The 136,704-nt window shown below is 44.1% G+C and overlaps 5 protein-coding genes and 1 long non-coding RNA gene across 10 annotated transcripts in view; 3 read left to right on the forward strand and 3 right to left on the reverse strand.

Moving 5' to 3' along the window:
* The window catches only part of LOC140454644 (uncharacterized), a 7,308-nt gene extending 299 nt beyond the window's left edge, over window positions 1-7,009 (forward strand). Inside the window, exons 1-2 of the long non-coding RNA XR_011952733.1 lie at window positions 1-34; window positions 6,443-7,009. The exon at window positions 1-34 is cut by the window's left edge and continues 299 nt beyond it. This is a non-coding gene — a long non-coding RNA (uncharacterized lncRNA). The remainder of the gene's footprint in view (window positions 35-6,442) is intronic.
* A 5,020-nt stretch (window positions 7,010-12,029) lies between these two features.
* Window positions 12,030-65,907, forward strand: LOC140454690 (zinc finger protein 541-like). Its single transcript, XM_072549617.1, has 18 exons — window positions 12,030-12,399; window positions 20,320-20,483; window positions 23,546-23,876; window positions 28,043-28,167; window positions 28,464-28,591; window positions 30,665-32,564; window positions 34,366-34,430; window positions 35,063-35,237; window positions 36,320-36,580; window positions 37,167-37,512; window positions 39,367-39,430; window positions 44,335-44,477; window positions 45,687-45,790; window positions 52,484-52,559; window positions 54,977-55,065; window positions 59,059-59,211; window positions 61,036-61,214; window positions 62,519-65,907. Exons 1-18 carry the CDS (start codon window positions 12,030-12,032, stop codon window positions 62,700-62,702), a joined length of 4,857 nt encoding a protein of 1,618 aa, XP_072405718.1. The 3' UTR covers window positions 62,703-65,907.
* Window positions 65,908-66,795: 888 nt separating this feature from the next.
* Window positions 66,796-77,840, reverse strand: erh (ERH mRNA splicing and mitosis factor). The gene is made up of 4 exons (XM_072549553.1): window positions 77,686-77,840; window positions 73,384-73,471; window positions 71,999-72,119; window positions 66,796-67,522 (listed from the first exon to the last, which is right to left on the reverse strand). The coding sequence occupies exons 1-4, from the start codon at window positions 77,686-77,688 to the stop codon at window positions 67,420-67,422; spliced, it is 315 nt and encodes a 104-aa protein (XP_072405654.1). The 5' UTR covers window positions 77,689-77,840; the 3' UTR covers window positions 66,796-67,419.
* Window positions 77,841-87,567: 9,727 nt separating this feature from the next.
* LOC140454645 (E3 SUMO-protein ligase ZBED1-like) lies at window positions 87,568-95,601 on the reverse strand. The gene is made up of 4 exons (XM_072549554.1): window positions 95,582-95,601; window positions 94,543-94,847; window positions 93,760-93,898; window positions 87,568-92,314 (listed from the first exon to the last, which is right to left on the reverse strand). Exons 2-4 carry the CDS (start codon window positions 94,831-94,833, stop codon window positions 90,315-90,317), a joined length of 2,430 nt encoding a protein of 809 aa, XP_072405655.1. The 5' UTR covers window positions 94,834-94,847; window positions 95,582-95,601; the 3' UTR covers window positions 87,568-90,314.
* On the forward strand, window positions 95,593-107,975 carry mrps12 (mitochondrial ribosomal protein S12). 5 transcript variants are annotated; one of them, XM_072549556.1, is made up of 3 exons: window positions 95,593-95,692; window positions 98,740-98,833; window positions 107,472-107,975. In XM_072549556.1, the coding sequence occupies exons 2-3, from the start codon at window positions 98,785-98,787 to the stop codon at window positions 107,906-107,908; spliced, it is 486 nt and encodes a 161-aa protein (XP_072405657.1). In that variant the 5' UTR covers window positions 95,593-95,692; window positions 98,740-98,784; the 3' UTR covers window positions 107,909-107,975. The 5 variants fall into 5 exon arrangements, with proteins under 5 accessions (XP_072405657.1, XP_072405659.1, XP_072405656.1 ...); XM_072549558.1 differs by having other exon boundaries at window positions 95,655-95,696; XM_072549555.1 differs by having other exon boundaries at window positions 95,674-95,797.
* Window positions 107,976-115,851: 7,876 nt separating this feature from the next.
* Window positions 115,852-121,213, reverse strand: socs9 (suppressor of cytokine signaling 9). Its single transcript, XM_072549560.1, has 2 exons — window positions 120,469-121,213; window positions 115,852-118,199 (listed from the first exon to the last, which is right to left on the reverse strand). The coding sequence occupies exon 2, from the start codon at window positions 117,979-117,981 to the stop codon at window positions 116,674-116,676; it is 1,308 nt and encodes a 435-aa protein (XP_072405661.1). The 5' UTR covers window positions 117,982-118,199; window positions 120,469-121,213; the 3' UTR covers window positions 115,852-116,673.
* Window positions 121,214-136,704: the final 15,491 nt, after the last annotated feature.

Genomic DNA, 136,704 nt, shown 5'->3' on the forward strand with positions numbered 1-136,704 from the left:
GCGCGGGCCGGAGGCGTCGAAAGAAAATCAGGAGGTGAGGCCCCCCCCCCCCCCCACACACACACACACTCAACATCATTTCACTATCCCCCCCCCTCCCAAATCACACCAACACACCCCAAACTTTCCCCAAATCACCCCAATATCGCTCCAATACTCTCCCAAATCACTCCAATGTCCCCAAGTTGCCCCAATACTCGCCCAAAGTTACACCAATCCTCTCCAGAAACATGCCAGTACTCACCCCAATATTTCACCAAATCGCTCAGTACTCACCAAAACCATTCCAATACTCCCTGGAATATACCCTAAATTGCCCCAATATTCCCCCCCCCCCCCAAATTGCCTCAACACTCAGATCACTCCAATATCCCCCAAATTGCCCCAATACTCTGCCAAAATTACTCCAAACTCATGCCAATACCCCCCCAAAATCACCTCAATAGTCTCCAAATCATTCCAATACTCTCCCAAAATATCATCACTATCTCCAAATCACCCCAATACGCCCTCCAAATTATCCCAGTGCCCCCCAAAGTCACTCCATACTCAAAAGTCACCCCAATACCCCCCAAGATAACTCCCAATATCCCCTAAAAATAACTCCAGTACCCCACAACCCTCCCAATAGCACGTCCACATCCATACTTCCTCCAGTACCTCCTCCATATCTACTCCCCCAAACAAATATCACCCCTACCTCCTGTGCCTCACACACTGCAAAACTACTTCCATTACCACTTAGAAATGGGAAAGGTGGAAGAGAGAGATGGAGAAGGGGGTTGGGGGGGGAGGTGCAGTGGTGAGTTTACAAAGAGTGATGAAAGTTGTTTACAGTAATGGGAAGGAGGAGTGAGAAGAATGGAAGAGGAGATTTGGGGAGGGAGAAGGATATGGAAGGTGATGTTAAGAGGTGGGAGATGGTAAAGGGGGACAGAGAGGAATTGTCAGGACTGAAGGTGGGGAAGAAGGAATAAAAGGGGATGAATTGAAAGCAAAAAGGATGGAGAATGTACATAATTGTAAAATATTAATGTGTTTTAGTTTCACTGAGTAACTTTGAAAGTTAAATGACTTGATTTATTCAATATTTTTATAATTGGCTAACATTTTACTTTTTATGAGATGCGTACTGCATTAATGTGAGGATTGATTAGCTCAGTTGTCTAGATGATTAATGCAGTTCAGAATAAAGCCAATAGTGTAGGTTAAACTTGAGAAATTCAGTCAGCCACTTTTTAAAGGGGATTTAATATTAATCTCATTGGCCTGGGACTCACTGTGACATACGGGCCAAATGAAGCTTTCCTTCCCAAAAGGGCATTTGGTTAACATCTTGGATTTTTACGACAATCTTTAACTTTGTGAACCTTCACCGTTTACCAGCATTTTATTTCCTATTTAATTTTTTAAAGACTGAATTAATATTCTCAAACTATGAAATTTGATTTGAACCTTCAGTTTCTGAATTCATTGATCTGACAATTGAAACTTGTTTGATTTATTTTTGATTTATTGCTTGCATAGTTAGTCCGTAGCTCTTGCCTTTTGTATTAGCCTTCTCCATCTTTCTCAATTCTCTTGTCTCCTCCCCCACCCCAATTGCCACATCTTCTCACCTCTAACCCCTTCTCAGTTTTCTTTCCTTATCTCTTAAGATGCTAGTTCTTGGACAGCTAAATGGCTTGCCATGTTTAATATTTGGTCCTCACGATCTTAATATCGTCCACATCTGATACCCCATAAAATTGCTGTCACTTTGTCTGCAATAGAAATCTGAGTGAACGCCAGGAGCTTCTTGCTGCCAAAGAATGAACAATATCAAAAGAAGCTTTTTTGCTAAATAGTCACCATGTGCGTTGTATTTGGGCTCTTCCGTTGGTCAAGACTTTGACCTTTTTCTTATGTAGATTGTTATGTACATTAATCTTGTGGAAACCCCCAATATTTCATAAATGTGAGTTAAATAAGTGGATCAACAGAAAATATGATGAACAGACAGTACCATCGGGGAGAAGCTATGTTGAGGGAAGACCAACAACAGAGTAATGAGTGAGACCTGCAAACTTAAGAATCAAGCTCCAGGATAATTGTAGTTTTCCTAGTATGGTTTGAGATTACGTGGCTGATAGTACTAAAATTGAAACATTCTGAGATGTCAGTTTTAATTGGATCATTTTTGGGATATAAATAAAAACTGCTAAAGAACAATCTTAAAATTAATGTTGTTCATTGAGATGATGGTGGAAGACATGTGAGGTAAAAGTACTTTGACAATGATCCTGTGTAAGGCTGGGCTTTTGATGAAGTATGAAGAATTCAGAACTTGCTGCATCCCTAGTTGAGCTGTTCCAGTACAGCTGCAAAGGTGGGGTCTACCTGACATGGTGGAAACTTGCCCAGGAATGTCTTGTACCAAAAAACAAAAAAAATTAGTTTAGCCAGTCACCACGCCATCAGTCTACTCTTGATCATTAGTAAAGTGATGGAAGATGTCATCGACTGTGCTATCAAGCAGCATCTGCTGACTGGTTCAAACATTAGAAAGAGCTGAACTCCAGAGGTGAAGTGAGAGTAACAGTCCTTGACTCACGATAGCATTTGACCTAGTGTGGCATCAAGGAGTCCTAGCAAAGTGGAGTCAAAGGGAGTCAGGGTTGAAGTCATATTGAGCATACAGGAAGATAGATGTCAGTTATCCAGGCTCCAGGACATCACTGCAAGAGTTCCTCATGGTACTGTTTTTGCCCAGTTATCATCAGCTGTTTCATCAATGACCTTCCCTCTATCATAAAGTCAAAAATGGAGATGTTTGCACAGTTGGTGGGCGGCACAGTGGCACAGTGGTTAGCACTGCTGCCTCACAGCGCTAGAGACCCGGGTTCAATTCAATTCCCACTTCAGGAGTTTGCACGTTCTCCCCGTGTCTGCGTGGGTTTCCTCCGGGTGCTCCGGTTTCCTCCCACAGTTCAAAGATGTGCATGTCAGGTGAATTGGCCATGCTAAATTGCCCATAGTGTTAGGTGAAGGGGTAAATGTAGGGGGGTGGGTTGCGCTTTGGCGAGTTGGTGTGGACTTGTTGGGCCGAAGGGCCTGTTTCCACACTGTAAGTAATCTAATCTAATCTAATTTTCAGCACTCTTCCGGAATAAGGTGGGTGAACTTGCAGCATGGGGTTTTGATGTTGTGGCCATTTCAGAGACATGGGTAGAGTAGGGACAGGAATGGTTGTTGCAGTTTCCGTGATTTACATGTTTCAGTAAGAACAGAGAAGATGGTAAAAGAGGTGGGGGTGTGGCATTGTTAGTCAAGGACAGTATTATAGCTGCACAAAGGACATTTGAGGACTTGTCAACTAAGGTAGTATGGGCTGAGATTAGAAATAGGAAAGGAGAGGTCAGCCTGTTGGGAGTTTTTTTAGGCCTCTGAATAGTTCCAGAGATGTAGAGGAAAGGATAGCAAAGATGATTCTCGATAGGAACAAGAGTGACAGGGTAGGTGCTATGGGGGAACTTTAACTTTTCAAATATTGACTGGGAATATTATAGTTCAAGTATTTTAGATGGGTCAGTTTTTGTCCACTGTGTGCAGGAGGGTTTTCTGACACAGTATGTAGAAAGCCCAACAAGGGGAGAGGCCACATTAGAATTTGTACTGGGTAATGAACCCAGCCAGGTGTTAGATTTGGAGGTAGGTGAGCACTTTGGTGATAATGACCACAATTTAGTTATGTTTACTTTAGTAGTGGAAAAGGGTAGGTATACACTGGCGGACAAGAGCGACAGTTGCGGGAAAGGCAATTACGATGCGATCAGACAAGATTTAGGATGCATATGATACTGCAGGGGATGGGCACAATCGAAATGTGGAGCTTATTGTGTGTCCTTGATAAGTATGTATCTTTCAGACAAGAGGTTGTCGAGCGCAGGAGCCATTGTTTACTAAGGAAGTTGAATCTCTTGTCAAGAGGAAGAAGCAGGTTTATGTTGGGATGAGATGTGAAGGCTCAATTAGGGTGATTGGGAGTTACAAGGTAGCCAGGACTGACCTGAAGAAAGAGCTAAGTCTAGCGAAGAGGGTACATGAGAAGTTGTTGGCAGATAGGATTAGGGAACATCCAAAAGCTTTCTATAGATATATAAGGGATAAAAGAATGACTAGCTTAAGGTTAGGTCCAATCAAGGACAGTGGGAAGTTGTGCGTGGATTAAGAGGAGATGGGGAAGCGCTAAATGAATGTCTTTGTCTTTTTCCAGTGTGAATACTGAGGAAAAATACTGTTGTCAAGGAGAATATGAGAAACAGATTACTAGACGAGATGGGATTGAGGTTCACAACGAGGAGGTGTTAGAAATTCTGGAAAGTGTGAAAATAGGTATAAACCCTGGGCCAGATGAGATTTATCCTAGGATTCTGTGGGAAGCCAGAGAAGAGATTGCCGAGCCTTTGGCTTTGATCTTTATGTCATCATTGTCTACAGGAATAGTACCAGAAGACTGGCGGATAGCAAGTTGTTCCCTTATTTGAGAAGTGGAGTAGAGACAACCCTGGTAATTATAGACCAGTGAGTGTTACTTCGGTTGTGGGTGAAGTGGTGGACAAGGCTATACGAGATAGGACTTATAATCATCTTGCTAGGAATAAGTTGATTAGGGATAGTGAGTTCTTTGAGAAGGTGACCAAATAGGTAGATGTGGGCAAAGCAGTTGATGTGTATATGGATTTCAGTAAGGCGTTTGATAAGGTTCCCCAAGGTAGGCTATTGCACAACATACAGAGGCATGGGATTGAGAGTGGTTTGAATCAGAAATTGGCTACTTGAAAGAAGACAAAGGGTGGTGGTTGATGGGAAATGTTCATCCAGAAGTTCAGTTACTAGTGGTGTTACTGCAAGGATCTGTTTTGGGTCCACTGCTGTTTGTTATTTTTATAAACAACCTGGGTGAGAGTGTAGGAGGATGGGTTAGTAAATTTGTGGGCAACTCCAAGCTCGGTAGAGTTGTGGATGGTGCAGTAGGATGTTGCAGGTTACAGAGGGACATAGATAAGCTGCAGAGCTGGGCTGAGAGGTGTTAGTTGGAATTTAATGAGGAAAAGTGTGAGGTGATTCACTTTAGGAGGAGTAACAGGAATACAGAGTACTGGGTGAATGGTAAGATTCTTGGTCGTGTAGGTGAGCAGAAAGATCTGTGTCCATGAACATAAATCCCTCCCAGGTTGTTAAGAAGGCATATGGTGTGTTAGTTTTTATTGGTGGAGGGATCAGGTTTTGGAACCATGAGGTCATGCTGCAGCTGTACAAAACTCTGGTGTGGTGCACCTAGAGTATTGCGTGCAGTTCTGGCCATTGCATTATAGGATGGATGTGAAAGCTTTAGAAAGGGTTCAGAGGAGATTAACTAGGATGTTGCCTGGTATGGAAGGAAGGTCTTACGAGGAAAGGTTGAGGGAATTGAAGCTGTTTTCATTGGACAGAAGAAGGTGGAGAGGTGAGTTAATTGAGATATATAGGATAATCAGAGGGTTAGTTCAGGTGGACAGTGAGAGCCTTTTTCCTTGGATGGTGATGGCTAGCACGTGGGGGCATAGCTTCAAATTGAGGGGTGATAGATATAGGACAGATGTCAGAAGTAGTTTCTTTACTGAGAGGGTAGTAGGGATGTGGAACGCACTGCCTGCAACAGTAGTAGAATTGCCAACTGTAGGGGTATTTAAATGGTCAGTGGATAGGCATAGGATGAGATTGGAATAGTGTCGGTTAGATGGGTTTCAGATTGCTTTCACAGGGCGGCACAACATCGAAGGTCCGAAGGGCCTGTACTGTGCTGTTATGTTCTGTGTTCTGATACAGGTTGTTTTCCTATAGTGGCGTTTCATCAATGTGATTTGGTTGTAATGCGATTGGTGAATTGGGAAACAATTTTTTAAAAACAAGCTATTATGCGATTCCATCCCCGGTTACCTTAAGTTCACTCTAGGTATTTACTTCAGGTCAAGCAAAAGAGGTTGGATGATGGGGCAGTTTTTTTCTGACTGTATTGTTGATGTTTTTGAGGATGTTTTTAGAAATTATTACAGGAGAAAAGATTTCGATTTCAAGATTCTTCTCAATCTGGCTAATGCAGCATGCCTTCCTCCCACTATTGTTGAGCTTTCTAAAAACGTCAAAGTGCTAGTTCTACCTCCAAACACAATCTCTCTCATTCAACCCATGGAGTAGGATGCAATAGCAGTTTTTAAAGCTTATTATTTAAGGTGCACATTAAGGAAGCTGATTGCAGCTATTGAAGGGGATAATGAAGACAGTATTCTTCAATTTTGGAAGAGCTTTAACATTAAGAATGCTGTTGACATCATTGTGGAAGCCTATGATGATGTCAGTGAGGACTGCTTGCATGCATTTTGGTGGAAACTTCTCGCAAATTTTCTTCATGCTTTTAAAGGTGTTGAACCGTCAGACAAGCTTCCAGCAATCAAAGAACATTGTGTTGCTTTTGCTAAGCAAGTTGGATTTGAAGAAGTGGAGACTCATCTACAACAGCTTGTTGAAGTGGGGGAAGTTGAAAGTAGAGATGAAGACAATGAAATCCAGGGTGCAGCACCATGAGAACTTTCCACTTTTGTTTTTTTCCAGAGGGAAGTTGAGAAGCAGTTACAGCTCTTATAAGATAATGATTACAATGCAGAATGCAGCAGGATAGCAGTTTGTGGCTTAAAGTCTTATCTGTCACCCTATGAACAGCTTCTTCGTGAAAGGAGAAAGATGGCAAAGCAGCAAAAACTAGATGCCTTTTTTAAGCCAACCCCCAAGAATCAGTTGGAAGACATTGAATTATAGCCATCTGCTTCTGGATTAAATATTTTCTTTTGTTGTAACCCTGCCAAAAACTGCACCTGAAAGTAATGCTGATGACCCTCAGCCCCTGCCTATTACAGTACTGTAACGCAACAAAATCAGAAACACCCTAAAGTTATTGTATTATTTCATTAAAATATGATACTAACATTTACTTAGACTGTGCTGTTGTTTCTGTTGGCTAACTAGTACTGCTTTGTTTTAATTTTTACTGATACATTTGGTGGTTTGCCCCAACTCTGTTTTTCCCGTAGCCCCTGTTATTACTGTTGCACAATTTTCTATAACATGACGTCACATGAGAATGCAACTACTGCTTTAGAGCAAAACAGGTTGTACTGAACAGTCCATGGTCCAAATGCAGAAACACTTGGACAATGTCCAGGTTTGGTGTGAAAAATGCCAAGTAACATTTGCTCCACATATGCCAGATTATGACCATCTCTAAGAAAAGAGTATATAACCATTGACCTTTGAAATTCAGTGGCATCACCATCGCACAATCCCCCATTATCAACATCCTGATGGTTACCAGAAACTGAACTGGACTAACTATGTAAGTACTGTGGTTACAAAAGCAGATCAGAGGCTTGGAATTGTGCAGTGAGTAACGCATTCCTGACTCATCAAAACCTCTCCTTCCTGTACAATGCACAAGTTGGGAGTGTGATGGAAAACTTACCATTTGCCTGGGAGAATGATGTTCCAGCAACACCATCGGATAAAGCAGCCCACTTGTTTGCCATCACGTCCACAAACATCCATTCCCTTTTCCACTGATACTCAGCAGCAGCAACAATGCGTACCATCTAGAACACCAAAAAATTACCAAGATTCCTTTGCCATCTTTTAAACCAACAAACATTTCTCTGTAGAAGGACAAGGGCAGCAGAACACCACATGCAAGTTACCTTCCAAGCCACTCACCATCCCAAATTGGAAATAAATTGTTGTTCCTTCAGTATTGTTGAATCAGAATCCTAGAATACCCAATCAAGCAGGTGGTGAACCACAGCAGGTCAACATTGATGAGTTGGAGCTGACTGACTGGAGGATGTGGTCTACCTACAGCACATGGACTGCAACAGTTCAAGAAGGCAGCTCACCATCTCAATGGTAACTAGGGATAGGTGATAAATGCTATGTTGTTCAGTGACACACATACCCAATGATTTTTTTTTTAAACTAGTGCATGGCATAGTTCACTACTGTTGGAACAGTCTGGGTTTGAAATTCACTTTGGAATGTTCTGCCAAGTGACAAGCTTCAAATGGCAAAACTAATGATGTTTAGATCATGTATACATTTTCCTGGAATGAAGCACAAGTGGATTGTGTCTGACTGATGTTAATGCAGTAGAATTGTTAATGCTTATACAAAACTGAGTGAAAATCATACGTGAAGAAGATGATGTCAAACAATTTATTGAATTATGTCTGCCTTCTAGAATGCACACATTTTCTAAGTAGTGAGAATATTATTGAACACTAGTTTTGCTAATGGTTCTGCTATGTTTAGTTGAGAATTTGAGGTTTTGTATTACTGTTGTTAACCATTTCACTTGTTGGAAGTTGATAATTATAGCCATTAATTTATGCTCTAGTTACAGCTCTACTTTTTAAAGTGCCATAATCTACACTGTGTTTATAATATAATAATTATTTTTAATTTTAACTACTGCACATCTAACCATAGTGATATTTATGTGGACCACAGATTAATAATTCTTGTGCTTTCTCCAGCACTTAATAGCATAAACAATTCAATCTATGTTGACAGGAGGAAACCACTAATTTTTTACCCAGGATGCATGACCAGTAGCTTGAATATTTACACCTTTTTTCCTCAAGTGATATTTTGTGTTCCTGGCTCTTGAGTTTTTGAAAAATTGCTTATGCATTTCTTGATAGCTGGTTCAAAGCTGCATTTCTAGAAGTTAGGTATGGTTTCTCAGTAGCAGCTGATTCATGAAGACTAAAGGAAGAATTTGGACTGGAGAAAAAAGTTATATCCATAAGATTGTCTACAGTAAATTCTAATATAGCTCGATAGTTCCGTTCTCATGCAGTGTTGAGTTATAAGAAAATAATGGGGGTGGAGCTGTGTTATAGCCGACACAGGTAAGGAAAGTTCGTGTGCTACAAATAGCAGTCTAAATTCTTCAATCACATTGAACAAACACGCGTTATAACAGAACTGACGTATCTTGAAAACAGTTAATGGTCATTGCTATTTAAGGAAGCTATATTGCAAACTGTTTTTAAAATCGAAAAAGGTTTTATTTCATTTTCGTATTCTACATATATAAGCACATCTGAAAGATAAGCTTAAAACATCTTTAGGAACAAGAAATGTGCATTAGTGTAACGATTTCCTTTGAGTGATCAAACCAAAATGCCTGCTTTTTCTGAATATACTTCCAGCATGGATAGATGTCAGAAATAAGTCAAATTGGAGCCAAGTGTGGGGTCCTGATATACCAATAATAGCACCCTATACATTGCAAGTCCAGATAACAAGTACAGCTGACATTATGTTGTACTGAAAGGGCAGCTCATTTTCATTCATTTAAATGCACTATCTTTGCAGGTGGGTCTCAACACACTACAGTTGCAGATTAAGATATATCCAGCAAAGTGATGGCTAGTTTCATACGTTCTTATTTTTCCCATGGATAGTGTGAAGCAGAGGAATATTTTCCGTCTCTCTCCCTCTTTCTCCCCATCCCTCTTTCCTATTCCTGTAACCATCTTAATAGTTGGTTCTGTGCTACAAGAGACTTTACAGGCTCTCATAGCTGGTATGATTGAAGGAATCGCACATGCTACTGATGTGAATTTTAAGCTTGAATCTGAGGTCTTGGCTTCAATCACCAAGAATATCTGGAGTGAGGCTCAAACTCTGTATCTTCTGTTTTGGGGATACTATGGTTGAATTAGTAACTAGTCCAACCAAGGGTTAAAACATTTGTAATTGACATTTTTGAATATGTCGCTAATTAGGAATCCTGATGTAGCTAATTGCATTTCTCACTAAAGAATTATTATTATTAAATCAGGAGGAGTGGGAGCTGATCAAGGGTGAAGTAGTAAAGATACAGCAACAGAGCAGGTTGTGGTCAGATGGAATGTAGGAAGAATTTGGAAGTGATGTCCAAGTCAGTGCAGAGAGGAAGGAACTGCAAAATGTGAGGGAACTAAAATTTGCTAGAGAGTTAAGGACTAAGGTAAGGATCTAAGCTTTTAAAGCAAATAGGACTTATAAAAAAATGGATTGAAAGTGGTATAGTTCTAGAGTTCCATTTCTAAAAGTTTAGTTGACACATAAAAGTTAGCATAGCAGCCAACATTTGAAAGTCAAAGTTGAATTTTACCAAGGATTGACATTGAGCCCCTTGATCGTCATGGATGCCCTCACCAAGTAAATGAGAAAGGAAGTATCTTAATCAGTGATTGCAGTTGACATTACCACGTTTTCATCTCCACCATATAACATCTGGAGAAAATGACTGCAGGACAGAAATATGAAGATCAATTGATCACTAAATCTGGACTATCTGTTTGAAACTAGGGAAGAAGATTATCGGGAAAGTGAGTCCATCCAAATACCTGGGGTAGGTGTTGCAGAAGATTGAAGTACGGGAATTAATTAATAGTTTACCTGTGGTTGGAATATTGTAAGAGTGTGTGTGTGTGTGTGTGTGTGTGTCTGAAAATCACCATCACCAAAATTGAAAGGTAGAATCTGGAAGATACTTATGAGACTGACCTTGTTACATTGTGCAGAAACTTGGCCAACATGAAGAGGGGACTGACTGGATACTTATGAGGTGTGGAAGCTCCGATTGATGTGCAGGTGTCAAGAAAGAACAAGATATGGAACCAGTATATCAGGTAGTCAGTAGAAATTGTGGAATATTAAAGGAAGTAGCCAAAAATAAATTCTGTTGTGTGGAGGGAGAGGACATAGTGAGATGAGTGTTAGACATGATACTGTCAGGAAGAAGGAGAAAAGAAGAGTTAAGAACTAATGAGAGCATGGAGAGGCTAGAGACCTAAACAGCTCATCTGGAGATGACAGAAGAGTGGGTGACTGACAGAAACTGGAAATGGGTAACAACCAGTACCTTGGCAAAGCAGAGTAAACTGGGAGAAGCTGAATGAAAAAGTGTAGTTATTGGTCGCAAAACAAAGGGATGGCAGGGCAGCTCAGTTTTGTAGAATGCATACCTGTTCCATTTATGAACTCTAGGATGCTGCAGGAAGTGTTAGCAGCTAGAGTCGCAATGGTGAATCCATGAGAACGAATTTTGAGTAGTACTTTTTTTTTAGAGGTGGCCACCCTTCAGCTGACTGGTATACACGCAAATAGGAACAAGAGATATTACAGGAAACCTTTCATGTGCATCTCATTCGGTAACCAGTTTCATTTCTGTATACCAGTGAGAGTGATGGTTTCTTTGGCGAGTGCACCCAGAACCAGGTTCATGGCACCAATGGTAGCTCAAGTGTACAGGGTGAGAGCTAGAAGATTGGAGGAACAATTGTAATAGGGATTATGACCATTGAACAGACCATTCCGTGATTCTAAAAACGTCCAACTGTGGTAACTACAGGGTAATCTCCCTGCTGTTGGGAAAGTCATCACCGAGGTCCTCCTCAACAGTTGCTCCCTGTGGTTGAGGAACTCCTCCCAGAGTCGCAATGTGGCTTTCAGCCACAAAGGGACATACCAGATGTGATTTTCACTGTGACAACTGCAGGAGAAATGCAGAGGGAAGAACCTATCCCTGTACTTGGCCTTCTTTGACCTTACAAAGGCCTTTGACACTGTCAGTTGGGAAGTATTATGGAGCATCCTTCTTCACCTTGGTTGCATCACAAAATTTTTCACCATCCTTCGCCTGATCCATGACAACATGGAAGCCATAGTAATGAGAAATGGCTTCACTACAGACCCATTCCCAGCTCAGACCGGTGTCGAGCAGGGCTGTGTCATTGTTGAAGCAATGTTCTTGATCTGCTTCAGTGCAATGCTTCATCTCACCTTCAACAAGTTCCCTACTGGAGGGGAGCCAAATTACAGAACCTGTGTGAAGTTGTTCAACCTCTGCTGCCTTCAAGTCAAAACCAGAATCACCCCAAACAGTGTCATCGAGCTGCAATATGTAGATGATGCTTGTGTATGCGCAGTCTGAGGATGTACTTCAGACCATCGTCAGCACCTTTACGCAGGTGTCGAGCATGCGCCTGACCCTGCAAATCCACAAGACTAGAATCCTTCTTCAACCTGACATGGCATTATGGAGTAAATCCCTGATCTTCAAGGCCTATGAGCAGGCCTTAGAGAATGTTGACCACTTCCAATACCTTGGAAGTGTCCTGTTGGCTAAAGCAGCTATTGAAGAACTCCAGCATTGCCTCCAGTGTGCTATTGCAGCCTTCAGCCACCTGAGGAAAAGGGTGTTTGAGAACAACAACATCAGGTCTGACCCCAAGCTCATGGCAAAAATAGCTATGGTGGTTCCTGCCAGCCTATGTTGCTGTAAAACGCAGATTGTGTCTACAGCAGACACCTCAAAGCACCAGAGCAGCACCACCAATGCTGCCCGTGCAAGATCCTGCAAATGCTGGGAAGAAAGACGCAACAACACCAGTGTCCTTGACCAGGTCAAAAAACATTCCCAGCATTGAGGCACTGACCACCCTTGATTGACTGCAAATGGGTTGGACACATCATCATCTGCATGACTGACATAAGACTCCCCAAGTAAGTGCTATACTCCCAGCTTTGAAACGGCAGGTGATCCCCAGGTAGACCGAGGAAGCGCTTCAATGATACCCTCAAGGTGTCACTGGTGAAGTGTGGCATTCCTAGACACCTGGGAATCACTGACCCAAGGTTGTCCTGAGTGGAGGAGGAACACTTTGGAAGGTGCCAAGCACTTTGAGACTTGCCATCGGGAAATAATGGAAGCCAGGTGAAAACATTGAAAGGAGTGTGCTACCAAACCAATACCTTACCCACCCCTTCATGTGACTACCACCTGCCCCGAGGTTAACAGAACCTGCAGAATAATCCTCGGCTGTGAGGGACTGCTGATGATGATTCTAAATGTAAAAATTAGTAATAGACATTTGTAATGTTTTGTAAGATTGGTAAACGGAAAAGCATAGTGTATCCTTTGTTAATTGGTGCAGGTGCTTCAGTCCCTTTTATTAATGATAATTTATTTCAAACATTTATGAATGGAATACATTTATCTGGATGGCAGATATAGTTGATTTCTACTGAAATTAGAACTTTAGTAAAAGGTGTAGCTGAAGCCACACCTGTGTTTAGTCACTGATTTTCTTTTGAGAATACTGGGTTGTTATTATTAGCACTTGTAGATCAGGATTGGTAAAATAAACGACTAAATGATCTGCACCCTGTTAACTTTTACCTGAGCAATGTATGCTAGTGAAAATAAGACAAAATATTATAGGAGTAAATTATAAATTAAATCTGTTATGCTATATTCCTCTGCTCAATAAACATGTAGTAAATTCAGGGAAAAGCTACTCGTGTCCTGTTAAATACCTTTTATTAGTTATCAGAAACCTACACATACTCTTATGTGTATCACACTTACACTTTCCAAAGCTGTCAATATGTTGATTTCTTGGAATATCTTCATATCATCACCTGATGTCAAATGATTAACTGAATAACTTTAAGATAGTATAATGATGGATTCAATGCTATTTCAAAATTAATAAATTTTAACCATTGGAGAATTTTTCAATAAAGTCTACTTAAGAAATAGAGCTTTCTACAAGAAAAATAGTCTCTGTTTCTTCTTAATTAGGTTAGGATTAGGGCGATAAATCCACAAGGCATTTGGACTTCACTGATGTATGTGTCCACCGCCTTATGGTGCATCGTAAAGTTGAAGGATGAAGAAAGAAACTCAGACAGAAAATTGTGAGTTGAGTTCAAAGACTGTAGTATCTAAATATATTAACTCTACAGCAACTCCTACAACCAAGCTGATGCCTAACAAAGTCTAATGTTCCTTTTAGATCCAACCAGAAAGGTTAAGAACAGGACCATAACATTTGTGGAGGCTGAAAAGTCCCCATAAATTTTGCTCAGACATGCAACCTGGAGTAGACACTCCAGCTTTTCAAGTGGTGACAGTCATGGGTGATTAAACTCCACTTAACTGATAGAAAATAGATGCCACCTGCTGACTCAGAGGTACCAAGTATTTGTTTGACCACTCACTGGTCTTTTTTTAATTCACTTTTGGAATGTGGGTAATGCTGGCTAGCCAGCATTTATACCCATCTCTCATTGCCCATTAGAAGGTGGTGATGACTGCAGTCTTTTTTTAATTTCAAAAATATACTTTATTCATAGAAATCAAGGGTACCTAATCTCGAGTTGTTGGTACAGTTGATGATGCCATTCAGATGCATACTTCACATGTTTTTACATTCAGAGAACAGACTTGAGTCCTTGGTATTTACAATTCCGTATATTAACCATTTAGCCTCTTGGCATTTAGCTGACATGTCAGCGGAGCCTAATTACTGAATGGGCCCCCGTTATTCTTTGACTGAAGTGCCTTACACAGTGGTCTTTCCCCACTGCGACTTGGTAGCTGCAAGATTTAGTGCATCCCTCCGCACGTAGTCCTGGACCTTGGAATGTGCCAGTCTGTAACACTGAGTCTGGGTCAGCCCCTTCAGCTGGAAGACCAGCAAGTTTTGGGCAGACCAAAGAGCGTCTTTTACAGAGTTGATGACCCTCCAGGCACAGTTGATGTTTGTCTCCGTGTGCGTCCTGGGGAACAGACCATAGAGCACGGAGTCCCCTGTCGCCGAGCCGCTCGGGATGAACCTCGACAAATGCCACTGTGTTCCTCTCCAGACTTCCTTTGCATAGGTGTATTCCAGAAGAAGGTGTGTGACAGTCTTGTCCTCTCCACAGCTACTTCGAGGGCAATGCGCAGTGGCACAGAGAGTCCAGGCATGCATAAAGAATCTCCGAGGCAGAGCCATTCTCACCACCAGCCAAGCCATGTCATGGTGCTTGTTTGAAAGTTCTGGCGATGAGGCATTCTGCCAAATGACTTTGACAGTCTGCCCAGGGAACTGCTCAACAGGATCTGCCCTCTCCTTTTCTCGAAGGGTTTCCAAGGACACTGCTGACCGCTTCCTGATGGACTTGTGGTCAAAGGTGTTTTTCTTCACAAATTTCTCCAGGAGGGACAGGTGATACGAAATGGTCCAACTACTTGGAATGTTCCCTGGCAGCGAGGCCAGGCCCATCCTTCGCAACACCAGGGGCAGGTAGAACCTCAGGTAGTGACACTTGGTGTTTGCGTACTGGAAATCTATGCACAGCTTGCTGCAGCCATACACAAAGGCAGCCATCAGGGTGAGGGTAGCTTTGGATGTGATTTTTATCTCTTCGTCCAGATCTTTGTACATGGTGTCCCTTCGGACCGGGTCCATCTTTGATCTCCACATGAAGTCCATAAGCTGTAGCTAGACACACAATGTCACCTCCAGTCAGACCGCTCCAAATAGTAAACGCTGACCTGCCATAGTCCATCCATCTCTTGGTAGGGTGATTTAAAATATTAAGTTTATCCTCAATCATCAGAGTAAATCCTTTGCACCAGGTAGACAAGATGAAGAGAAAGAAAGAAGATACTTACTCTGCGATTGGAACATTCAACGTTCATAAAAGTAATGGGTAACATCCAGTGATCAATAACACCTGTAGGCTAAATGTTGACCGCTTTCCTACAAGAAAATAAGTTCACTGAAAGTGGGTCCTATTCATCTGGCTGGGAAGGAGTTCAGAGAAAATGCATGAGTAGTGTGTAGGCTTTACTGTTAAGTTCTACAACCTGCTTGACACTGCTATGAACAGAAGTGCTAAGTCCGAACATATTAACAGCAAACTTTGTTTCAACCGGCACACTTGACAAACTGCAAAAATGATAAACCTCAAATGCTGCAATCTACTGTGATATCAGAGTATTTATGTTGTAAATAAAGTATATCTGTGATGTAAATAACCCCACAATTGCATTGTGTTTTATATTGATCTTAGGGGATGTGTTGATGTCTTGAAATTTTGCTTGGTCAGCAGTTATGCGTACCTCTTGATTATCCAGAATATTTGATCAATTGGCATAGTCCTGATCCCACAGGTGCTGCAAAATAAAAAAGTTTCAAATCAAGTAAATACAATAAACATGAGTGAATGTTGACTATGAGGCATAGTCCTCCTGTATTGAAATTTGTATGGCTTAAGAAAGATCAATAAATGTTGTCTGATACTATTTGATCATTAGTACTGCCATGAGGTTCGTGTAGCCAATAAGGCCTTTTAGAACAATTCATGCTACAGGTGCCCTGAAGCCATCCAAGATCAGGACATTGGTACCAACTGAACCAGATCTTCACCAAATGTTACTTTGAACAGCATTCTTAACAAAGATACCACAGCTGTATGATAAAGATTACTCTTGGTACCAGAGACTTCGAATGCAATCTTTGCAGCTGTTTCATTCAATGCTGAAAGACCATTCTCCTATTAACTTCAGCCATATTGCCAATTCTGCAATTTGACTGAACAGATTCACTCCAACATTTACATGTAAAAGGGAACATAATTTTGAGACATCATTTATTAATACCATACTGTCAAAATAGGAGAAGCAAAGCTGGAATTTGCTAACAGGTTTAAGGCTTTCATCACTATAATGGAGACAACATTCCGTAGTGATTGGAGCCAGGTGGATCTCGTTAACAACTAGGTCCTTGATTGGCCCAGATTAGCAATCCCAATCAGGAGGCACTAGCAGACTAATATTAAAAGAGGATTGAGGGTGTAGGTTTGCTTGCTGAGCTGTAGGTTTGATATCCAGACGTTTCATTACCTGGCTAGGTAACAACATCAGTAGTGACCTCCAAGTGAAGCGAAGCTGTTGTCTCCTGCTTTCTATTTATATCTTTAACCCCAGGAACCCCATCCTGGATAGTGGTGATGTCATTTCCTGTTCGTTTTCTGAGGGGTTGATAGATGGCATCTAGATCGATGTGTTTGTATATGGCGTTGTGGTTGGAGTACCAGGCCTCTAGGAATTCTCTGGCATGCCTTTGCTTAGCCTGTCCCAGGATAGATGTGTTGTCCCAGTCGAAATGGTGGCTTTTTTCATCTGTGTGTAGGGCTACGAGGGAGAGAGGGTCGTGTCTTTTTGTGGCTAGCTGGTGTTCGTGTATCCTGGTGGCTAACTTTCTTCCTGTTTGTCCTATGTAGTGTTTGTGGCAGTCCTTGCATGGGATTTTGTAGACGACGTTGGTTTTGTCCATGGGATGTACTGGGTCTTTTAAGTTTGTTAGTTTTTGTTTGAGAGTGTTGGTGGGTTCGTGTGCTACTAGAATTCCGAGGGGTCTTAGTAGTCTGGCTGTCATTTCTGAAACTTCTTTGATGTATGGTAAGGCGGTTAGGGTTTCTGGCTGTGTCTGGTCTGCTTGTCGTGGTTTGTTCTTGAGGAATCTGCGCACTGTATTTTTTTGAGTATCCGTTCTTCTTGAATACGTTGTTTTGCGTAGTTCGTCTGTGCTGCAGTGTGTGGTGGCTCGTTGGAATAGTGTTCTGATACAGCTTCGTTTGTGTGTGTTGGCATGGTTGCTGGTGTAGTTAAGTATTTGGTCAGTGTTTGTCGGTTTTCTGTATACGCAGGTTTGTAGTTCTCCATTGTCCTTTTGACAGTGACATCCAGGAATGTGAGTTTGTTGTCGGTTTCTTCCTCCTTGGTGAACTTTAGCCTGTGAGTTGTTGCGTATACCGAAAACTGACAAACACTGACCAAATACTTAACTACACCAGCAACCATGCCAACACACACAAACGAAGCTGTTTCAGAACACTATTCCAACGAGCCACCACAGACGAACTACGCAAAACAACGTATTCAAGAAGAACAGATACTCAAAAAATACAGTGTGCAGATTCCTCAAGAACAAACCATGACAAGCAGACCAAACACAGCCAGAAACCCTAACCACCTTACCATACATCAAAGACCCCTCGGAATCCTAGTAGCACACAAATCACCCACACTCTCAAACAAAAACTAACAAACTTAAAAGACCCAGTACATCCCATGGACAAAACCAACGTCATCTACAAAATCCCATGTAAGGATTGCCACAAACACTACATAGGACAAACAGGAAGAAAGTTAGCCACCAGGATACACGAAAACCAGCTAGCCACAAAAAGACACGACCCTCTCGCCCTCGTAGCCCTACACACGGATGAAAAAAGCCACCATTTCGACTGGGACAACACATCTATCCTGGGACAGGCTAAGCAAAGGCATGCCAGAGAATTCCTAGAGGCCTGGCACTCTAACCATAACGCCATAAACAAACACATCGATCTAGATGCCATCTATCAACCCCTCAGAAAACGAACAGGAAATGACATCACCACTATCCAGGATGGGGTTCCTGGGGTTAAAGATATAAATAGAAAGCAGGAGACAACAGCTTCGCTTCACTTGGAGGTCGCCAGTGATGATGTTACCTAGCCAGGTAATGAAACGTCTGGATATCAAACCTATAGCTCAGCGAGCAAACCTACACCCTAAATCTCAACCTGAGCTACAAGCCTTCACAAACCTTGCATTAACAGAGGATTTAGAATTGCTTCCATTCGGAAAACTGACTCTGGCTGTGGCCAACCAGCTCAGTGTGCTGTGCATTAGTAAATAAAGGGTGACTTGGTGATGGGATACCGGCTTCTGTGCCGTTATTTAATATTCAGCACTGATGAGAGAGCATCATAACATGAAAAGTTTGTTCTTTTCTCCACAGATTTTGGAGTATTTTCAGCATTTTAGTTTTTTCCAATTTTCCAGTATTGGCACTACTTTCTTTGTATCACCAAATTGGAATAATGCCCTTAAATGTCTGCTTTCACTTTTTATTATAAAAGAGATCCAGGAGAGATGAGTTATTAATGTACTAAAAGCAGTTCAAAGCAAAATCTAACAGATAGTTAGGTGCTGTGCCAATGATTACTGACTGACTATTATTGTACTAGAATTTCCAGATACCATATGATACAAGGAATACTAATGGCATGACTGATGTGATCAAAAGGATGACAGATCCATCCCCAAAAATGTTGCACTGTAAACAAAGGAAGGATCATCCCTGACTAAAATAAACAGACAGAGAGATGGGTGGAACACGATCTTGAATTGTGAATGTGGCTAGTGAAGCAGATTGAGATGCTATTGAGAGCCTGCCTAACATTGACGAATTGGATATTGAACCCACTTCAGAGGAACTTGGTAAAGTCGCTAATTTGTTGCTACATACAAAGCACAAGTTCTAATGCCATCTGAAACGATCAAGCACAGGAATGTGACACTCCTGAAATATCTGCACAAATATGTCTCTGCTGGAGGGAGGAGAATGCCATATGAGTATGCCATGGGAAAACATATCTGCCCATGTTGCTCTTCTTAGATTGCAGATCCTGATTGAATACATCTATCCTGAATTTTGTGGTTCAAGGACTGGAAGATTCACAATTAACAAAATTGCTCAGTCCAGCAGCTATAAGAGAAATACTGTGAGCAGTGGCTGTGACTATAAATTCCCACCATGGTTCTCATCAGAGCAAGCTACCTGGGTCAGTGCAGTCTCTACCATCAAAGAAATTTCCAGCAATAAGAAGCTTAGTTGTTCAGCCAGGGTGAGTGACCCCATCTTCTCTCTGCTACTGCACTTGCCTCCCACCAAAATTCATGGTTTGTTGTTCATACAAGTTCTTCTATAACATGCATTTCATCAGTGTGGATTGGCTATAATGCAATTGATGAATTGTGATGTTTGCTTAAGGCGAACTTTCTGTTGAATGGGTATTGTATGTTATCTATAGTATGATCTTCTACAGCTGGATATCTATATTGGTTTCCCGTAGCATGATTTTCTATAGTGTGAGATTATACAGGAACACAATTGTCACAATATAGCAGAATGACCTGTACTATTGCATGCATCATCTTGCTTGCTCTCAGCCACCCAATCCTCCTAAACCTGCATGGCCATAGTGTTAACTATTCACTCACGTGAAGACACCGTCCCACCTTTCTGGACTTACGTCAGCACTAATAGTTTGCCAGTCACTTTTATCTCTTGCAATCTTCCCTTTCTCATTCCTGGAGGAAAAGGGCCATAATAGGGCAGAAAGAACCAAGACATGTGATGGGATGTTGGCATTTGATTGCCCATCCCCAGTGATAATTGAAGCCTGGTCCATTTCAGCGATGACTGAGATCTTTGACCATTACAGTGCTCATCTTCCAATGCTGCCATTGTGAATACATTCTTATCACGCCACAATCTGTTTCCGATACTTTTTTCTATGTTTATTCTTCAGGCATGATCTGTATCATCCCGGTCTCTGCTGTAAAGATGCCAGCTGTGCAGGACATCACCTCTTCCACCACTGAGGAAGAAAGTAAAGATGTCTCAGGAAATGTACTGGCAAGGATGCCCCCAATTACCACTACCCCCGCCCTCCCAAAAAACAAAATAGCTCAGGTACTGACACTTCGGTGGGAACATTAGCTAGATTGCAGTCAGGAGCACATGTGAGTGAGCATATCAATGTCAGGTCTCCACATGGCCGAAGAAGAAATGCTGCTGCGCAGCCCCACGCAGGAGAGTACCTTGTAGTGCCAGCTATTTGTGACTTAATTGAGAATTACGTGCAGATGCAGGAGTAGAAGGCAGGTTTGTCAAGGGCAGTGGGTAACCTGACACAAAGGTTGTAGGCCTGTAACCATGCCATTGGAATGGTGCTGTATCACGCGTGTGAGTATCTGGCTCCCTGCATGGACAGGTTGGTGACTGCTATGGAGAGCCAGGTCCAGCATAGTATCTGCTGGACATACATGCAGATTTACACTCCATCGCTCCAGGGAGTACTTCTGATAGGATTTTCTAAAGTGGACCAAGATAATGTTGAAAAATGTGCCAGAACCTCCTGACCAGTGAGAAACTGATGCTGTTTCAGCAAGAATTGGGTTGATCAGAGACAATGAAGAACAGGAAGAAGAATCACAAAGCAACTAACACTGTAATACCTGTCTGAGGCTTTCGAGCTCATTGGAGAACTAAAAATTTTCAAAGATAAACTTCTTTCCAAAGAAGACTTGTTCTAAAATTCAGCAGGGAGAATAAAAGTGTTATTACTTGCTGCAGGGGTCCTTACCATGAAGAGCACAATGTTTAACAATTCATTCAAGCATCCTTTAAACATTTCAGAAGTTAGACAGAAGAAAGTCCATCTTGCTAATTAAGCCTATTAATTGTTCTTGTGAATTATGTTGTGTAACATAGGGAGTAGAAATAGCATTAGGCAACCAGCCTATCGAGGTAAAAACAATGACTGCAGATGCTGAAAACCAAATACTGGATTAGTGGTACTGGAAGAGCACAGCAGTTCAGGCAGCATCCAACGAGCAGCGAAATCGACGTTTCGGGCAAAAGCCCTTCATCAGGACTTTGACCTTTGACGTTTGCCTGAAACGTCGATTTCGCTGCTTGTTGGATGCTGCCTGAACTGCTGTGCTCTTCCAGCACCACTAATCCAGTAACCAGCCTATCGAGTCTGCTCTGCCATTCAAACAGAGCACAGCCGATCATGTACTATTACATATTTTTTGCCACAATCTCCATTGTATGAACATGTTTGTTTATTACTAGTAAGTGATACACATTTCATATTTAGGCTATGTTTTGGGGCTGAAAAACCTTGATTTGGGAATGCGCATCTTTTTTTGCATATGGCACTAAATTAAGTGGGCAACCTTGCTTTGATTTAAATAGCGATTTTCAAGAATATATCTGTTAATTAGAACATGTTATTGCTATAGATTGAAGGCAAGAGCACCCTCTAGCGTAAGTTCATTATCACTTAGCATGCAAAAATAGCTAAATCAAAGCCTGTAAAATTAAAGGAACCATGTAGCAGAACATTCTTAAGTAAGCAAGGCAGGATAGTGTATTGTTTTAAAGCTTGTTTATTTCTTCTGCTTTCTTTGTAAACATTAACTGTGAAAACTAGTTATATTTAAAAAATATAACTAATTATTTATATAAAATGCTTTCATTCTGACTACTTGTCACTGCTGTAGTCTAGAGAAATTGGCAGCCAACTTGCATGCAGCAAATGACAACCGAACAATGAGATAATAACCAGGTAATTGCTCTCTTTATTAATGTTGTTTGCTCTCGTAGGGAAATATTCATTTCTCAGACACAAAACTTCCCTACTCTGAGATTTACTTGGTTTTTATTTTCTCAAATGTACTGCTCTTAACTAGGATAGATGAAAGAGGGCATTCTTTTTACTACAAAGAATTTCTATTGACTCTCTTGACTTCACCTTTCTCTGCTTTTTTTTTCTGCTCCTTCTGCTAATAGAGTCTGTTAGTCGTCTTGGTTCCCTCTCTGAGCTCCTTTTGTAAACTTTTGCATAATGTTTTCCATTTATGAGAACTCTTTAAAATTCATCGTGTTGACTAGGCTTTCAAGCCCCACCCCCACCATTTCAGTGTCTATACATGTGAGGTAACTTGGGACATATCTCTCTACAAAAGATGAAATTTCATTGATCCTTCTAAAATCCTCCTCTCTCTGTCATTCCCTGACCTTCGTTGAGCACCTTTGAGGCAGAACCAATAGGAGGAATTCATTGTTGGGTCAGTATTGGACTTTAGGAGAAAGTGAGGACTGCAGATGCTGGAGATCAGAGCTGAAAATGTGTTGCTGGAAAAGCGAAGCAGGTCAGGCAGCATCCAAGGAGCAGGAGAATTGACGTTTCGGGCATGAGCCCTTCTTCAGGAAGATGGGCTCATGTCCGAAACGTCGATTCTCCTGCTCCTTGGATGCTGCCTGACCTGCTGCGCTTTTCCAGCAACACATTTTCAGCTCAGTATTGGACTTTGCTTTCTAAAAAAAACCCACAAATCTATAAGTGAAATATAATGGGTTACAAACTCCTTTTTTTTTGGTCAAAATATAACGTATTTGTGCATTTTAATCAGTAATAAAAACAATAAATGATTAGCCATAATCATGATTATTTCAATTCATAGTACATAATAGCATTATTTTAGTGACTGCTTAACTTTGAGTTTAGGGTTTTATCAGCAGTATTCCAAGGTATGAAGTTGTAGCTGCAATTCTTCATCCAGTTTTTGCTAATTTCACCTGTTAAAGGAGGTTGCCGAAGGGAGATATGGTGGTTCTCTGCTTGGGCAGGAGCAAAGAAAATGGAGGGCGTTTCATCCAACTCTCTCCTCCTTTCCCTCCCTTCAAAATTAAACAACTCCCTGCTTATCTTTTGCAGTAGTTTCTGCTGGAGAAAAATGCATGGCCTGGAAAAACTTAAATAGAACGGTATTGTGGAAAAACTAGAAAACTAATTCTGTATAATAACACCTAACTGGCCTATCAACTTGCTGTAAATTAAATTTGTCTCTAAACTTTTTTTATATTTCTATTTTATTAAAGCTGCATCAATACACAGTAAAGAAGAGGATGCTTTTGCCAGATTCATGCTGTGAAAATTAGTTGCCTGCTGTTTAATTCTACAGAAGGACATTGCCAAATCAGGAGCTATGGATTGCTACAGTTTCACCGATGAAAGCTCTCTCCAAACCGAAATGCATCTGCCTTTGCTATCAGACAGTGAGTTGCCCATTGCCAGTAATATCCAGAGACAAGAATTCATCCCAGACCCTGATGATATTATTTATGCAGGAATGACAAGTATAGAACTTGATTATAACCTGGAGACTGCAGAAATTCCTGGCGATCCATTTGCTGACAATGTAGATCTATCCCTCTATACTGTAGATAAGGGATGTGACTCCCCAAAGATTCCCAGTGACTCCACGGACACAGATTCTCCACCCGTGTTGCTAGGTACTTGAATGTGCATGCATTTTTATTTAAAGCGCAGCAGTTCTCTTATAACTATTTGCTGCTGGGATAAATTTGTTTTCCTGCTGGTTTAAAATAAATCCCCAGCCAAAATTACTTAGTAACATCCCACTTTTACAATTCCAATAAGATTTTATTAAAATTTGTATTTACGTCCCTGATGGCCTCTTTGATAAGACTGCCTCATAACATGTTAGGCTGTTCAGATCCATAATCATTCGTGTTAAGTTAGGTAGAGCAACAGCAGGAGCTACATTTGGCCTCGACCTCCCTGGTTATGAAGGTGAAATTCTTCCAGTGTTCTCAACTTCAGTTTAATAAATCCTATTGATTGGAAAGTAAAATGTGAATCGTGCATGCAGGAAGGATCAAAATGTGCATGTGATTCCCTTCTCACTCAAATAGCTGGATCACTTCCATTGCCTAGTCTCATACACACACAATAATACCAGAGAATTGCAACTGTATTTCACCATAAGTCAGTTCTTTCAGAAGAGCATAAAAGATTGTTAGGAAATAAAAAGGCTTCTCTAATCTCTATGTTTTCTGAGCAATCTCCCTCTCACACTTTTGGCGGAAGCTACTGAGAAATGGTAGAAACAGCCATTGATCCTGATTTTCCAGAGTTTTCTGCAAAGATTATGACAGGAAATCATATTCTGTAAAGTTTAATGTTATATTTGCTGAATGGTTATCTGTTAGGTATGGATTTATAGCTAAATAGGCGAGTTTGTTTTCTGACTCTGAAAAGAAAATTGAAAAAAGAAGCTCAGGAATACTTGGAAATGTACGTTGTGGTTCTCCATTTTAAAGTACACAAGATGAATTGGATCCGTATGTCTCATTCACCAGTTTTATTACTTTTCCCACTGGGAAGGCATTCAAGCTAACCTAGTCCATGATAAACACACAGTAGTAGTATCTACTACTTAGAAAAAGCAACTTTGTGTGGTATCTACTGTACTGTATTATTTTTCTCTCCTTATTTAGTCTTGCTCAACCAGACACTCATAATTGTGGCTGTCAGAATTGTAGAGTGGAAATAAAAATTAGTACGATAGATAAGAGGGACTGTTACTCCCAAATATGCAAGTAGACCTTCAGTATAGGTGCGTCAACTTCCTGCCAGGATCCTGCTACCCTGATATTTATTAATTTGTTCTGTTACCTGAACGGTAGTTCTAATTGTTGTGGTTCTGTTCGCCGAGCTGGGAATTTGTCTTGCAAACGTTTCGTCCCCTGTCTAGGTGACATCCTCAGTGCTTGGGAGCCTCCTGTGAAGCGCTTCTGTGCTGTTTCCTCCGGCATTTATAGTGGCCTGTCTCTGCCGCTTCCGGTTGTCAGTTCGAGCTGTCCGCTGTAGTGGCCGGTATATTGGGTCCAAGTCGATGTGTTTGTTGATAGAGTCTGTGGATGAGTGCCATGCCTTGAGGAATTCCCTGGCTGTTCTCTGTTTGGCTTGCCCTATAATGGTAGTGTTGTCCCAGTCGAATTCATGTTGCTTGTCTTCTGCGTGTGTGGCTACTAAGGATAGCTGGTCGTGTCGTTTCGTGGCTAGTTGGTGTTCATGTATACGGATCGTTAACTGTCTTCCTGCTTGTCCGATGTAGTGTTTTGTGCAGTCCTTGCATGGGATTTTGTACACTACATTAGGTTTGCTCATGTTGGGTATCGGGTCCTTCGTTCTGGTGAGTTGTTGTCTGAGCGTGGCTGTTAGATCAACAGCCACTCTCAGACAACAACTCACCAGAACGAAGGACCTGATACCCAACATGAGCAAAACTAATGTAGTGTACAAAATCCCATGCAAGGACTGCACAAAACACTACATCGGACAAACAGGAAGACAGTTAACGATCCGTATACATGAACACCAACTAGCCACGAAACGACACGACCAGCTATCCTTAGTAGCCACACACGCAGAAGACAAGCAACATGAATTCGACTGGGACAACACTACCATTATAGGGCAAGCCAAACAGAGAACAGCCAGGGAATTCCTCAAGGCATGGCACTCATCCACAGACTCTATCAACAAACACATCGACTTGGACCCAATATACCGGCCACTACAGCGGACAGCTCGAACTGACAACCGGAAGCGGCAGAGACAGGCCACTATAAATGCCGGAGGAAACAGCACAGAAGCGCTTCACAGGAGGCTCCCAAGCACTGAGGATGTCACCTAGACAGGGGACGAAACGTTTGCAAGACAAATTCCCAGCTCGGCGAACAGAACCACAACAACGAGCACCCGAGCTACAAATCTTCTCCCAAACTTTGGTAGTTCTAATTTACGTGTTTTTGTTATAAAAGCCGCTAGCGTGGATGTTATGATAGCTGCTAGATGCTTCATGGAAATCAGTTTTGTAACAATATAATCAAAACTGTATGCATATGGATTTAGTTTTTATATTTACAATGCCAATGTTTTTGCTGTATATACTCTTTTGTTTACCTCTGTGTCTTTTCTAATGGCTAAGATTCAATTCCAGTAGCGGAAGTTAACTTGTGGTACCTCACCTGTCCAATCCTAAATAGTTGTTGTCAGCAACTTTTGTTCTGGTGAGCATTATATCTGAACCACATTCTGTCCCCTCCTGATGTCTACACAACAGTTTATAGTTTCATGGCATACGTACAGTAACATTACCCAAAGTGCTTCATGGGAGTATAACAAAAAACAAAATTTGATGCCACACACCATTAATTAGGTCAAGTGACCAGTCTTGGTCAAAGAGGCAGAGCTCAAGGTAAGTCTTAGGAGAGTGAAGCAGAGGGGTCTGAGAAGGTAACTTCAGAACATAGGGTATAGGCAGCTGAAGACATGTCCTTCAGTTGTGGTATTTAAAATTAGAGATACTCAGGTGACTAGAATTGGAAAAGCAGAGAGAACCCAGAGGGTTGTAAGGCTGAAGGAGGTTACAAAGGTAGGAAAGGGTAAGACCACAAAAGGATTCGAGGAAAGGCAATGAGAATTTTAAAATTGAGGCATTTAACTTGGGGCCAGTATAGGTCAGCAAGCAGTGGATTCTGGAACTTCACTGTGAGTTATGGCATAAGCAGCAGGTTATTTGTTATCCTAAAAGTTTAGAGGTTGGGAGGCTGGTCAGGAATGTATTAAAATATTCTGTTTCAGCAACAAATGAACTATTGAAAGTTGAAAAATGATATGAAGGTGGAATTAGACTGTCTTATAAACATATCAATGTTGCTTTATGAGAAAGTGATCACATGTTGTAGTGCTGACTAATTTTTCCCTGTTTAGTCAAATATAATATTGGATTGTATCTCCGTGAGTGCTGGGGCATTGTGATGGTACCATCAATGGAAGCCATTCTGAAACCAGTAGAATGTTTCGAAATATTTTGGTAGGTGATTAATGGCTGAGGACTCCAGGGAAATTTTATGTACATTGCTGATTAGAAAGTTGCTTTTTGGAAAGAAAAAGGCATATACCAACCTGACATTGAACTGTATTTATAATATCACAACATGCAGGAGCTGCAACCTTTAAGAATCATCAGTTCACAACTGGTTTTCTAAATGAGATCATTGTTAAATATAGATGCCCAGCTTCTTTTTGGGGCATTTTGGCAGATAAAATAAACCTTGTAACACAACACACAAATAGCCTGATCAGAAAATTATGCTTGTAACAGGCAAGAGCATTTCAATTCTAATGAAGTGATAACAACTGTCATGTCCTTTTCTAGGGATATTGCCTGACAGATACCTACACTGAAAACCACCCAGTGACCACCCAGCATCACATTTGAGGCTGTGATGCTATCACTTCAGGTAGAATTGTAAAAGGTAGCTAGTAATCTGAGATCTTGGGTTTAATGTTGGTTTCTTGTGTGCAATGGTCATTTAGACAGACTTAGATTTTCATAAACTGAAAAAGACTGCCCAAATTAAGATGGAATAAGGCAAACAATAAGTTGCACTATTTGGAAATTAAGTTTTTACTCTGCCCATTCTTAACAAATGGTTTATAAACAAAGGATGGTTTAATGATACAGAAATAGCAACACAGAAACTGGTCTTCAGTCCAACTCATCTGACTTAAAATCCGAATGTGTGTTTAACAAAAAAAAGAACTGAAATATTGCTGGTTTTTCCTATTGACTTTTTTGTTGTAGGTATTAGTCCTGTACCTCAAAAAAATAGCCCTGAGAAAAGTGGAGGTAAAAGTGAAGGGAAATATGGAGGGCTGCAGAAGAGAAGGCGTCTCTCCACACGGCATTCTCCGCAGCAAGCATTCCAGGTTAGCACTGCATCCACTTGTTCTTCCAGTCTGTGGTTTTAGAGTCCTTTTAAAAAAAAACCTGGAACAAGAGGTTTCTAATCTACAGTATACATGACTGAGCTGCTCTTAAAAAAAAACCATCAAGCCCAAGAACACAAACCAGTTTTGTCAAAAATAATAAGTTCTGGTTTGTTCAGTAATAGAATATATTAGGGAAATCAGTAGTAATTTAAGTGTTAACTGTTAGAGTTGTTTTACACTTATATTGAAATCAATATGAGGCAAAAATAGATAATTCATTTGTTTTTTTTTAGGAATGTAGCCAATGCGGAAAGTCATTCAGCAGTGCCAGTGCCCTGAGCAAACACTACCTGACGCACAGTCATGAACGTCGGCATGTCTGCAGGATCTGCAATAAGGCCTTTAAGAGACAGGACCACTTGTGTGTGAACATTATGTAACTCAGGAATTTCTATTATTTTTCACACACAATAGATTTGCTTTGTCCACCTGGAATGAAACTAAATGCCAGATTTAGTTTTATTCATTTCAAGTTGGATGTGAGTTTGATCTGTGGGATTAAATTCCATTCCTCGTGTTCATATAATTAACAGGCTACAATCCTGTAACCGTAATAGTGCCTGTCCAGCAGCATCCCACAAACTACTGCATGAGATAAACAATCACTTAATTTGCATTTACAAGTCTTGGTTGATCTGGAAAACAGAACAAAAAATATTGAAAGGAGTATACCAAAAACCACCCATTTACAAGTCTACGAGGTGCCAGATTTAAAAGTGACATTAACCATACCCAAAAGTATTTACTTAATATTTGAGTGGCAGGTTCAGTAGTAATTTGCAAGAGTTAGTAGAATAAATACTTGAAATGATGACGAAAGAACAAGGTGTGTGTGACTAATTGGAAAGCTCTTTCAGAGCTGACACAAGCTTGATGGGCCAGATGGCGTCCATCTGTATTGCATCCTTCCATGATTCAAAGTTAAATCTATTGATGTGTGTCAAAATATCAAATTGCCTGGAAGAAAATGTTACTCAGACAGGACTTGATTGTTTAAAAATATTCAGTATTAGTTAAAGTTGGAGAGAATTAAGTGGTAAGCATTTACTAACAGAATGTTTCTTAAAGTTTATTTTTAAATTATTAGTTTCAAGTTGCTTGATCATGAGCTAAGATTCCAAATTCTCAGTGGAGACCAGACAAATTGATTGCCTTCTATATATACTGATTCCACTGGATGCTAATATGGTTATCACCTGCATATGAGGCCAGCAAAGCATTTAACTTCTGGAATCGGTGCTTAGTTTTAGGTAAAATTGAAAGGATCACAGATCTTGCCCTGGTGGCTATAAGAATTTTGCCTGAGATTTGTTTGATACTTGCTGGTCAGAGATGCTTATGTCAGAACTTAACTGGGAAGAGAGCACTGATAATAGTTCCAGATCATTCCACAAACCAAATGTATAAAATCCCAATTAAACACCAAGATAATCAACTAGTCTAACTGACTGCTATTCAGGATGAAGACAGTTCTGATGAAGTTTTGTCAGAAGCATAAAATAACTATTTATTGTAACACATTTTAACAAATAATAGAGAAAAGATTCCTATTGTATGAGTTAAATTGCGCCCTTTGAAAAACTGCAAATAAGGCAGCCACATTCACAGTTAAGGCAGACAGAAGAAATACGGTATGACAGATGATGTAATGGGAGTAAAAATGTGTAGAAAGGGTAAGCACAGATGAAAAGTGTGCTGGAAAAGCACAACCGGTCAGGCAGCATCTGAGGAGCAGGAGAATTGACGTTTCGAGCATAAGCTGTTCATCAGGAATGAAGAGCTTATGCTTGAAACGTCGACTCTCCTGCTCCTTGATGCTGCCTGACCGGCTGTGCTTTTCCAGCACCACATTCTTTGAATCTGATCTCCAGCATCTGCAGTCCTCGTTTTTTTCAGGGTAAGCACAGTTCGTACCACTCAGTCTCAAATAATAATCTGACTGCATCAAAAAGCAATATTGTCTTACACAGAAAGAAATCAGCATAACTTGATTTTTTCCAAATTGCAAAACTCTCCTGGTATTTCAGCTAGACAGCATTGTCTGACTTCCACTTTGATTTGAAATGCAAGAAAAAAAATATGATCGCTTACACTTGTAGGTGAGGCCCATAGTTGAAATCTACAAAAAAAAAAATTTTTTCAAAAATAGATACTGTAAGGTTTCTCATAGTTGAGCTTGGTGAATAAATGAGGGAGGTGGGTAAGAAACTAAATGCATTTTATGCTAATTTCATCAAAGAATACAAGGAGAAGGAAGATTTGAAATAGGTACATGTTATTGTTCCCAATCATCTGTCAAATTATTAATACAGGCCAGTTCTATGAAGAACGATGATGACCTTGCAAAGCAATATCCCATCATTTAGCAAATGTTAGGAGCAAAATGTTATGAGATGAACTTAATGAGGCATTTTATTCTGCATTCTCTCCTTAGATCTGGGCATTTGTTAACACACCAAAAAAATAAACCTTATGTTTGTATGGAACACGGATGCGACAAGAGCTATTGTGACTCCCGGTCTTTGCGACGACACTATGAGGTTCAGCATGGCTTGTATTGTCAGAGGGAGCCTTTTGCTGACAACAGCTCGAAAGAAGTGGACTCAACAGAGGGTGTGCTGTACCCCCAGAGTGGACAAACTCAGACCCTTCAGTGTGAAGTGGGAGTGGCACAGAGGCCGACAACACAAGTTGAGTCTCTTTCTCAAAGATCTTGTCTGCCTAACCGAGACATGCTGAGGCCCCTAACGAGCAGTGTAAGCCAAAAAATACCTTGTGAAACTGGTGCTACTGGAAGCAAAATTACATTGCACTATCCCACACAAACCCATGCTACAGCAAGTGTGCTTACTAGTCCAAATATTTGTTTGTCAGAGAGGTCAAGCACTGTTAGACAAGCCAAATTTGGCATAATGCAAAGAGAGCATTCTTCTTCTGGTTTAAACTGTAACATAACTGATCCGTACAGCAGAGTAAACCCTTCTCACTTTTCTGTAGCAGATCCCAATGTCTCCTGTGTAGAAAATCTAGATTCTTATCTTTTGGATTCAGTGATTCCTGGTAGACCTTCGCAGCCTGCACAATATACTTTGGAATCATCAAGACCAGCAAGTTGGCCACAAGATGTGAACACAAATCATACATTATCAAGAAATGAAACTGGATCCACCAGACAACAACCAAGTCAAGATCTTGTGTGGACCAATAACTTGGCAACTTACAGTGGCAGCAAAGGAAGTTATTCTTATATTGTCCCCAATTCCCAGCCTCCTGAAGAAGTTTCTGCCACTTTTTCAAGTGGTGCTTTGCATAAGCTGGACTCATTTGCCCAAGCCTTTACAAGGCAGAATTTGGATATTCAGTCAAATTCCTCTGTTGCGAAGAATCAGAGTGAAAACTCATCAATGTCTGAATTTGATGCTTGTGGAAATGTCTTCAGACAACTTTTGAGTTACAAAACTAATTTGAATCAGTGGCAAGCCTATCCTGAACAGAAACGTGAAATACTGCAGGAGCAGTACTCTCTGCACCAGCAACATCAACAGCAGATAGCAACTTCACTGTTTACACAAGTCTACATGGGAGATCAGGAGGCCTCCCCGATGCAAAACCAAGACCAATTTCAAAACCATATGCTCCACCTGATTTCTGATACCCAGTACAATCTGTCTCAATCCCAAAATTCGGTAAGCCAGTCACAAGTGCTAGTTACCCAGTCCCAGCATGTACTTGCCCAGAAAATTCCATCCCAGATCCAGAATAATGGAACCCAATCTCATCATCCCTCAGAACTATTACAAGACTTCCAGCATTCCTTGAGACAGGAAACCACTTCTCCATTTTTACAGTTTCAAGCAACAAAACAGTGCCAACTCTCCAAGAATATTCTCTCTTGCTATCCACAAGAGACAGAATGTGCAGACCAGCAGATAGAGACTGGTTTACAGCCTGTGTTAAGGGGAATCTCAGAATGTCACAAGAAATCCAAGAAGAGTCCATTCAAAGGACAATGTCCTCCTCAGTCAATGTGTGAAGAAGTTGTTGTTCAGAATCAGCTTCAGTCACAGTCAGAGCAGTTGGAAAGTTGGTCACTTCCACCCTGTAGCAACAAAAGAGGCAGAATCTCTAATAAAGATGTGTGTGTGAAGCATTACAATATTGCAGGTAAATCCAGTAAGAGTGTGTCAATTTCTCGAAAGGAACGACAGAAATTAGATCCCAATTGCACTGCTCCTCCTAGTCAGGTGGCTATGAACTCCTTTCCTGTTCAGAATTCTTTGACGAGGAGTATGGAAGACTGTCTTCAGAAACCATCTTTTTATGCTAATGTACAGGTAATTACCTTAATTTCCATTTAGGCTTTCCATTTATACATGCCTTTTTTCACATGTCTAAAAGCACTGACTCTCGCACCAGTACAGTTCTACAGCTGGTTGCGGCTGCCCAGTACCTTGTGACAGATTTTTGAAGAGAATATTGATAGGCATATTGGTTATGAGATCATCAAATTTGAGCCCATCTTTCTTTCTACATGATGGACAGGAACAGGAATTTAGACTGATATTTCCTCTTCCTAACCCAGGGCAATTGCAGAGCTCCAAATGTAACCCAAGATGAATAGGAAGTAGATTTAAGATCTAGTTTAGTACTCATCCCCACTGGAACATTGCATGTTATATTGACACTGGGGGATTTTCTAGCATGTGAGGTGATGTTGACTGTCAACCAGGGGAAAATGCAGTTTGTGGCTGCTTATAGCGCAGTGCTGTTATGAGTACCTCTGCAATGCTGATGCACTGAAGGGCACTTCCCACTGTTTCCTCTTCTGCCTGGTATCAATGCAATGCTTTACAACTTTTGGGAGTACACGGGTCTGGGAGTTATATAACCTGGGCAAGAGCAAAAGCTTACAGGCACTGCTGGTGGTGATAAAGTTTGGAATAGGGCATTCTCCATTTTTTTTTGTGGAAGGGTCAATTGGGCAGCCTTTCTTGGGTGAAGTGTCGTGAATGACACCAGTACAAAAGAAGCATATTGATCTGAACCAAAGAAATGAATAATGATACTGAAAAATACCTGCTCAAAAATAAAAGCTGATCTCCTCAGACAAGTAGTTTTACAACTGTTGCTGGTGGATGTGTGCCATTATGAATATGCTTTGTTCCAACTTTTAAAGCACACAGCAGCAACTTCCTGCCAGTGGAACAACACATTACAATTCCAGAAGAGCTAGGGCACGTACAAAGGATCCGATAAAAGCGGCTCCAGTTCTTGTCCATGAGAAGACTCAAGTTAAGATTTGTAAAATGTAATGGCAAGTAAAGCTGAGCGAACAGAGCCAAACCTGCTCTGAATCCAGACCATGAGTTGAATTGAAAGTCTCTGGCTCTAATTGGATTGTGTTTCTAAAATAAATTCTTAATAACTTCACGGGTTGGAGTCTCTGACTGGGATGGGTAGAAACTAATACTCCGGCCATCCTAAACGGGCATGAGATGACTGGCTTTTGTCTTGTCATCCTTGTCAGACAAGTTGAATATTTTTGTGTGTGTGAAAATTGACAACAAACAGACTCTGTCAGAGCAAACCCAAACTGTGTTTTTGCTTAGCATTACATTTATAAAATGCTTTCCTTTTTGTTTAAGTCTTAACTATGGAAAATGTTTCAAAACAGTTTTGAAGTCTTTATGTAGGGAGCCCATTAAAATATTGACATGCTCAGGGGCCTTCCTGTAAATTTTGCCATGTTTTCTGCCATCCGCAGCCCTAAGTTCCAAAAGACTGTTAGCTGCCTGAAGGAAACCATGCAAGGGAACACTGTGTGTTTTGAAGTCAACAAGTACAAAAATTGATAAAATACAGAATTCTCAACACACTCCCTGCTGGGTGTAGCATAGCTGCCCCTACATGGTCAGAAATATGTTAATTCTCATCTTTTGGGGACCATAAATAATACCTTGAAATCTTAAATATTTATTTGTATAACATAAAATATCTGAGCAGCATTTAAGGTTCAGCAATGTAAACCTTTTTTTAATCATTCATCCTGCATATGTTCTTAAATTTGAAACATTCCAGCCTAAAGAACTTTTATAACTCTTGTTGTCTTGTTTGTAATGAGCTTTGACTTTTCAGGATGAAGATATTTACAGCCTTTCCAGCGTACCACAAGAGGGAGATGGATCATCAACAGTGCTGTGGTATGAAATTTTCCTTTAGTAAAATACATGTAGAGAGGCTGAACATCATCTGACCTTGGTTCTATTGATTTGGGGAGTGGGAGAGTTTAGCACTGTTGAGTAGCGCATACAGGTTTCCACTCATGTCCCTAAATAATAAATTGTTAATTTTACTGTGATCACTCTTGACCTTTTTGATTAAAGGGCAGTTGACTCTCCAGGGGACTGTCTGTCAAATGTAAAATGGGACACATGGAAGCAGATGATCGATCTTGTCCTATAGTCAGAAATGTTATGTGGTGAGATTAGAAAATAAAAGGGATGCAGAGAAGGATGTCAAGAATTCAACGTGTGTGGGATACATTACTTGCTGCATACGCAGGATTTAGCATGTGCCTTCAATGTAGCAACAACACTAAAGGCACTGATACGGAAAGATCCCAGCACTATTCCATTTGTACTAATCCTCAGAATTTGTGCAGAAAGCCACAAATTTGACAGAGTGAGAAAATCTAGATCTTGATATAGTAAAAGCAAGGCAACAAAGCATAAATGCTGATTGATTTTTGCATTTCAAACCTTGTATTTGGGGCTTCCAGTGTTAAAGAGTTTTTTTTTTAACTTGATTTGACTTTATAATCTTCAATCAACAGCAGGGACTTGGTGAGTAGCAGCACTTCCCACAATTTGGACGAAAATGAAGAAAACTTCAGGTGTGAAAGGTGTCAAGGTGTTTTCCATTTTCTAAAAGGACTAAACTGTCACACTTGTCCACGAGAAGGAATGGGAAAACAGCTTTCATTGGAAGATGGTGTTAAGGCACAAAAGGTTAGGAAAATTATACACATTCTACTTTGAAAAGTCACAATGAAGCAAATTACCCTCAGTGCATAAGTGATGCTGTGCATATAAATCTGTGGATCAGTAGCTACTGAAAATACTGAAGTCCTCTTGACTTTAGAAGAGTGCTGCTGCAGCTGTGATTGTGTCATAGAATTCCTGTTGAGGAGGCAATGCCTCTTGTCAGTTAGTCACAAGAAACACAATGCATTGATTTGATAGCATAATAGATACTGCATAGAAGCTGTGATTGAGAGTTTGACCAAAGGAGAACTTGGTAACAGGAAAAAATGTCATGAAAGCTGACCAGGTTATTATTTTATAAACTCAACTGGTTAATCGACTTTTCCCCAACCCTGTACAAAAAAAAATTGTCTTCTGTTACTGGGGTCCACGTCTCCTGTCTAAGAAACTTGTGCAGCTGTGTATTTTTTTATTCATGTGTTTGAGTGTGGTTGTCACTGACTGAGGAATTTTTGACCTGCTCAATTAGAACACTAATTTGAAATATTATGAGTATTGTTAGATATTTGGAGACATGGTAGCAAAACGCATATGTTGCTGGACAGATACTTTAGGGGCGTGGACTAAACTTGAATGTTTGAAAAGCCAATTAAAATCTAACCAAAGATCTGGAAAATTTAAATAGAAAAGTCAGAATAAGAATCCCATGTCTTCTCAATGAGTAATGCCGCCCCTGTATTCGCTAGATTGTCATTTTTAAAACAATTCTGGTCTGCTCATGTCCTTTAGGGAAGAAAGTCAGCTGTCTTTACTGAACTGGCCTCTATTTGACCACAGACACACTGCATTGTGATTGACTTTTGCCTGCCTTCTTAAATGGGCTAGAAAGCCTCTCGGGGTTGTCAATCATTATTAAAAAGTCACTGCAGTGGTTCAAGAAAATAGCTGACCAGCACCTCTTGGGTCAGTTAAAGATGGATGTTCTGTGCTGTCCTGCCAGAGGCACCTAAGTCTATATACACACCATCATCATCATCAACTTGGAATATTTTAGTGGGTTATTGCTAAGAAATTTGACGAATACCATTTTGTAATTCTAATTTTAGGTGACTGATAATGGAATTGAGAAAATGGAACATGGTGGATTGTTCTTTCAGTATCTGGAGGATAAACTCAGTGCTCTTCTGCTAAAGAAGCCACTTGAGGAAAATGTGACAGTGCCGTTAGTGATTCCAGTGTCAGTGCCTGTAAAATCCAAGAAAGATGGCACATCTGTTAAATCTGAAAATTCACCAGTTACACCAAGGAAGTCAGTCACAACAAAATTGACTGATCTAATAGTGTCTTCAAATGACAGCTCTGCCCAGGTGAGAATGGTCTTGGCTTGTCTAATTGTTTGGTGCCATAGTCATACTAATAAATTTGCATGATAACCCAAGCAGCACTTAATGAAAATAGAAAAAGCTGGACATGAGTAGCAAGTTATTGGTTGAAAAGTTTTTTCTGAAATGTAGTACTTTCTTTGGATCTGTTGAGGGAAGTTCTGCTTCGGTTTCAGTTTGCCAGCATTTATGTTCTTTTTCATCTCTCAGTGACTTGCGATTATACTATGAAACAGGTATTTCATCACTGTACAATCCACGGAGACAGTAAGGACTGCAGATGCTGGAAGCCAGAGTCAATAGACATGAAGCTGGAAAAGCACTGCCTGAAAAGTTGACTTTCCTGCTCTTTGGATGCTGTCTGACCTGCTGTGTTTTTCCAGATTCACATCTATTGACACAGTAAAAGTCATAATTTCTCTTCTATTATGAGCCAGTAAATTATGTTGTGATGCATTAATGATTTTGTAGTGACGTCGGTCAACATTCAGACAGTGTTGTACTAACATGAATACTTTGGAAATTTATAATTTCAAATGCCTGTTACTTTTTAAAGAATTGTTTGTTGCAGGTCACTGAAACAGACAAACAAGCAAATGTAAATTGTAGAGGCAATTCCAAAAAGCAACGTAAGAAGCGATCTCGTCCAGACCCTCTCTTTATCCCATCACCGGCATCAAATCAGACTGGGGTGCTGCCAGGGATGGTACTGTACCAGAGCCATATGCGTTCCCCTGTTTGCTTAGCAGATCACCTTCTAGAGAAAAACTTTCAACCTCCGCCATACACACCTCCCCCGATGTTGAGTCCCATCCGTCATGGCTCAGGACTTTACTTCAACAGGATCTGTTCTTTGTCTGGAAGTAAGGCATCACACAATACATACCCTCCTAAAGGAATTCTGGCCAGTGTTGTAGGTAAACATTTTTTTCAGTTATGCCATTATAAAGGTTTTGTTGATCATACATAATTAAGACTTTAGTGTAAACTTAATTTATACAATTTTAATTGAGTTGATTTGTATAAGTTTGCTCGCTGAGCTGGAAAATTCATTTTCAGAGGCTCACTAAAGATGTTATCTAGTATGGTAATGAAACATCTGAAAATGAACCTTTCAGCTCTGGGAGCAAACCTACATCCAGAACCTCCACCTGAGCAAATCTTCTCAAAACTCGTTAATTTGTTTAAATTCGTGAGAAATGCCTTAAGTGTTAACTATCGTAAAATAGGCGAAAATTAATTTTACATAAAGCGGTCTCAGATATTCCATTAACTCATTGAGAAAAATAAAAACAATCCAACGTGTTATTTTTGCAAAAAAAAGTTACACCTCTTAAATTTATTTTAGAAATGCTATGTGAGAGTACTGGGGAATAGAATACTTCAGATATCCATGGTTAACTTTAAACAGTTCAAGTTAGGTATAGGACAGGTTAAGGATAGCATATAATAATGCCCTCTGTTTTATCACTCAGTTCTTTTAGCTCAACATGAGAACACTCCCTACTGCCCCCGGTGGGACATTATCATTATCCATAATTTATGACTACCATTTTCTGTTAATTATCAACAGATTGCAAGCAGCTTTGTGCCATGTCATGTCTCTGGTTTTATATTGATGCTAATTAAGTGTCTTAAATGGAATTAATCTTTGCAGGCTCATTTCAATTCCTACAGAGCTTGGTGAGAAAAAGGACTGAACAGGTCAACATTAAATTGACTGTTCCATCCAAGAAATTACATGATGTTCTGTTTAAGAAATGAACTAATGTTGCACTGGTAGTGACAGTTCTGGGTGAGGAGGTGGACATTTAATAACGTTAGGGCTGAGTCACTTTGGGGCAAGATAGAGGGAACTTTACATCACATTGTAGCTAGCAGAGTACCACAAAAATCAGTGTTGAGGCTACAGTTATTTACAATATGTGTTAATGACTTGGATGAGGAAAGTGAATTTACCTCCCTAAATTTACAGATGACACAAAAGTAGTTGGGAAGGCAAGTAGTGAGGATGACGCAGTCTACAGAGGGTATAGGCAGATTGAATGAATGGGCAGAAATACTTGACAAATGAAATATAATGTGAGAGGTGTAAGGTTATGTTCTTTGGCATAGTTAAATATTACTTAAATGGGGAAAGACTGCAGAAACAGATCTAGGGGTCCCTATGCATGAATAGTATCCATGTTCAATGGTCATGGGAAAGGCCGATAGACCACAGCTGGAATACTGTAAACAATTTTGTTCCCTTTATCTAAAGATAGATATACTGGCATAAGAAGCAGTCCAGAGATGGTTCACTAGGCTGATTCTGGATTTGGAAAGATTTTCTTATGAGGGGAGGTCGAAAAAGTTTGGCTTGTTCTCATTGAAGAATGAGAGGAGATCTTGTTGAAATATAAAGGATTCTTAGGGGGCTTGCTAGGGCAGAGATGCAGTTTCCATTTGTGGGAGAGTCTAGGCTGTGTAGTTAAGTGCAACAACAGTTAGCTCGATGGGCCAAATGGCATACTTCTGCTTCTACTTGTATGGACTTGATTCTCCCATATTAAAACAAAAATTGCTACAATTGAGCTTTTTTTCCTAAGGTTGGTGTTGCAAGCCAGGAAATTTCCCAACTCCAAGCTACCCACCTTGGTAGCAAAAGACTGTGCCCAGCCTTTAGACATTTTTGGATATTAGTAATGAGTATGCACACATCTGATGATTTTGTTTTTGTGTGTGCAGATTTAAACTTGCTATTATTCTTTAAATAATTCTGTCCTTTACAGATGGTGTAGATGGAATTTGTGGTATCTCTGTGGTTAAAGATGACTCTATAGTCACCATAGAACCGTAAGTTAGTTTTTCAATTTCAGACTATTTTACTAGCATTGACTCTCCAGAACATGGAACTATCAGCCTTATTGTGATTTGTATCTTTGGAGTGAAGACTTTATTTTTTTACTTGTTGTTAAACACCAGCAGAGATGTTGTAAAACGTTGGCTCCTATCAACAGGTGTTCCAATTTCCATCAGACCTTGGTTAGAAAATGTGTTTGTAGATGATGGGTGAGAGGGTTGCATTCAGTGGATGGTCAAGCTCAAAGTGCTTTCCTACCACCTACAGCTCAATTGATCACTAACATGCACTATCCTAATTTACAAAGACAGTTAGCTATTCTGTTGCTCATTTATCCAATGTGGGCTTCATTGTAAATGTCAGAATTTACTGCTCATCCTGAATTTCCCTTCAGGAGATTAGATTATGATGCTGAATGATCAGGCTAGGATTAAAAGGACATTGTTTGAAAATTAGGGCTGGCTCTCTCAGCAGTGAAATTCGGAAACATTGACGATTTGTGTCATGACACACAGGGGCAGTACATTCGAAATTAAGCCTCCTATTCCCAGAGTTAAAAATCACACAACACCAGGTTATAGTCCAACAGGTTTATTTGGAAGCACTAGCTTTCGGAGCACTGCTCCTACAGCAAGTTCTTGTGGAGAATAAGATTGTAAAACACAGAATTTATAGCAAAAATCTACTGTGTGATGTAACTGAAATTATATATTGAATAATACCCAGATTGTTTGTTAAGTCTCTCATCTTTTAGAATGACCATGTTGGTTTCAGTTCTTTCATATGTAAATCTCAAAACTTTTTTTAAAAGTTACATTCTCGTGCACTTTAACAATTGGTGTCATGTCTGCCCAGATAAGGTTTTGAAGGTGTTAACTCTCTGTGAGGCTGTCTGTGCCACAATGGTCAGATTGATTCTAATCTAAAAAACAGATATACAGAATCTTACATGGATTCATGCAGTTTTTGAACAAAGTAAAATGTAATTCTGCAATTGCAAATTCACCCCACAAACTTACATGTGTATGAGAGGGGAAGAGAGAGAGAAAGATGTTTTCTCCTTCACTAGGCTGGATATTTCTGACCCAGGAAACTCAAAAAATAGGAGCAGGAGTAGGTCCTTCGATCCTTTCAAGTCTGCACCCATGAAGTATGATCATGGCTGATCCTCCAGCTCAGTACCCTGGTCCAGCTTTCTCACCATACCCTTTGATCCCTTTAGCCCGAAGAACTATATTTAACTCCTTCACGAAAACATTCGATATTTTGGCCTCAGTGCTGGCAGAGAGTTCCACAGGATCACCATCCTCTGGGTGAAGATACTTCTCCTCTTAGTCTCAAGTGGTTTACCCCATATCCTTAGATTGTGACCCCTGGTTCTGTGTTCCCCAGTCGTTGAAAACATCCTGTCTAGGCCTGTTAGAATTTTTTGGTTTCTATGAGATTCCTCTCCTTATTCTTATAAACTCCTGATTAAAATCCTAACCAATCCAGTCTCTCTCCATTCGTCAGTCCTGCAATCCTAGGAATCAGTCTGGTAAACCTTCATTGCACACCATCCCTGGCTAACATCATTCCTCAGATAAGGAGACCAAAACTATACAGTACTCCAGGGCGTCTCACTAAGGCCCTGTACAATTGCAGCAAAACATCCCTGCTGCTGTACTTGAATCCTTTTGCTATAAAGGCCAACATTCCACTGCCCACCTTTACTGCTTACATGCTTACTTTCAGCAGCTGGTAGACAAGGACATCCGGTTGTTGTTGCACCTCTCTCTTTTCTAATCCATCACCCTTATGATAACTTGCTTTCGTGTTTGGTACCGAAGTAGATAACCTCATATTTCTCCAAATTATATTTCATCTGACATGCATTTGTCCACTCACTCAACTTGTCCAAATCACACTGAATCATCTTTGTATCTTCCTCATAGTTCACCCTTCCACCCAGCTTTGTGCTGTCTACAAATCTGAAGATAGTACATTTAATTCCATCATCTAAATCATTAATATATAATGTGAATAGCTAACTAATCAAGAAATTGTTACTGTGTTGAGCACTTCTGAATGCACACAATTGGACCTAGTTGAAAAGCCAACCAGAAGTCTTTCATTGGTCAAAAATTGTCCCTAATGAAGCAAGATTATATACACAACTCACAATGGGTTCCAGTAACTTCCTTTTAAAATGGCAACAGTATCTTCTCCCATTTTTAAATCCACAGTTCAATAAAAGGCAACTTTTGCAGTGGTAGAAGTTCTGCACTCTTTCCACAAATGGCAACTAATGCTCAATCAGTTTTAAGTCTGAGCTTGAAAGATTTTTGTTAACAGTATTAAGGTTATGGGACAAAAATGAATATGCACAGTTAGATGGCAGACCAAGTATGATCTCATGGAATGACAGAACAGCCTGAAGGGTTAGGTGGCCTGCTGTGCCTATGCAACTAAATGGCTAGCAAGTTTATATCAGAGACAGATGCAAGTCTAGAGTTGAATATCACTCAGGGTGGCAGACTTCCTTTTCAGTAGATATTGATGATGGATTTTTATGAAAGATCAGTGGTTTCCCAATAGCCGATGTTTTTAGAATTAGAATCAGAATCCGTACAGGCCTTTGGAAGCAGGCCTTCAGCCCAACAAGTCCACACCGACCATCTGAACAATATCCCACCCAAACCCATCCCCATTACTCTACATTTATCCCTAACTAAAGCACATAACTGACATGTCCCTGAACACTATGGGCAATTTAGCATGGCCAATTCACCTAATCTGCGCATCTTTGGATTCTGGGAGGAAACCGGAGCACCCGGAGGAAACACATGCAGATGCTGGGAGAACGTGCAAACTCCACATAGTCGCCTGAGGCTGGAATCGAACCCGGGTCCCTGGTGCTTTGAGGCTGCAGTGCTAACCACTGAGCCACCATGCTGCCCCCAATTAATCTTTATTACAGATTAATTTCATAACTAAGTTTAAAAGGATATGGAAGATATAGACTGTAGGGAAATAGATGGTGACATCTTGCAAAATGTCCAGATTACAGAGGAGGAAGTGCTGGATATCTTGAAACGGTTAAAAGTGGATAAATCCCCAGGATCTGATCAGGTGTACCCGAGAACTCTGTGGGAAGCTAGAGAAGTGATTGCTGGGCCTCTTGCTTAGATATTTGTGTCATCGATAGTCACAGGTGAGGTGCCGGAAGACTGGAGGTTGGCAAACGTAGTGCCACTGTTTAAGAAGGGCGGTAAAGACAAGCCAGGGAGCTATAGACTGGTGAGCCTGACCTCGGTGGTGGGAGGGAATCCTGAGGGACAGGGATGTACATGTATTTGGAAAGGCAAGGACTGATTAGGGATAGTCAACATGGCTTTGTGCGTGGAAAATCATGTCTCACAAACTTGATGAGGGCAGAGCAGTAGATATGATTTATATGGACTTCAGTAAGGCGTTCGACAAGGTTTCCCATGGGAGACTGATTAGCAAGGTTAGATCTCATGGAATACAGGGAGAACTAGCCATTTGGATACAGAACTGGCTCAAAGGTAGAAGACAGAGGGTGGTGGTGGAGGGTTGTTTTTCAGACTGGAGGCCTGTGACCAGTGGAGTGCCACAAGGATCAGTGCTGGGCCCTCTACTTTTTATCATTTACATAAATGATTTGGATGCGAGCATAAGAGATACAGTTAGTAAGTTTGCAGATGACACCAACATTAGAGATGTAGTGGACAGCGAAGAGGGTTACTTCAGATGATAACAGGATCTGGACCAGATGGGCCAATGGGCTGAGAAGTGGCAGATGGAGTTTAATTCAGATAAATGTGAGGTGCTGCATTTTGGGAAAGTAGGACTTATACACTTAATGGTAAGGTCCTAGGGAGTGTTGCTGAACAAAGAGACCTTGGAGTGCAGGTTCATAGCTCCTTGAAAGTGGAGTCGCAGGTAGGTAGGATAGTGAAGAAGGCGTTTGGTATGCTTTCCTTTTATTGGTCAGAGTATTGAGTACAGGAGTTGCGGCTGTACAGGACATTGGTTAGGCCACTGTTGGAATATTGCGTGCAGTTCTGGTCTCCTTCCTATTGGAAAGATGTGAAACTTGAAAGGGTTGAGAAAAGATTTACAAGGATGTTGCCAGGGTTGGAGGATCTGAGTTACAGGGAGAGGCTGAACAGGCTGGTGACCGTATAGAGGTTTACAAAATTATGAGGGGCAAGGGTAGGATAAATAATCAAAGTCTTTTTCCTGCGGTGGGGGAGTCCAGAACTAGAGGGCATAGGTTTAGGGTGAGAGGGGAAAGATATAAAAGAGACCTAAGGGGCAACTTTTTCACACAGAAGGTGGTACGTGTATGGAATGAGTTGCCAGAGGATGTGGTGGAGGCTGGTACAGTTGCAATATTTAAGAGGCATTTGGATGGGTATATGAATAGGAAGGGTTTGGAGGGATATGGGCCGGGTGCTGGCAGGTGGGACTAGATTGGATTGGGATATCTGGTTGGCATGGATGGGTTGGACCGAAGAGTCTGTTTCCATGCTGTACATCTCTATGACTCTGACTTCCTCAGCAGCCTTATGGGATTTAAATTTATTTTACTAGATCATTAATTCAGACCTCTGGATCCCTTTAGCCTCTGGGTAATGAATCTACTGACACAGTCAACATAGTACCACAGCTACTACAATACCCATTAATTGATAGAGGAAAACAATATACTAACCTTAGTAATGAATTCTGAGATTTATTTGCTTGCTTTGGTGTCTCCTCATTGGTAAGCTAGTTGAGGTTAGGATTTTTGTGTATGAAGGATTGAGAGTTCTCCATTCTCTCCAATTGGCCATTTCATTCACTTATGATCCAGCATAATTGTCATTTCATCCTGTGTAACTTGCTTTAGGCATATTAACATTGGAACACGGTTCCAGGCAGAGATTCCGTTACTGCAAGACAAGTCATTACTTGATGATAGCGTTCACCAAGCAGATCTAGTTTGGAAACCATGGGATGACATTGAAACTAATAAAATCACTCAGATGAGAGGTAAGTTTGAGATTTCTTTTCTTTTGAAAAATTATTATTTTGTATTTTCTTAAAATTTCTTGAGCTCATCGGGTGATTGGAAGCTAGAGTTCTGGCAGCAGAAGTAAATGTTGTGATCATGCGTTTCAAGCTAGCTGCCTTAATCTGTTTGTCATGAAATCTCTGCTAGATGTAGTTAGCTTATTTGATATAAATACGAAAATCCTATCCTGTATTGTTGCAGATCAGAAAGTTTTGACTTATAACTGCTATAAATTATTCTTTTGCAAATGAGTAGTCATGTGAGGAACTCAAACTGTGAGTACATGATTTAACAAATTATTTCTGAGAAAAGTTGCATTTTGTGAAAACCTTTCGTCTTGCACTTACCAATACAATTTGTATGAAATAACAATGTATGGGGAAAATTTGATATTCTTATGAATTGTCATGATGAGTATAAGATGAAAAGCTTTGACAAATTTGTTTTAGCAATACTCAAGTTCTTTATTCCCAAACTACAAACTGAAAATTAGTAAATTTAGGCCAAGGAAAGTCTTATGGAATATTCTTGCAATTTTTAATCATTCAGAGAGTGTGAATTTCTCTCATCATAACCACAGTAGAGAATATAGTGATTTAAAAAAATAAAACTTACTGTTTATTGTTTGTTTTTTACTCATTATTTGTCCATCTGGTTTAAGTCTTGAAATGTGAACTCTGAGTAGCTTCAAAGATCTGCTTTGTTTAAAACTGAATTTTATTCTCTGCCACAAGCCCCCCCCACACCTCCCCCCCCTCAAAATTTTTAAGGTATTTCGATTTTTAAAACTGTGGGCAGAATTTTTATGTTGCTCCCCATTGACAATATTTTGGTGGGGGAGAATGTAAAATGTGACTGGTAGCAGGAATGGGATGGGTGTGGGAAGGTTCATTTGAAGCCTCTTCATAACCGTCTCCACACAACAGTCCAATCGCACTCCCCAAAATTTCACTTGTGTCCGTTTTGTTTACTAATGTCCATACAAAGGATACTTGGGGAAGAGTTAGAAAATCAGATCTCGCTCCTGGCCATTATTCAATAGAGGGCGCAAATGTGTTTGTGGATGTTGGACTTAGCATCTTTTGATAGAGGGTGGAGAGGGAAGAAACAACAGATGACGCTGTAGCATTTTCTACTCAAATTGCTCAGTTTCTTATGGTGATTTTCTCTAACTTACTTTTCTGCAGTGACAGATCTGTTGAATTTAGCTTGTTCGAGTGTGCTGCCTGGAGGAGGTACCAATTTGGAATTAGCTCTGCATTGTCTACACGACACCCGGGGAGATATTTTGGTAACCAGCTATGTTCATTTCTTTGAAAATGCATAGTGCTTGTTCTGAACTATCATAATTGGAATTTTATTCCTTGCTCTTCACTAACTATCTTTACCATTATTTATCATCACCCCGTTGAAAAGCTTACTTGAATATAGTGGAAATGAGGGTTTTACTTGTAATATAGATAAAGGAGAACCAGAGATGTGTTGGGATTTTTAGAAGGCTTTCAATAAGTTCCACAGAGGACATTAGTAAACAAAATTTAAACAGATGGGACTGGGGTGTAAATACTGCTATGGATTATGAATTGCTTAACAAACAGAAAAATTAGTATTCTAAAGATGGCAAGCTGATCGTCATGAGGTACTGTATGGATCAACAGTTGGATGACAATTGTTCGTAATCTGTACAAATGATTTGGATGTGAGTTCGAAATGTCGTATTTCCAAGTTTTCTGGTGACACAAAACTACATTGTTCAATGTGTGCAGGAGGGTTTTCTGACACAGTATGTAGACAGGCCAACAAGGGGCAATGCCACTTTGGACTTAGTACTGAGGAATGAACCCTGCCATGTGTTAGATTTGGAGGTAGGTGACCATAATTTGATTATGTTTACAATAGCAATGGGCAGGGATAGGTATATACCACAAGGAAAGAGGTAGAACTGGGGGAAAGGCAATTATGATGCGATTAGGCAAGATTTAGGATGTGGAAGGAAACTGCAGAGGATGGACACTCTTGAAATGTGGAGCTTATTCAAGGAACAGCTACTGCGGGTCCTTGATCAGTATATTCCTACCAGGCAGGGAGGTAGTTGTCGATAGAGGGAGCCATGGTTTACTAAAGAAGTTGAAGCTCTTGTCAAGAAGAAGAGAAAGGCTTCTGTGAGGATGAGGCATGAAGGCTCAGTTAGGGGGCTTGAGAGCTACAAGTTAGCCAGAAAAGATCTGAAGAGAGGGCTAAGAAGAGCTAGGAGGGGACATCAGAAGTTGGATAGGATAGTATCAAGGAAAACTCTTAAGCCTTCTGTAGGTATATCAGGAAAAAAAAGAATGACTGGTCCTAATCTTACTTCAATCAAAGATAGTAGTGGAAAGTTGTGTGTGGAATCTGGGGACATAGGGGAAGTGCTTAATTAATACTTTTCGTCAGTATTCACATTGGAAAAGAGCAATGTTTTGAGAATACGGAGATACAGACTACAAGATTGGATGGGATTGAGGTTGAAAAAGAGGACTTTTTAGCAATTTTGGAAGATCTGAAAATAGTTAAGACCCCGGGGCCAAATGGGATTTATCTTTGGATTCTCTGGGAAGCCAGGGAAGAGATTGCCGAGCCTTTGGTTTTGATCTTTATATCATCGTTGTCAACAGGAGTAGTGCCAGAAGACTGGGGGATAGCAAATGTTGTTCTGTTGTTTAAGAAGGGGAGTCGAGACAACCCTGGTAACTATAGGTCCCAGTGAGCCTTACTTTGGTTGTAGGTAAGGTGTTGAAAAAGTTTATAAAAGATAGTATTTATAATCATGTGGAGAGAAATACTTTGATTAGGGACAGTCAACACGGTTTTGTGAAAGGTAGGTAGTGCCTCCCAAACCTTTATTGAGTTCTTTGAGAAGGTGACTAAACAGGTGGATGAGGGTAAAGCGGTTGATGAAGTATATATGGACTTCAGTAAGGCATTTGATAAGGTTCCACACGGTAGGCTATTGCACAAAATAAGGAGGTTTGGCATTGAAGGTGATTTAGCAGTTTGAATCAGAAATTAGTTAGCTGAAGTAAGACAGAGGGTGGTGGTTGATGGGAAATGTTCATCCTGGAGCTCAGTTACCAGTGGTGTGCCACAAGGATCTGTTTTGGGGCCACTGCTGTACATCATTTCTATAAATGATCTGGAGGTGGGCGTAGAAGGATGACTTAGTAAATTTGCAGATGACACTAAGGTAGGCAGAGTTGTGAATAGTGCCGAAGGAAGTTGTGGGTTATAGAGGGACATAGATACGATGCAGAGCTGGGCTGAGAAGTGGCAAATTAAGTTTAATGTGGAAAAGTGTAGGTAGTTAATTTTGTATGAAATAACAGGAATGCAGAGTACTGGGCAAATGGTAAAATTCTTGGCACTGTAGATGAACAGGGAGGTCTGTGTCCAGGTGCATAAATCCCTGAAAGTTGGCACCCAGGTCAGTAGGGTTGTTAAGAAGGCATATGGTGTGTTGGTGTTTATTGGTAAGTGGATTGAGTTTCAGAGCCACAAGATCATGCTTCAGCTGTACAAGACACTGGTAAGACTGGAGTATTGAGTGCAGTTCTGGTCACCGCATTATAGGAAGGATGTGGAAGCTTTGGAAAGGGTTCAGAGGAGCCTTATTAGGATGTTGATATGGAAGGAAGGTCTTACGAGGCAAGGCTCAGGGAATTCAGGCCTGTTCATTGGTGAGAAGAAAATTGAGAGGTGACTTAATTGAGACAAATAAGATAATCAGAAGGTTAGATCAGTTGGACAGTGAGAGCCTTTTTCCTCGGAAGATGAAGGCTAACATGAGGGGACATGCTTTAAATTGAGGGGTGTTAGATTTAGGACAGGGGTAGTTTCTTTACTCAGAGTAGTAGGGGCATCGAATAGCCTGCCTGCAACAGTAGTAGACTCGCCGATGTTAAGGGCATTTAAATGGGTATTGGACATACATATGGATAATAATAGAACATTGTAGGTTAGATGGGCATCAGATTAATTTTGCAGGTTGGTGCAACATCGAGGACCGAAGAGCCTGTAATGTGCTGTAACGTTCTATAAAATTGGAGATGTGAGCTGAATCCAAGGAGGCTCCAAATGGATTTGGACAGGCTGTGTATGGGCAAGAACAGGGCAGTTGGAATACAATGTGAATAAATGAGAGATCATCCAATAAGGTAGAAAAAAATCAGCAGGGCATGGTATTTCTTAAATGGTGGGAGGTTGGGAAGCATTGGTTTCCAAAGAGACTTGGGTGTCTATAGAATGGGTCACTAAAAGCTAGTGTGCAAGAGCAGCAAGCAGCTAGAAAGGCAAGTGGTATGCTGCTGTTCATTCAGAGATAAATACAGGAGTAAAAATGTCTTGCTGAACTTGTATAGAACCTAGGTGCGCTGCACCTTGAGTATTATGAGCAGATTTTGTTTTGTTATCTAACGAAGAATATACTTGTTATAGAGGGAGTGCAACAGAGATACATCAGACTACTCCCTGGTAGAAGACATGGGATGTGGAAATCACTGGCTGGGCCAGGATTTATTGTCTATCCTTCATTACTCTTGAAGATGGCAGTAAGCTGCTTCCTTGAATCACTAGAGTCCACTTGCAATGTTGTTAGGAATGGAATTCCAGGATTCTCACCCATCATCACAAAAGGAATGGTGATATATTTCCAAGTCAGGATGTGAGGGTCTTGAAGGGGAACATGTAGGTGATGGTGTTGCTACGTATTTGCTGCCTTTGTTCTTCCTGATTGTGGGTTTGGAAGCTACTAAGGAGCTTTGGGGAATTTCTGCAATGTAGCTTGTAGATAGTACTCACTGCTGCTACTGAGTATTGGTGGCGGAGAAGAGAAGGAATGAATGCTTGTTGATGTGGTGTCTATCAAGTGGACTGCTTTGTGTTGGAGTTCCACTCATCCAAGCAAGTGGGAAGTATTCAGTCACACTCCTGACGTCTACCTGATAGATGTTTGACAGGCTCTGGGAAGTAAGGAGGTGAGTTGCTCGCTGCAAGAGTTCTACTCAGTTAGCTGTTTTTGTACCCACCATACCGACGTTGTTAGTCCTGTTCAGTTTCTGGTCAGTGGTAAAGCACAGGATGTTAACAATGGGGAATTATGAGCCAGGAATGCCACTGAATGTTTAGGGATGACATTCATTGGATGGTTATAATTTTCTCTTATTGGAGATGGTCATAGTCATGACATTTTTGTGGCACAAATATCAGCTGATTTACTATGAGATCCTGGATTTGTATTCTGTGGAGTTTTGAAAAATGAAAGGTGACATAATTTAAACTACCAGAGTTCTTGCAGGCTGTGACAGGGTGGATGTAACAGGGAGCATATTTCCCCTGGCTGGAGAGGAACGTGAGGGCAGTCTCAAAATAGGGGAAAGGATGTTAAAGATGAGGAGGAATTACTTCATTCTGAGGATGTTTGCATCTTTGGAATTCTCATAAAATCCCTACAGTGCTGCAGATAGAGGTCATTCTGCCCATCGAGTCTGAACTAACCCTCCAAAGAGCATTCCACCCAGACTCTCAACCCTTCTAATCCACCTCGCTTCCACATACCTGGACACTATAGAGCAATTTAGTGTGGCCAATCCAATGGCACCTCATTGTACCGTGGGAGGAACCCAGAGCACCTGAGGAAACACATGCTGACACGGAGAATGTGCAAACTCCACACAGACGGTCACGCGAGGCTGGAATTGAACCTGAGTCCCCGGCATTGAGAGACAACAGTGGTAGCCACTGTGCTACCCTCTGAGAATTACGGGAGCTCAATAATGGAGCATATTTAAGTCTGAAATCTCTAGATTCATTGATATTAATGACATCAAGTAATTTGACAATAGTTGAGGGAGAAATGTGGTAGAGATAGAATGATCAGCTGTGATCTTTTTGAATAGTAAAGCAAGCTTAATGGGCTGAATGGCCTACTCCTATTTCCTGTGTTTTTAGAAGTCTGACAAGTGAAGGAGTAAACATAACGCATAATACTACTTTTGCATGTTTTAATAGTTTGTGGTCAGTCAAGGTAGAGTTAGGGCAACTAATTCTCAGAGATAAAGGAGGTGCAGTGGAAGTATTTGTTAGATGTAATCAACTCAAGTATGCTGTAACTGGACACAAATGTTATGCACTTACATTGCCACTTGCCAATTCTGGCCACAAGGAATGCAATGATTCTGCAATAGTTAAAAATCATACAACACCAGGTTATAGCCCAACAGTTGTTTTTGGAAGCACTAGCTTTCGGAGCACTGCTCCTTCATCAGGCATGTGTGAAGCATAAGACACAGAATTTATAGCAAAAGATTACAGTGTCATGCAACTGAAATGATATATTAAACAAACCTAGAATGTTGTTAAATCTTGCTTCTTTTAGAATGGGTTGCAGGTTTCAGTTCACTAATATGTAAATCCCAGAATTACTATTAAGTCACAGTTTCAAGATAATTTAAGGTTTGATAAAATAATGGTGACAACACAGACAATGCATTTAAGGTGTGAGATTAAAGTCTGTCTGTATTCCAGTCTTGAGTCAGACTGGTTCTATTTCCAAAGTGGAATTTACAAAATATTACATGGATTGACTGCCTGCATTGACGCCTATAAGGCGGACTTTGGGACAGGCAACAACGCAAGTGACTGAGCAGAGGCTAACAGCCAAGTTCGGTACCCATGAGGATGGCCTCACCCGAGACTTTTGGGTTCATGTCACACTACAGGTGACTCCACTACACTATTCTTTCTCTTCCCTCTCTCTTCCTTTCTCTCTCTTACATACAGACCTTCTCTCGTACACACACTCTCTATCTCATACACACATACAACCCCCAGACTCTCACCCATGCATGCACCCTCTCACAGGCTTATACCTCATCACACACAACAGACAGACACACACACACACACTTAACCAAGCTTGCACACACGCAAACACATACTCTCACGTGCACTCCCACTCTCACACACATGCACACACACATTCTCTCTCCTGCACTCGCACACAGTTATAAGTCTATTTATAATTGAATTTGTATTTGCAGATACATTCTATTTTGCTGAAAAAGTGCACAACCTGCAGGCAGTCAATCCATGTAATATTTTGTAAATTCCACTTTGGAAATAGAACCAGTCTGACTCAAGATTGGGTACGACTCTAACCTCACACCTTTAATGCATTGTCTGAGCTGAGATGTCACTTTTTTATAAAACCTTAAGAATGTGACTTAAAGATGTTCTGGGATTTACATATTAATGAACCGAACCCTGTAACCCATTCTAAAAGAGAAAAGACTTAACAACAATCTGGTTTTGTTTGATATAAATTCTGAGTCTTATGGTACTGCTCCACATGTACCTGATGACGAAGCAGCGCTTCAAAAGCTAATGCTTCCAAATAAACCTGTTGGGATTATAACCTGCTGTTATGTGATTTTTAACTTTGTCCACCCAAGCCCAATATCGCCTCCTCCACATCATGGATTCTGCAATCGTCCCACCCACTTATCCCTCTTTGGCCTCTTGGCTGTGGAGTGTGTGACTTGCCGTTAGGTATCTTTCGGCACCTTCTCCCCCTGTCTCTGTGAGTTTTTGCTGGGTGCTTTGGTTCTTCCCACAGTCCAGAGATATGCATGTTGGTGGATTGTCAGGTGGCCTTAGAGTCTGCACTGGAATTGGCCAAGACTAATTTCTGTTGCAGTTTGTTTAAAATCACAAGTTGCAAGTCACAATTCACATCTCTATAAATAAAGCCCCTGCTTTGTGTTATACAGCAAATTGTGTGGATTTAGAATTCAGTTACATTACGGAATTAGCATGTCAGACTTTTATATCAGATTTCTTACCTGATATTTTGAAATGCATTAACTTTCTTAGAATGGCTTCAGATCAAGTTTATTCAAATGTGTTAATTCAGATTCATCTTATTTCCGGCTCCTCTTGATATTTGTTTTTGTAGGCTGCCCTGGATATGTTACTAATGAAAGGTGTAAGGCGAGACCCTTGTCACCCCTTGGGAGATTACCACTACACTGGTAAGAGCACAGCCACTTACATGAAAGATAGATTCAATGTTCAGGTGGTTCAGTAGCTTCACTGTTTTCAGCACTAAACTCTCTGCCTTGACAGATGTCGAACCCAACCTCATTTGGTTGGACAAGCTAGCTGGCACTGCTGTACGGCAAGAGCAAACCCTAATTTTGGACTGCAGAAAGCCTGTGTCAATAAATTTGATTAATACCTGTTGGAAGGGAATTAATTTGTAAATGTAATCAGCAGGTCTTATGTTTGGAAATAGAGTCCCTGTTTGGATAAAACAGCTGTCTTCATTTCCTAAATTTTCATTTCTCACTCTTAAGCTTTCTGATGTTCAGCTCTTCACCTGGCTGGAATTTAGCTCCCACCTGGGTGTTATTAATTGAAACGGAAGCATTTCAGTGGACTTAGAAACAGAATGTACTGGGAAGACTGTAGGTCTGGCAGCACCTTTGAAATAGTGGAGCAGAAAGGAAAGGTGCCCCAGAGCAAAAGGCAAAGAGAATGCAATGGTGGTCAAAAAAAGATGTAGAGTAGATATTAATGAGAGGTGTTAGTAACAAAAAATAGGTCAGTTCTGTTGAGAGCAAATCCATGCAAGCAAAACACTTGATCCGGGATTTGGAGAATGAAAGAATCAAAACGGAGAACAGAGTTCATTGAGTCAAGAAATTAAGGCCATGTTGACTCCTGAAGGTTGTAAAGTATCTTAGTGGAAAATGAGGTGCTATTCCTCCATCTTGTGTTGAGCTTTGCCTGAACACTGCAGCAGGCTGAGGATGGAAATGTTAGCATGAGAGCGAAACTGTTTATTGGAATTACCAAGTCTGCATTTTTTTTTCTTGCCACTGCAGAGGGGACACATTGTGAGCAAAGAATATAGTAGATTGAAAGAAATACAAGTAAATTGCTAATTCACCAGAGAGGTTTGTTTGGGACCTTGGATTGTGCGAAGGGAAATGTTGAAAAAGAAATGTTGCATCTGTAATTACTATAGCGATAGTTTTAGTATCAACTCTTTAAATGTTGGGTACAAGACTAATCCATCCAAGGTTAAAGATATCGTAAGTCATTATCTTCTCTGTGTTGGTGGACGATGTACAGGACAATTTGCTCTCTCATCTAAATGGTTGTCTTTCTTGCCTATGCTTGCTTGTTTGTAGGATATTGAGCTGTGGTGGTAGTGGGCTGAGTTCAGATCTGTCCTTGTACGTACCCCACATGTGCTATGCAGATGGATAGCCAGGAGTAGGAATGCTGGCTGAATGTTTTCTTTCTCTCTCTATCCCTGGCCTTCAGCACAAATTGAGCATCGAACCTGAGGCTTTCCTACTGTTTATGACTAGCTAATTTCTGCTGAGTGAGTTTAACCATGGAGCTTTCACTTTTTGTATAGCAAGGATAAGAATGGAGAGTAAATAAGATTATTATCTTTCAGCAAACATCCTGTTTTATATTGGAAGAGACCATTTCAATTTGAATCAGCACCTGTACTGTCTCCCTGTTTCTAAGCAGTTTCTTCTTACCTCATGTATAGCATCAATTTATGATTCACTGATTCCCTGGTGAAGAGGCAAACAGATTGTTGGGCTGGAGCTCCATTGCTATGTTGTTCCATATCACTGTGTGCTGGAATTACAATGTTTAGGCCAGTATTGATCATTCTGTCAACATCACAAGAACAGATTATTTTGGGAGCTTGTTTAATGCATGTTTGCTGCTTCATTTCTTGCATTTTAACAGTGACTACATATCAAAAATAAAAGTACTTCATTGGCTGTAATGTGCTTTGCAACACCTGAAAGGAGCCATTGAAATGCAAGTTATTTTACCACTACTTGTCACTGTGTACAGATGTTTTGCTACTGCTCTTCAGCACCTTGTCTTGGAGCTCCATGATCCTATTACTCCAAAGCTGTGTGCCAGAACATCAGTGTGTTTTGACACCTAATGGCAATCATCAACAAATTAATGAACCTAGAAACCATGCACTTCTTTTGACTGACAGGGTGAGTGGGACCGCTTTCTGCTGTGCATTCCTTTTCCATTTCGCCAAGTGATGTGGTTCAGCACTGATGTCATTAATAATAGCCAAGCTGTTACAGAGGTGAAATAGATATATCTTATACACTTCATAAATAAACAGCTAAAAAAAAATGAAAAGTGACTTGAAGAAATCTGTGGTGAGACCAGAAACTGATGCAAAGAACAGATCAGTCAGTATTGAAAAGAGACTGTTCCGTTTGAACATTTCTTGATTTAAATGATTGACTGGAATTTAATGAGTTTTCTCTTTCATGTGCTGATGGTCTGGGGTGTAATTCCAGCACATCCTGTACCCTTTTCAAACTTTTGACAGTTGCTGTTTGTCATTTCACCTGTACATTAATTCTTCAGGGTTTTCTTTTGAATTTAGGTACTGAGAAGTGGACTACGGCAGAGAAAAGGTTGTTCAATAGGGCAATTTGCCTTAACAACAAGGATTTCTTCCTGATGCAGAAGATGGTAAGAGATAATTAAATGGCAAAATTAGCATGTTAAGTCAGTTAAGATGCACCGTTCTTCAACTTGTAAGAAATTGAGCCTGTGTAGTATGTTAAATTTGCTGTAGGCAGTTCATACCTTCACTTGGGTGGTAAACTGATGTAGCAGGATGCTGACTCAAGAGTGTGTTGCTGGAAAAGCCCTTCATCGGGAATGAGGCTTGTGGGCTGGGACTGAGAGATAAATGGGAGGGGGGTGGGGTGCGGGGGGGGGGGGGGGGGGGGGGGGGTGAGATGGGTAGCTAAGAAAATGATAGGCAGATGAAGGTGAGGGAGAAGGTGACAGGTCGGGGGGGAGTGATGGACAGGTCTGGAGGGTGGTGCTGAGTTGGAGGCTTGGGAATGGGATAATGTGGGGGGAGGGGAAATGAGGAAGCTGTTGAAATCCACATTTATCCTGTTGCAGAGTCCCAAGGCAGAATATGAGGCGTTCTTCCTCCAGGCATCAGGTGGTAACGGTTTGACAGTGGAGGAGGCCCAAGACCTGCATGTCCTTGACGGAGTGGGAGGCGGAGGAGTTGAAGTATTCAGCCACGGGGCAGTGGGGTTAGTGGGTGTGGGTGTCCCAGAGATGTTCTCGGAAACTGTCCACAAGAAGGCGTCCTTTCTCCCCGATGTAGAGGAGCGCACACCGGGTGCAACAGATGCAGCAGATGACATTGCTAGAGGAACAGGTAATGTTCAGACGGATGTGGAAGGATCCCTTGTGGCCTTGGATGGAGGTGAGGGGAATGGTGTGGGCACAGGTTTTGACTTCTTGTGACAGGGAAAGGTGCCAGGAGTGGGATGGGGCTGGTGGGTGGTGTGGACCTGATGAGGGAGCCGTAGAGGGAATGGTCTTTCCAGAGTGCTGATAGGGGTGGTGAGGGAAATAAATCTTTGGTGGTGGGGTCCTTTTGGAGGTGGCGGAGAATGATGCGATGTATGCAGAGGTTGGTGGGGTAGAAGGTGAGGACCAAGGGGTTTCTGTCCTTGTTGCATTGGGAGGGGTGGGGTTAAACTACGGTGGTGCGTGAAGTGGAGGAGATGCGTTGTAGGCCGTCGTCAACCATGTGGGAAGGGAAGTTGCGATCATGGAAGAAGGAGGCCATCTGGGACTTTGAGGTGGAATTGGCCATCCTGGGAACAGCTGTGACAGAAGCAGAAGAATTGGGAATAAGGTGGGCTTGTAGTAGATGTCTGTGGTTAGTCGGTCGCCGGAGACAGTGATGGAGAGGTCCAGCATGGGGAGGGAGGTGTCCGAGATGGTCCAGGTGAATTTGAGGTCAGGGTGGAAGGTTTTGGTAAAGTTGATGAACTGTTCAACCTCCTCATGGGAGCATGAGGAGATGCTGATACAGTCATCGATGTAGCGGCGGAACAGGCGGGGGGGGTGGTGCTGGTGTAACAGTGGACCATGTATCCGACAAACAAGCAGGCATAGCTGGGTCAAACGTGGGTGCCCATGGCTACCCCTTTGGGTCGAGGAAGTGGGAGGAGAAGTTGATGAGGGTGAGGACCAGTTCAGCCAGGCGGATGAGGGTGTCGGTGGAAGGATATTGGCTGGTATAGCGAGAGAGGAAGAAATGGAGGGCTTGGACACCTTTGTCACCGCGGATCGATGTGTACAGGGACTGGATGTCCATGGTGAAGATGACACCCAGGGGCTGGGGAAATGAAAATCTTGGAGGAGGTGAAGGGCATGGGTAGTGTCATGAATGTAGGTGGGGAGTTCCTTGACTAAGGGGGACAGGACAGTGTCGAGGTGGGAAGAGATGAGTTCAGTGGGACAGACGCAGGCTGAGACAATGGGTCGACCGGAGCAATCAGGTTTATGAATCTTCAATAGGAGGTAGAATAGGAGGGATTCATGGACAGTGACGTTGGAAGATGTGGGTGGGAATTCCCCAGAGGGGGATGAGGTTGTGGATGGTCTGGGAGATGATGGTTTGGTATTGGGAGATGGGCTCATGCTCAAGGGGGCAGTAGGAGGAGGTGTCTGTGAGTTGGCGCCTGGCTTAGGGGTGTAGAGGTTGGTGCATCACACTACTACTGCGGCCCCCCCCGCTGGGGTTTGATGGTGAGATTGGGGTTGGAGCGGAGGGCTGTGCATTGTGAGGGTGGGAGGTTGGAGTGGGTGAGGGCGGTGGACACATTGAGGTGGTCGATGTCCCTGTACCCAACCCTTATTCCCAATTCCTCCACCTCTGTTGTAAGTGTTCCCAGAATGTTCTGGATGCTGCATGTTTTACATTGCTTGTGCCATTAGTCTATGGGTTTCCTAGGTTACACTGCCATCTTGATCTCAGTAGTATTAAATATTGGGGTCTTGTCCAAAGTAGTTTTGATTCGGGCAGTTCATATACAGAGGGAGCTTTCACCTCGACAGTCTGAACCTCCAGCATTCGGAGCAAATTGGATTCTGACTGCATTACATCATCCAGTATTTAATCAGCGAGCACTAACTGCACATTACTAGTGCATGATCTATTTATAACTTGACCACGGAATTTGTAAGAATTAAATAAAAGATGATATAGCCTAAACTATATATTTGGGTTAGCAGGATGCAGTGGCTCCAAAGTAAAATGTAGTATTAACTCTGTCGAGAAACGTTTTACAGTCAAACATCTCGGGCACCCTTGGTAAAACAATCACAAAACTATAATTGATTAAATATTTGTCTATTATTAATAATACTGCATTATGAAGTTGTACTGTAACTTTAGATTGTTTGTTCCATTGAGAATTCCCTGCTATATTTCGCAGTTTGCTGCTACCATCTAGTGATAAGAGAAAAGGACTGCATCTGTTAGGATTTTAAGTGATGTTTCAAAATGAATAACTGGCTGATGCCAGTAAAAGAATTACTTTATATTTGTGTAACTTGGGATTGAATCCAGTGCAGAGAATAAAACTCTCTCTACAAAAAAATGGTTTGGACATAGAAAGCCTTTCAGCTTTATCTTTCCATATTCCTATTCCAAGTTGTAACTGTTTCTTAAATCAGTCTTTCCTGGCTTACTAAACTGAAGGAACTTGAATGAAATAAATTAGGAAGGGGACTATGACCACCTCTATGAGCTCACAGCATATACCACTATTTTCCACAAAGAGGTCATTGATTTGTTTTTCATTCATGGCACAGGGACATCACTGGCCAGGACAATATTTAATTTCCATCCCTAATTTGAAAGTCAATCATTGCTGTGGGTCTGGAGTCATATGTAGGCCAGAGCAGGTAAGGACAACTGTTTCCTTGCCTAAAGGACATCAGTGAACCAGATGGGGTTTTCCTGACAATCAACGATGGATTAATGGTCATCATTAGATCAGAGTTTTATTGAATTTAGATTCCACCATCTGTCATGCTGGGATTTGAACCTTGGTTACCCAGAACCTTGGTTGTGTCTCTGGATTAATAGTTTAGTGATATTACTACTAGGTTGTTGCTTCCCCTCTGTGTTAGTGGAACTGTTAGAAATTGCTGTTTTGCAGTGGAACTGTCCAGCAGTTTAATTCTAAAATTGAGAACTTCTAGTTGTGAGCATCGGTAAGTATTGAGACAGAGCAGCTGATGAATATAGGACAGACTATGCATTAAGGCATTATTACAATTATTCTATATCAAAAAAATCCACCAGACTAGACTGTCTGTCCAGTTTAAAACTCTATAGATGCCCATGTTACCTTCAAGACTGTTCAACCAGCTGAATCAAAACATATTTTTCAAAAAAGGGATGATTTAAACACTGAGTAGTAGGATGCATCCTTAGTAAAGATTACAGAACATATTTTATGAATGACCACAACCAATGACACCTCACTCTGTACTTGAAAAAAATTATAGAGCTCTGGATCCAAAATGTGCGCATGTTTATTCCTCCGAGTGAGACTCCCCACTATTAGCACAAACACAGAAAATCAACCCTGAAAAAACAGGATTATTGCTTTCATGGGTCCTGCTGTTTTACAGATAAAACACAAGACCGTGGCACAGTGTGTCGAATATTACTACACCTGGAAGAAACAGCTAAAGTTTGAGTGGAAGCGAACGCACTTGCTTGAGGAAGACGAGATAAAGCCTGAGGCAGAGAGTCCCGCTGATGGAAAAGAAATAAAAAAGCTGGTTAGAAATGCTGCTATTTATGCTCAGGTTAGTGAGGGGACAAGATGCAAACAGGTAAGGGGACCCCAGCTGCAGTACTCCAGGTGACTTGGCCTTTGCTGCCTGCATGGATGAAGCAGTCTGCAGAGTGGATGACAAGCTACCTTGCAACAATGGTGCATGAGGCCATACACATGGAAAGCGTGAAAAAGAATGGGGTTGTATGAGGAAACAGTAGTCAGAGAAAGGTACTTTTTCCACTTTGACCAGGAGTTCTGAAGGTTGCATTGCCTCCCCAGTGCCAAGGTCTAGGACACATCATTGTGCCTGGAAAAGGAGAGAGAGGAATAGTGGCACAACTACATTGGGAAGTGTAATCAAGAAGTCTCATTTGATGAGTACTTAGGTAGGTAGGGGCTAGCAGCTCCTACAGTAACCAGGGGCTAGAGAACAGGACCTCAGTTTTTAACCTCAGGCATCAAGATAAATCGATTAGGAACATACTGAGAAACGGAATACCATTTCATGGAGTATTGGCAGAGTGAGCAGCTTGGATAGGCTCTACGTGACATGGGCTGTGAGACCATCATCCTATTGGAGAGGATAAATAGGACAAGAAGTGTAATCTAGAAAGAGAGTGGGGGAAGGAACTGCTTTTTCAGGGCAAGATAGTTGAGAAACAAACAAAGAGAAACTCAGTAGAGTTAACCAAAATTGACATTTCGATACTGTAGAAGCGAGCAAAATGAAAAGGTTTAAATAAATTAAGCAGGTGAAAAGAGTGAAACTTGCTATCAATACAACACTAGAGAAGAACAACATATGGATGATAATGGAATAGTGTAGGTTAGATTGGCGTCAGATTGGTTTCACAGGTCAATGAGGGCCTGTACTGCGCTGTAATGTTCCAAATAAGTATGTTTGACCCAAATACATATTCATTGTGCACATCTATGGTGTATAAGGAACAAATTGAATTTGCATTGTCAATGTATTAAATGTGGAGATTTAGGATCTATTAGAGACGTAGCTGCAAGATGGTCAAGACTGGGAACTAAATATACCAGATTTGCAGGGTCTCTGGGATAGATGGAAAATGGTTGAACAGTAGGTTTACTCATTAAGGGTGAAATCATTGAACTTCCTTGATAGGATATAGCAAAAAGGTAAAAACATAGTGGATACTTTATGGGTATAATTAAAAAATAGAAAACAATTTAAGACTGTAATAGGATTTGTACATAAACCCCCTGTAACAAGTGTGAAGTTACAGCCTATATAAATACAAAAGTTAGTCAAGGATCTTGCAGTGAGAGGTTAGTTGTAATAGAGAATTTTAACTTTCAATATAGATTGGAAGGACAGGGTAGCACATATCAGCAAGATGGTGAATTATTTGAGTCTGTCTAGCAGACATTCTAGCCTAGCCACTCACCTCTAGATCTTCAAGCTTTGCACCAGATTGGGAGTTTATAAACAACAGATTGATATTTCTGTGCAGTACTGAAGTCTGGCATTGTTAGAGCTAGGGAAAATGATTAAATAGTTGATGAATTAGCTTTAGGCAAAGCATGATGAAAAAGTGATAGGGACAACTAACCAGAGAGGCAGAGCAGGCAAGTCATCTGAGAACATTAAGAGAAGCTGAAATATACATTCGGCAATAAGTAGTATGAAAGGGATTTGCTTCTTAAGACTGACTAGGTCGCCTATAGTATCCTTGAACTCTCTTTCTGTGCAGGAAACACATTTAGTAACAGCAACCGCAAATATAATCACTTGTAATATTTTCAGAGACCGCTGTGAGTAAATATTTTCAACTTTTTTTTCCTTTTCACCCCTTAGTCATTCTCAGAGAGTACAAGCATTCCTTCCCAGACAAGCGTGAGCAGAGAAAAACTAAAGAAGAAAATTGTACGGGCTAAGCCTAACCCTTCTCCATCAGTTCACTGTCAGACAGGAGTCCAAGACAAGAATGAGAAAAAGTTTACTGTGGGAAATTTCCCATGTAAAGAATGCACAAAGTAGGTTGGATTGTGAATGATGGGTTTAGGTGAAATTTCAGTCTGATATTGCAACGTTACTATTTTTCTGGTTAAATGCTATTGAGGTGCTCAAGAAGTAACTTTTGTTTTTATAGAGCCTGCTACCACTCGCTGATACAAAACACTTCACAGTACTTTAATTCCTTTTGAAATACAGTGACTGTTGCAATGTAGGGAATTGCAGCAAATCAGCTGAAGTTTCTGCCTCTTGAGCTGGAGACTTTTGTTTTGGGGAGTCCCAGATGTCAGGTAATTGTGCTTCAGATGTTTCTGCTTCCAAAAGCCCCCCATGTACAACTTCTATTTACACCTCTGCAGATTGACTTCCTATTGGAAGGTCTGAGTCACATAATGTTGCTCTACATTCTTAGGTGAGTACTAAGGAGTTGTGTGTTCTGCTTTTCACTCCAAAGCCATGAGCAGCCTTCTCTTTAGACTGTGCACAGGAAGGTTGTGTGACCTCACGTTTCCTAGCAGCCCCTCCTTTCTGCTCCTTTTGAGGTGAAACTGCAAGACTGAAAAGATGGACAGGAAGAGACCAGCTTGGTCTGTTGAACATATTCAAGACAAACAACAACTTGGACTTGTAGATTGCCTTTAACACAGTAAAACCGTCCCAGACTCTTTACAGTGGAGTTATTTAACAAAGCATTAGTCAGGATGTAATTAATCATGGCTCCCACATCTCTTCGCCCCCCTCCCCCTCCCCCCTCCAACAGATGTAATTGTCTGAGAGAATAAAACAGATGGAAAAGCCTTTAGCAAATTTAGGGAAAAAAATCTGGGTGTTCTTGGCAACATGGCCCTCAACTCACCACCCCCACAGTGAGAAAACATAACCTTATTTCAGGTAACCTGCCCCTTTTTGAAGTAAAACAAGAAGGTTTTGTGTTTTGCACGCTATTAATTGATGTTCAGAGAAATTTGTGTAAAGATGTTAATATTCCATTTAGTTTACTATACAACCCCAAGTTTTACAGAGTGTAGAACTACTGCAGCTTTCAGCCATAACGCTTCTTTCATAGGCATTTCTTTTTAGAGCTGGGTATAACTTCTGTCTATGGAGAAACATTCTTGAAGATTACTGCGAGATCAGCATCTGGCTTTGATGACACCTAATACTGTCAGACCACTTTCTGCTGTGCTTTCGATTCTGAGTTGAAGTCTTTTCTATCAGCAGTGTTTTTATCATTTATGTTGGCAAGTAACCATAATAATGTCTACAAACTAATAACACATCGTATTGCAGAAATTGATCGTTATCGTGCACTTTTATGTTTCAGAGTATTTGACAAAGTGAAAAGTCGAAATGCTCACATGAAATGTCATAGGCAGCAGGAGGAGCAGGAAAGGCAGGCAGAGATGAAACGATCGAGGATACGTGTAAAAGCTGAGCCAAAGGAGGAACCAGAGGAGACAGTCTTGGTCTTCACCTCCAACAATACGTCAAACATTACCACATCATAAAGACATTACCAGCATCTAGTAATTAGCAGAAGAGTAGAGGCTATAGGTGGAGAACAGTGATCTAAGTTTGATTGTTCACAACAGCTGGCACAACATGAAGCTATATGTGCCCATGCTGTAAAAATGTGATTTTAGATATTTTGATTTGGTTTGTCCGAAGGTGGGGCAGGAATGCACATTATTACATGGGACATCTCCTTAGTCTAAACTGCCAGATGCATGGAAACATGCTTGAGTCTGCAGATGATAATGAGGTTTTTTTTTAACATCTTACATTGGATTGCAATCTTCAAAATGAAAACCAGTCCTGATTTATGTTCTTAGTGTAATCTATATGATTTGCTGATGAGATGGAGAAACCCTCAATCAGTAATAACGTTAGACCTATAATGTCAAATCTGTGCTATCTTACTCAATATGCTTGCAGTTAACCATATCTCATTATAATCTTGTTGAGATAAAGAATGTTCTGTGCTGCTCCATTAACCATTTGATGGATAGATAAAAATTGGGGATGTCTTGGATTCTAAAGTAAAATTCACTGAAGTATGATCAGCAAAACTGTAGGGACCTGGACCATATTCAGAACAGGCAAAAATATAGAGGTTAAAGATTCTTTCTCCCAAAATAAAATGGAATGTGATTAATTGATGTTAACATTTTGCATTATAGCAGAAGCTAACACCAAGAACAGTTTATAAACAGTCAATCAATCACCATCTCTAAATTCCCATTGGAACTGAGAGACAAGTAGGGAAGTCAGTTTGGAGAGTAGGTAAACTGCATGTTAAATGCTACCCAGTTCAATGTCTAAACTGTAACAGTGTGGTATAAAAACAATTATCTTTGCCCGCCTTGAGTTGAGTTCTGCACAGGGAAGATAAGTAGCTGAGTTACTGGTAAGCTTTGATCAGTGTTGTTTGTAACCAGCCAAAAGAGGAAACAAGCCTTAGACCTTTCTTTCTTTCTATCCAAAGTTCTGCCCCTCTAGCAGAGAACATGGACCTGATCTTCCAGTTCAGCACCATGTCTCTCAAGGAAGCTTGTTTTCTCTCCTTTTAATTGAAGAGTAGTTCCCTTGGTTTCTACTCTCTGGTCTCTATCAGTAGTTGTGCACTAAAGGCAATCACAAGAGGAAGGGTTATGGGAACTACCTGGTAAACTTGTGTGCTCAATGCCACAAGAAGATGCACAAGTTTGTTTGAGGAGCAAGTCTCCCTTTTGAGACAAGAGCCTGGACTTCATTTGGCAGGTACTTGCTCAGCAGTACAGGGCTAGAAAGCTGTATCATGTTACTTTGAAGACATTGATCTTGTTCCTGTATCAGCCAGCTGTTCAGAGCATACGTTCCAGCAGGAGTGACTAAATAGTGAGCATGCAAGACAGCCAAAATTGTTAATTCTCCAACTCCAAGGTGCTGAGGGTAACTGCAGAATTTCAGTTGTTGCCCTGCCCTGAAATGATTAATATTTTTAATCCTCTTGCTTTGCATTTTTAACAATGGTGATTTTTCACTGCCTGTGGCAATGTAAATATAATTGCTTCAGTCTTATATTTTATACTGTACTGAAAGATTTTTGCAGTATGTTTTAGCTGTTTTAAGCAGGGATTCTGGGCCCTCTTAACCCCAAATTTCTGGTCAACATTCACTTCAGGCAGGAGCAGCAGTTTTTTTTTAATATTAAGGACAATCACAGATGTCTTTTTGCCAAATCTCTAGGTAGGATACACATGGACTATTTTTAAGTTAGCTGGACCTGAAAGGCATCAAACTTTATACACTAGCATTGGGTATACCTGTCAGAAAGACTCTTCATTCAGCCATCTGAAAACCAATGTGTCATTAATTTTCATTTGGGAAAGATCGCAGCTAACAACTTTATAAATTTCTTTAAAATATTTCTTACATTAATACGACTACGAATTGGGGACAGAATTTTCTCAAGGAAAATTTCTTTTTAGTTTATGGGAGGGGCACGTACTTCAATTGAAAGTAACCTGCACATTTTGAACTTAAAAGTGCCTGCTACTGAAGTTATCTTAGTCTTTCCTCAGCCCATTCATGTCACCTCTGAGGCGACAGAATCTTTCAGATTGCTATATGCTATAACCTGGCCACCTAAGTATTCAACAGTCCCAAAATGCATTAGATTAAAAAAAAAGTTAAAATGCCACACGAGTGGAAATAAGATCAATATGTTTCAGAAACATTCAGCAGATATTGTCTTCATACCAAGGAACAAGTTAAACACTGGGGTGTACACCTCTAAGGCCTGATAACACTACACATCTTGGCAAGAGGTACTATACCAGCCCAGTATTATCTGTAAATTGAGCCACAATAGACTTGTATCCCATTAATCTATACTAGATTAATATGCAGATTTTACTTGTTGAATGGACATTGAGAGAAGAGAAATGCATTAAGCAACAGAGCAACTATTTCAGTTGTTCTGTTTCATTTCTTTCAGTTACTGTCAGTTTATCATAAAATGTGAAGTCTTTAAAATGAATGCTGAAACAATTGACTCAGGCTCCACAAAGTATCAGAACATTATTTTAGTTTGACAGGAGAGATGAGTAATGTGGTAATCCCTCACAAATTCATCCAAACATTTTTTTTTGAAAACAACAAAGTCTAAACTCATACTTTTTTTCACACTTTCTCATAACCTGAAAGATACAAAATGGAACAGGTTTTGCTTTACATGAGTTGTGTTTTTCATTGTACATTGCTGGATATTTCCTTATCATACAAATCCAAAAGGAATTCATAGATTACTAGAAAATTAAAGTAGGAATGGATGTATTTTTACTTTTGCCTGAAATGCAGTTTCATTTGTATATGATATTTTTACAAATACTGCATATGCAAGTGTTTAATGCATTTCTGTTGGAGAAGTGGTAAAAGAAGGAACAGAATGGACATATCCTCTTGATCCAATTACCTCAATTCCTCCTCAGAACAGTGTGCTGTCTGTGTAATTCAGCAACACAAAGTGTTTCAGTTTCATTGATTGGGAACTTTGTGCAGAATAGAATCTGTTAAAGAATTAAGTGAAAACCCACTAATGCTGTAAACACAAGGTCCTGTGGAGTTAACTTGCTTTACAAATATGCAGGATTGTTTCAATAAATGCAATGTTGACTGTTGAGGTTTTTTTTGGTTTGTGCATAAGCAGCAGGAACAAACATTTCGGGAAAGTGAAAGGATGCATCATGTTTTTTTTAAACCTCCTTAACGATCATAAATATCTTGACCTCTACAAACACAATTAGCCAGGTCTAAAACCAGAAAATACAGTCAGATATTATGCATTATAATGTTGAGATTGCAGGTGAAAGGAAGTAAGAGGCTGTTACATATTGACTAACAGGATAAAGGGTTTGTTGTTTGAAATTATTGATTAAAGTTCCACATTCCCATGCATTTGCTACCACACTTGTATACCTCCAAAATGGTAATCTTGCTAATTTGAGTAGGACTAAATGATAACTAAATGTTACTGTGGAAGTAACAAAGCTCAACACCATTTCAGATTTGCTGGGAAGAGTTTACAGCATGCAGTTTACTCCATTGTGACTCCTGGCAGTGACTGCAAGCAGGTGATAAACGATTGTGAACCCTCCCTGACCTAATGTCTGAAGCCAACTACAGATGTGAATGTGCGCAAGTCTAAAACCAGAACGTTCTCAAATATGAAACTGGGGATTTTCCTGAATTTCAGTCAGCATCATCTCCTAAAAAGCAGCAGCCAGATTTACTTTTTATACTGCTCTATCACTCATAGATTTCCTTAATTTCCCTACTCCAGTGATAACCATTTCCAATGTAAAGCAGTCTTTGCACCCTAAAACCAACTTCTCAATCAAATTTTCCCTCCGATGAATACAAAATGCATTTAACAGGTTGACTGGCTTAAGCGTGCAAACGACGTATCTGGAAGCATAACTTTTTCTAACCCCTGAAACAATGTATCAAGGAGTGGATTATCTGACCATGGTTCTCTCTGAGGGAGCAGCCAATTGATGCAGGCACAGTCAATGTTTCATTCAAACAGCAAGTATGTAAATGAATATATAAACAAAGAAATTTTCATATTAAAACAAAAATTTAATCTGCAAAAACCATAACCTGAAGCAAAAAAACCAAACTACTGGGTAACCAGAACTTTGGTCCTACAGAAACAACTCTGCAGAAACAACACATCAGACAAGAAGATTAACTTTCTAGAAAAAATGTTTAACCCAAAAGAGGTTTTCTTCTGAGACAGTCTGTTCGGTCCTCACTGCTCTATAAACTGGACAGGTTGCAGATAGTTGGCAAAACCACTCTCTTCTCAGACAAAATTAGGTCTGATCAGGAGCCTAGTGACAGACAGTATGATGTTAAGAGTTCATCCATTAATGACAAAAGCAGTCAGGTTTGTTCCCGATCAGTGTCTGAATGAAAGATGGCTGTAAGGGCAAGGCTGGTCCTTACTCCATCCAATGTGGCTTGTTTTAAAACACCAATGCATGATTTGATAAAAAGGAGCAAGCTTTCTAATGGGGTAGGGGGCAAATCAAATTATTTCTACAAAAATACTGAGATCTACAAGCAGCACACTCAGGTGCTCCAAAGACCTGAAGAGGGACATCTGTGAGCTAAAAAAGAAAATTGGTGCAATCAATCATTCTCCTTGTAGAGCACTGAGCTGCTGAGCCAGACCAGCAGTTACTTTCCTGCCTGCTGGGCTTGTCGGCGAAGCAGGATGTAGATCTTCTCCTTGAGCCAGTCCTTGTTGTAAGGTTGGTAAGTCTGTGTGTCTGCTCGATATCTGGAGAAGCAAATAAATAGGATTGTCTAATCATTTAATCATTCAATACCAGCCAGACTCCTGCACCATATAAAACCAGATAACTCCAATGTTTCCCCACAGTCAGTGGTTCCCATTTGAAAGGGGGCAGTAATTTGCAACCACTGCCATTTCTCACTTAGTTTGGCCTCCATGTGACTCAAAACCCACAGCAATGTAATTGACTTTAAACTGCCCTCTGAACGATTAGAGGGCAATAAAATTGCAGGTCTAGCTAGTGACACCCACATCCCAAATAAATTTTTAAAAAGCATTTTTGCTCCTTGTTCATGCACAGGTTATTTTTCCCTTATTTCTTCTTAGAATTTTTGGGCATCACTGATAAAGCTATTATTATCTATCTCTAATTGCCCTTAAGCTATGTGACGGTATTTCAGACGATAGTTAAAAGAGTCAACCAGATTTTTGAGTCACACATTGTAGGCCAGACCAGGTAAGGATGGCAGATGACCTGCATACTATTTGCAAGATAAATGCAGAAATCCACAAAAGATCCTTTGCACCTTCCAAATTCTCAACCACTTCCATCTAAAAGGACAAGGGCAACAGATACACAGGGACAACCTCCCCCCCCCCCCCCCCCCAGCGCAAATTCCCCTCCAAGCCACTCATCATCCCGACTTGGAAATACATCACTGTTCCTTCAGTGTCACTGGGTCAGAATCCTGGAATTCCATCAGGGCACTGTGGGTCAACACACAGCACATGGAGTGCAGCGGTTCAAGAAAGCAGCTCACCCCCACCTTCTCAAGGGGGAAACTAGGGACAGGTAATAAATACTGGGCAGAGCCAATGATGTCCATGCCTCATGATAGAATAAAAACATTCCTTTGCTAAAAGACATTGGTAAACCAGATAGGTTTTTGCAACAACCTATGGTATTGAGATTAGCTTTAGATTCCAGATTTATTACGAAAGAGATAGTGCTAGAAAAGTTAAAAAGTCTTAAAATTGATAAATCTCCTGGCCCCGATGGGATACACCCTAGAGTTCTGAGAGAGGTTGCTGAGGAAATAGCAGAGGCATTGGTTGAGATCTTTCAAGAGTCACTGGAGTCAGGAAAGGTCCCGGATGATTGGAAGATGGCTGTAGTAACCCCCTTGTTCAAGAAAGGATCAAGGCAAAAGATGGAAAATTATAGGCCAATCAGCTTAACCTCGGTTGTTGGTAAAATTCTAGAATCCATCATTAAGGATGAGGTTTCTAAATTCTTGGAAGAGCAGAGTCTGATTAGAACAAGTCAACATGGATTTAGTAAAGGGAGGTCATGCCTGACAAACCTGTTGGAATTTTTTGAAGAGGTAACAAGTAGGTTAGACCAGGGGAACCCAGTGGATGTGGTCTATCTGGACTTTCAAAAGGCCTTTGATAAGGTGCCACACGGGAGACTGCTGAGCAAGGTGAGGGCCCATGGTGTTCGAGGTGAGCTGCTGGGATGGATTGAGGATTGGCTATCTAACAGAAGGCAGAGAGTTGGGATAAAAGGTTCTTTTTCAGAATGGCAGCCGGTGACGAGCGGTGTCCCGCAGGGTTCGGTGCTGGGGCCACAGCTGTTCGCATTATATATTAATGATTTGGATGAGGGAACCGGGGGCATTCTAGCGAAGTTTGCCGATGATACAAAGTTAGGTAGACAGGCAGGTAGTACTGAGGAAGTGGGGAGGCTACAGAAGGATCTAGACAGGTTGGGAGAGTGGTCCAGGAAATGGCTGATGGAATTTAACGTGAGCAAGTGCGAGGTCTTGCACTTTGGCAAAAAGAATATAGGAATGGACTACTTTCTAAATGGTGAGAAACTTAATAAAGCCAAAGCACAAAGGGATCTGGGAGTGCTAGTCGAGGATTCTCTAAAGGTAAACATGCAGGTTGAGTCTGTGATTAAGAAAGCGAATGCAATGTTGTCTCTTATCTCAAGAGGGTTGGAATATAAAAGCAGAGATGTACTACTAAGACTTTATAAAGCTCTGGTTAGGCCCCATTTGGAGTACTGTGTCCAGTTTTGGTCCCCACACCTCAGGAAGGACATACTGGCACTGGAACGTGTCCAGCGGAGATTCACACGGATGATCCCTGGAATGACAGGTCTAGCATATGAGGAACGGCTGAGGATACTGGGATTGTATTCGTTGGAGTTTAGAAGATTAAGGGGAGATCTAATAGAGACGTACAAAATAATACATGGCTTTGAAAAGGTGGATGCTAGAAAATTGTTTCTGTTAGGCGAGGAGACTAGGACCCGTGGACACAGCCTTAGAATTAGAGGGGGTCATTTCAGAACGGAAATGCGGAGACATTTCTTCAGCCAGAGAGTGGTGGGCCTGTGGAATTCATTGCCACGGAGTGCAGTGGAAGCCGGGACGCTAAATGTCTTCAAGGCCGAGATTGATAGGTTCTTGTTGTCTAGAGGAATTAAGGGCTACGGGGAGAACGCTGGCAAGTGGAGCTGAAATGCGCATCAGCCATGATTGAATGGCGGAGTGGACTCGATGGGCCGAATGGCCTTACTTCCACTCCTATGTCTTATGGTCTTATGGTCTTATTAATTGATTTTAAATTCCATAAACAACTGTGAGTTTTTAAATTCACGTCTAAGGGTCTTTGTATTCCTAGCAGAATTCCCTCTAAACAGTGTAACTGTGCAGCCACTCAGCTTTGGCCAGCACACTGGCTTCCACTTTCAGGAAGCTGCTGCTGAGTACAGATCTTGGAAATCTTCACTGTAGAGAGAATTGTTAGAGGGAATTTAGGGAGATTACTAGTCAAATGAGGGGACAGTGAGGTCTGCAGATGCTGGAGAGCAGAGTTGAGAGTACGTTGCTGGAAAAGCACAGCAGGTCGGGCAGCATCCGGGGAGCAGGAAAATCGATGTTTCAGGCATAAGCTGGGAGCCTCAGATGGAGAGATAAATGGGAGAGGGGTAGGGCTGGAGAGAAGGTAGCTGAGAGTGCAATTGATAGAGGGGGAGTAAAGGGGATAGGTCGGAGAGGAGGGTGGAACGGATAGGTGGGGAGGAAGATTGGCAGGCAGGACAAGTCATGAGGGGGGTGCTGAGCTGGAAGATTGGAACCCGGGTAAGGTGGGGGGGGAGGGGAAATGAGGAAACTGGTGAAGTCCACATTGATGCCCTGGGTTGAAGGGTCACCTGCATGTCCTCGGCAGAGCGAGAGGGGGAAACTGAAATGTTTAGCCACATGGAAATTGTGGGCCTGCTCCATCGCCACTCCCTCACCACCTGACACTTGGAGGAAGAACGCCTTCCGTTTCGGGACCCTTCAACCCCAGGGCATCAATGTGGACTTCACCAGTTTTCTCATTTCCCCTTCCACCCACCTTACCCTGATTCCAACCTTACAGCTCAGCACCACCCTCATGACCTGTCCTACCTGCCAATCATCCTTCCCACCTATCCGCTCCATCCTCCTTCCTGAACTATCACCTTTAACCCCACCTCCATCCACCTAATGCACTCTCAGCTACCTTCTCCCAGGCCCCACCTCCCTCCCATTTATCTCTTCACCCCCAAGGCTCCCAGTCTCATTCCTGATGAAGGGCTCCAACCCAAAATGTCAATTTTTCTGCTCCTCTGATGCTGCCTGACCTGCTATGCTTTGCCAGCAATGTAGTCTCTACTATAAGTGACAATGACCACTGCACTGTCATTTCATTACTACGCTGAAATGTGGTTTGACATCTGAAGTAGTTCCATAGATTTATAGAATTCCCTACTGTATGGAAGCAGGCCATTCAGTCCATCGAGTCCACACCAACCCTCTGAAGACCATCCCACCCAGACCCACCACTCCACTCTATTCCTGTGACTCTGCATTTCCTATGGCTAATCCACACAACCTGCACATCTTCGGACTGTGGTAGGAAATGAGCATTCTCTGAGGAAACCCACACAGACACGGGGAGAACTTGCACGCTCCACACAGTCACCCAAAGGTGGAATTGAACCTGGGTCCCTGGTGGTGTGAGGCAGTAGTGCTAACCACGGAGCCACCATGCCATTCTATCATTCACAATTAAAATGCTGGTTTACTAGAAAATAATTTCTATCATTTTAAACTAAAATATTTGCTGCAACAATAAAGCCATTATTCTTTGTGCATAATGATATTTCAGGGTGAGTCTAATTGCACAGCTAATTTAAAGTGCTGGAATTAGCTTTATATTCCAGATGTATTAATTGATTTTAAATTCCATAGGCTACTGTCAACCCTGGCAGACATGCATAAAGTAGAGCTGGAATAATCAGAGATGATGTCAGGAATAACGTTTCACAAACAGTAATGGAAATCTACCCCCCCCCCCCACCCCCAACAAAAGTCTGCTCAGGTTAAAGTAGAGTCAAGTAAAAATGTCAAAATTAAGAGAAATTGATAGATTGTTGGTTAAGATATTGCTGTCAGGTGTAGTAACAGTGACTGCACTTACACGAGGCAGCTGAGGTCAGCAAGGTCATCAATGAAGTCAAAGAGCTGGCTAATGTCATACGTGATAGACGGACTGTTTGGGTTCATTCGCTTTAAATGTTCTTCAAACATTTTGCAGACACCTGAGAAGAGATAAATAAAAGCTCTGCCTAAGTCACAATATATTTTAACTTCAGTCTGATACCTTGTGCTGAACTGAATATTCTCAAAAGGAAGCTTAAAACTGTGTTGCTGGAAAAGCGCAGCAGGTCAGGCAGCATCAAAGGAGCAGGAGAATCGACATTTCAGGCATCAGCCCTTCTTCAAGAATCTCCTGTCCCTTGGATGCTGCCTGACCTGCTGCGCTTTTCCAGCAACACACCTTTAAGCTCTGATCTCCAGCATCTGCAGTCGTCACTTTCTCCCATTCTCAAAAGGAACTCTGCATTCACCCTCCCCGCTGCTCCCAGAACTTCACAGTTTGTCAGAATTAGCAGATCCACCACAATACATTTGTTGGCTTTCCGAAAAGGAACAATGACTGGGGAAAACAGGGGAGGCCACAAGAAAATAAACAGAGTGGCTGATAACTGCGGCACAAGAAACAAATAGTTGCTTGTGTCCTACTGCAATATAAACAGATCACGTTTGAGGAGTCGGAATGGCCTGAGCAACCCAGGGGCAGGAAGAGAGAAAACAAGAAACTGTTGTAGAGGATGTTTTCTCACGGGGGCAATCTAGGTTGAGAGGTCAGTTTTAGGATAAGGGACAGTAGATTTATGAGAGAGGTGTGGAGGAATTACTTCTCTCAAGAAATGTGAATCTGTGGAATTCACTCCCCTAAAGTGTGGTGAATGGCTGTACACAAAGTTATGGAGATGGACAACTTTTTAAATTAGTAATGGGTTAAAGGGTTATGGGGAGCAGGCAGGAAAGTGGAGTTGAGGCTGAGATGAGATCATTTGTAATTGTATCAAATAGCAGGGCAAGCTTGAGGGGCCGAATGGCCTCTTCTTGCTCCTAACCCTGATTTTCTAAGCCAGGGTCCTATGGTGCTCGATCAAGAACTGCCCCACTGGAATCTTTATGGACAGGGGTTTGAGTAAAGGAGATTCTATAGGTCAGTCTGTGATGCACAAATTAAGTATGGTGCCTATTGAAATGTAAACTACAGTGAGAGCTGCCCAGAGAGAAAAGCTAGATTATAAATTGCAAATGCAGAACAGGCTGTGTAAACAAAACGCCCAAGGTGGCCAAGCACTTTTTGTGAGACAGCAAACAAAAACTCAACCCTAATGTCCTGTTTGTGATTGGAAAATGGGAGACATCCACTCATCAGATCATAGCTTTTAATTTCAGTGTCTTAACACGTGCACACTACATTAAAGATTGATCAGTGAGTCATACCTTCCATACATTCATTGACAGATTCATAATCTGCGTAGGTCCTTCCCTCTGGCCGTTTAGTAGGTTGTACAAGGAGAATTGTGTGTGACTAGAACAGAGTAAATAGGAAAACAAGACAAATTAAAAGCTTAGAAAAAGCATGAAATTTTGTGAGAGACTGCTCAATCTTTGGGCAAACAGAATGCACCAATCCCAAATTCCATTCTTTGCTGCATTCCTTTGAAACTGAAATTCCCTCAGCGTTTCAGACACCTTCCCATGGCAATTTTTCCACATTCTCTCAACAATTTGAGCAAGTACACTTCTTCACAATACTATGTTTTTAAAACTGGTTCAATGTCACTGGAAGCGAAGTCACTGGGTTTCTATCTGAGGTTTGGCTACTTCACTGATTAGCTTAGGGAGTCTGCCTCACCATTAGTTAATTCACAACAACCTGCATTAACATCGTACTTTAAACTTAACAGAACTGCTTCATGTGTGCAATTATCAAACAGACACACAAAGCTGTTAGATCAGGTGACCAAAAGCAGGGTAACACAGGCAATTTTTTTAAGGAATGTGTTTGAGAAGAGAGAGAATGGAGACTTTCAGGGACAGAATTTCTGAACTTGGAGCCCAGGCAGCTGGAAGTTCTGGCCTATGTGCAAAGCAACTAAAATTGGGAGCAAAAATAGAAACTGCTGGAGAAACTCAGAAGGTCTGGCAGCATCTGTGGAGAGAAAAATAAAAGAGTTAATGTTTTAGGGCCACTGAGTCTTCATCAGAACTTGGTGATACTTAAGAGACCAACACAGGAGGGGTGCAGAGGACTGTGCGCTGCAGGCGGCGAGAGAAAGGGGAAGCTGAAACCACAAAGGCATTGAAAAACCACATGTTTTAAAAAAAGATTGAGGCTTTGACAGACTGAAGAGCGCAATCTGGTGAACTGCAACTGTTTTTTTTAGGGGGCGGGGGGTGGGCGTTGGAGATTCTGACTGTTTTGGAGTCTGGGGCACTCCGACAGTTTCTTTTTTGGGTGCACGGGGTGTTGGGAATTCGGATCAATTTTGCTGCAAAAAATGGACAATTGATCTTTATCTGCCGTGGATGAAGGGTGAACTGACTACACTCCTCGGACGCTGCCTGATGTACTGTGCTTTTCCACAGAGTGGTGGGGAAAGAGAAGGAAAGGCAAAGGTTAAGACACCCAGCCTCTCCAATCCGGGCACTGCAGGATGTTGTTAGTGGTGGCGGAAGCAGGGAGGGGGTTGGCTTTGCTTTTCCTTTGGTGGGAGTTGAGGAGGGAGGGAAAGGTTTGGACCCCTCTCCCGGAGGAATTTGGAAACAGCAGCACGGGGGAGGGGAGGATGGCTTTTTTCTTGCGGGGAGGGAATGAGAGTGGGGGGTGGGGGGGGGGCAAGAGAAGAAGGGCCTGAACGACACTCAGGATGGGGGGGGGGGGGCAGGATGGGGGGGGAGCGATGTGGGGGAGGGGAGCGGGGAGGGGGAGGCCAGTAAAGGAAAGGGAGGGGGTGGGCGAGGGGGGGGTTGAGGGATGGCGAGGGCGGGGCGAGGGATGGCGAGGGCGAGGGCAGGGGAGGGGGGCGAGGGCAAAGGAGGGAACGAGGGAGGGCAGGCAAAGGCGAGGGCGCAGGCGCGGGCGGGCGAGGGAGGACGGGTGAGAGGGAGGGCGTGGGAGGTCAGGGGAGGGCAGGCGAGGTGGGGGGGGGCGAGGAGAGGGGGGGCCGAGGATGGGGGGGGGCCGAGGATGGGGGAAGGGGGGGGGCGAGGATGGGGGAAGGGGGGGGGCGAGGATGGGGGAAGGGGGGGGGCGAGGATGGGGGAAGGGGGGGGGGCGAGGATGGGGGAAGGGGGGGGGGCGAGGATGGGGGAAGGGGGGGGGCGAGGATGGGGGAAGGGGGGGGGCGAGGATGGGGGAAGGGGGGGGGCGAGGATGGGGGAAGGGGGGGGGCGAGGATGGGGGAAGGGGGGGGGCGAGGATGGGGGAAGGGGGGGCGAGGATGGGGGAAGGGGGGGCGAGGATGGGGGAAGGGGGGGCGAGGATGGGGGAAGGGGGGGCGAGGATGGGGGAAGGGGGGGCGAGGATGGGGGAAGGGGGGGCGAGGATGGGGGAAGGGGGGGGCGAGGATGGGGGAAGGGGGGGCGAGGATGGGGGAAGGGGGGGCGAGGATGGGGGAAGGGGGGGCGAGGATGGGGGAAGGGGGGGCGAGGATGGGGGGAGGGGGGGCGAGGATGGGGGGGTGAGGATGGGGGGAGGGGGGGTGAGGATGGGGGGAGGGGGGGGTGAGGATGGGGAGGGGGTGAGGATGGGGGGGGTGAGGATGGGGGGAGGGGGGGTGAGGATGGGGGGAGGGGGGGTGAGGATGGGGGGAGGGGGGGTGAGGATGGGGGGAGGGGGGGGTGAGGATGGGGGGAGGGGGGGTGAGGATGGGGGGAGGGGGGGTGAGGATGGGGGGAGGGGGGGTGAGGATGGGGGTGAGGATGGGGTGAGGATGGGGGTGAGGATGGGGGTGAGGATGGGGATGGGGGGGGTGAGGATGGGGGGAGGGGGGGTGAGGATGGGGGTGAGGATGGGGGGGGGTGAGGATGGGGGGGGGTGAGGATGGGGGGGGGGTGAGGATGGGGGAGGGGGTGAGGATGGGGGAGGGGGTGAGGATGGGGGAGGGGGTGAGGATGGGGGAGGGGGTGAGGATGGGGGGAGGGGGGGGTGAGGATGGGGGGAGGGGGGGGTGAGGATGGGGGGAGGGGGGGTGAGGATGGGGGTGAGGATGGGGGTGAGGATGGGGGGAGGGGGGGTGAGGATGGGGAGGGGGTGAGGATGGGGGGAGGGGGGGGGTGAGGATGGGGGGAGGGGGGGTGAGGATGGGGGTGAGGATGGGGGAGGGGGGGTGAGGATGGGGGTTAGGATGGGGGTGAGGATGGGGGTGAGGATGGGGGGGGGGGGGGTGAGGATGGGGGAGGGGGGTGAGGATGGGGGAGGGGGGGTGAGGATGGGGGTGAGGATGGGGGAGGGGGGGTGAGGATGGGGGGAGGGGGGGGTGAGGATGGGGGGAGGGGGGGGTGAGGATGGGGGGAGGGGGGGTGAGGATGGGGGGAGGGGGGGTGAGGATGGGGGAGGGGGGGTGAGGATGGGGGAGGGGGGGTGAGGATGGGGGGAGGGGGGGTGAGGATGGGGGGGAGGGGGGGTGAGGATGGGGGGGAGGGGGGGTGAGGATGGGGGGAGGGGGGGTGAGGATGGGGGGAGGGGGGGGTGAGGATGGGGGGAGGGGGGGTGAGGATGGGGGGGTGAGGATGGGGGGAGGGGGGGTGAGGATGGGGGGGTGAGGATGGGGGGAGGGGGGGGGTGAGGATGGGGGGGTGAGGATGGGGGAGGGGGGGTGAGGATGGGGGAGGGGGGGTGAGGATGGGGGGTGGGGGGGTGAGGATGGGGGGGGTGAGGATGGGGGGAGGGGGGGTGAGGATGGGGGGGGTGAGGATGGGGGAGGGGGGGTGAGGATGGGGGGGGTGAGGATGGGGGAGGGGGGGGGTGAGGATGGGGGGAGGGGGGTGAGGATGGGGGGAGGGGGGGTGAGGATGGGGGGAGGGGGGGGTGAGGATGGGGGGAGAGGGGGGGTGAGGATGGGGGGAGGGGGGGTGAGGATGGGGGGAGGGGGGGGTGAGGATGGGGGGGGTGAGGGGGGGGGGGTGAGGATGGGGGAGGGGGGGGTGAGGATGGGGGGAGGGGGGGGTGAGGATGGGGGAGGGGGGGGTGAGGATGGGGGGAGGGGGGGGTGAGGATGGGGGGAGGGGGGGGTGAGGATGGGGGAGGGGGGGGTGAGGATGGGGGGGGTGAGGAGGGGGGGGGTGAGGATGGGGGGGGTGAGGAGGGGGGAGGGGGGGGTGAGGATGGGGGGAGGGGGGGGTGAGGAGGGGGGAGGGGGGGGTGAGGAGGGGGGAGGGGGGGGTGAGGATGGGGGGAGGGGGGGGTGAGGATGGGGGGGGTGAGGAGGGGGGAGGGGGGGTGAGGATGGGGGGGTGAGGATGGGGGGAGGGGGGGGTGAGGATGGGGGGGGTGAGGATGGGGGAGGGGGGGTGAGGATGGGGGAGGGGGGGGTGAGGAGGGGGGAGGGGGGGGTGAGGATGGGGGGAGGGGGGGGTGAGGATGGGGGGGGTGAGGAGGGGGGAGGGGGGGGGGATGATGGGGGGAGGGGGGGTGAGGATGGACATTCCCCCCGATCCTGGGGGGGGTCTCAAGGCTCCGAGCCCCCTCCCGCAGGTCGGTTTCCCCCCAATATAAACCCCCAGGTTGAAGTCTCTCACCATTTCTTTAATTGTATATAATTTTTCCGCCGCAGTTTGTTTTCAGCCTCACGAGACACACACACAGAGGGAGACGGGAAGGAATAAAAATGGACACCGGAAGTCACCACCTTCGACCCGGAAGCGCGGGGAGGCCGGGCCCCGCCCAGTTTTGGTGAGAGGGCGGGGCGGGCTGGGGGGCGGGGCGGGGGCGGGCCGGGCCGGGGGGCGGGGCGGGCCGGGCCGGGGGGCGGGGCGGGCTGGGGGGCGGGGCGGGGGCGGGCCGGGCCGGGGGGCGGGGGCGGGCCGGGCCGGGGGGCGGGGGCGGGGCGGGCCGGGGGGCGGGGCGGGGGCGGGCCGGGCCGGGGGGCGGGGCGGCCGGGCCGGGGGGCGGGGCGGGGCGGGGGCGGGCCGGGCCGGGGGGCGGGGCGGGCCGGGCCGGGGGGCGGGGCGGGGGCGGGCGGGGCGGCCGGGCCGGGGGGCGGGGCGGCCGGGCCGGGGGGCGGGGCGGGGGCGGGCCGGGCCGGGGGGCGGGGCGGGGTCCCCCCGGTCGGTCCCCGCTCAGAGGGAGCTGCAGGATCTCCCGGAATTCAGCCCGAACTCTGACACGTGCTTTGGAGGAAATAGGTTTTAGAAACAGAAATCCTGGAGAAAGAAAATAAACTGGAGTTTGGAAAATAGTTGTTAAAGGCAATTAGAGTCATGGGGATATACACCATTGACACAGACCCATCGGTTCAACTGGTCTATACCGACCAAATATCCTCAATTAATTAGGTCCCATATCCCTCTAAACCTCTTCTATTCATACACCCATCCAGGTGCCTTTAAAATGTTGTGGAACAAATAAAAACAGAAATCGCTGGTGAATCTCAGCAGGTCTTAGTTAAAATTTCTGCCCGACCTGCTGTGCTCTTCCGGCATCACTCATCCAGAATCTGGTTTCCAGCATCTGCAAGTCATTGTTTTTACCAAAGTTAAAAATCACACAACGCCAGGTTATAGCCCAACAGGTTTATTTGGAAGCACTGGCTTTCGGAGCGCTGCTCCGTCATCAGGTGGTTGTCGGAAAGCTAGTGCTTCCAATTAAACCTGTTGGGCTATGACTTGGTGTTGTGTGATTTTTTAACTTTGTCCACCCCCGTCCAACACCAGCATGCCCAAATCATGACTCAGCAGGTCTGGCAGCCTTTGTGAGAAAGAAAGCAAAGTAAAGGTTTCGAGTTTAGTGTGACTTTTCTTTGGGTGAAAAGGGTTGCTTATTTCTAAGTCTGCAGTTCTTTGTTTTATTCAAAGGAATTGGGGTTTGGGCACTTTAAATCTGTTGTTAAATATTGTGTGCAATTCTGGTCTCCTTCCTATCAGAAACATGTTGTGAAACTTGAAAGGGTCCAGAAAAAAATTACAAGGATGTGGCCAGGATTGGAAGGTTTGAGCTGTAGGGAGAGGTTGAATAGGTGAGGACTGTTTTCCCTTGAGCGTCGGAGGCTGAGGGGTGAGCTTATAGAGGTTTATAAAATCATGAGGGGCATGGATAGGATAAATAGACAAAGTCTTTTCCCTGGGCTGGGGAGTCCAGAACTAGAGGGCATAGGTTTAGGGTGAGAGGGAAAAGATATAAAAGAGACCTCAGGGGCAACCTTTTCACCCAGAGGGTTGTATGGAATGAGCTGCCAGAGGAAGTGGTGGAGGCTGGTACAATTACAACATTTAAAAGGTGTCTGGATGGATATATGAATAGGAAGGGTTTGGATGGATATGGGCTGGGTGCTGGCAGGTGGGACTAGATTGGGTTGGGATATCTGGTTGGCATGGACGAATTCGAATGAAGGGTCTGTTTCCATGCTGTACATCTCTATGACTCGAAATAATGAAAATGGAGACATGAGACATTCACAGTTCAGTTATTGTCGTGAAAATGGACTTTCAAAACGAATTTGGCAAAATACAAAAATAATGGACTTATTACCAAACACCATTTGGATAAATGGAAAGAGGCTGCATAGATACAAAAGTGATTAAGTGGCAGAAAGTGGTGTAATGGTGAAATATAGTTTCTCAGACCAGCAGATGCGGCAATATTCAGATGATGGTATTTGGACCACTGCTCATTGATGAACTGGACTAAAGTGTACACAGCATACTATCAAAGTTTGCAAATCACACAAAACTCAGAAGCATAGTGACTGGCGCAGTGGTTGAGAGGATTTATACCGCAGTGGGGATTTCTACCTCTGAGCCAGAAGCTCCAATTCCAGGTCAAACACCATAACTACATTGTTATGGAATTTGTGTTCATGTTGGCCAAAAAGGCTGACAGCAGGTAGTGAAAGAATGAGAGTCTCTTTGTCAGCCATCCTACAGAAGACTATTTCAGATATTTGGACCAATTCAATGGACGTTCATGGTCCAATCCTCAGAAACAAGGATAGAGCAAAAGAAACAAACAGGTCTTGTAGGTAGTGGTGGAGTTCAGGAGTGGCTAGTGAAATAGCCAGGCATATGCTCAATGAAATAAAATGCAAAAAAAGTTTAATTTCGGATTAAAAAATGAGATCGAAAGATTATTTTTTAACAATCCAGTTATCGAAGGGTGCAGTTTCAGAGACTCTGGGTTCTTCATAAAAACAAATTTCTGGAAGGGATAGGACAATTTCGAAAGGCTGTTTCAAAACAAACTTTGGGTTGAACATTTATAAATCACTGGTTAGCCCCAGCCGAAGCATTTGTGTTTGAATTCCAGACATCCCACTTTAGGGAGAGTATAAGTACCTTTAGAGAAAAACAACTCTGAGAATGCTACTAGGTGTTATGTTTGTGGAGCCAATCGATACCAGGTAATGGTTGGGGTAGATTACTGCCACCAATCCTCCTTTATATACAGTGTCTGTTTGTTTAACAGTATCACAGAGTTCTTCACAACACAGTTATCATCTATCTATTCCGCTCCTATTTTCTAACATTTGGCCATGTATGCTATGCTGTCTTGGGTGCTCATCTAAATACTTATTAAATGTCCACAACTCTTTTAAGTAATGTATTCCAACCTCTGGGTGAAACAATATTTCCTCAAATTCCCACTAAATGGCCTGCTCTTTACATTGAAACTGTGCCATCTGGGTTATTGCCACCATCTACTAAGGGAAAAACATCTACTCTGTCTATTCCCCTCGATCTTTGTACACCTCAGTCAGATTCTATCTCAGTTTTCTCTGCTCCAAAGAAGCCAACGCCAGCCTATCTAGTGTGTTCAAAGTTTGGGAGAAGATTTGTAGCTCGGGTGCTCGTTGTTGTGGTTCTGTTCGCCGAGCTGGGAATTTGTCTTGCAAACGTTTTGTCCCCTGTCTAGGTGACATCCTCAGTGCTTTGGGGCCTCCATTGTGTCTTCATTGTTGAATCTCCTCTGCACCATTTCAAATGCAATCGCATCCTTCCTATAATGGTAGAGGACGAATGACGAGTGGTTCTTAATAAGAGGCACTTTTCTTAAAATGATGCTTTTGTTACATGATCATAATAGGTACAAGTCACACAATCTTAGTCATTTTGATTAGGAGGTGCAAGTCCCTCCTGCTTCAGAGATGTTCGTTTCTGAACAGTCTGTTTATACAATATCTAATGTTATTAATTTTGTGTAACTAGCCAATCAGGAGCCTGTGAATGACATGCCTGACCCTAATGGGATCTTGAATTGGACTCCCTGATTCTGCATGCAAGGCTGCACAACATCATGAGGATGGATGAAGCCTGAGGCTGTCTCCAACATTAAATGTTTCAGAATTATTACCTTATACAACATCTCCCATCTTTTCTCCCCATTATTAATATTTAGGTGTATCATTGTTTTTACATGAATCACTACGCCATCAGCCCCACCTCTACATCCCTCCCCGAGTTATTGACTTCACAAAGTCAGATTGTTTGGAGGCTTAATCATTCTTCCAGAATGGCACTATGTTTGGAGTTGGAAGATTGGTAAGTCTTTGCCATGAGGACTGCACTTTCTGACTTTCAGGAAATAGTTTCTCCACTGGACAATTTATTTTGTCTCTCGGCTATCCTTTGCAGACGATATGATTCCTGCTAAATGCACAAGTTGATCATTACCATATTGGGAGGACCCAATCACCTGAACTCCCTTTGCAGAGGAACTATTCCTTGCTAACTCAGGTTATTGGCCCCTAACCCCAACTGGATAACCGTTAAACTCATGAATGTCCATCATGGAGGATGACTGCTCTGCTGAAACAAGAATTTTCTTCCTTGCAATATCCTGAAGGTTCCGACCTGGTAATTTCTTCTTTTTAATAGTGTTATGGACCAGGCCAGACCCCCTAAAAACACTTCAAGAAAGTAGCCCAGATGCTAACTTTGTTAGTTGTTCCAAGCAGGTGGATTGCGGATATTCCAGGAGGAATGCAGTTGGTCAGACCATGTGTTTTAAACAAGACAGAATTTATTGACAAGGTTATCAAATGAAACACAAACAAAAGAAAATAAAATACTGAATAACTTAACCCATATGAAAACCCAACAGATCATCCCAACTTAATGATGCTGTTCCAAATACTTGCAACAATCCCCATAAATACCCCTTGGCACAAAAGGTAAAATCAAATACAGGGTCTTACAGAGAGAAGTCAGAGAGAGAGAGGAAGATCAACCTGGAGCTGCTTTTCTGGGGTCCAGCAGCTTCTTCAACACTACTGCTAAAAATAAAACAAACCAGAGTAAAGCTGAACTGGGAGGACTGGATATTCCCTTTTCATTGTACAAGTGCTTATTTTCAAAAAACGCAAAAGCCTGTTCCCTGAGGCAGTACCTGTTAGCTATAATCAAACTGACCCTAAAACCCTTAGACTTGCCCGAGTTTATGTCTTTTATAACCTTTCTGAAAAAAAAGGACAGCATAACCTTTTTAAAGAAGCAGCAATGTCATAATAGAGTCCTCAATCTGTCAACATTGGTCTGGCTCCCATGGAGTCATGTGCAGTTCATTTGCATTTTGTTCAAGTAAATCTTTACTTTCAATCTGCTGTTAGTATGTGAACTCTTTACTTAAACCTATTGAGTTTTGGATGCATAGTTTCATTTGCCCTCTGTGATGTCCTCCAGGTGAACTAGGCATTTTCACATCCGATTGCTTACTTAAGTTCACATCCCAGTTGAATGTAATACTGGTCAAACCAGGTCCCAGAATGAAAGCTTTATAGATCATAGTTTTTTTAATTCAATTAGTTAGCATGGTGTCAGCTAGTGCAATGTTTTCAGACAAGGGTGCTGATTTGCTTTAACAACAGAACAGAAGTTTATTACACAAAAGAACAAATGACAAAGAAAGTATCTAAATATATATAAAATATCTCAAAACAGACAGAAAAATGAAGTTCAAACTGTTTCTCGACACTATCTGTTAACAGAGACTCAAATTCAGAGAAATTACACTCTAATCTCAACTCAGTCAATTATTTGGCTCCTTACACTTACTTTGGTGTGGGCTGTGGAGACAATTTGATGAATTCTTTCAAAGTGTAGTGCCATGAGCTTTTCGCAAATCTGAAAGTCTAAACTCAGTCAGTTCTAATAGTCTATAAATGTCTATCCAAACACCCCTGGTTTGTAGGACTCACAAACTAAACCCTTCTGCTGAAGTGAATTGTTCTAGGCAAGAAAATTAAACTGACATCTAAACTCAAGACTGCAGTCTTCTGAACTGAATTAAAAAGAAACTTGCTCATGCTAGATTCTTCTGAACTGTGAAAAAGGACTAATTGGCCTTATGTGTTTACTCTTCCTGTCATAAACCAAACAGCATAAACATGTTTCCATTAACACCAGAGAGACCCATGGTCACCTGCTCTCTGACAAAAATTGTTTCAGAAGAAATCTCTGACATTTTTTAAGAAAAGGAAACCCTTCACTCAAGTATCCTACATTCATCTGCACCTACATTGAAAATCAAATTCGAAAAATTATGTTATTAGATATCGATTATATACCTTTCATGACACTTAGCATTATCTCTGTCATTGGTACTAATAATTCTTTTTTGAAAGACAAAAGATGGAAATGTTCACGAATTTGAGGTAGCTCATCTCTCATGTCAAAGTCAAATCTGCTATAGCTATTTGTTTACTAGAATGTTTTGCTGTCTGAACAACTTTGGTTAAAGATTCATCAATGAGCTCAATTGGATTGTACTCCTCATTCTTGCTCTCTGCGTATTTGCTTCTTCTGTCAATCCTTGTTGGTTTTTGACACCTGAAGGTTCTTCAATGATTAGGGAATTGGAAAATACTTCTACCAGTCCTATAAAGCCAAGGACTTCCTTCCTGTCGAAACAATTCTTTTAGGCCAATAGAGATAATGTCAATGGATTCTTTGTCTATTTAGGTTCAACCATGAGTCGAGAGTCAACAAAGAAATCTTCTGTTGGTTGACCCTATACTGATTGGCCAACAATGTTGGATCAGTTTCTCTCTCAGAACTAGTCAAACTTTTTCCAATCTTTCAAAGGTTGTTGAGGTTGAGATATACATACAGGCTCAAAAGTGAGATGTGTTGATTAAGAATGGTGTGTATGTGAAGACACCATGGCTTTAAGAGGTGTATTTTGTCCTCATTTCTTTATGAGTGAAGGTTGAGACAGAGGTACAAAACAGTCTGCTCCAAGCCAATAAAGGAAACATCTTGTGAGGCCTTCGTTTTTTTTAAAAGTTGGAATAATAGAAACAGCCTGAATGGGTGGCGTCAAGCATCCACAAAATCAGAATTTTGAGTTTTCTGCATTTGCTGGGGTTTTGAAGCTAAATCTGGAAGCTCTTATTCCTGTGTCTGTTACAGCTAAAAGCTGGGTTTCTCTTCTTACTGCTAGAATTGCATGGGAGGCAATCTATTTTACTGAATTTGCCTTTGCCAAGGGTGTGTTTATGGGATGAAATTAAATTGGAACAGTTAATCAGTTGTAGCTAACATTTATTATATTGTTAAGCATTTCAATAGTTAGTTATGCCAATTCTTTTTTTCTGTCTGTATTTAATTGTAGTATAAAACTAAAATGTGTTTTGATTAGAGTCAATAGTTTGACTAATCAAATTGCATGTGGAACACAATGCCTTATGCTTACCTTTAAAATAAAAAAAATTCAGGGTCTAGGCTATCTTCTTCGTATATTTTGAAGGCGTTTAGTCTGGTATAACAGGAGCTTCAACTCTCAAACTCTTTCTGTTGCAGTTATTTATAGTATATCTCTTGAGATATTATTCCACCTTCAGCATGTTGTACAATCCTTGGGTTGTAACTTTGATTTATTCAGCCATTTACTCAGTCTTGCATCAAGCTTAAAATCAATGAGATGCCCATTCATGTAAGCAAGTTCTATTAAACTCAAGTTGGCGGGATGACCAATTTCCCCAAGAACGCCTCAGGCATCTTTTCCAATGATGATAGTTCCATCATATCATCTTTGTATGAGTAAGCATTGTCCTTTTCCTGTTTTAAAACTGTGTCCGTCTGCACATTGTCCAGAAATGACCTACAGTTCTTTATTGATTACTATTTCCCCCTCATAGCTGGGCACTGCCTGTGAGGCTTTGTTATTCCACAGTGCTGACACTGTTAAGTTTCCATTGTTTGGCCTTACTTGTGTTGGTTTGTCACATGTGTCTTTACAGTGTTTATAAATTATAAAGTTGTCTGCCCAAATTCATGCTATATGGAGAGCTGACTGCTGGTAATAGAACATAGGAATCCTGTGCTCATGTTCAAGGATTCCTTGAAGAAGCCCCTATCTGTGTGGCAATGGGAACTGCAAGCCATCGATTGTGATGCCTAAAGTTTCTACATCAGGAGTGCTACAGATACTTTGACAGTAAAAGAGCCAGCATAAAAAAGGCTTATCCAATAGGTTCCAACGCGGACTACATCTTCACCTGCACTTACTGTAGGGACAACCTGCAAGTCATTGTTGGACTGACGAGCCATCAGTGGGCCGGCAACTGATGAATCCAACCTTCCTAAAATTTTAATCCTGCGAAAGAGAATTTTATAAAATGGATGAAGCCTTTCCTATGAAAAGGTTGTCCAACTCCTCTCAGGATTTGTCTGTGCTTCTTTCTGGTTTCTGCCTCATGCATAATTTGATGTACTTGCTCCAAAATCAAGTCTTCTTTGGCATGTAATAAATCTGACAAAGATTCATCAATACTTCTGCCAATAAATCTTATGAATTCTGATTTCAAACTCCATAGTCACAGCTTTCCATTAATCAGTAGAAGGCATGAACACAGTTAACTGTGGATTTCCTTGGTCACTAAACTCCTTAGTTAAATCTTGTGCTTTCAAAAAAATGTATTTGTTCTCACAATAAAAGAATTATCAAAGTCTGCTGACACTTCTTCAAAAGTATCTGTGTTTTCCTTTACATTTTGGTGTTTTATGATGGCTTCCATTATAAGCCCTGCTGCATAGAAGAATGCATTTACTTGTTCAGCTAGAGTTTTAGCATTAAATTTTGAAGCAATTCTGTGTTTTAAGAATTGTTTTCCAATCCTGTATTCTGTTTGGCCCATCTCTGACACCTGATCTAAGAGGTAGTATTAGGTCTTTACTATTCCTTCTTACCATGGTAATTTATTCCTATTACTTTAAAGCCATTTTAAGTTTGCAGTATATACAGTAAAGTTTTAAAATTTTGTGTTACAGCAATGCCATGTTGTGCTTGCTTCCAGGATGAAAGCGAACCTTCCAGCTCGGCGAGCAAACCTACATCCATTGTTTCCAAGATTTTGCACCATTATAGCAATGCTTTACTATTTTCTTTTAATAGTTTCAATCCTCTTAAATAGCAATAGTGTATGCCTGTACTGCTTACTGAAGGATTGCCTGTCCTTTTACAATCAAAGCAGGAGCTTTTCCTGCCCTTTGGGGATGAGGTGGAGCTTAGCTGGTCCTTCGCAGATGAAATGGATGCTTTCCTCCCTTTCACACCTGCTCCACAATACTTGACCCTGTGTCCGATTTTATAAATAAACATCTGTGGTCAGTAGCCTTGATAAATCTTCCCATCAAATCTGTGGTTTAAATTTCAGATCTCCTGTTGTTATTACAGTTTAAAATTTCTTCTACCTTCTTGTCAGACTCTATCTTCAAAATGTTTGAAATGTTCCTGTATCAAATGTGTTCTACAATGTTCCTGATGTTGTAGTTGTGGTGTGCCCTCATGATGGTGGTGACACTCACTGAGAGCTCAATAACCAGAGGATACTGATTGAAAATATTTGGTAAATGACTTTACAGGATGACTAGATGCCCCACTTTTGACAGGACAGTCCAGTTTTTTTGAAACCACTATCCTTCCCAGCTCAATCCTTTGCCTACAGGTGCATTTAACTTTGTTTCTGGAGTTCTGAAACAATTGCTTCCCAGCCAATTCTTGGATCAGGATTCCTCCAACAGATCCTTCATCTCTAAAGGTTCAGGAGCTGCAAAGTGTGGCTTGTCTTTTTATTCTTTTAATAGCCCTTTCCTGCATCTCCCATCAGCTTGGAGATAAAGCTTTTAGTGTGGATTACTGCAGTTACCCTGCGGTTCCTTTCAAGAGTTCAGCTGTCTGCTTCAAGCGCTTGTAGCTGCTGGCTGTCTGACTATTCTTAAAAGTAACAATGTTCTTAAAGTGGTAAACTCACTTGTCAGCTGAAAAGTTTTCCTGCTGTAGAAAATGGCTGTTTTTCCTCACCAGTATTACTTTGAGGCAATTAAGTAATAATTATAACTCTGATCACCATGTTGTACACTTGTGGAACCAACTACTACCATTTAATGGTTGGGACAGAATGTTGCCACCAATCCTCGTTTCAATATTGCGTCCAGTGGCCCAGATGATGTCTCAATGACTAGTGAATCTTCAAAACAAGTGGCACTTTAATTAACAACAAAATGTAGTTTATTACATGATAGCAATAGGTACTAGTTACATTGGTTAGTGAGACATGACAGGAGCCAGGAATAACAACTTTGACACCATCAGCATCTGGAGCTGGGCTCCTGATTCTCCAATCAAGACTGCATGATATTTCAGATTGGGTGGAGCTTAATGCAGACTCCAACATTAACCCTTTGGGGACATTACCTTGTGCAACACCAGAGGTGAAAAAAAGATTTTAGCCATTTGAAAGGGCTAGAGAACCTCTTTAGCCTTTCTTCAAGTAGAAAAGGTTACAGAAAGATTTAATAGGAACATTCAGTTTTAACAAGAGTACACAAGGAGAATCTGTTTCCATTGATTGAAAATAATTGGCACAACAACAATTTATAGGATGAGCAGATGTTTCATTTTTGTCAGGACAATCCAGTTTTTTTTTTATTAAGCATCCCAATGTCCTGACCACTTCCTCAACACGTTTCCAACTTCCAGCATTCCCACTTTGTCTGCAGCAGCGGAACAATTTTACAATGAATTTAAAGTCTGTACATACATCCTAAAATCCATTCACCTATACGAGAAGGAAATCTGCCAACTTCACCTGGTCCACTCGACATGTGACTCTAGACCTGCAGCGATGTGGTTGACTCTTAACTGCCCTCTGAAATGGTCGAGCAAGCCATTCAGTGTAAGGGAAACTGGGGATGGGTAACAAATACTGATCTTGCTAGCGAAGCCCACATCCCACGAAAGAACAAGCAAAATCCATGGGATGACAGGTTGAGTTAAATTACATGGAACAGGGTTAACCCACAGTTTGCCTGTCAGAATCCCACTCCGCTGCCCACTCCAGCACAGCTTTGAAGCAACACAGGAGTTCACGGAATCACAAAGGGAGGGTAGTGCTGGAGATAATCTGGTGTTTGTATATTCATCATGCAAATAACAGCAAATAACTCATGAAACTCTGTGGAAGCTAGCTGGTCATGACTTCCTTTTGCAGTTCCTCTCCAATTTCCTGAAACAGAAATGTATGGAGAACGAGGAGACAGTTAACTGCCCTCCTTCAGTTTGGGACACTGCAGTCAGTGTCCATTTTACAAGCAGCTCTTTTCAAATTTCAACCTTGTGTTCCCTTTGCACCTCCCCCTCCCAGGAGCACACTCTGATTCAGTCTGGGACTGACCATTCGGTCTATCTGGTTCAATCCCTTCCACTGGTCCATTACTGCTGCCAGCTCCGGCCAGCTCCTGGGTTACTAGGATCTTTCGACAGTCTGGGCGAAGGCAGGGGCTCCTAATGTTCTCCCGAAGCGGGCCTTTTGTAAAAAAAAATCAAAAAGGTGCTTGATCAGCGAGAGTCAGGCAACGAGTGTCGCAGAAAAGCTGACGGGATCACAGTGTGTCGTTTTAGGAAATCATTGAACACTGCAACAGTCAAACTGGATCTCTGGTTTAGTTGTAAGCTTGAGGTTTTAAATTCCGTTTAGTGTGGCTAGGCAATGCTGCATGTGGGTTCTTGCTGTGCACTCCCACTGGCTGGATTACATTGCTTTTACACATTATAACACTTAGAGTCATAGGGATGTACCCATCCGTATTCTAACCTAATTGAGTCCCATTTGCCAGCATTTGGCCCATATCCCTCTAAACCCTTCCTATTCATGTCCCCATCCAGATGCCTTTTAAATGCTGTAATTGTACCAGCCTCCACACTTCTTCTGGGAAATAAAAACTCTTCTACGGCTTTAAAGCACTTGTGAAGGCCCAAGGAGGTGATAAGAATTACAAAAATGTAGGTTCTTACAGTTCCTTCACCAAGGGCCATAGACACTAAAAACCTAATTAACAGATATTAAGGGGTTTCTAGTTGAGAATCCTTTGACCCTAATAAAGCCCATTTCTGAACACACCCTGGGTGAGTTGAGGGTCAGGAATTCAATTCTCCTTTTTATCAGGGAGCACAAAAAAGCCCGGTTTCCAATTCCCTGTCAATATTCACAGATCTCAGGAGGAGAAGATTGGCCTCAGCTGTGATGGCTGCCCGAGTTGATCTGCCTGGCAACAATCACTGCCGCGGTTCACATATGAAGTCCTGGTACATGACTGAAAAAGGTTGCTGGAGCTGGAAGGAATTGAAGGTCATTGACAGTCAGCACCGAAGGGGACAATCTTGTGTACAGACAGCTTTTCTTATGAGGAGAGGTTGAGTAGGTTGGGCCTGTACTCATTGGAGTTTGGAAGCACTAAGAGATGACCTCATTGACAAATAATACTGTTAGGGGGCTTGACAGGGTAGATGTGGAAAAGGTTGTTTTTCCCTTTTCGCAGTGTCAGACCAGGCGTATAATCTCAGATTAAAAACGGCCAGCCATCTGAACCAGAGAGGAGGAGGAGGAATTTCCTCTAAGGGTGGTGAATGTGTGGAATTCTTCACTGCAGACAGCTGTCAAGGCTAGGTCAATAAAAGTCTCTCCATCTTAGTCTGGAGTACACTAATCATTAAAAGGAACCAAGGGTTTTGGGGAAAATGTCAGGAAAGTGAAATTAAGGATGATCAGGTCAGCCACAATGCCTTCGAGTGACTTACGTCTGCATCCATGTCTTATGGGACAAACCAGGTTGCGGATGATTTGAAGGAACCCCAGGAAACGTTGACGACGATGAGGATGAATGAAATCTGTCCTTGAACATCTGCAGGAAGCTCGGGTCCACAAACAGATGGTGCCTCACTGTCTGTATCTCTTTAGTGACTCGATATAATCAAAGTTTTTGTGCAGGAACAGTATCTGATCAATGTCGTCTGGCAACAGAGCTGACCTGGTCTGGTCTGGAACGCTGCTGGAACAGAAGAAAGCTCTAGTAGCAGAGACAGAGGTGGCAGGAATGGCCAGGTACTGTTTAGCCAGGTTGGCTACCGCCGGGAACCGATGCTCATTATTCTTCCACCAATCAAAGGGATTGGTGTTGCGTTTCCGCAAGGGCTCTGCCAGGTAGCTCTCCAGTTGCTGATGAATCTCTGGCATCCGCTCAATGGGATCTTCACCAAACAGGAGGTCATACTCACACTGGCTGGGTCTGCGCCCTGCCTTGCGACTACGTTGCTTGCTGCCTTGCTGGTGGTCTGTGACACTGTGCTCGTCTGAGGAGGAGCTGGACGAACGGGACCGAGAGCTGGTCACAGCGCTGGACAGCACGTTCTTCACCTTGTTGTGGACCTTGTCACGTGTGTCTGCACTCAGAAAGCGAAGATCCTTGAACCGAGGATCTAAAAAGGATGCCACGATGGCTGGACTATCCATCATCTCATCGTCGTCAGGGAGACGCCACCGCTTAGCGATCTCCGTCCTGATCTTTGTACTCACTGCCCGAACGATACAGCCTGGGTCACCATGGTGCTGCATGAGAGCTGTCATCACCCCATGAAGACATGGGAACAAGGAGGATACAGAAGCATTGTGCTCTTCACTGAGGAAAGATGATGCTACCTTGAGAGTCTTTAGCACAGGCAGCAAATCCTGCAGAAGTTTCCACTGGTGGTCAGACAGATTCTGAACAGTCATGTGCCCAGTTCGATCCTCTTCCAGCACCATGCTCACTGCCCATCGCAATTCCAACAGCCTCTCGCACATGTCAAAGGTGCTGCTCCAGCGAGTAGCAGTGTCCATGACCAACACCAGCCTCTCTTTGTTCATCTCTGCCAGCTTGGTGCTGAGCTCCACATTTGCACGGGCGCTGTGAACAAAGTGGTTGACGATGCGCCTAGCAACGCTCAGCGTGTGCTGTACCTGTTCCACTTGCAGTCCCAGTTTAATGCACAGCTGCAGCATGCGGCCGGCACAGCACAGACTGGACCAGCCAAAGCGCTCCTGCAGCAGGCGGGAGCTGCTCATCAGGCTGCCCGCACTATCGTGCACCACCGAGTTCACAGTCTTGCAGGAGACCCCAAACTCACTGATGATGGAGTACAGCAGCTCGCCGATGTAATCCGGTGCTGGGTTGTACTGGGGGATCGTCTTGAGAACGCAGCGCGCCAAGCGCCAGCGACAGTCAATGAAGTGCCCCACAACAGTGAGGTAGGTCTGCTTGCCCTGTGAAGTCCAGGTGTCAGTGGAGAGAGTCAGAGAGGGGACAGAGTGAAGGTAGTGCTCCAGCTGTAACTTGGCAAGGGCATATTTGTGTCTCAGGCTTGCGGTTAAATGCATGCTCGATGGGATTTTATAGCTTGGCTCCAGAAAACCAAGCAGTCTTTTAAAGCCCTCATTGTTGACGACAGAGATTGGCTGAAGATCTCGAAAAACCATACCCAGGATCAGATTGCTGATCACCTCCTCTCTTTTCTCAGGGCATGCCTTGGCATCGTGCAGGACCAGCTCAGAGATGCTCACGGGCTTGTTCTTCTTCATTTCAGGTTCCTGGCCCATGGACTCTGAGGAGGAAGAGCCCTCATCCTGCGACTGGCGAAGGTCGAGCTCACTGAGGTTGTGTTTGCGCCTCAGGTGCTCCCGCAGACTGGTCGCGCTGTTGTGGTAGCATAGCTGCTTTCGGCAGAGGCTGCACTCCACACAACGCTCGTTCAACTTCTTGAAGAAGTCCCACGTTTGCGACTTCTCTTGGCAGCTCACCGGTGAGGCATGTGTGAAGTTTAGCTCAGTTTCCTTCCTCCTTCGGGAGCCCACACTCCCATCTCTGGCCAGGTGATAAGATCGCAGGACCATGGAGAGTTCATCTGCACATGACAGAAAAACAATCACGGCATCCTAACATCTGGTTTATAAAGTGGGTCACAGGCTGGAGTTTCCACCCAAGAAACAGGCCATTTAGCGCCCCCCCCCCACCCCCGTTCCATGTTGGATTATTCCACTCACTCCTCCTCCTGACCCCACCCTTCAGCCCATCCACAGCATTAAAAGAAAATCGCAAATTTTCCAAACCCCTTCAGTTCTGAAGAAGTCATAGTGGATTCAAAATGTTAACTCTGTTTCTCTCTCTACAGAAGCTGCCAGACTTGCTGAGTTCTCCAGCTCTTTGTTTTTATTTTAACTCACTTGTGGAGTTAGATTTGTGCTTGGTCTTCTCTATCAAAACTCTTCAACGTCTTAAAGACCTTTAGCCAAGTCTCCTCACCTTGCTACAGAAAAGGGCTCCAGCATGTTCAAGTATTTCAAAAATGAGACCATTTGGCCCATCCTGTCTGTGCTGTCTCATTGAAAGATCTATTCAATGAATCCCACTCTTTTGTCCTTCCCCTCTTGCCCTGCAAATATTCCCACTTCAGGCATTTATCCGAATTTCTTTTGAAGGATATGTCTATTACATTTACTCCCACCAGCCTCCCAGGCACTGTATCCAGAACACAACATTAATATTGTGCAGCTGACTGCAAATGATCACAGAGAGATGGCAAATTCTATTCTTGTGCTGTTTGCAGGGTTCTCCCCTTCACTCGTCCTCAGCAGCTGCTGCCCAGCACAGTCAGGGTCACTACCCCATTGACTGGTCATAGCAGATCGACTGGATTGGGATTTGCAGCTACTCGCTGCCACGGTTGGCCCACAGACAGCTACTGCTCTGTCGATTTGCTTTCTCTGTTCAAAGGTGCAGACCCTGCCTCATCAAACTGACATCAATAGTCAACAAACAGAATAACAGCAGATCACTGACTGAGCAGGGGCCAAGCCTAGTCCTCAGAGTGCAGGCTTTTGCCTGTGGGTGCAGGTTTCTGGCCTCGAGTGGGGTGGTTCAGGTTCTGGCTAGAGATGAGGGGCATGGGAGCAGGTCTCCAGCCGGGTGATAGAGGGGTAATCACTGGCTTGTGGGGCACACGCCCTGGTCAGTGGAGCACAGACACTTAACAGAAAATGAACACAAACTATAGGACCAGGAGTGGACCATTCACCCCATCAAGTCTGCTCTGCTCTAACATTCAACATGATCATGGCTGATCTTGGGTTTCAAGTCCATTTTCCTGTCCTCTCCAATGTCCTTTCACCCAAGAAACCTGTTACTTTGCATTAGGTGCTGGAAGAATTTGTTTTGCAATTGTCCATTGTGAAAAATATTTTTCAAGGCTTATTGCCAGTAAGCCTCGGATATGGTGACCCTTGAGACAGGTTGGAGTTACTGACAGAGTTAGTGGATATTCAAATGTTCCACATTACACTGTGACTGTACCTTCAGCTAATGCAGTACAGGATTCACCAATTCCAGCAAAGGGATAGATTTCCTGGTCTTCTTCTGTCTCCAATTGAGCTGCACACTCTCGGAGCATCTCCGATATCCTGCTGCTGCTGCTTTGCGTTGACAGGGTTGCCTTGAGAGGATGAAGGAACAACAGGAATAGTTTTTTCAAACACTGTCCTCTGATGAGAAGAGGGCACATGGAGGCTGGTGGGTTTGGGAGGGAGGGTGTGGACATGGATGAGAAGGTTCAGTGGGGAGGCTACACAAACTCAGCCAGAAATAAATTTTCAGGAGGCTGGACAGGAGGAAATAGAGTTTGTGGAGGAGAGGAGGGAGGAGAGATTTGGTGAGGGTGGGGACAAAGAAGGAGGAACTTTGGAGTGGAAGGATTTGGGGGATTGGGAGGGTCAGAGGAGAGTTAGTTAAATGGCAGGGGCTTGGGGAGAGAAGTTGGGAGGGAAAGCACATGAGCGAATGAGGGGTTGAGCACGTGTTTGTGTGGAGAAGCCAACTTGTGGGAAACTACAGAAGGGAAAAGATAAACAATAATAATGCGTACAAATCTACACCTTGACATAATAAACCATCCACAGGGCTTCACAGGAGGTCATAAAGCAAAATGTAACACGAGGCCAGATTCAGAGAATATTAATGTCAACCACAGATTGATGAGATGGGTAAATCTAATTCAAAGAGAGATCATGTAAATCTACCTAGATGAAGCCAACATTGTAATTCCAAATTCTGATATTTAATCTGAGAGCAAACACTCACAGGATTGTCTATCCCAATCAGCTGTGTGATTTTAGGAACCCTGTCCTTAGTGGACAGGATACCAGGGATCCGCTCGGTCCTGGGCTCTCCCTGTAGTTTATTGTGGTCAGCCTCCTCTGTAAAGTGAACGTGGTGGTTCCTCTCCAGGTGTAACCGGAGGACAGTGGCACTGCCGGAAATGACCAGCTCCTTCCTGCAGATGTTGCACACAACTGTTTTATCATCTCTCCTGGTTACGTATTTCCAGACATCACTGGCATGGGCCATCCTGCTGCATCTGTGACTCCACATTGGCGCAGGCCTGACTGCAATTAAACAAGAAGACTCATGAAATCATTCCTTATCAACTGACCAACCCAACGCCAGGAATACTGAAGCCAACTGACCAAGCCAAGTCCTGAGGTACCGAGGCTGACCGACCAAGCCAACCCCTGGGGTACCGAGGCTGACCGGCCAATCCAACCCCTGGGGTACCGAGGCTGACCGACCAAGCCAACCCCTGGGGTACCGAGGCTGACCGACCAATCCAACCCCTGGGGTACCGAGGCTGACCGACCAATCCAACCCCTGGGGTACCGAGGCTGACCGACCAAGCCAACCCCTGGGGTACCGAAGCTCACCGACCAAGCCAACCCCTGGGGTACCGAGGCTGACCGACCAAGCCAACCCCTGGGGTACCGAAGCTCACCGACCAAGCCAACCCCTGGGGTACCGAAGCTGACCAACCAAGCCAACTCGTCCTCCATCAAACCTCCCCCAGTGCTTTTCTTTGCTCGTTCCAGTGCTGGTCATCATGTCACCTTGCCAATATTCCCCCACCCCCCTCCCCATCTGCGCCACTCCTCCATCACCCTCCTCCTCCTCTCCCACTCCTCCATCACCCTCCTCCTCCTCTCCCACTCCTCCATCACCCTCCTCCTCTCCCACTCCTCCATCACCCTCCTCCTCTCCCATTCCTCCATCCCACCTTCCCCCATCCTCCACCTTTCCCCAACATTCCCATCCTCCTCAGACATTTCTGCCTCATCCACCCACACACCTCCCCCTCTCTCACACACATTCTCTCCATCCTCCTGTTGCCAAGGAAACGAACCGGAAGCACTGCCATTGACCCCGGAAGCTGTTGCTGCCGATTCACCCACCGGGGGATGTGGGTTATTGTCGTTTACCGATTATTGACCGTTATTACCGACAATTACCGGTTGTTGATTATCGCGCTGCGGCTGCGGCCGCGGCCTCCCGCCCCGTCCCCATGGTAACGCGGCCTAGCTCCGCTCGGAGCCTAAATCGAGCCCCCGGCCTCTCCCCCGACAGCGGGGCCCGGAGGGGGAGCTGTCCTCACCCCCCCACCCCCCGGGAATCACTGAGAGGGCGACCGTTTGTGGCCACAATGAGGTTGGGCTCCGTGTGAAACCCCAGGCTCCTCCGTCCCCCCCCCCCCCATATTGACCCGGGGGGCGGGGGGTAGAGAATAGGGACAGAGGGGGAGGGTTAGGGGGTATAGAGGGGGAGGGTTAGGGGGTATAGAGGGTGGGGGGTGTAGGGGTGTGTAGGGGTTGAGGGGTATAGAGGGTGTGGGGGGGGTAGGGGTTGAGGGGTATAGAGGGTGTGGGGGGGGTAGGGGTTGGGGGGTATAGAGGGTGTGGGGGGGGTAGGGGTTGGGGGGTATAGAGGGTGTGGGGGGTTAGGGGTTAGGGGGTATAGAGGGTGTGGAGGGGTAGGGTTTAGGGGGTATAGAGGGTGTGGAGGGGTAGGGGTTGGGGGGTATAGAGGGTGTGGAGGGGTAGGGTTTAGGGGGTATAGAGGGTGTGGAGGGGTAGGGGTTGGGGGGTATAGAGGGTGTGGGGGGTTAGGGGGTATAGAGGGTGTGGAGGGGTAGGGGTTAGGGGGTATAGAGGGTGTGGAGGGGTAGGGTTTAGGGGGTATAGAGGGTGTGGAGGGGTAGGGGTTGGGGGGTATAGAGGGTGTGGGGGGTTAGGGGGTATAGAGGGTGTGGAGGGGTAGGGGTTAGGGGGTATAGAGGGTGTGGAGGGGTAGGGGTTAGGGGGTATAGAGGGTGTGGAGGGGTAGGGGTTAGGGGGTATAGAGGGTGTGGAGGGGTAGGGGTTAGGGGGTATAGAGGGTGTGGAGGGGTAGGGGTTAGGGGGTATAGAGGGTGTGGAGGGGTAGGGGTTAGGGGGTATAGAGGGTGTGGAGGGGTAGGGGTTAGGGGGTATAGAGGGTGTGGAGGGGTAGGGGTTAGGGGGTATAGAGGGTGTGGAGGGGTAGGGGTTAGGGGGTATAGAGGGTGTGGAGGGGTAGGGGTTAGGGGGTATAGAGGGTGTGGAGGGGTAGGGGTTAGGGGGTATAGAGGGTGTGGAGGGGTAGGGGTTAGGGGGTATAGAGGGTGTGGAGGGGTAGGGGTTAGGGGGTATAGAGGGGTAGGGGTATAGAGGGTGTGGGGGATGGGGTCTAGGGGGTAGGGGGCCTGGGGGGAGATGACTGGCTGTGGGGGCTACCCCCACCTTCTCAGGCAAGAGGGAGTTAATCTGAGAGAGAGAGAGACACTGGAGTACTGTGTGCGGTTCTGGTCTCCCTGTTACAGGAATGATGTGGTTCAGCTGGAAACAACATCAGGCAGCATCTGTGGAGAGAGAGCAAACTAACATTTCAAGTCTAGATGACTCTTCATCAGAGCTGGAGAGGGTTGAGAAGAGATTTACCAGGATGTCACTGGGTATGGACGGTTTGAGATATAAGGAGAGGCTGGGAGCGAATTACTGTAAATGCTGGAATCTGAACTAAAAACAACAAATGTTGGAGATTACAGCAGATCAGGCAACATTTGTGGGGAGGGAGAGCAACATAACGTTTCACATCAGATGACTCTTCATCAGAGCTGTTGTGAGGAGGGGACAGTATTTATGCAATAGTTCGGTTAGCAGGTGGGGGTAGTGGGTATAAGGTACTGGTGGAGAAAAGGCATTGATAGGCTAAGACTTTTCACTGGAGGTTGAGAGGTTATGTTAGGTTTATAAAATCATTAGGGGTATGGATAAAGATGAATGCCAATTGTCTTTTCCTTGGGGTGGGGACTTCAAGACTGGGGACATATTTTTAAGATCTGAGGACAAAGATTTTAAAAAAAGACATGAGGGGCAAGTTCAAAGTTTGTGAGAAGATTTGTAGCTCGGGTGGTTCTGTTCGCCGAGCTGGGAATTTGTGTTGCAGACGTTTCGTCCCCTGTCTAGGTGACATCCTCAGTGCTTGGGAGCCTCCTGTGAAGCGCTTCTGTGATCTTTCCTCCGGCATTTGTAGTGGTTTGAATCTGCCGCTTCCGGTGGTCAGTTCCAGCTGTCCGCTGCAGTGGTTGGTATATTGGGTCCAGGTCAATGCGCTAGAACAGCCAGGGAATTCCTAGAGGCATGGCACTCATCCACAGATTCAGTCAATAAGCACATTGATCCCCCAGTCTCCTCATGTCCTGCATCAGCTGAAAGGTTTCCTAAAATCAAGTGTAATCAGGAATATAAACCAGTCTCAACATCCATTCCCTCCATGCCAACACTTGTAGCAGCAGTATGTGCCATCTACAAGATATGCTGCAGAAATTCACCAAGGCTCCTTAGACAGCAACTTCCAAACCCAGGACCACTTCAACCTAGCAGGACAAGGGCAGCAGATACATGGGGAGACAATGCCCTGCAAATTCCTCTTCAAACCCCTCACTATCTTGTACTGGAAATATATTGCTGTTCCTTCAGTGTTGCTGGGTCCCAATCCTTTAACTCCCTCCCTAATGGCATTGTTGGATGACTTATAGCACATGGACTGCAGCAGCTAAGAAGGCAGTTCACCAACACCTCAAGGGGCAACTAGGGATGGCCCAGCTCACGATGCCCACCTAGGACGTAATTACTGAATCTGCATCCAACAGACTTTCAGAAACATGTCCCAGATTTCAACAACTCATTGCGTTAAAAAAAATTCTCATCTATTCCAACTCTCTGGTTCTTTTTTTTTGAAACCTTATATCTTTGTCTCTCCGGTTACTGACTCTCCTGCCAAAGGAAACTGTCTTCTTATCACTCAATCAAAATTGTTTATGATTTTGAACACCTTTCAAATCTCCTATTATTATTCCTCTAAGTAAATCAATCCCAACTTCCCCAAATGCTGCACACAACTCAAGTCCCACTTGTTTGTTTTCATTACTAGGACTGATCGCTGCTCAGCTCCCTTGGTGTAGACAAACCTGAAGAGATGTTCTCCACAGGAGTGATGACAAGCTGGATGTCATCGTTGACTTTGGGTAAGAGTTTTATTTGTGTTGGAATTCGTTACATTTGATTATCTTTGGGCTCTGCAGGAGAGAATATTGGGTAGTGCTTGGTGATCTTATACAGCAAGTGAGTGTTACGTAGAACATTACAGTGCAGTACAGGCCCTTCGGCCCTCGATGTTACACTGACTTGTGAAACCGATCCGAAGTCCATCTAACCTACACTATTCCATTATCGTCCATGTATTTATCCAATGACCATTTAAATGCCGTTATAGTTGGTGAGTCTACTACTGTTGCAGGCAGGGCATTCCACGCCCTCTGAGTAAAGAACCTACCTCTGACATCTGTCCTATGTCTATTACCCCTCAGTTTAAAGTTTTGTCCCCTCATGCTAGCTATCACTAACGAGGAAAAGGGTTCTCACAATTTACCCTATCTAATCCTCTGACCATCTTGTTTGCTTCTATTAAGTCACTTCTTAACCTTCTTCTCTCTAACGAAAATAACCTTAAGTCCCTCAGCCTTTCCTCGTAAGACCTTCCCTCCATACCAGTCAACATCCTGGTAAATCTCCTCTGCACCCTTTTCAATGCTTCCATATCCTTCCTATAATGTGGTGACCAGAACTGTACGCAGACCTCCAAGCGCGACTGCACCAGAGTTTTGTACAGCTGCAGCATGACCTCATGACTCCGAAACTCAATCCCTCTACCAATAAAAGCTAACACCCCAAATGCCTTCTTAACAACCCTATCAACCTGGGTGGCAACTTTCAGGGATCTATGCACATGGACACTAAGATCTCTCTGTTCAACCATACTACCAAGAATTTACCATTGGACCAGTATACTGTTTTCCTGTTACTCCTTCCAAAGAGAATCACCTCACACTTTTCCACATTAAACTCCAGTTGTCACTCTCAGCCCACCTCTGCACTTATCTATGTCCCTGTGTAACCTGCAACATCTTTCCGCACTGTCCACAACTCCACTGACTTTAGTGTCATCCGCAAATTTACTAACCCATCTTCTACGCCTTCGCCCAGGTCAGGTCAATTATAAAAATGACAAACAGCAGTGGCCCCAAAACAGATCCTTGTGGTATCCCACTAATAACTGAACTCCAGGATAAACATTTCCCATCAACCACCACCCTCTGTCTTCTTTCAGCTAGCCAATTTCTGATCCAAACCACTAAATCACCCTCACTTCCATGCCTCCATATTTTGTGCAAAAAGGTTTGTGAGGCACGACCTACCCTTCATAAAACCATGTTGACTGTCCCTAATCAAATCATTCCTTTCTAGATGATTATAAACCCTACCTCTTTTAACACTTTCTAACACTTTACTCACAACTGAGGTAAGGCTCAGTAGTCTATAATTACCAGGGTTGTCTCCAGTCCCCTTCTTGAACAAGGGGAAGAACATTTGCCATCCTCCAGTCTTCTGGCACTATTTCTGTAGACAATGCGACAAAAAGATCAAAGCCAAAGGCATTGCAGTTTCCTCCCTGGCTTCCCAGAGAACCCTAGGATAAATCCCATCCGACCCAGGGGACTTATCTGTTTTCACACTTACCAAAATTGCCAACCCTTTCCTCCTTATGAACCTCAATCCTACTAGTCCTCAATCCTAATGTCTACTCTAATAGCTTGTATCTCAGTATTCTCCTCAACAACATTGTCTTTTTCCTGTGTGAATACTTTTGAAAAACAATCATTTAGTTGGAAAAGAGGAAAACATTGAGAAGTACAAATAACTGTTGAACAGAGATCCTATTTGTGGAACACAGGAATCGGGTCTATCAGAAATAAGGGGGAGAATAATTACAAGGAGAATATTGCAGTTATGAGGAATTTGTTATGTGTACATTGGGGATTGGAATATTTGACAAAAGAAGCAATGGTAGCATGGGGGGTAGCATGTGCTGCCAGAGGCTCTGCTGAAAAGGCAGTTTCACTTGAGCTTTTCAACAGGGAATTTATCATTATCTGAAAAGGAAGAATGGAGAAAGGCAGTGGAGTGGCACTCAGTGAGTCTCCTCCCCCCAAGGCAGCCAGCTCAGACTCAATAGGCCAAATGCCCTCTTTCTCTGTAACCATTCTGAGACTTAGCACTGGTTAATCAGTTTCAGTGTTTCCCAATCTTTCGTACAGTTGACCAACCTCCTTTCTCTATCATCTCTCTGGGTCAAGGGGGTGCAAAACTTTCCTGAACTCTCAGACTCAGGTTGTGTCACAGACGTTAAAGCAGTTTGCCTGTCCAGCACTAGTTTGGAGCAGAGCACTTCATACTGTTGTGCCTGTGCCCAGTCACAGAATCTCTACAGGGTGGAAACAGGCCACTTGGTCCACATTGACCCTCTGAAGAGCATCCCTCTAAGACCCATTCCCCTACCTTTTCCCTGTAACTATACATTTTCCCATGGCTAATGCACCTAGCCTATATCTCCTGAAATACTATGGGCAATTTCTCTTGGCCAATCCTCCTAACCTGCACATCTTTAGACAGTAGGGAGAAAACCCACGCAAACACAGGGAGAATGTGAAACTCTACACAGACAGTCGCCTGAGGGTGGAATCGAACCCAGGTCCCTGGTGCTGGGAGGCAGCATTGCTAACCACTGAGCCTCCATGCCACCCCAACCATTTGTTACAAGGCCATCTGCAAGACATTCCCATTCTCAGTTACAAACTCCATCTCATCCCCTGAGATATGAGAAGTTGGGTGACAGAGAGGGGTCTGGGAGGAAGCAGCCAGTGCAGGGACCCCCTGCGGCCGTTCCCCTCAAGAACAAGTATACTGTTTTGGATACTTGTGGGGGGGGGGACTTACCAGGGGTAAGCAATGGGGTTCAGGCCTCTGGCACGGAGCCTGTCCCCGTTGCTCAGAAGGGAAGGGTGGAGAAGAGCAGAGCAATAGTTATTGGGGACTCGATAGTTCGGGGCACAGATAGGTGGTTTTGTGGGGGTGAGAGAGACTCACGTTTGGCATTTTGCCTCCCAGGTGCAAGGGTACGTGACGTCTCTGATCATGTTTTCCGGGTCCTTAAGGGGGAGGGGGAGCAGCCCGAAGCCGTGGTCCACATTGGCACCAACGACATAGGTAGGAAGAGGGCTGAGGATGTTAGGCAGGCTTTCAGGGAGCTAGGTTGGAAACTCAGAGTTAGAACAAACAGAGTTGTTGTCACTGGTTTGTTACCCGTGCCACGTGATAGAGAGTTGAGGAATAGGGAGAGAGAACAGTTAAATGCGTGGCTACAGGGATGGTGCAGGAGGGAGAGATTCCAGTTTCTGGATAACTGGGGTTCTTTCTGGGGAAGGTGGGACCTCTATAAACAGGATGGTCTACGCCTAAACCTGAGGGGCACCAGTATCCTTGGCGGGAGGTTTGCTAGTGCTCTTTGTGGGGGTTTAAACTAACTCTGCAGGAACCTAGACTGTAGCTTTAGGGTGCAGGACCTGGAGTGTAGGAAGGTTAGGAACATGGCATCAATCTCAAAGGAGGGTGCCTGTAAACATGAAAGTGGCTTGAAGTGTGTATACTTCAATGCAAGAAGATTACGAAATAGGGTAGGTGAACTTGCAGCGTGGGTTGGTACCTGGGATTTTGATGTTGTGGCTATTATGGAGACATGGGTAGAACAGGGACAGTATTGGCTGTTGCAGGTTCCAGGGTTTAAATGTTTTAGTAGGGTCAGAGGTGGGGGTATAAGAGGGGGAGGTGTGGCATTGCTTGTCAAGGATAGTATTACAGCGATGGAAAGGACGATGGATGAAGACTCCCCATCTGAGGTAGTTTGGGCTGAGGTTAGAAATAGGAAAGGTGATGTCACCCTGTTAGGAGTTTTCTAGAGGCCTCCTAATAGTCCTAGAAACGTAGAAGAAAGGATTGCGAGGATGATTCAGGAGAAGAGTGAAAGTAGCAGGGTGGTTGTTATGGGGGACTTTAACTTTCCTGATATTGACTGAGAAAGCTATAGCTCGAGTTTGTTAGATGGGTCGGTGTTTGTCCAATGTGTGCAGGAGGGTTTCCTGACACAATATGTAGACAGGCCAACAAGAGGTGAGGCCATACTGGATTTGGTTCTGGGTAATGAACCAGGCCAAATGTTAGAATTGGAGGTAGGTGAGCACTTTGGGGACAGTGACCACAATTCGGTGACTTTTACTCTAGTGATGGAGAGGGATAAGTGTGCACTGCAGGGCAAGAGTTATAGCTGGGGGCAGGGAAATTATGATGCGGTGAGGCACGACTTAGGATGTGTGGCTTGGAAAAGTAGGCTTCAAGGCAAGGGCGCAATCGATATGTGGAGCTTGTTCAAGGAGCAACTATTGAGTGTCCTTGATAAGTATGTACCTGTCAGGCAGGGAGGAAAAATCCTTAGTTGGTAGGATTAGGGAAAACCCAAAGGCTTTCTATAGGTATATCAGGAATAAAAGAATGACTAGGGTAGGAATAGGTCCAGTCAAGGATAGTAGTGGGAAGTTGCTTGTGGAGGCTGAAGAGATTGGGGAGACACTGAATGAATACTTTTCATCAGTATTCACTCAGGAACAGGACATTGTTGCCGATGTCAATACTGAGTCACAATTAATTAGAATGGACGACTTTGAGGTATGTAGGGAAGAGGTGTTGGAAATTCTGGAAAGGGTGAAAATAGATAAGTCCCCTGGGCCTGATGACATTTATCCTAGGATTCTCTGGGAAGCAAGGGAGGAGATTGCAGAGCCATTGTCCTTGAATTTTATGTCCTCGTTGTCTGCAGGAATAGTGCCAGAAGACTGGAGGATAGCAAATGTGGTTCCCTTGTTCAAGAAGGGGAGTAGGGATAACCCTAGTAACTATAGGCTGGTGAGTCTCACTTCTGTTGTGGGCAAAGTCTTAGAGAGAATTGTAAGGGATAGGATTTATGAACATCTGGATAGGAATAATGTGATCAAGGATAGTCAGCATGGTTTTGTGAAGGGCAGATCATGCCTCACAAACCTTATTGAATTCTTTGAGAAGGTGACTAAGGAGGTGGACGAGGGTAAAGTGGTAGATGTGATGTATATGGATTTTAGTAAGGCATTTGATAAGGTTCCCCATGGTAGGCTACTGCAAAAAATACAGAGGTATGGCATTGAGGATGAGTTGGAGGTTTGGATTAGGAATTGGCTGGCTGGAAGAAGACAGAGGGTAGTAGTTGATGGTAAAGGTTCATCTTGGAGTGCCGTTACTAGCGGTGTTCCGCAAGGATCTGTTGTGGAACCATTGCTGTTTGTCATTTTTATAAATGACCTGGAGGAGGGGCTAGAAGGTTGGGTGAGCAAGTTTGCGGATGATACAAAAGTCGGTGGAGTTGTTGACAGTGAGGAAGGATGTGTCAGGTTACAGGGGGATATAGATAAGCTGCAGAGCTGGGCAGAAAGGTGGCAAATGGAGTTCAATGTAGCTAAGTGTGAAGTGATTCACTTAGGTAAGAGTAACAAGAAGATGGGGTACTGGGCTAATGGTGGGATACTTGGTAGTGTGGATGAGCAGAGGGATCTTGGTGTCCATGTACACAGATCTCTGAAAGTTGCCACCCAGGTAAATAGTGCAGTGAAGAAGGCGTATGGCGTACTGGCTTTTATTGGTAGAGTAATTGAGTTCCGGAGTCCTGAGGTCATGTTGCAGTTGTATAAGACTCTGGTGCGGCCGGATCTGGAGTATTGTGTGCAGTTTTGGTTGCCATACTATAGGAAGGATGTGGAGGCACTGGGACGGGTGCAGAGGAGGTTTACCAGGATGTTGCCTGGTACGGTAGGAAGATCGTATGAGGAAAGGCTGAGGCACTTGGGGCTGTTTTCATTGGAGAAAAGAAGGTTTAGGGGGGACTTGATAGAGATGTACAAGATGATTAGGGGTTTAGATAGGGTTGACCATGAGAACCTTTTTCCACGTATGGAGTCAACTATTACGAGGGGGCATAGCTTTAAATTAAGGGGTTGTGGGTATAGGACTGATGTTAGGGGTAGATTCTTTACTCAGCGAGTCGTGAGTTCATGGAATGCCCTGCCAGTAGCAGTGGTGGACTCTCCCTCTTTATGGGCATTTAAACGGGCATTGGATAGGCATATGGAGGATAGTGGGCTAGTGTAGGTTAGGTGGGCTTGGTCGGCGCAACATCGAGGGCCAAAGGCCCTGTACTGCGCTGTATTTTTCTATAAGTTGCATCATCACCTCAAACCATACTGCCAACAGTCTGCTGCTACTCTCAATCCTCCGTTGTATCAGAGTGGAAGGAACCTTACTCCATGATCATTCACTTGCTCTTCCGTATTTATGTTGTCATACCTGATCTGTCCCTCATGCCGTTACCTAAGAAGCTTCTTCACGAGTGGTAAAGCACCTTTGGATGTCCAGAGTGGGTAAAAAGAGCAAAGTTCTCTTGTTAAGTCTGCCACCATCTGATGCCATTTGTAGGTTCCACCTGTTGAACAATGGATGAGTATGTGGAATGGAGAGGAACCTGAGTAATCTGTAAATAGATTCATTCCTACACTAGTATCTCTCTCCTGTCGGTGTGAATCCCAGTAATCAGTGTCACAAATAGAATAAATTGTGTTGAGAATAGTGGCTAATTAAGGTCATTTTAAATTATTATTAAAAGATGAGAGACAGGATTTATGATTATTTGGAAAAGCATTGTTTGATTAGAGACAGTCAGCATGGCTTTGTGAGGGGCAGGTCATGCAACACAGGCCTTATTGTTGTGGTTCTGTTCGCCGAGCTGGGAATTTGTGTTGCAGACGTTTTGTCCCCTGTCTAGGTGTCTGTGACACCTGTCTGTGACAGAAGCGCTCCACAGGAGGCTCCCAAGCACCGAGGATGTCACCTAGACAGGGGACGAAACATCTGCAACACAAATTCCCAGCTCGGCGAACAGAACCACAACGAGCACCCGAGCTACAAATCTTCTCACAAACTTTGAACACAGGCCTTATTGAGTTCTCTGAGGATGTGACAAAACATGTTGATGAAGGTAGAGCAGTGGATGTGGTGTACATGGATTTTAGCAAGGTGTTTGATAAGGATCCCCATGGTTTGCTCATTCAGAAAGTAAGGAGGCACGGGATACAGGGATATCTGACTGTCTGGATACAGAATTGGCTGGTCCATAGAAGACAGAGGGTGGTGGTAGATGGAAAATATTCAGCCTGGAGCTCGGTGACCAGTGGTGTTTTGCTGAGATCTGTTTTGGGACCTCTGCTCTTTGTGATTCTTATAAATGAGTTGGATGAGGAAGTGGAAGGGTGGGTTAGTAAGATTGCTGGTGACAAGAAAGTTGGTGGAGTTGTGGATCGTGTGGAGGGCTGTTGTAGGTTGCAGTGGGACATTGACAGAATGCAGAGCTGGGCTGAGAAGTGGCAGATGGAGTTCAACCTGGAAAAGTGTGAAGTGATTCACTTTGAAAGGTTGAATTTGAATGCAGATTACAGGGTTAAAGGCGGGATTCTTGGCAATGTGGAGGAACAGAAGGATCTTGCAGTCCATGTCCACAGATCCCTCAAAGTTGCTGCCCAGGTTGATAGGGTTGTTAAGAAGATGTACGGTGTGTTGGCTTTCCTCAGCAGGGGAATTGAATTTAAGAGCTGCGAGGTTATGCTGCAGCTCTCTAGAGCCCTGGTTAGACCACACATGGGATATTGTGTTCAGTTCTGGTTGCCTCATTATAGGAAGAATGTGGAAGCTTTCGAGAGGGTGCAGAGGAGATTTACCAAGATGCTGCCTGGGCTGGAGGGTGTGTCTGATGAAGAGAGGTTGAGGGAGCTGGGGCTTTTCTCATTGTAACGAAGAAGGATGAGAGGTGACTTGATGGAGGTGTACAAGATGATGAGAGGCACCGATAGAGTGGAGTGGATTTCCAGGGCGGAAATGTCTATCATGAGAGGGCATAATTTTAAGGTGATCGGAGGAAGATTTAGGGGAGATGTCAAAGGTGCGTTCTTTACACAGAGAGTGGTGGGTGCGTGGAATGCACTGCCAGTGGTGGTAGAAGAGTCAGATACATTAAGGACATTTAAATGACTGTTGGAAAGGCACATGGATGATGGGTATGTTGGTTAGTTTGATGTTAGAGTAGGATAAAACGTCGACACAATATTGAGGGCTGAAGGGCCTGTACTGCGCTGTTCTGTTCTGTGAAGCTATCCCGTGTTCCAGTCGGAGACGCGGTATAGACAGTAGGTGGTTTGTGTGGTGTGCTAGCATAGGCAGAGCATTGTTGGAAAGGCAGCCTGTTTCCACTTTTTCTATATTCGTTCATGTGATGTGACCTTTACTGACAAAACCAGCATTAATTCTTTGTCCCTCATTGCCATTGAGCTGCCCACCTTGAATTGCTGTAATCGGAGAGATTTGGCACAACCAACAGTACTGTTAGGGAGGGAGTGCCTGGACTTTGACCCAGTGACAGTGAAGGAATAGTGATACATTTCTAAGTCAGGATGGTGAGGGGCTTGGTGGGGAACTTGCAGGATGGTATTCCTATAGATCTGCTGCCCATGTCCTTCTGGATGGAAGTAGTTGTGCTTTTGAGAGAATTGCCATCTTGTAAATGGTATGTGGTGTTGCCAATTATTGTGCTGCAGTTACAATATAATTCCTCACCATAAATGTTCCTGTGTTTCCCTCTAGGAGCAGCGAGACTGATCGGCTTGTCACCAGCTTCCTTCCTTCAGCGAGCTTTCCCAGCAGGAATGACATTGCCCACTCTGGCTTGCCAGCACAACAGACGCACCATGGCCACCCTCAACCAGATGCACAAAATGGGCAAACCCAAGCGTGCCCCCTGCAAACTGGGGCCCACCTTTGGCCGGCCACAGCTGAAAGGGGTGGTGCTGAAGACCATGATCCGCAAACCCAAGAAGCCAAACTCGGCCAACCGCAAATGTGCCCGTGTCCGCCTGAGTAACGGGAAAGAAGCGATCGTCTTCATCCCCGGGGAGGGCCACAATCTCCAGGAACACAACATCGTGCTGGTGGAGGGGGGAAGGACACAGGACCTCCCGGGTGTCAAGTTAAAAGTTGTGCGCGGGAAGTACGACTGTGCACACGTCCAAAAGAAAAAGTAAAGACTTTCACACTGACATAGTATTCAGAACTGCAAGCCAGTCATTAAAGTTGTGTGGTTCCTCCACATTTAGTAGGACTGCTTTTTTCACAATTCCTCAAGATCCACACACCCTGATGAGATTAATATACCCTGTCATATTCCAAATCCATTGCTCCTTACGTGGATGGACATCACTAGTTAGCCTCAGTCCCATGGGGTTGGGGTTAAGACTGTGTTCCTGCTCCTGCTTGTTGTCCTGGTCACCTTTCCTGGGGAGCACTGAGAAGTTTAGAATTCCCCACGAAAGCCTCAAACTACACATCTGTTGAGGAATTGAAGACAGGAAATTTCTGTTTGGGTTCTGCTGTAATAAAGAACTGAATAGCACGGGAACAGGCCCTTCGGCCCATCAAGACTGTGCCGAAACTAAACTTTTCCTCTATGTGATCCTTATTCCAGTATTCCCTGCCTATTTATGTATGTCAGGATTCCTGTTAACCATCGGTATTGTACTGCTTCCACCACATCTGGCAGCACAATCTAGGCACTTATCACCCTTTGTAAAAAACTTGCTGCTTGTATCTTGAAACTAATCCTCTTTTAACTTAAACCCATCTCCCCAGTAACGGAACATTTATACCTTGAGAAAGATACAGGAACTATCTGTGCCTCTCATAATTTTGTAAACTTTTATCACGTTGCCCCTCATCCTTTGAGGAAGTGATAGTGAAGTCCTGGTAAGCTAGAACTGTTCAGCAGGAGTCCACCCTATCCCTGGGACAGGGCGGCAACTGTTAGGTGTGGAACACCAGTCTGCTGATTAAAGGGTACTCTGTTATGTAATGGTGCACTCCCCTGCAAGACTTTAATTCACTTCACACTGCTGGAAATACACTCGATAATATCTCTCCTCCTTTAACACTGAGCTATACATTAATAGCGGAGAAGGATCTGCATAACAGTGAGGTACAAAACTGTAGGCACGGGTCTGTCGCTGTATAACATTAGGGTATAGATGTGTCCCTGGAGAACATGAATGCAGTACTGGTGGGGACAGGTCTGTCACTGTATAACACTGGGGTACAGCACTGGGCACAGCTCTGTCACTGTATAACACTAGGGTACAGTACTGGCGGGGACAGGTTTGTCACAACACTGGGGTGCAGTATTGATGGGGACAGGTCTGTCTGTATAACACTGGGATACAGTACTGGTGGGGACAGGTCTGTCACAGTATAACATTGGGGTACAACACTGGGCACAGGTCTGTTACTGTATAACAGTAGGATACAGTACTGGTGGAGACAGGTTTGTCACTACAAGACAGGTGCAGTCTTGATGGGGACAGATCTGTCAGTGTATAACACTGGGGTACAGTTCTGATGGGGACAGGTCTGTCGCTATATCACACTGGGGTACAGTACTGATAAGGACAGGTCTGTCACTATAACATGGGTATAGTACTGACTGGGGCAAGTCTGCCACTGTAATACACGGGTGCAGTACTGATGGAGGTAGGTCTATCACTGTATAAACTGGAGTACAGTACTGGTGGGGACAGGTCTGTCACTGTATAACACTGGGGTACAGTACTGATAGGGACCGGTCTGTCACTGTATAACACAGGGGTACAGTACTGGTAGGGACAGGTCTGTCACTGTATAACACTGGGGTACAGTACTGGTAGGGACCGGTCTGTCACTGTATAACACTGGGGTACAGTACTGGTAGGGACAGGTCTGTCACTGTATAACACAGGGGTACAGTACTGGTGGGGACAGGTCTGTCACTGTATAACACTGGGGTACAGTACTGATAGGGACCGATCTGTCACTGTATAACACTGGGGTACAGTACTGATAGGGACCGGTCTGTCACTGTATAACACTGGGGTACAGTACTGGTAGGGACAGGTCTGTCACTGTATAACACAGGGGTACAGTACTGGTGGGGACAGGTCTGTCACTGTATAACACTGGGGTACAGTACTGATAGGGACCGATCTGTCACTGTATAACACTGGGGTACAGTACTGATAGGGACCGGTCTGTCACTGTATAACACTGGGGTACAGTACTGGTGGGGACAGCTCTGTCACTGTATAACACTGGGGTACAGTACTCTTGCTGGTGGCAGATCTGTCACTGTTAGTGATGACCTCTTCTGGCATTAAATTAGTAGGAACAATTGCAGAGCATGGTGACTGCATTAGACCACCAGCTGATATCAAATGTTTAGAGATAATGAGACAGTTATTAGGAACAAGTAGAACCAGAGGGAAAAATTTTGATGATGAACCCATGCTATACCAAGAGTTTCAGTCTGGTGTCAGGATGTTTTGGTCTCAAGTCCCATTCCAGATCGTGGAGCACAAAGCCCAGACTGAAACTCCCAATTCAGTTCCAAGGGATTGTTGCAATTGAATGAAATCTTAAACTGAAACACCAAGTGTTTGCTGAGCTAGATCTGAGAGAGGGTCCTGTTGGAGAAAGGGTGTGGTGATTTCCATACCCCAACCAAAATTGCTTCCCCACGCTTGGTTGTCAGTCTAAAATCCATGAATACAGCGGTTTAAATTAGAAGCCTGATGGGATCATAGAATAGTTCTAGTAGGCTATTCCACATGTTCCTGTCAGATCTCTGCAAAGAATACGTCACACCAAGTGAGATCTCTTTATTGTGTTTGATGAATATAAAATTCTCATGGAATGCTGCACAGGGATTCTATGCGCACAGGGAAATCTGCTCAAAATTTGCTCTGTGCAGGGACTCTCTATTTGGGGTGGCACAGTAGTTAGCACTGCTGCCTCACAGCACCAGGGACCCGGGTTCAATTCTACCCTGGGGCAACTGTATGTTTGCACATTCTCCCCGTGTCCACGTAGGTCTCCTCTGGGTGCTCCAGTTTCCTCCCACAATCCAAAGATGTGTAGGTTAGGCGAACTGGCCATGCCAAATTGCCCATAGTGTTCAGAGATGTGTGGGTTAAGTGCGTTGCTCAGGGTAAATGTAGCGTAGTAGGGGAATGGGTCTGGGTGGGTTACCCTTCAGAGGGTTGGTCTGGACTTGTAGGGCCAAATGGCCTGTTTCCACACTGCAGGATTCTCTGATGATTTGGCTTGCAACAATGAATCATTCCCCATGAAATGCCTTCACTCACTGCAGAAAGAGACAATACTGTAGCCTTATGGTTTTTCATAATTCCACATCCTTCTCCCTCCCTTTTATGTTCTCTTCCCTGAGCTTAACTGATCTCTTGCAACACCAAATCCTTTTGGTAGGTTTGAGCCACAGCTGCAGGGGGAATATTTTAACACAGCAAGTGATAATAGCTAGGAATGCCCTCGAGGACAATAAAAGTGGAAATTAAATGAATTCAAAATGGAACTGGATGGGCACTGGAAGATAATCAAGTAACCAGGAGTGAGAGGACAAAGCAGTCAATGGGTCTAATTGGATTGCGCTGTGGGGAACTTTACCTCCTATATGATGACAAATAAAAAGTGAAAGTACTGCAGATGCTTTAAATCAGAAACAAAAACAGAAATTTGGAAAGCTCAGCAGGTCTGGCAGAACCTGTGGAGAGAAATCAGAGTTAAAGTTTCAGGTTATACATTCCTCAGTTCTGAAGAAGGGTCACTCGATTTGAAACTGTAACACTGATTTCTCTCTATCGATGCTGCCAGACCCACTCAGCTTTTCTGCAATCTCTGTTTTCGTGACCATTATTATGATGTTTGACTGTCTCTTGAAGTTTACTGGCTCATCAAAGAATATTGAGTCATGTACAATATGTTTGCCCAATAAGCTTGATGAGCTGAGATTAGTATGAGCTGTCAACATATCCAAGCATCAACCTTGAAAGTATGTTTGCAACTAGCTTTCTAAGCATTTGTTCAAAGATTCTCGTATTAAAGAATTATACAGGTGCAAAATGTGACTATAATCTTAACGGTAAGGTCCTGGGAAAGAGACCTTGGAGTGCAGGTTCCTTAAAAGTGGAGTCAGAGGTAGATAGGATAGTGAAAGTGTTTGGTATTTTTGCCTTTATTGATCAGTACATTGATTATAGGAGTTGGGAGGTCATGTTGTGGCTGTACAGGGCATTGGTGAGGCCACTTTTGAAATATTGTGTGCAATTCTGGTCTCCCTGCTATAGGAAAGATGTTGTGAAACTTGAAAAGGTTCAGAAAAGATTTGCAAGAATACTGCCATGCTTGGAGGATTTGAGTTATATGGAGAGGCTGAATAGGCTGGGGCTGTTTTCCCTGGAGCGTTGGAGATTGACAGGTTACCATATAGAGATTTATAAAATTATGAGCAGCATAGATAGGGTGAACAGTCAAGGTCTTTTTCCTGGTTTGGAGAGTCCAGAACTAGAGGGCATAGGCTTAGGATGAGAGGGGAAAGATTTAAAAGGGACCTAAGAGGCAACCTTTTCACACAGAGGGTGGTACGTGTATGGAATGAGCTGCCAGAGGAAGTGGTGGAGGCTGGTACAATTACAGCATTTAAAAGACATCTGGATGGGTATATGAATAGGAAGGGTTTGGAGGGATATGGGCCAAGTGCTGGCAAATGGGACTAGGTTGGGATATCTGGTGGGCATGGATGAGTTAGACCGAAGGGCCTGTTGATGTGCTGTATGTCTTTATGACTCTGACTGTAATTTTACAGGCTTTTACTGAAACACAGAAGAAAAGACTATTCTCATGGAAGCAGCAAGTGTTTAAGCTGCTGAGGTCTTTTCCTAGGAAGGCCTTGCTAGAAATGCCAGGCGTTCGCCAGAGAAGGTGAGTTTTCTGCATCAAAATGACATATGTTTGTGGATTTTGGTGGCATGCAGTTCACTGTGCTGAGAATCAGAAATAAAAGTATCATACCATGGAAACAGATCCTTCGGTCCAATTCATCCATGCTGACCAGATATCCTATACTAATCCAGTCCCATTTGCCAGCACTTTGGGTCCATGTCCCTCTAAATCCTTCCTATTCATATACCCATCCAGATGCCTTTTAAATGTTGTAATTGTACCAGCCTCCACCACATCCTCTGGCAGCTCATTCCATACACGCACCACCCTCTGCGTGGAAAAAGTTGCTCCTTAGGTCCCTTTTAAATCTTGCCCCTCTCACCCTAAACCTATGCCCTCTAGTTCTGGATTCCCCCACCCCAGGAAAAAGACCTTGACTGTTTACCCTATCCCATGCCCCTCAAGATTTTATAAACCTCTATGAGGTCACCCCTCAGCCTCCGACGCTCCAGGGAAAACAGCCCCAGCCTGTTCAGCCTCGCGCTGTAGCTCAAACCCTCCAACCCTGGCAACATCCTTGTAAAACTTTACTGAACCCTTGAGTTTCACAGCATCCTAGGAAGATCAGAATTGCACACAATATTCCAGAAGTGGCCTAATCAATGTCCTGTACAGTCGCAACATGACCTCCCAATTCCGATAATTAATACTCTGACCAATAAAGGAAAGCGTACCAAACGCCTTCTTCATTATCCTATCTACCTGCGACTGCACTTTCAAGGAGCTATGAACCTGCACTTCAAGGTCTCTTTGTTCAGCAACACTCCCGAGGGCGTTACCATTAAGTAAATATGTCCTGCTCTGATTTGCTTTTCCAAAATGCAGTACTTCATATTTATCTAAATTAAACTCCATCTGCCACTCCTCAGCCCATTGGTCCATCTGATCAAGATCCTGTTGGAATCTGAAGTAACCCTCTTCGCTGTCCACTACACCTCCAATTTTGGTGTCATCTGCAAACTTACTAACTGTACCTCTTATGCTCACATCCAAATCATTTATATAAATGACAAAAAGTAGAGGACTCAGCACCGATCCTTGTGGCACTCCACTGGTCACAGGCCTCCAGTCTGAAAAACAACCCTCCACCACCACCCTCTGTCTTCTACCTTTGAGCCAGTCCTGTATCCAAATGGCTAGTTCTCCCTGTATTCCATGAGATCTAACCTTGCTAACCAGTCTCCCATGGGGAACCTTGTCAAACGTCTTACTGAAGTCCATATAGATCACATCCACTGCTCTGCCCTCATCAATCCTGTTTGTTACTTCTTCAAAAAACTCAATCAAGTTTGTGAGACATAATTTCCCACGCACAAAGCCATGCTGACTATCCCTAATCAGTCCTTGCCTTTCCAAATGCACATAAATCCTGTCCCTCAGGATTCCCTCCAACAACTTGCCCACCACCGAGGTCAGGCTCACCGGTCTATAGTTCCTGGCTTGTCCTTACCACCTTTCTTAAACAGTGGCACCATGTTAGCCAACCTCCAGTCTTCTGGCACCTCACCTGTGATCACCGATGATACAAATATCTCAGCAAGAGGCCCAGCAATCACTTTTCTAGCTTCCCACTGAGTTCTCGGGTACACCTGATCAGGTCCTGGGAATTTATCCACGTTTATGTGTTTCAAAACATCCAGCACCTCCTCCTCTGTAATATGAACATTTTTCAACATCTATTTCCCACATTCCAAATCTTCCTTTCGAGTCATGTCATTGTCCACAGTAAACACTGATGCAAAATACTCGCTTAGTTATCTCCCCATCTCCTGTGGCTCCACATATGAACTGTCTTGTTGAATTTTGAGGGGCTGAAAAATGTGTTGCTGGAAAAGCGCAACAGGTCAGGCAGCATCCAAGGAGCAGGAGAATCGACATTTCGGGCATAAGCCCTTCTTCAGGAATGAGGAGGGTGTGCCAAGCAGGCTAAGATAAAAGGTAGGGAGGAGGGGCATTGGGAATATGATAGGTGGAAGGAGTTAAGGTGAGGGTGATAGGCCGGAGAGGGAGTGGGGGCGGAGAGGTCGGGAAGAAGATTGCAGGTCAAGGAGGCGGTGCTGAGTCTGAGGGTTGGGACTGAGAAAAGGTGGGGGGAGGGGAAATGAGGAAGCTGGAGAAATCTGCATTCATCCCTTGTGGTTGGAGGGTTCCTAGGTGGAAGATGAAGCTCTCTTCCTCCAGGCGTCATGTTGCCATGGTCTGGCGATGGAGGAGTCCAATGACCTGCATGTCCTTGGTGGAGTGGGAGGGGGAGTTAAAGTGTTCAGCTATGGGGCGGTTGGGTTGGTTGGTCTGGGTGTCCCAGAGGTGTTCTCTGAAACGTTCCACAAGTAGGCGGCCTGTCTCCCCAATGTGTAGGAGGCCACATCGGGTGCAGCGGGTGCAGTAAATGGTGTGTGTGGAAGTGCAGGTGAATTTATGACGGATATTGAAGGATCCCTTGGGGCCTTGAAGGGAAGCGAGGGGGGAGGTGTGGGTGCACGTTTTGCATTTCTTGCGGTTGCAGGGGAAGGTGCCGGGAGTGGAGGTTGGGTTGGTGGGGGGTGTTGACCTGACGAGGGAGTCACGGAGGGAGTGGTCTTCCCAGAACACTGATAGGGGAGGGGAGGGAAATATATCCCTGGTGGTGGGGTCTGTTTGGAGGTGGCGGAAATGACGGAGGATGATACGATGTGTCCGGATGTTGGTGAGGTGGTCGGTGAGGACCAGTGGGGTTCTGTCCTGGTGGCGATCGGAGGGGCGGGGCTCAAGGGCGGAGGAGTGGGAAGTGGAGAAGATGCGGTGAAGTGCCGCCCACTTACACAGGACTTACACAATTATCCTTCAGCATCAGGAAAGACACTACGAGTGACCGTTGTAGCAGCCTCGACAGAGTGTAGGAGCTGTCTGAACCACAGAGGCGGTAAAGGTGCAATCCTTTATAGCAGAGTTTGTGAGGAAAAGAGTTCAGTTGCTATCGACAACGATCGAGATCAAGAATTTCCTATCGTTTTTCTCAGCCTAACAGGTGCTTAGAAGTGCAACAAACCCCAAATTCTGCCTGATCTGAGGTCATCAAGCTCCGCCCCACTGAGAGTATATCTCAGGACCAAATTAAACAGTGGCTTTATTGTCGGAAGTTACTCGATGACATTATAGCCTTAAAATGTCATGTTCCAGGATTTAATGACAGACATTGCATCAATCACGTGCCAGGTGAAGATTGCATTCTGATCAATAGCAGTGCACAGTGCAATCTGACAGGCCATACACTTCATGGTACAGGAGACACAGTCAACAGATGGAGATGGAATCTCTGAAAACAACATCACTTAATTACCCACAAATAATGTGGTCCATATTTACACTCAGTCAGTGCAGCAATTAAATCTTTAACAAAGCAGCTGTCTGTAGTGGTCCCCACACTGATTTCTATCTTCTGTTTTAGTGTGTACATTAAAGTTATAAACTGGAAGGTTTGGAAGTTTGGATTACCAATTGAACTGGGGGTGTGATGGGGGGGGGGGAAGGAATTGGGAAAATGCATGGGACAACGCTGGGTTTTCACCTCTGAGCCTTGTGTTTCAATCCAGTCTGAATGACAGATGGAAAATCCTGAATTTGCAAGTCATTCTCAACTGGGTAATCATTTGCTATTGGGGGAGCGATCACACACAGGATGCCTGGTGGAGGAAGTAGATAAGCTATCCCATTGGGGCAGGAGACTGAGAGGTTTGGGGACAACAGGGTGGTGAGATGTGTTAATGGGACAGTGTCAAATGAACTTTACATTGTACATCACAGGGCTTTATGCCAGCAATACTTTGGTGCTTTGACGAACATAAAATTAGCACAAAGAAAAAAAATCCAAAGACTGTGGATTCTACAGCCTTTAAATAAATAGTGAAATAAAGAGAGTTATTATTAAAAGTTGATTCCCCCCAGCTTGGGAGTTGGAAGGAGGTTGATTTACAGTTCAAATTCTGTTACTTCACCTGGTGTCGAGCCTCCTTACTCGCACCTTCTGCTTGTAATGATATTCCTTCAGGTACTCCTTCAGGGTGTTGGGAATCGGGAGCAGGTCGATCCCGTCATAAGTGGAGCAGCTGGAAATGGCTGCCCTGCAGATGTGCTGGAGACTAAATGGGAAAGTCCTGTTGATGGGGTTGGAGAGCAGAGGTTCGAAGAACATGCAAGAGTTTGGATCCTTGTAGTGCTCAAGGAGGCCAGTGACAGTGGGAGCGTGGAAAACACTGGGGTCGTGGACATCGAAGCTGAAGTTGTGATTCCACTGCTCGATGCGTGCGTGCAGGGAGCGGCTATATCGGCGGAAGCTGACAGAGAAGAGGTAATCCTCCTGGGCAGAATCACGCAGCAGGAAGGCTCCCTCTGGTTTACCCTCCAGTAGAGCCTCAGCTTGGTATCGGTCCATCACTCCCCAGTAGCAGGGGAACGTAGTCAACTCTAAGAGGTCAGGAACCAGACAGTGGATGTAGTCAATCTGAGTGTGGGCGCGATAACCATCTTTGATCTCCACCTGCTCTGGGGGCAGTTGGGGAGGAGGCAACTCTTCAACTGACGCACTCTCTTGTACCTGGAGGGTGGCTCGGTCGTCCCCAGCTAGCTCATTCATTCCTGGTGCCAGTTTGGGTCCGAGTTTGTACAAGGGGTTGATCTGTGCTGTTACCTCAAAGGTGTGAATCTGTGCATGGGGAGGAGGCTCAACTCCCTGCTCGATGCTAATCCGCCTTCTCTCCCGCAGACGGTCATCCTCATCCTCCACAGGTGTCCCGCCAGAGGATGCAGTGTCCAGCATTGGCAAGCTCTGAGAGACAGGGGCAGTGTGCTGTTTGATTAGGTACCATTTCTGGGCCAAATCCGTGCCAGCGGGGAAGGGACATTTATCGAGCATCAGTTCACTGATGTGAATCTTCCTTTTGGAGGAAGATAAAATGGCAGAATGGAGGCTGTGGGATTTAATGGGGAAGCACTGACCCACCACATCCTGAATCCGCTGCCTCAAGGATCTGCTGTGCAGTTTGCATGCTCCCAAGTCACGGGAATCCTCTCTGGTCCGATCCGGACTCTGTCTCTCTGGTTTCCTGCCCGAATGACTCCTGACATCCTCCTCCTGTGGTCCACAGTCCGAGACGCGAGCGGAAGGATCAGACTTGTGGGAATTTCTGTTCTTCTTTTTGCTCCGGCTTCCCCTCTGATCGTCTGGATCGCCTCGTCTGACCTTTGGCCTCACAGCCCGCTTATCTTTCTCCGGCTTGTCATTCTCTTGCGACTCTGACATGGTTTCTGGAAGTTAGCCTGCGATTCAGCCTAAGCTGTGAGTCAGAGCTTTAAGAAAAACCCTTGTGGAAACGCTGATGGCAGATTGAATCCACTAATGTTGGACAAGACTTGTACACGTGATGGAAGATGCGAGCAGCCATCTCGTCCTGCACTGCGTTCAGAATTCTCTTCAAATCTGATTTAGAAACCTCCCTAAAATTCCCATAGAGAAGTTCACTGCAAAAAAAAATGAAAGGACACAAATGAGCGGTCACAACAGATCCCATGCTGAAGTTGGAGTAACATGGTCAGAGGACATATTGGATACAAGAGGACAGGTCACACAGGCAGTCTCTTGCCTGATAACTTCATCCCTTGTACCTTTTGGGGCAACAAGTCACAAGGAACGAGAGATTTTGGGGGGAAATTGGGGTCAGGGGATTGGTTATCTCGGTCCTGGAGCTCCAGGTCAATGAGTGAGTTATAACAGACATACACACACACACACATATATATAGGTGCAGACCTGGGACTATGCTGTCCGGCTTCAGCCCCAAGGAACTGGCAGTGACTCTGGTCAAGTTTCAGATTTAACCAGACTGGACATGAATACCACCAAATACCTTTATTAGAATCTGTACAGTGTGTATGGAAACAGGCCCTTTGGCCCAACATGTCCACACTGACCCTCCAAAGAGTAACCCAGCCAGATCCATCACCCTACCACATATTTACCCCGACCTAACCTACACACCCCTGAACACTGTGGGGTAATTTAGCATGGCCAATCCATCCTAACTTGCATATGTTTGGACTGTGAGAGGAAACCGGAGCCACCTGGAGGAACATGAGACACAGGGGGAACGTGCAAATCCTCTTGCAAGGATGCTTACCTTGAAGAAGTTCGCCTTCTCTCTCTACAACAATCTCAATCTCCTCTTCCCTGAAGCTCTTCAACCATGTCCTGTCCAGCTCAGCACCGTCCTCATGACCTGTCCTATCTGCCAATCTCCCTTCCCACCTACCTGCTCCACCCTCCTCTCTAACCTATCACCTCCATCCCCACCCCCATTCACCTATTGTACTCTTCGCTACCTTCTCCCCAGATCCCTCCCCCCCACCCCCCTCTCCACCCTGGAGGCTCCCTGCCTCCATTCCTGATGAAGGGCTTTTGCCCAAAACGTCGATTCTCCTGCTCCTCGGATGCTGCCTGACCTGCTGCGATTTTCCAGCACCACTCTGATCCAGACTCCGAACTCCAGCATCTGCGGTCCTCACTTTCGCCTACTCCACAGGACAGTCTGCCAGAGGCTGGAATCGAACCCAGGTCCCTGGCGCTGGGAGGCAGCAGGGTTAAAACCACTGAGCCACTGTGCTGCCCTTGTGGAACATGCATTCCCCATCCACCCCCCATCCCCATCCCCATCCACCCCCCATCCCCATCCACCCCCCATCCCCATCCACCCCCCACCCACCCCCCATCCCCATCCACCCCCCACCCCCCATCCCCATCCACCCCCCACCCCCATCCACCCCCCCGTCCCCATCCCCCCCCCGTCCCCATCCCCCCCCCATCCCCATCCCCCCCCATCCCCATCCACCCCCCCGTCCCCATCCCCCCCCCGTCCCCATCCACCCCCCCATCCCCATCCCCCCCCCATCCCCATCCCCCCCCATCCCCATCCACCCCCCACCCACCCCCCATCCCCATCCCCCCCCATCCCCATCCACCCCCCACCCACCCCCCATCCCCATCCACCCCCCATCCCCATCCACCCCCCATTCCCCCCCATCCCCATCCACCCCCCATCCCCATCCACCCCCCATCCCCATCCACCCCCCATCCCCATCCACCCCCCCATCCCCATCCCCCCCCCGTCCCCATCCACCCCCCCATCCCCATCCCCCCCCCATCCCCATCCACCCCCCATTCCCCCCCATCCCCATCCACCCCCCCATCCCCATCCCCCCCCCGTCCCCATCCACCCCCCCATCCCCATCCCCCCCCCATCCCCATCCACCCCCCCATCCCCATCCCCCCCCCATCCCCATCCACCCCCCATCCCCCCCCCATCCCCATCCACCCCCCATTCCCCCCCGTCCCCATCCACCCCCCCATCCCCATCCCCCCCCCATCCCCATCCACCCCCCATTCCCCCCCATCCCCATCCACCCCCCCATCCCCATCCCCCCCCCATCCCCATCCACCCCCCATCCCCCCCCCATCCCCATCCACCCCCCATTCCCCCCCGTCCCCATCCACCCCCCCATCCCCATCCCCCCCCCATCCCCATCCACCCCCCATCCCCCCCCCCCCCGGTAAATCAGGGTTAATACCCAGAAGACAGCAACTCAATATCCAGTAAATCCCAGGATAATAAAGGAGCCGGATCGGGGGGAGAATCACCTGAAAAAGGGGGTTAATTATCAGGGAATGGGGTAGTTATTAGGAAAGAGGGTAATAGTTATAGAGACCAGGGAAATGGATTGATTATCATGGTATTACCGAGCTGTCTGCTCTCCCCCGGGTCTCCGGCCGGGTCTCCCCCGGGTCTCCGGCGATAGACCGCAGTCACTCAAACGCCCCAATCCCCGGCTCCTGCCGCCGCCCGCGGCCTCCAACTCACTGCCGGGAGCGGCCCCGCCGCCCGCAGCAGCGCCCTCAGCTCCCCCAGCGCTCACATTGTGAACAGCAACACACAACAGTCGCCACCGGTAGCGCCCTCAGCTCCCCCAGCGCTCACATTGTGAACAGCAACACACAACAGTCGCCACCGGCAGCGCCCTCAGCTCCCCCCAGCGCTCACATTGTGAACTGCAAGACACAACAGTCGCCACCGGCAGCGCCCTCAGCTCCCCCAGCGCTCACATTGTGAACAGCAACACACAACAGTCGCCACCGGCAGCGCCCTCAGCTCCCCCCAGCGCTCACATTGTGAACAGCAACACACAACAGTCGCCACCGGCAGCGCCCTCAGCTCCCCCAGCGCTCACATTGTGAACAGCAACACACAACAGTCGCCACCGGCAGCGCCCTCAGCTCCCCCAGCGCTCACATTGTGAACAGCAACACACAACAGTCGCCACCGGCAGCGCCCTCAGCTCCCCCCAGCGTTCACATTGTGAACTGCAAGACACAACAGTCGCCACCGGCAGCGCCCTCAGTGCTCACATTATGAACAGCAACACACAACAGCCGCCCCCGGCGCTCACATTGTGAACAGCAACACACAACAGTCGCCACCGGCAGCGCCCTCAGCTCCCCCAGCGCTCACATTGTGAACAGCAACACACAACAGCCGTCACCGGCAGCGCCCTCGGCTACACCAGCGCTCACACCGAGAACTGCAGGACAACACAGCCGCGGCCAGCAGCGCCCTCAGCGATCATTTGGTGAACTACAGGCCAACAGATCCGCCGCCGGCAGCGCCCTCGGTTTTCCCAGCGTTCACATCGTGAACTTTAGGCCAACACAGCCGCCGCCGGCAGCGCCTTCAGCACCCCCAGCGTTCACACCGTGCACTGCAGGCCAGCACAGCCGCCGCCGGCAGCGCCTTCAGCACCCCCAGCGTTCACACCGTGCACTGCAGGCCAGCACAGCCGCCGCCGGCAGCGCCTTCAGCACCCCCAGCGTTCACACCGTGCACTGCAGGCCAGCACAGCCGCCGCCGGCAGCGCCTTCAGCACCCCCAGCGTTCACACCGTGCACTGCAGGCCAGCACAGCCGCCGCCGGCAGCGCCTTCAGCACCCCCAGCGTTCACACCGTGCACTGCAGGCCAGCACAGCCGCCGGGGGCAGCGCCCTCAGCGATCACACCCTGAACTGCAGGTCAATCAGGCTTCTACCGTCTCTGTAGATTCTGGGATGCATGTCCTAGGGACTCTTCAGCTATTGGGTTTAACAGCCATTTGCAATATCTTTTCCTTGGTGAAGGTGATTGCTTTAAGTTCCTCCATCCCATCCTTCTCTATCTTGATTATCAAATATCTTTTGGAAGATTCCTAATTCTGCCACAGATGCAAAATGCTGTTCTATGTTTCTACAATTTCCTCATTCCCCATTATTGTTTAATTGGAAGCACACTAGCTTTCAGATCAGTGTTCCGAAAGCTAGTGCTTCCAAATAAACCTGTTGGATTATAACCTGGTGTTGTGAGATTTTTAACTTTGTTCATCCCAGTCCAACACCAGCATCTCCAAATCATAACAGCGTCTTGTTGGGATAGTAACTCCACACACACTCTCCCCGCGGTACAAGGTCAGACTTACTGTATTCAGGTTGGTCTCTCACACATTGGTCAGTGCGTTGAGTACAGGAGTTGGGAAGGCATTTTGTGGTTGTACAGGACATTAGGTCGGCCTCTTTTGGAATACTGTGTTCAGTTCTGGTCTCCTTCCTATCAGGATATTGTGAACATTGAAAGGGTTCAGAAAAGATTTACAAGGATGTTGCCAGGGTTGGAAGATTTGAGCTATATGGAGAAGTTAAATAAACTGGGGCTGTTTTCCCTGGAGCGTTGGAGGTTGAAGGGTGACCGTATAGACGTTTACAAAATTACGAGGGGCATGGATAGGATAAATAGACAAAGTCTTTTCCTTGGGGTGGAGTCTAGAGCTAGAGGGTATAGGTTTAGGGTGAGAGGGGAAAAAGATATAAGAGACCTAAGGGGCAACTTTTTCACACAGAAGATGGTCCATGTATGGAATAAGCTACCAGAGAAAGTAGTGGAGGCTGGTACAATTACAGCATTTAATAGGAATAAGGATTATAGAGAATATGGGCCAAATACTGGCAAATTGGACTAGATTAATTTAAGATTGGTGGGCAGCACGGTGATCTGTGGTCAGCACTGCTGCCTCACTGCACCTGGGACTCTGGTTCAATTCCAACCTCAGGCGACTGTCTGTGTGAAGTTTGTACATTTTTCCTGTGTCAGCATGGGTTTCCTCTGGGTGCTTCCGTTTCTTCCATCATCCAAAGATTTTCAGGATAGGGTGGATTGGCTACGCTAAATTGCTCACAGTGTTCATGGATGTATAGGTTAGGTACATTAGTTAGGGGAAATATAGAGTAACGAGTCTGTGTGGATTCTCTGTGTGAACTTGTTGGGCCAAAGGGCCTGTTTCCACACTGTAGACTCATAGAAATGTATAGCATAGAAACAGACCCTTCTGTCCAACCAGTCAATGCCAACCAGATATCATAACCCAATCTAGTCCCACCTACCAGCACCTAGCCCATATCCCTCCAGACCTTTCCTATTCATAAACCCATCCAAATGCCTCTTAACTGTTGCAATTGTACCAGCCTCCACCACATCCTCTGGCAGCTCATTCCATATCCATACTAGCCTCTGTGAAAAAGTTGCCCCATAGGTCTCTTTTATATCTTTCCCCTCTCACCTTGTAGGAACTACTCAAATTCAAATAGCTGATCAGGGTGGATGAATTGAACTGAAGGCACAGTTTCCGTGCTGTACATCTCTATGAATAAGAATCTCCTTAGGGTAGTGGTCTCTCACATCTTGTGCTCTACCTTTATAACAATGACAAAGAAGACATACATCATAAACTGTGTTATGCAGTTTTGTCAAGGCACCTTCCTTCCAGTCTGAAGCTCATCAGATGGCTGACTGATGACATGAATATCCACTACCTGTTCTAATTCAAACTGGAGTTGATTTTAAAGCTGCAGACACCATAGGGACTGGCAGCGAGATTACAGCAAGAAACTCAGGGCACCAGAGTTGAAAGCAGTATATGTGTGATTAGCATCCTGACTTGGAAATATATAGTCATTCCTTGAGTGAGTCACTGGATCAGAATCCTGGAATCCCTCCCTAAAGGTCTACATGGACCACAGCAGTTCAAGAATGCAGCTCACCATCACCTTCTTAAGGGCAACTTGGGATAAGCAAAAGAGTTAATGTTTCAAATCTGGTGACCCTTTGTCAGAACTACAGCAGGTCGGGAAGGGTGGCATTTATGCAGATAGAGGCTTCCCTGATTTATGATCAAGCCCTTTGTTATTGTTGTGGCTCTGTTCGCCAAGCTGGGAATTTGTCTTGCAAACATTTTGTCCCCTGTCTAGGTGACATCCTCAGTGCTTCGGAGCCTCTTGTGAAGCGCTTCTGTGATGTTTCCTCCGGCATTTATAGTGGCCTGTCTCTGCTGCTTCCAGTTGTCAGTTCCAGCTGTCCGCTGTAGTGGCCGGTATATTGGGTCCAAGTCGATGTGTTTGTTGATAGAGTCTGTGGATGAGTGCCATGCCTCTAGGAATTCCCTGGCTGTTCTCTGTTTGGCTTGCCCTATAATGGTAGTGTTGTACCAGTCGAATTCATGTTGCTTGTCTTCTGCGTGTGTGGCTACTAAGGATAGCTGGTCGTGTTGTTTCGTGGCTAGTTGGTGTTCGTGTATACGGATCGTTAACTGTCTTCCTGTTTGTCTGATGTAGTGTTTTGTGCAGTCCTTGCATGGGATTTTGTACACTACATTGGTTTTGCTCATGCTGGCTATCGGGTCCTTCGTTCTGGTGAGTTGTTGTCTGAGAGTGGCTGTTGGTTTGTGTGCTGTTATGAGTCCTAGTGGTCGCAGTAGTCGGGCTGTCAGTTCTGAAATGCTCCTGATGTATGGTAGTGTGGCTAGTCCTTTGGCACTATAAATGTTTGCAAGACAAATTCCCAGCTCGGCGAACAGAACCACAACAACGAGCACCTGAGCTACAAATCTTCTCCCAACCTTTGTTATCTTTCACACTCTGTGCTCCAGTTCCACCTACCTGCTCACTCCTTTAACCCCCATCGTCAGCATAAATACCACCTTTGCCGAGATGCTTCTAGTTCTGAAGAAGGGTCACCAGACTTGAAATATTAACTGTTTCTATCTTCACAGATGCAGCCAGACCTGCTACGTTTCCCTCAAAATTTGTTTTTATTTGATTGAGCCTCTCCCACTCCAAGGCAGGATCAAATTTTTTTTTGTTTGAATCTCAGTGTTATAACTGACAGCATGAGAAGCTTCCAATTCCATATCAGCTTCATTAAGGCTGTCAACTTTCACCTTCCTGACATTGTTCAACTCCATTCCAGCTTTACCAAATTTCATCCCTGCTGTCAGTTCTATCGAAACTTGACTATTTTGATGCTCTCCTGGCTGGCCTGTCTATGGCACCACACATAAAACATACTCAGGCACATCCTGACTTGCACGCAGTCCTATGCTTACTCTTTTATATTGACTCCTTATCCAACAGTGCACCACAAAGTCATACAGCATGGAAACAGACCCTTCCATCAAACTAGATTAGTGTGGTGCTGAAAAAGCACAGCAGGTCAGGCAGCATCCGAGAAGCAGGAAAATCTACATTTAGGGCAAAAGTCCTTCATCCAACTAGCCCATAACGACCATGTTCTGAAATGAAACTAGCCCCACGTGCCTGCATTCAGCCTGTAACCCTTCCAAACCTTACCTATTCATCAATTTATCTAAATATCTTTTAAGTGTTGTAACTATACCTGCATCCACCACTTTCTCTGGCAGCTCGTTGCACGTTGTGTAAAAAGATTGCCCCTAGTCTTGAACTCACCCAGTGTAGGAAAAGACTGCTGTCATTCACCTTATCGAAGCCCCTCATGATTTTATAAACCTCTACAAGGTCACCCCTCAACCTCCCAGTCTATTTTTATATCTCAAACCCTCCACTCCTGGCAACATCCTGATAAATCTTTTCTGAATATTTAAGGTTTTCAATATAGTCACTTCCTCCCCATTACTCTGGCCAGCCCTCCGCTCCCTTAAGATCTCTGCACTCGTCCAATTCTGGTTTGCTGTTCACCAATTTTACTTGTCTGTCCATTGGCAATGTAGTTTTCAGGAGCCTGGGCCCTAAGCTTTGGTATTCCCCCCCTGAAATCTTTCATCTTCTACAACCTTAACCAAGCTCTTTGACACAGCTGACAGCTCAAAGCAGATTGCTCTCAAAGTTCAGTCAGTCTGGAGTGTTCTACTTTGTTAGAGATGTGCGGTACGGTAGCCCGGAGATGGAGATGCTGGAACAAAAGTCCTTTGATGGTGGAGCCCGAGTGACTGAGAGAGGTGGCACTATGTTAATGACACATGTTCCTGATGGTCTGTTTAAGCATCAAGATTTCACAACAGTGTATCAGGACAATTCTTCTTACCGAAGCCCTCCCCACCTCCCAGTGCTTTATTCTCTAAAGTATAAAAACTCTACAAACACAATTGGACACTGCCTTTAAGCCAAGTTTACAATATCCAGTTACTCAACTATTTCAGAAAGATATGCTATAAGTCAGAAGGCATGAGATACATAAGATACATTTACTTCATATTCTTACAGCCAGAATGACATTTTTTGGGGAAGATTGTGACTCATTGTCAATCTCACTGGACAAGTCAGCCAGAACCCCAGTCTAATGATCTCAGAACATGGACTCAAATTTGACCAGAGAGATGGTTAAAGTTGAATCAAAAATCTGGAATGAAGATGCTGAACTGTGAATTGCTGTTAAAACCTTATGTGGTTCACTAATGTCCTTTAGGACCGCCTCATGACTTTGAAAACTTAGAAACTTGTACTTCTACAGCAACATTCACAACCATAAATGCAGTGATTGTTGTAATGTTGTAAGAAGCACTGACGTGTGAAATGATCAGAAGTAATCAGTGTTTGAGGGATTAATCTTGTCCTCTGTCTACATGACAGTTGACAGTGTCAGTTTAATTACCCAGCTGAAAAAAGCACCTCTGACAACACTGCATCCCATCAGTACTGCACTAGTTTTGAAACCTTTGGGGCACAATGAAACAGAGCCTTCTGACTCTCAGTGTTAACTACATTGTCCAGCTAACATTTTGACCACAATGCCCTCCAAAAGTATAACAAGCAGCCAACATTTCATCCAGGACTCAATGCCAGCTGCCACTACCTCCACAGTGAAGTTTAACAAAAGCCCCCCCAACTTATTAGTCCACCTGATAGCCTGATATCACCAAAGAAGTACAGAACCATATAATAACAAAATTTAACATGTAACTGCAAATATTCAAAAAGTCGCAACCCAATCTGTTTTCTTTCCCATAACTTACTGTAGATACTTTCCCTTATTAGTACAGAGGAGGTGTAGCATTGTTGAAGAAACTCTTTTGGCTATGACTTCAAACCAAGGCTCCGTCTCCCTCTAAGAGTGCTCAAGATCTTGCAACAAATCTTGATATCCACACTTTTATTTCACTGCTATTTTATGGGGTGTTGTTTTGTGCAAATCAGCCACACTCATCCCACATGTAGAATAATGACTACACTTCAAAAAGACTTCATTGGCCATCATGCAATTCAGGCACCCTTAAGATCATGAAGTATGCTTTCCAAAAGCAAATTCTTTTTGTCTATTGTGCATGCAATCAGGTATAGTCTATATCTAAAGGAAAGGGTGCCCATACATTCGACTCTCACAAATAGCGTGATGGAGATGAAAAAAAATCATATACCGCAACATCAACTCTATTTGCCCACTCATGCTACCTGACCTATTGAGTATTTAGAGCAAGTTTTTCTCCCCTCTTAGTTTAGATAAGAAAATAGGATTCTGCATTGTAATAAAACTACTCCCAGCTACCTCCAGGAGTAATATTAATTTTATTCTTTAATCCCTGATTGGTTTGAAGTCAATTTTGACCACTGCTACACAGCAGTGAACAGCTATTTTAAAGGGAGTGATCACAGGTCATTATAATCGTTGTTCGAGATAGCAAGTCAGGCACCAGTTTCTTCATTCACCTCGCTCTTCAATAGTGACTTCAGCTCAGGTGGGCACTTCCCAACTGAAGACAAAGCAGTTGCATTAAGCGATTGGTGCATTAACTAAACACATTGTTTATACACACACAGTAGAATTATCACTGGACTGTTAATTGAGAAACTTAGGTAATGTCCTGGGGACTCAGGTTCAAATCCTGCTGTGGTATTCAACTGGGAAAAAGTCTGGAATTAAATTCTGATGACGACCACAGATCTATTATCAACGGTTGGGGAAAACACATCTGTTTCACTAATGTCCTTAGGGGAGGAAGCTGCCATCATTACCCACTCTGGCTTCCATGTGATCCAGACCCACAGCAACATGGTCGCCTCTTAAACTGCCCCCGCTGGGCAATTCCAGATGGGCAATAAATGCTGGTCTTGCTGGCAACATCCTCACCCAGTGAAGGAATTTTAAAAAATGTTAAAAGAATGAAAGCTTAATTGATTGCAATGCACATTTATGGCAACAAAACATGACATTTATGGCTTTCCTCCTTAATTCCTCTATCCAATGGCTTCACTCCCCCCAGTCAGTTCAAAGCTCAAATGGATGTGTCTCCTGTTAAGTTTTCCCAGTTCATGCCTCAACCTTTTCATTGAATGAGTTTGAATCCAGTTGGGAATACTTTGTTTTAAAAAAAAGATGATTCACTGCAAATAATGAGGAGAATGCAAGGAAACCACGTCTCAGCAATGATTCTTTTCTCAGGGGATTTAGTGGTGGGTGGGACTGGAAAGCAAATTAAAATTCCTAGTTACATCAGAACAGTTGCATTCCAACAGCATTACTGATTTGTTAAGTCTCCTCCAACAGGATCATCCAAATGATTCATCCAGATACAGAAAATCTGAGTAGGCTGGACAGTGTCTTCAGTCTGCAACATACATATCATGTGAACGATTCTCAGGCAAGATTGATCTGTGTTTAGAATCTGAGAGGCAGCCAGTCTGAGTGAGGATGGGGGAAGAAGGAAAGATGATATTGGCTTACACAGTCTATAAATTTAATCTTAAGCCCGCCTCAAAACACAGACGAAAGGGGATCCAGATTGCACCTTCTTGCTAGTAAAAGAGAGGGTTTGCATTATGAGACAATGGCAGCAGCATGTGTGCTGGTAGTTAATGCATGTCAACAAAGTCCCAGAAAAGGCGTCGAAAATATTGCATTGTAAACAGTTGTACTTCAAACTGTCAGTTTAGTTTCAAGGTGGAAGAGAAAGTTCAGCAGTCAAGGAAAAGTAATCAGTATCTGTACCTGGATACATGAGCCATGCAATTCATGCTTCCATCAAGATGGGAAGGCTACAGAGGGAGGCTTTGTGATATTGAGTCACAGGCTTTCTGAACATCCCTCAATACTGAGGACAGGTTTATCTGTCAGAATCAGTGTAAAAGCTTATACTTGAAAAAAAACCCCAACTCATCAGGCATTAAAATGAGACAAAAATACATCTCACTTGCCTAAAGATCAGTTATGAAATTAAAAATGACCAGGTGGAGAAAGGTAAAAACCATAAGAAGCAGGAACACATTTAGCTCCTTCACCTGCACTGCATTTAACAGGATCATGCATATTCATATTGTACTCAGCAACAAAGTGTTGCAACTTGTGTGAATATGGTTATTCACCTTCTAAGTAAGTGAACCTTCAGAAGGAATCACTTTGGATTGATTCTGGGAGAACTGCATGCAGAATTAAAGGATAGCATAATATATACCGGACTATGGGCATTCTTGTGTTAAAAGTTATGTAGCTACAGAAACAGTGTTTGGTTAACAATATTTTTCAATTTATTTTAAAGTTATCAATCCTTCCAAGGACTACAAAAAAAGGGAATTTGAAGGAATCATTGTTGAGCTGCTCTCCTGTACCATATTTCATCAGTGGGTGATATGAGCAATAGTGCAATATCTGCAACACAAGGCTTGTACACACAACCAACAGGGACCTTGGCCAAATTTTCTCATTCCATGTAAAACTCCAATGGCCACGCAGTTGAAACCAGGTAGTATGGACTTCTGCACAAAATTGGGTGGTTGAGGCTGCAAAGGTCCTCTCTGGCCTGTGTAATATAATTACCATTCGCCCTTAATAGAAACGTGGATAAAAGAACTTATTATAAATGACAAGTACAAGTAGCTCTTCAGTAAGAGATGGAATCACATTTTACCATCCTTTTAAAGCCAACTACACTTTTGCAGATGTAACTCTTCACAATAAAAAACACATGTAGCTAAACATGTTATCATGCTCACCTTCATAGTGATCTGATTATCTTACTGCTGGATCTTTAAACTGGAATGCCAAAAATTAAAATTTTCAAAACCGAAGAGAGTCCAAAGAGAGGAAGGAAATGAAGAGTATCATTCAGAGCAAAAAGGTCATCATTGAAGAACAGCAGGCAGAACAGACAATCTTCACCACTCATTTGGCCACTTGCAGGTACAAACAGGTGAGAGGTTGATCATCCTCTGTACAACATCTAGGATTGAACACCAATCACAACATCTAGACTGGTTCCACCACTCCCACTCGTGTCTGCAGACACACAACTCTCTCATTCAAGCCTGTACACTTTGACACTGTCATCATCTTAAAGCAGTAGTGCTTTCCCTTATATGAGGACTTGTGATTCTTGGATTTAAAAATCTGCATGTTAATACTTGAACATGAATTTAAAAATTTCAATAGACAGGATTTGAAATTAAAACGGAAGAATTAAAGAGAGATAACCCCTGAATCCGCTAATTACATAGCAGTCAGTAAAGAAAAACAGCATGAGAGGTGCCAGTAGTATCTGTTATGCTTGGAGGAATCAGGAACCTGCCTTAGACTCTCCCCAATCTGGGAATTGCAAATATCCTGGCTATCCCAGTTTGTTCAGATAAATGGTTCAAGGAGTGTCACTTTCCTTACAGTCTTATGTATCATATGAAGAATAAATATTTAAAATGAAACAAACCTATTAAGCAGCAGTTTTCAATCATCATAGGAATTCTGTCTTGGCAAAACAAAAAGGTTACCACTGAAATATTTTCCAGTCTCGTATTACACTGGCCTTTCACAAAGTAACATTCATTCCACATCTGGCTACTCACATTTTGCACAGAACTAGGATCAACAGTTAGTTTGTTTTGTCACCTACTAAATATTTCTTTGCTCAATTCAACAGTATTCCAACCTCCCAACTCCACTTTCTGCCTAAGATGGTTCCATTCTCTCATGACAAAAACCAAATGTGGAAAGTCTGATCTCTGTTCTGAAAACTCAAAGGAAGTGGGTCTCCACTTGAACTGCAAGTTAGCCATTTGAAGGCTCTCTGATCAGCAACCTGGGAGCAGTCTGTGTTAAGAATGAAAAGAACATTTTACTCCAGCCATCCATGCTCCTACTGCACAAAACAGAATACCGCAACTGGCACTTAGGGTTATTCACCTTCCTCTCATCTCTGCAATTAAGTTAGAGATATACTCTCCAAAATCAACCTTTGCTCCAGTCTCTTTAAGGCAATTGAGCCATCATTGTTTGTGAAAGTTACTGAATTCCCTCCAATCAACAGCCATTGGTCTCAGAGTCTGAACAATGAGTAGTGGAATGCTATTTGGTACACAAGAGTCTAATCCAGTCCTAACAACCACTTCCTAAATAGTGTTCTTGTGATAGTGGTAGTGCTCCTACCTCTGAACCAGGAGAACTGGGTTCAAGCCCATCTGTTGCAGAGGTGTCTAATAACACTCCTGAACAGGTTGAATAGTGAAAAATAACTGTTTTCTGTAAGGCCAATGGATAGAAAAGAGGAACTCTTGTGATTTTTTTCTTTCTTAACTCAACAATGAGAGTGTCAATGGAAGCCCACATCATTAGGGCGGCACGGTGGCACAGTGGTTAGCACTGCTGCCTCACAGCGCTGGAGACCCGGGTTCAATTCCCGCCTCAGGCGACTGACTGTGTGGAGTTTGCATGTTCTCCCCGTGTCTGCGTGGGTTTTCTCCGGGTGCTCCGGTTTCCTCCCAAAGTCCAAAGATGTGCAGGTCAGGTGAATTGGCCATGCTAAATTGCCCGTAGTGTTAGGTAAGGGGAAGATGTAGGGGTATGGGTGGGTTACGCTTCGGCGGGGCGGTATGGACTTGTTGGCCCGAAGGGCCTGTTTCCACACTGTAAGTAATCTAATCTAATCTGTTAGAGATGAGCAAACTTAGAATCAAGACTGAACTGTGACACTGCATAGCACATCTATAGAGAAATAAAAATGCACAATCACCAGATCTCACAAAACAATTTGCAGCCAATGACATGCAGTGTTAGAATACAGGAGACATAGCATCCAACTGCACTCAGCAAACACTGACACGGCAACCATATTAATAGCCAAACAATCCTCTCTGTAACAAAAACAGATTGCTGGAAAAGCTCAACAGAATATATCTTTGAAAGTTGCCACCCAGGTAAATAGTGCAGTGAAGGCGGCATATGGCATACTGGCTTTTATTGGTAGAGGAATTGAGTTCCGGAGTCCTGAGGTCATGTTGCAGTTGTATAAGACTCTGGTGCGGCCGCATCTGGAGTATTGTGTGCAGTTTTGGTTGCCATACTATAGGAAGGATGTGGAGGCACTGGAACGGGTGCAGAGGAGGTCTACCAGGATGTTGCCTGGTATGGTAGGAAGATCGTATGAGGAAAAGCTGAGGCACTTGGGGCTGTTTTCATTGGAGAAAAGAAGGTTTAGGGGTGACTTGATAGAAATGTACAAGATGATTAGGGGTTTAGATAGGGTTGACCGTGAGAACCTTTTTCCACGTATGGAGTCAGCTATTACAAGGGGGCATAGCTTTAAATTAAGGGGTGGTAGGTATAGGACAGATGTTAGGGGTAGATTCTTTACTCAGCGAGTCGTGAGTTCATGGAATGCCCTGCCAGTAGCAGTGGTGGACTCTCCCTCTTTATGGGCATTTAAACTGGCATTGGATAGGCATATGGAGGATAGTGGGCTAGTGTAGGTTAGGTGGGCTTGGATCGGCACAACATCGAGGGCCAAAGGGCTTGTACTGCGCTGTATTCTTCTATGTTCTATGTTCTAGACCTGGCAGCACCTCTGGAGAGAAATTAGAGCTGGGTAGAGTGACCCTTTTGAGGTAATTCGATCCAAAACATTAACTCTGCTCTCTTCACAGATGCTGCCAGATCTGTTGAGCTTTTTCAGCAATTTCTGTTTCTGACTCAGAGCATCTGCAGTTCTTTCGGTTTTTACTTTGCTGTCATGAGACTTGGTTTAGTTCTTAGTTTTTAAATCTTTTCTGTAACGCTTATAGAGGGAATGGTCAGGTCACTAAAGGACCCGATACCCAGCATGAGCAAAACCAATGTAGTGTACAAAATCCCATGCAAGGACTGCACAAAACACTACATCGGACAAACAGGAAGACAGCTAATGGTCCGCATCCATGAACAGCAATTAGCCACGAAACGACATGACCAGCTATCCTTCATAGCCACACACGCAGATGACAAGCAACATGAATTCGACTGGGACAACACTACTATTATAGGACAAGCCAAACAGAGAACAGCCAGGGAATTCCTAGAGGCATGGCACTCATCCACAGATTCAATCAATAAGCACATCGACTTGGACCCAATATACCGGCCACTGCAGCGGACAGCTGGAACTGACAACCGGAAGCGGCAGATTCAAACCACTACAAATGCAGGAGGAAAGATCACAGAAGCGCTTCACAGGAGGCTCCCAAGCACCGAGGATGTCACCTAGACAGGGGACAAAATGTCTGCAACACAAATTCCCAGCTCGGCGAATACAACCACAACAACGAGCACTGGAGGTACAAATCTTCTCCCAAACTTTGAAGTTTGGTACCTACACTGACAGCCCAGATTAGATCACTAACCCAGGAGAGGTGGGGGAGGAGTATGCGCATTGGGTCAGTATGGCACACCAAGGTGTTTTCAGTTATGGAATAAGCAAAAGTAGGACATAAACTGGGATCAGACAGGGAAGTAATTTCCATTTCAAGCTGAAGCAAGGATCAGCTGGAAAATTTGTGCTACATGGAGCATTCAATGAATTTGGTGATGTGTGTTGCCAGGAGGTGCAGACAACAGCTTTCAGAATGTTTACTGCTGAAAGGATCACACTCATACCTATTTGAGATAGCTGCTGAGATGTTTTAAACACTCCCAGCACAAACAAGAAAGTGTTACCAACATTATGAATTTAATTTAGATGTAATAACGTAGGTAAGCATTTGGCACCAAGGGATAGATTTGGAATGGAAATTAAACACGCTGATGGAAGGCCACTGCAAAACAAGCTGAAAGATTCCTAAACAGTCCCATGGGTTCAGCATCTCTAATTGTACAAGATACAATTGCAGGAAGGATACAAAAACAAAATTAGAGACTTTACCCTGGATTATAAAGGCATAACCAGTTAACTGATTTTAACGAAACACTTATGGGGGGCTTTAGCTGCTCCATTCAGTCAGTCACCATGATGAGTGCAGTTTCACTTTATCTCCTATCCAATCTTATTTTAGACGTTTTCTTTTTTTAAACTCAACGCTGGTCAATTGCTCTCCTGTATCTCCCCTTTTGGTCATCCAGCTTTTTCCAACTGGTTTGCATTTAAGTCTCTAGCCATTGACTTTTACGCCTTCCTCCTTTTGAGAGTCCCATCTCCAGCACTTACATCTCCACAAGAGATCACCATATCATTTAAAACTCAACTTTCGTGAATACTTCTGCAATTTTTAAACTGACCCCAATGGACCAGTTTCCCATCTTTGCCTTAATAGTCATACATGTCAACATTCCAATGTATTAGTATAAGACCATAAGACATAGGAGCAGAAATTAGGCCATTCAGTATCTCCACCATCCATTGCATATCAGAACTTAGCACCCATTCCCATTCAATAACAATTAAATAATTTTAATACACAAGTTAAATGTTGCAGGTTTTAACTTGTGAATCATCCAGTGTCTTTAATACCTCCCTTGTAGTTTTCATTTTTATATAAAAACACTATATTCAATAAACTGCTGAATGGTTTTTTGATTCTCTGATGTATTGCATCCACTCTTTCCCTGTCCACTGCATCAAGATCCATAGCACGCTCTCGAACCATTGCAGCCTCAAAAGGAGGAGAAACAGAAGTAATGCAGGAAGGAGGGTGCATTGTGAAGAGTACATTTCCAGTGGATCAGAAACCAATAATCACCTGAAATTCAACTTGAGATCAAAGATGGCTGACCCCACTTCTGTGCATTGTATATTAAAACAACAATTTTTAGGAACATATAACAGTACCATTCATTTGGGGAGACAGGTTTAAAAAAAACAACTTTTAAGTACTTTTGGATATTTATTGTTTAGTAAGAAAATTATTTTCCTGGCATCAGACAGAACACAAAGTGATGACCTAACTTTGCACCAGAGCAGAGATTCCTGGTTCCTTTAGAAACTTCACTCTGGGGTAGATTTCCTCAATTGAAGTTTAGTAAACTGACTAATGATTGGGTCAAATGATAGATTCAGGAGAATTTTGGGGGGTGGGGGAGGTGAAAGAAGAAATCTTATTTTGTTACGGTGGAGTTTTAATCACAAGATCACGGAGTACTTTTCATAAGTGAATATAAATAAATCTCACCGCACAAGAGGGGCTTTGGTGTTCAAATTCAATTTCTCCCAGAGTGCAGCTACACAAAAGTAGTTCATTCAGGATGTGACATGCATCAGTTCTGGGGTCAACTTCCTCCTTTTCTCTTCCAGGTGAATCAATTAAAGCAATCTGTCTGCTCCATCAAAAAACTGACGTAGCAATATCAATACATCAGTTGAATGAGGCGACTGGCACAAGCCAAGGGCATTTCCGTTCTCACCTAAACATCCACGTGTAGTCTCCAGGATTAGGGGAATAGCTTACTCAAAAAAAAAATAGGAAAACAGTTGGACTTCATTTCCTCCTGAGGAACTGCTACCCCATGGAGATCAGCCTAGCCCAGGTATCAAACCTGGGACATTCTGAAACAGAGTTACCAAAAGGAACTTTCTGATGCTTCGCAAATAATATAACAGCTCAACATAAACAAAATTTTATTCAGGACTGCATCTGTCCAAACGACACCAGGATTCCTGGTCTGAGAAATACATTAATGGCTATGCCAAAACTAAACAACCTTTGATCCATTAACCAGGATGTAAAGTTGTGTGCAACAGAAGTGAAGGGCCCCACAGTTAGTGTGCTCCCAGAAATGGATATGTTCAAGCATGTTTAATTGTCAAGGTGCCAAAAGAATGTGAAGTGAAACTTTAGAAACCAGGAATGAGTCTGTTCTGGCCTTGAAAAGCAAAATATTTAAGGAACAGGCATATTCCAAAGTTTGGCTATTAAAATTCTCTCCCCCCTCCCCAACCCTTGTCCAGCAGCACAAACTCAGCTGCTACAGACTTGAAACATTTCAACACTGCTTTAACATTCCTCTATTCTCTCATACTTCAACCCAACCCCACACCCCCCCACCCACCCACCCAGCCCCTCCCACCCAAAGCCCTCTCTAATTCGGTCTTGGAAAGTACAACTTCCCTTTTACACGAGGAAGCAAACCTGCTGCAAAGGCTTTTAAAAATAATAACTGTATAATAGAAAAGGGTAACTTAACTTGTGTTTTAAACGTGTATCGTAGCTTGTACAAGAGGGGTGGGGGGGGAAGCGAACCTTCAAACACAATGCTTTAAATGACTTTGGTTTAGATCCCATTCCAGACCTTAGTTAGTTCCTTACAGTTCATGTCTGTATTAACAAACCATCCTATATTACACCTTACTTCAGAGGCATGGATCATCATAACCTTGTTACACAAAAAGGGACACAGAGAAAGCTAGGGTTTTCTTCAATTTGAAG

Source organism: Chiloscyllium punctatum, chromosome 29 (genome assembly GCF_047496795.1).
Source record: "Chiloscyllium punctatum isolate Juve2018m chromosome 29, sChiPun1.3, whole genome shotgun sequence".
In the NCBI taxonomy this organism is placed as follows: Eukaryota; Metazoa; Chordata; class Chondrichthyes; order Orectolobiformes; family Hemiscylliidae; genus Chiloscyllium; species Chiloscyllium punctatum.

What these genes read in the sequence shown, in the direction of transcription:
- erh (XM_072549553.1), bottom strand. An exon ending in TGTCAATGAATGTATGGAAG is followed by an intron (nt 72,120 to 73,383) that starts GTATGACTCACT and finishes ATCTCTTCTCAG; the next exon opens with GTGTCTGCAAAATGTTTGAA. An exon ending in GCTGACCTCAGCTGCCTCGT is followed by an intron (nt 67,523 to 71,998) that starts GTAAGTGCAGTC and finishes TTGCTTCTCCAG; the next exon opens with ATATCGAGCAGACACACAGA.
- LOC140454645 (XM_072549554.1), bottom strand. Translation starts at nt 94,833, where the DNA reads ATGTGGAGTCACAGATGCAGCAGGATGGCCCATGCCAGTGATGTCTGG. An exon ending in TGATTGGGATAGACAATCCT is followed by an intron (nt 93,899 to 94,542) that starts GTGAGTGTTTGC and finishes CATCCTCTCAAG; the next exon opens with GCAACCCTGTCAACGCAAAG. An exon ending in CTGTACTGCATTAGCTGAAG is followed by an intron (nt 92,315 to 93,759) that starts GTACAGTCACAG and finishes TGTCATGTGCAG; the next exon opens with ATGAACTCTCCATGGTCCTG.
- LOC140454690 (XM_072549617.1), top strand. Translation starts at nt 12,030, where the DNA reads ATGCTTGTGTATGCGCAGTCTGAGGATGTACTTCAGACCATCGTCAGC. An exon ending in TCCTGCCAGCCTATGTTGCT is followed by an intron (nt 12,400 to 20,319) that starts GTAAAACGCAGA and finishes TTTATTCTTCAG; the next exon opens with GCATGATCTGTATCATCCCG. An exon ending in TCTATAGTCACCATAGAACC is followed by an intron (nt 39,431 to 44,334) that starts GTAAGTTAGTTT and finishes AACTTGCTTTAG; the next exon opens with GCATATTAACATTGGAACAC.
- mrps12 (XM_072549556.1), top strand. Translation starts at nt 98,785, where the DNA reads ATGTTCTCCACAGGAGTGATGACAAGCTGGATGTCATCGTTGACTTTG. An exon ending in GATGTCATCGTTGACTTTGG is followed by an intron (nt 98,834 to 107,471) that starts GTAAGAGTTTTA and finishes GTTTCCCTCTAG; the next exon opens with GAGCAGCGAGACTGATCGGC.
- socs9 (XM_072549560.1), bottom strand. Translation starts at nt 117,981, where the DNA reads ATGTCAGAGTCGCAAGAGAATGACAAGCCGGAGAAAGATAAGCGGGCT.